The 140,650-nt window shown below is 43.4% G+C and overlaps 2 protein-coding genes across 5 annotated transcripts; one reads left to right on the top strand and one right to left on the bottom strand.

Annotated features, from left to right (window-relative positions):
• Window positions 1-22,356: 22,356 nt before the first annotated feature.
• On the bottom strand, window positions 22,357-23,834 carry LOC136569414 (octapeptide-repeat protein T2-like). Its single transcript, XM_066569806.1, has 2 exons — window positions 23,391-23,834; window positions 22,357-22,539 (listed from the first exon to the last, which is right to left on the bottom strand). Exons 1-2 carry the CDS (start codon window positions 23,832-23,834, stop codon window positions 22,357-22,359), a joined length of 627 nt encoding a protein of 208 aa, XP_066425903.1.
• On the top strand, window positions 22,606-111,712 carry ZNF462 (zinc finger protein 462). 4 transcript variants are annotated; one of them, XM_066569738.1, is made up of 13 exons: window positions 22,608-22,939; window positions 61,745-61,995; window positions 62,629-68,147; window positions 69,026-69,190; window positions 70,801-71,075; window positions 74,186-74,304; window positions 78,456-78,647; window positions 93,712-93,976; window positions 96,509-96,645; window positions 101,943-102,166; window positions 104,546-104,678; window positions 109,162-109,276; window positions 110,191-111,712. In XM_066569738.1, the coding sequence occupies exons 2-13, from the start codon at window positions 61,776-61,778 to the stop codon at window positions 110,390-110,392; spliced, it is 7,566 nt and encodes a 2,521-aa protein (XP_066425835.1). In that variant the 5' UTR covers window positions 22,608-22,939; window positions 61,745-61,775; the 3' UTR covers window positions 110,393-111,712. The 4 variants fall into 4 exon arrangements, with proteins under 4 accessions (XP_066425838.1, XP_066425835.1, XP_066425837.1 ...); XM_066569740.1 differs by having other exon boundaries at window positions 22,610-22,939; window positions 70,972-71,075; XM_066569739.1 differs by lacking the exon at window positions 22,608-22,939 and adding an exon at window positions 26,666-28,259.
• Window positions 111,713-140,650: the final 28,938 nt, after the last annotated feature.

Genomic DNA, 140,650 nt, shown 5'->3' with positions numbered 1-140,650 from the left:
AAACCCAAGGCTAGTCCAATCTCCCTGAGGTCTTCCTATCCCTCCAGGCAGTTGGATCACCCCAGAGGTGTCAGTTCTCTCTGCCTGTCTGGGAAACCCAGTGAGTGTGTGACAAGTGGGCATGGAGGTCTGATGAGAGAGGACTGCAGCACCGCAGTGGGCTAAGGCTTATCTCACCAGCCTCCTTTGAAACATTAGCTGAAAGCTGGGTGAAAGGAATCTGCCCAACAGGTGTGCCTGGAGCCTGGCACAGGGACTTGGGCTGCAGCCAGTGCTGCTGAGTGTCTGCTGTGCTGCTTGGCTGGCTGGCTAGAGTTACAGCAGGGTGGAGGGAATGCCTCTCCATCTGCAGCAGCTTCATGCTTGCTAGAAAATTCTCCCAACGTTCCTGTGTCATCTACTGCCCTGGAGGCACAGCCCTCTTTTCCTCTTGCTTTTCTTTTTTGTCCACCAGGATCCCGTGCAGCTGACCTTGCCCAGGGTTCCTCCTCTGCAGCCCCAGTTTGAACCAGAGAACGCAGGGCAGCAGGGAGCAGCTGCCCTGGGATTTGGCTAGCTCAGAGCAACCATCACAATCCTTCAGATATGAGTAGTAACAGTGAGCAGATCAGCATCTGGTTGTTGGTGAGATCACCTCAGACTAGGGATTTATGCAGCAGCCTGATCCCTCCTGCACAGTTACTCTCAGGGCTGCCAGAACTACCTTATCCCAGCGAGGAAATTACTCCAATTTCTGGACTGTCATTTCAGAGCTGCCAAGTCAACCTTCTCACCACACAAGTAACAGATAATGATTGGAAGGGATCTAAACACATTAGGCTTGATGGGTTGGGACAGTTTTAGATAGCAAACTGAGTAAGAGCTTTCAGAGCCAAGGCAGTATCCCCTGCATCCTCATGACTCCAGCCACGTCAGCCAGCCCTCACATGTGAATGTGCCTGACTGTTAGCCAGAAATCTTCCTGATAACCCCTTGACTCCCTGCACTGGCAGTTTTTGGGACCATGTGACAAAAGATCAGGAGAAGCTTTCTTTGATCAGTCTTCAAATATGCCATTAACATTATGGTTTGGTTTTTTTTTTTGTAAGTAAAATTTTGACTCTGTGTGCCTGAGATTAAGAGGAGTTTTGCTTCTCATCTTAATGGGATTTTTGGAAGGGCACATAGCAATTCCTGTGCCTCTGTTCACCAGCAACTTCAGCAAGAAAGTTTTTACCAAGTGCTGGCACTACATGGGACAAATAAGGAAAGAAGCTAGAAAACCTTGGGCTTGATATAAAGTAGCCCAGCTGCCTCCAGAAAGAAGTCCTGAAGTAGGAAACTTCAAGTACCCAAGACTGCACAAATCTAGCCAAGTGTGGTTGGCTGCAGTGTGACACATTCAGTCCCCTGAAAATGTTTGCAAGACCAGAGCAATTATCACTTCAGAATGATGAAGTGTAGCAGAGTCCATCCAAGAGCAGTTCAGATCAAAATTCAGGTCAAAAAGTGTTTTTCATCATCTGGAAACAAAAACTAACAGAGCCAAAACTGTGGATTATACAGGTGAGTGTTCCTAAATGAGCCTCATTCATTAATTCTTCCAAGCAGCAAGCATGCAATCAGGTCAGGGAGAATTGCTAACCTGAAACAATAATTATGATTTGCCTTTTGTGATTTAGCAATTAATTAGCATATGACTAGTGAACATTAGGCATTTACAAGATTGCAAATCTGTAGTCCCAACCCCAGCTGGAGGCTCTGTTAGACTACACTGCTAACATAAGTCTTAATAAGTGGATTGGTAATCTCTGTTATGGGTTTCTTTCCTGTTCAGAGCGTAGGAAACATCCCATTCCTCTATGTCTGAACCAGGATTAATTGATTGGTCTCATATGAACCTGAAAGCCATTAAGAGCATGAAGGATGAAAAGCAATTCAAACTGCTTTATTACCATTTTCTAGTAAAGTACCAGTTTAGACTCTGGACCTACTGTGAAGCAGCAGGTTTCCAGATATTGACTGTGCTGGCATGTGCTTCTGGAAAAGAGGAAACGGCTGATTCCTAAAAGCAGAAACATCTGCTCGAGTCATGAACACACTTTCTGTCTGAGGCCAAGCAGCAGGACTGATAAAGAAGTCCCTGTGCAGCCAGCCACATTGGCCAGAATCACAGCAAAACAGTGGTGAACTGTGAACCATGCTGATCCTCCTTCATCCTCAAGCTAAAATATTTGCTCCATGGGGCTCACCATATCCCTTACCGTGCTGGCTTTCACAAATAAGGCACAGAGAGTCTTTTTTTTCCCCCCCAGGCATGGGTGGAGGAACAGAGTTGTTTGCCCAGGAGAGTCATCCAGGAGTCCAGAGAGGCCAAACTTGCCAGTCTGGGCACTTCATCAGAATACACATTTCTAATTATGGTTGCTCTCATACACTGATTTCTTTGGCTTTTTGATGCATTTGTTGGCTCATTTAAATCAGTGCATCTACCAGGGTGCTCCTGACAAAGCAGTGAACAAGTATAAAAGAATTTGGCCCAGTGAGTACAATACTGATGTTAGGAGCCCATCTAAGATACTTCCTCATCTGCCCTGGGTTCAGTTTATTTGAGAGAACTGCAAAAGTAAAAAAGCGACCATTCCAATGCTTTTCTTGAAACAGCAGAGCTGCAAAATCCAGGCATAGATATCAAGACACTTTTGATAGTTTAGTACTGCTGGCAAGTGAATATGACTGAGGAACCTAACCCTTGGGGTACTGGTCTGATGCTCTTACAAGAAAAATCCTCTCCCCTTTTTATCATGAATTAGAAGGTGAACTTTTCCATGTGCATCAGGAGAACAACATTCTTAAAATCAAAAGAACGACAGCAAAGGGACCAGGCTGTAAAATTCAACCTTGTATCAACAAGCAGTGTGTGTGGACTCACATTCTGCAAAACAAGCAGAGCACGAGTTGAATTTCTCCCTCTGAAGCCATCAGACAGTGACCACAATCACTTCCTAAAGTCCTTGTGGAACACAGGGGCCGCAGGGATACAGCCCAGAGAGAAGGAGGGTGCACAGCTGACCTGTGGGACAGGTTTTCCAGCTCCTGCCACACCTTCCTTACAAATTGCTTACCCCTCTTGCCTGCTTCACAGCTCTGTGGGGGCATTTCCTGCTCCAGAACTGACACTGCAGCCTTTGATCCTGCCTGAGTCCCACAAATGAGAACCTACAGCAAGGGGCTCTCTCTTCTTCTTGCTCCCAGCCCTCACCAAACCATGTCCCCACCTGCACTTCAGCAATTCACTCCAGCACGTGCTTAACACTAAGGTCATGCAGGACTTTGTTGTGATTTAAATTAAGCATGCATTTAAATGCTGTGTGGAGCTGGGACCTCAGTGAGGATGGCTGCTGGATCAGCCTGCTATGACCTCTGCTGAGCTGATTATAACTCAGCCTTTTGTAGCATTCTATTTTTTTTCCCCAAAAGTCATAGTTTGCTCACTGTGTCTTACAACAGAAATTTAAATGGTCCTGGTTTTAGGTTTTTGTTCTTTTTTTTTTTTTTCTCTATAGCACTGTGCAAATTGCATAGATTTTTCTATTCCTGCAAATATTTGAGATGATAGGAAAGATGTCCCACACCCCCCAGCTTCCCCCCAACTCATTCTGTAATACCTTCTGTACACAAAGGAGGCATGTGAAACCTAAACATACCTTTTAAAGTTATAGGAAGGAAATAAAATCAGTTTCTGTAAAAATTTCAAGTTTCTGCAAACAAAGTTTAAGAGAAAACAGGTGGGTGCTGTCTTTGTGTGTGAATCAGAACAAAGAAGAATGGTTAATCACCCCACACCACAGAGATTCCTGATTTGTCCTCTTCTGACCACTGAAAAATGTAGTGGCATAAATAATCAGGCAGATTTCCTCCACTTTCTCTTCTCAAGAATCTTTGCTTCCTTGCTGGAAGCTCAGAGAGGAGCTCTGAATACGCCTGACTTCTGGTTGAGAAGCAGATCTTTAATTTTTGTTCTGCAGATTCATATCTGTGGATTATGCTAGTCTACTATCCCAAAAGGGAAAAAAAATAAAATAAAAATAAAAATTAAAAAAAGAAAAAAAAAGAGAGAAAACAAACAGGCCATGGGATCATCTGCATCACTGCTGTGAACAGATTAGCCCCATGTCATGTGAAAACTCCTTATCACACAGCTGGGATTTCACCTGTGAGGACTCACTCCTTTGCTGTGTGGCCTGGCATGTCCATTTCACCCTGAAGTTCCAAAGGCAAAACATTCCAACGTCACTTTTTCCAATTTACCTATCGCCCATATTATGAGCAGAGACAGCTGATCTTCCTTCTGATTTTTAATCCTTCCCCCTTTCTGTCCAGAAGGACTGCTTAACCTAAAACCTTAATCCTTAAGCTTGGAAAGTCTGCAGTCACTTGCCTTCATAACCGTGTTAGCTTTATCACTGCATCATCAGAAGTGCTATTTTTTTTTATTTTATTTTATTTCTTTTTTTTTTTTTTTAACAGAAAAGTCGATGTGCTAAGCCTCTCCTCCAGCACTGCAGTCTTCTGATATTTCACCCTCAGATACAGCTGGTGTCCTCATAGCTGGGGCACTTTGTAAATTTAGGTTTATTTTATCACCCTCAGCAAGCCAGGGAATCTTGGCTAATGGGGAACCAAAGGGTTAGTAAAAATTTCATATCTTACCCCGAGAGAGGAGAAAAAGACCTGTTTGAGCAGGCAAAAACAGGGGGTGAAAGCCCAGCACTGTGAAGTCAAGGGAAGCTTTGCCATCCACACCAGCAGGGCAGAATTTTACCTGGGATGTTCTATTTGGTTCCTGGGTGCTCTTAGCTGTGGCTCTGCTCTCCTTGGGAAGCAGCTTAAACCCTGTTTTTTTTTTTGGTTTTTTTTTTTTTCCAGTGAGAAACCACTCGTATAATTGAGCTTATGATGTTTCCTTTTTCTTTCCCTGAGAGTGGCTAATAACCTCACCCTTTATTAGAGATGGGAAAAGCACATAAGAAGGAGATGCTGAAAACCAAAATTCATTATTTCTGCCACTCATGGAGGACTTTTTCTTCATTAAGAGAGTTATCTTGAGGGCATAAGGGAGCTTTAAATCCTTTTTCTCTGGTTCAGGCTTCTGTTCCCGTGCACTTTTACCACTCCATCCAAGCATTTCTCCACTTACAGCCTTGGCACTTCATTTTTTTTTTTCTTTTTGGTTTTTCTACTACACCTCTCACCCAAACACAGGATTTGTTCCTTTAAAGACATACAGAACTTCTCCATGATACATGAGATGCCTCTGTTAACACGAGATATGCAAAATATATGCTTCACATTTTCATGCCCCGCTGTCAAATTGGGTAATATGAGATTAAATAAAGCATGTGGATAGTCTTGTTTAGCTCTCTGGTTTTCATGAATGAAAAGCTGAAACCTCTTTTTTTCCCCTGAATATTTACATTTCAAGTCTTAAATGTGTTTATAGTATTAATATTAATATTAAATGTGTTTATAGCACTTATATATTTTTATTTTAACTAATGAAAAAATATTGTTTTTTCAATATATTGAAAATATATTTTCAATATGAAAATATATTTCTTATAGACAATATATTCCACTTTTCTTTCAGAAAAGGGTAACTTTTAATGAAAAATAGAGAAAATTTGTAATATAGCAAACAGAGATTGACAAGTTTAGACTTCAGTGGTCACTTCATGTGAACAATTTAACGCTGCAGAATTTTCATTTTTTATTAAAAAGTCACTAATGAAAATGACAGTCTAGCAGCTAATATCTGATGCCATAAATTCTTCAAAAACTGAAGAAGGACCTAAAAAATGTCCATTACAAGACTTTTGTGTGAAAAGCAAAGCACTTAAGCCTTTACATGCGGAGTTCCACACCTGTTCTATAGGGAAGACATGCAAATGCAGCCTTCTCTGCATGGAATTTTCTGGAATTACAAATTATTGTGTATTTCTGGCATGAGTGCCTGCACACGTCTGGAATCCTGCAGGACAGAGTCAACCCAGCTCCACTGAAACCATTGTCACCTCACTGTTACCTTCTGGGCAAGGATTCTGGGGACAAAAAATGGAGATCTGTGCTCCCCACAGCACTGCCAGTGTGCCCACAACCAGCTCAGGTGGTTTGTGTTTCCTTCAGATTCCTCCTCTGAAAGGCTTGTTAGCTGAGCTGGCAAGATTAAAATAAAATAAAATAAAATAAAATAAAATAAAATAAAATAAAATAAAATAAAATAAAATAAAATAAAATAAAATAAAATAAAATAAAATAAGCACTCCTGATTAAATAAAAAGCAAGGCATTGGAGAGCCTGTGTAACTTCTGTTGAAAACTGAAGCTTACTCTGGCTTACCTTAACATAAACGTCATTTTTTGCATGTCTGTTGTGCTCCTAATGCAGAAAATTATGCTGTAGAGATGTTGTAGTGCCAAAACTCTTAAATTTAATCCATTCCCTTCTCCTTCACTGGTATTATTTATTTAACAGCATCAGACAAAATCAAGGCTCCATCCTACTCGACTATTCACCAGCATTGTCAAGCAGAAGAAAAAAGAAAATATGCAATTACCTGAGGTATGCAGAGTTTGTCATGTTAGGTCAGATTGATCCCATCTCTGACAATGGCCAAGAGCAGATGCTTGAGGAAGGAATACAAGGTCAGAACAGCCACAGAGAGATCTTTGCCTGGTAATAGCCCTCCACATTCTGAAGAAAAAAATAAAATACAAATAAGGTAATCCTCTACAAAACCGAATGTATTACTGCATGCTGTGAGAGTTTGGTTGTGTAATTGCCCCTGTGCTTTGTGTCATGCATGTCCAGAAGTGGCTTCCAATTCAATCTCATACTCTGAATGGCTCACATGGATCTGCATGGCTCACAGGGCCAGCAACTCCATCAGAAAACACCAAAGCACCCCAGAACAGAGCTTTAAAACTGCAAATTTTGAAAGTGGTGTCTTTCAAAGAGAAATTTTTTTTGAATTTTCAAAAGTTTCAAGTTTGTTTTTTTTTCAAATTTTGAAAGTGATGTTTTTCAAAGAGAGCAGCACCACCTTGTCAAGCCTTCCATTTTTACTTCAGCTCAGATTTTCATCTCTGGCCCGGTGTGGACACCACCACCTCCACAAACCCTCCTCCAAAACGGGTTTAATTGGGAATGAAATGGAGCACACACCTAAAATAACAGGAGGAAAATCCACCAGGCTGCTGCCTGAGCAGTGGAAGCTCTAAAAGCACAGAGGAATCTGAGGGAGTTAACACCATGGGGATGACAGTCACGGTGCTACTATGGGTCAACCCTGCAAACTATTTGGCCAAAATAGAACAGGCAATTCCTTCGTTTCTGTGGGACAATCCTCACTGTACTGAGCTTGGATTGAGGGGCCTGAAGCTTGCCAAAACTTTGGCTTTATCAAATGCTCTGCAGCAGCTCAGCCAAAATCAACTCGCTTTGCACTGGCTGAAGAAGCTTTCTGTTCTTTTCTGCTTGGGGTTGGTGCTGTGAGCATCACCTGGGTCTCCGAGCATTTCCAGAGGGGCTGAGCAAGCCAGCTGAGCTCTGTGGTGCTCCTGTGGCTCTCTTGCCCTTTTCCAGAAGGTTGTTTGGGCTCACAGGTGTCCTGCTCACATAGTTCTGTGTGTTTTATGCATTCAGCCTCCACATACACATATTGCTTGTGTGTTTGCACGAGCCAGGGCAATTTCAAAGGAGCCCATTTTCCTTTTCAAATAGTGGTGCAGTTTGCAATTGTCTGTACACAGCTATTTTTTAGCGTGGCCCCAAGCCCTGACAAGATGCTCTGTTCTGTTCACAAAGTGTGCAGGGTTGGAGGATCCACTGTGCTCTCCAGCCATGAAGGACACTTGTTACCTTGGGAAACAAAGGCAAAGCTGATTGGGGCCCCATGGGATATTGTTCCCCTCCTTAAAATCCTTTCTGAGCTGAAGGATTGACCGATCCTTCCATAAAAGAACAAAGTGCAAGTACACCTAGATGGAAAAACTATTTTTTTTTCTCTATTTGTTTAAATGTGTGGCAGGAAGGGGCTAATCTCTTGAAAAGGACCATCTGAAGATGGGAAAAAAAAAAAAAAAAGTCTGGCAAATGAGTGCAACAGGCTGCTTCTTGTGCCACAGCATGGCCTCGCTAGGTGAGACCAGAAGCAGAGTTTTGGAGGAGGAGCAAGGGGAAGCATCCTTCCCCTGCCTGTAAAGTGGAGGCCACACTGAAAACCAAGGATGCACGGGCGCTCCTCCTTCTCCACTCTGCTCCTCTGCTTGCAGAGAGAAAAAAGCCTGAGTGCCTGAGCTGAGGAAGAGGTGGCAGAAGGATGAGGATGCTGGGAATACATCCAGAGAGAAACTCCACTCGGAGCAAGGAAGACGAGATGCCCTCAAGCCCTGTTGTGGGTTGGTGGGGAGGTTTGCATTAATTTGAGTGGAGAACATTAATGAGTGGTGGCACACCTTGTTTGTATGGCAGCGAGCAGTGCAGCTCCCCAGCTGCAGGAGTGAATCAGAAAGGTGCAAAGCTCATCACGCATATGAAATCATTTTTAGATACCGATCACGCTACAGGAAGTCTTTGATCTTCAAGGAAAACCTCACTTTGCCTTCAGCAACGAGGAATACACACACAGTGAGGCAGAAATGTCCTCCTCGAGCAATATTTGCCGTTGTTTCACCTCCCCAGTGAAACGGGGGTGAGAAAGTGACAGGGCTGAAAAAACTCTGAGTAGGAAACAGGACCAGGCTGCAGCTCAGGACACTTGGCCATTTAGGAAACGTGGCTTCCAGGCTGATCAAACCTGACTAGCAGTCATTTTCCCACAAGTTGTTTCCTATTATTTGGCAATCCCATTTCCAGCACGCCGCCTGTGCCCAGCCCCGCCAGTTGCTGAAGGGCAGGAGCTGGGTGTGAGGCACTCGTGCAGAAATCAGTGCAGTGTGGTTTGTGCCCCTCTTTGCCACAGGAGGTGCCTGTGGATGCCAGGGTTAGAATAATTCCTGGTTATTCCTTTCCTTCTTCGCTCAGCCAAACCCCCCTGTGCCTTAAACTGAGCATGGGGACTGGTTTTTTCCCCTGTAAACTGGATATTTTCTGCAGGCAACGCTGGCATTGAAAGCCTTTGTGTGTTGCTCCACCTTTGTTACAGATCTACCATGGTCTTTCAAAATATGGTTTGTTCACCCTCTTCTCAATGTTTTGAATGCACTGGTAATATATTGGTGCTGTTTTGATAACACTTGCCCGAAAAACTTTAGTTCAGCATTAGTCTTTATTGTCTGCCATTCCTACCCAACATTTTTAAAGATGCTTGCTCCACTTTTATGCTGAACACTGTTTATAAGACTGGAATGCAAACATGAATTCTACAAAATTTGCCAAGATGAATGGATTACAACTTCCACTTAAATTTTTCTGCAAATCTCAATGACTGTGGTTATAATTTTCCTAAATTCCTAGACTATGGAATGGATCTGTTCAGTCTAGGATGCAAATAACTTCTAAAGTGTGGTGATAAAAGTGTTGTGAAAATATGAAATTCCTGTTTTAAAAGTCTTCAAATTACTTTCACTGTATTCACAAAAAAAAAAAATTATAAAATATTAATATATTTCAGTACAACTGCTCTTTCATTCAAGCCTCTGTAAGAGAAGACTATTTTTTTAAACCTTTCCAGCTATCAATAAGTTATTGGGAAACCATTTATATATTGCCAATTAATTATTTTAAAAATTGGCTCAATTGGAATTCATTTAGCACTTGCTGCTAGAAAAATGCATGGAAGCACAAAAGAATTTTTAAGATTTACTTTTGAGATACCAATTTTCTGTATACAGTTATACAGAAAGTTATACACAAAGTTATAACTTTACAACTGGAGTTATACAGTTTTGCCAAAATGCTACTGTTATGCCTTTGGTAATTTTTAATCAGAAAATGAGTCATTAAATTAAAATACAGTGAAATAGTCATGAGAGTTTTTTACTTCCTCTTCTGAATAGAACAAAAAGAAAATTCAAAATATCGAACCTCTCTTGAATTTAAAAGTTTGTTTTCTTGACAACTTTACTTCATGGCCATTAAAAATTACACACTGATTAACAAAAAGAAACCTGAAATAAGAAGTGCCTGGATTAATTGGTGGCCTTCTGTGGTGTGTTTTTTAATTTTTCAGAATAAGTTTAATTGTGTTCCGTTGCGTGGCTGAGGTGACCCAATACACCCATGCTTCTCAGGAAGATCAATTAAAAGCCATTGCATCTTCTTCTCTTATGTTCCAGAGAAAAGGAGAGAATAGGAAATGATTAATGCTCCCAAGACTTCAGGGAAAAGCATCACTAGTGGCAGGGAATGGGATTAATTTGATTTTTGTCCTCACTTGCAAGAGCATTTCTTAATGAACCGAAGAACAAGATCAACAGCATTCACATTTCAAAATCTGAGCTCTTTTTTCACCTTTCACAAACGCTTTTTTTTTTTTTTGAGACAGGAAAAAGTTAGATGGCCCTCCAGACACACATTCCCTCATCTGCACAGCATTTGGTTCCAACACTTTGTTCCAGGTCACATCTTTGGTCTCCAAGGCCCTTCCCAGCCCTGATTTCAACCTCGAGTGCCCAGTGCAAGAGAAATGTGCTGGTGGAGCAGGATGAAAGGAGTGGCTGGATGTAGGGAGACATCTCAGTGGAGATAAATGTGTCCCTCTGGTATTGCAGATATTTTTGGTTTTTGAATATATTTTATTTTAAATATTATAGATTTTTTTTTATGATGCAGAGGAATGATGAGGAGGATTTTATTTTATTTTATTAGAAGATAAATTATTATACTATATTATATTTAATATTTAATATACACAATATAAACAATATATATTATATTATATTATATTATATTATATTATATTATATTATATTATATTATATTATATTATATTATATTATATTATATTATATTATATTATATTATATTATATTTATTATATTATATTTATTATATTAGAATTTGTTAAGTATTTAAGAATTTGTTAAGTATTTAATTGTACTTTATTGTATAGTGACTGTCAGTTGACAGTCTTGATATACATATATGGATTTAATTGATTAGTGAATTAAAATATTTATATTAGAATTTAATTATTAATCTTAGGTAAATAATTTTATCATGTATTAAAAATCATATTATAGTTAATATATTATATACAACTATAGATAATAATATAATAATATAATATATAATAATATAATAATATATAATAATATAATAAAACAATACCTATAATATATAATTAATATATAATATATTAATATAATTAAATATTTGAAATTTTTATTTGTGAATAAATATAGGTGCAGTAAATTAGATAAGAATTGGGGGGTTTTTTGGGCTTTTTTTGAGGTTTAGAGAATACGAATTTTAGAAATTTCTCGGGAAGTTGTGCTTTGCTTTTCTCTGTGAAGAGAAACGTGGTGATTCTCTGGGGCCCTGGGGACAGCCAGCCCCGCTGGAGAGCAGATCCTTGGGAAGGACAGGGGAATGCTGCTCCTCAGCCTGGTCCCCAAGGGACAGGACAAATGAGGGAGGACAGACCTGGCTGACAGGCACTGGAGATATTTTAGATTTTAGAGGATTTTAGGTGAGCAGAAGGCCCTGACAAAACTTGGCAGAAGCGAGGTCGAAATTGTGAGGAAAACAGTCAGGACTGTGATCTTTATTTTTTTTTTTTCCCCTCCAGAAAAGGGATGAGCAGGAGTTACTGCACTTCCTACCTGAGAGCATTCAAGCAGTGGGATTCTTCTGTACTGTTGAATTTTACACAGCAAGAAGAAGAATTACTGCTATACAGTGAAACTTTTGTGTCTGCTGCAATCTTCTTTTTATGGTGCATTCCCCCAATGCTAAAAACTCCATATAAACTTGTTTTTGCTGGTCTGGCTTGGAATCTAATTTAAAAAAAAAAAAAAAAGAAAAAGAATATTAGGAATAGTGTGTGAGACTTATTAAAACTGAAAACTACAAAATGCAAATAAACCTATTCAGCCTGTGGTGTGTACTTACACTTAAGTGTCTTCATAGGATACATCTATCTGTATCACTGCAAATCTCTCAGGTGTTCTGGTGTTTTGGGGTTTTTTCATATAATTTAATAATATGTAAAATAACTTAAAGCAAGAATAATGGGATATAGAAAACCATGAAACAAAGACTGCAGAAAAAAAACCCGTCATCTTTGCCTGCTATTCCCACAGAGGTAAGCTGATGAAAAAAAAAACCAGTGTTTGATGGTTAAACTATGAAAAGGATTGAATAGGAAAAATGGAATTTCTTGATTTTGCAAGGCAACATTGGAGACAGTGGAGGATATTGATGCATTTAGACCACAGAACTCTCCAGGAGCAGTTGCCTCTGTATCCATTCGTGAAAATTAACAATGAGGAAAAATCATAGACCTCCAAACCTTTTTTCTGGCCTCAAAATCTCCACTGCTCAAGTCGTTAGTGTCTGAACAAGGTTAGATATCCATGGGCAGAAGAACTGAGGAGGATTTTGAGCTTGGCACAGTGGGAGCATCCTGGTGGCAGGATGTGTGTGGCTTGGCTGGAACTCCTTGGCTGGTGGGCAAAAGATCTGGAATCAGATGGGCTCCAATGCTGACATGGCAGGAAGCCTCGAACAAAATGAAAAGGTCTGGCAGGCTTCATAATCTAGGAGTGAAATGAGAACTCACAAAACGTGTTCCAAGGCTTCTGCAACTGGGGTTGTGTGTCAGGCAAGGAGATTAGTCCTAAGGGCTTGTCTACCCAGGAAATGGGCTGGTTACACTGAAATGATGATACCTCAAGAGCGTGGCTGGTCCATTTCCTGATGCAGATGAGACCTTAGCAAGGCAAAGAAACCCTTGGGAGAGAGGGAAAGAACAAAGCTGGCTGGGCTCACCCATCAGGCTAAAAACTGTGGCTATCCCAGACCTTGGTCTGAGGGTGGATTTCAGTCCTGCTTGCTGGGGAGGACGAAGGTAAAACAGCTCATGGCAGATGAAGAGGTCAGCTGGGAAACTGGGCTCTTTCTGGTGCTGAACACTGAGGCAGGAGCTGCACAATGCCCAGGAATGCCAAGTGTCCACCTCCCCTGATTCACACCTCCTCTGCTGTCCTTCCATCCCAAGGGGCAAAGAGCAATTGCTTTAAATAAACTCGTGGAGCACCAAACTGCTGTGATTTGATCAGCACATCAGGTTTGGTGGAACAAAACTGGTGAACACCAGCCCTCCAACCCCAGGAGTGCAAGATGAAGAGCGAAAAGACCTTTTGAGCTCCTCACCAGCAAACCACCCCTGAGCTGGTGTGCCAAGGGGTTCTTGTTGCTGTGAAATCACATGGCAGCTTGATTTTACACTGAGGACATTGAAACCCGTGAGTAACTGGCTATGAAGGCAATTAATCACTCAGTACATTAATCCCAGGGACAATTAAGTAGGTAGGGAAACCAATTAATTTGTTGGAGTCCCGATGTTTTTTTTTTTTCTAGTATGCCATGGGTTCTTGTACTGGAAATTCCCATTTGCAGCTTGAAAGTTGTCAAGAGGGAAAACAGATATCACTGTAGCTCTGGATTTTCTCACCTGGAAGGCACAAGAAACACTTTGAAATTAGGGAATAAAAAAAAACTTCAGAGGGCTTCTATGAAATGATCAAAAGGGAAACAGTTAAACATGTGAGCCCAGCTCTAAAGCTGATGTTTAAGTTAGAAGAATGTGAAGAATGACAACTTAAGAACATACTGAGATGAATGAGAAGGTCCAAACCTCTTGGAGCTATTGCTCCAGGCTCTCTGCAGACTCAGAAGTACCTGCATCAGCTGTGTTTGAGGCACATTTATCAGAATTTAATTTGCACTCACAATGACTGGAAACACGTTGTGCAACATGCACACTTGGACCTTGGAGAATGACCAGGCACCAGGGAGAAGCTTCCACAAGCAGCAGCACCTGCAGTAAAAAACAAACAAACAAACAAAAAAACCAAACAAACAAAAAAAAAACCCAAAAAACCCAAAACAATAAAAAATTACTGAGAACAGAGCAGGCAAGCAGCAACAGGTCTGATAATCCAGTCTAGAGACAGGGAGCAATTTTCAGTGCACATTCAATGGAGCTGGAGCTAACTGGCTGCAGAATAAACCTGACTATATCCCCAGCATATGTAATTGACCTAGTTTTCCTTCTGAAGAGCTGCAAACTTGATATTGTTCTCACCTTTTCTATCCAAAATGTGAACCCTAAGTGTTTCCATGAAGCTACTAATTTCTTTGTGGCTGTTCTGAAAAAACTTTGCCTTTGCTGGTGCATTTCCTAATACCCACTATGTCCCTTTCAATCTGTCCCAGATACCACCACTGAGCATCAGCAGATGATTCCAGCTACATCTCAGCCTTCCCCTGAATCCCTTTCTCTGGTTACTACTGCAATCAAGTCAAATTCGAACCTTTCTTTTTCTTTTCCCTTTTTTGACCCTTCCCTGTTCTTCCCTTCCCCATTCTTCCCTTCCCTGTTCTTCCTTGTTCTTCTTCCCTTCCCTTCCCTTCCCTTCCCTTCCCTTCCCTTCCCTTCCCTTCCCTGACCCAGAGCAGAAATCACTCTCACAATAACATAACTAATAACATATCTGCTAAATCTCTGCTCAATTATATCACTTCTCATTACATTCCATGTCAAGTTTTGATGCTCGGCATGTTTTACTATTAGAATAATAAGTACCAGCTTGAGTGCAGCTATATCTTTTGAAAGACTACACCAAAAGGAGTACCACCCACTTGCAGTTGTCAGATTTTCAGATAAATTAGTTCATTACTGAGGAAATGATGGCTTTTTTTTTTCTGCCATCTTCTTTTGAAATTAATTCAAATATTAATATATTGATTGGACAGGTGGCATTTACATAGAGACTGATATGTATAAATAATTGTTACCTTTCTGAAGACAGAATGGGATGCTGAAATATTTTTGCAGTTGTAGGTGAGGATTTTTTTTTTCCAACTGTGCTGCTACTATTTATGGACTTTCTTTTGTGTTCTTTTCTGCATCTTTCTTTTGTCCTACCTTCTCCCTGTTAATGGGATCCACCCAGTCACCTCAAAAGCCTGGGCTTCCATAAAAGATCTGGAAAATCCTCATATTTTTTGTGCTGGAAAAAAGGAAACAAAATGTTCCCAGCTGTTTCCACATGTTAGTGTAAAAAACATTACTATGTGCAGTCACAAGACAGGTAAGGATGTCCATAAATTATGAAATACACTTGAATTTTTGGGGCTTTTTAGTTGGTTGGTTTTTTTTGTTTTGTTTGTTGTTGTTGTTGTTGTTTTTATTTTTTTTTTTAATATGCATTATAGCACCAGTCTCCTTAAAGATGAGGTTACATTTCATGACAACAAGATTGGCTATCCCTGACTAGATCAGTCTGCAATGCAATCACTGGAAATATGAACTCACATCACAAATGGTGCATCTTCAGTTATTCTAGAGAACAGAACAGCTGTGAAGATAAAAACTGGGAAAAAATGCCTTCTACATAATTGTCACAACACAAGTATAGGTGATATGTTGCAGAAGAAGGGCTCCTTTGAAATACGGCATATTAAATTAAATTAATGCACAGAGAAACTCAGCAAAAAGTGTGGTTTAAAATAAAGGAGGTCAGGGTGGGCATTAGGAGACAATAACTCTGGAGAGATCAGAAAGGGGAGCAGAAAAGAAATGTAATTTTTAAAACAGACTAAGACTTTAAGAGGTATCACTGAATCATAGATAAAACACCAATGGAGAGAAGCACATAATTGCAATACATAACACCTACAAGAAAAAAAGAGAAATCTCTAAATTACTGAAAGGAATTGGTAAAGATTATTAACCCAATTAGATGCAAGAATGAGCCAAGCAGAAGGTTTAAATTAGCAGTTTATCCATTGGAGTCAATGAAGCCAGCCAAATTGCATCAGCTGAGGATTTGGCTGATCATTTGGAGATGTGGAATAGGGGAAAAAAAAATTAAAAGTGCCATAAATACATGGGATTAGAGAAAATTCAATGTTTTAACAGAGATGAATGGCCAGCAAATGGATGAGGAAGACCTTGGTTTTCTGCTGGCCATAGATTCAAAATCCTGAGCAAAATCTGCAGAGGGATTTTGTGAAAACCCCTCCAGAGCAGCAGCAGCAGCAGTGACAAGCTCAGAGAGAGGAAAGGTGTGCCCAAAACAAATGACATTATTAGAAGAATAGAGCTTTGGCGGGCACTTCAGCAATGTTCCACTTTCTGCAGTGTGCATCCCTCTGCTCCCAGGGAAAATGAACTGGAATTGACCCACGGGCACCACTGGGACTTCAGCAAAAGCTGACGAAGAAACAACTTCATTAGGAAATAAACTATAAACTGGAGTATTTCAAAAAGCAGAAGATAAAATACATTGTTTCCTTTTTATATCTTCAAAGGCATGCAAGATGGGAAATCAACTACGCCTGAAATCCTTCCACAGGCAACGAAAATACCTGCTGGAGTTGCTTCAAAAGAAGAAACTTGGGCTAACTTTGTAATGTATCAATAAAAATGTCATCAAACCGCATATACCAGACAGATTATTCTGTGGTAGCAGGTACTTCCCTACAAAGCCAGAGATGGCCTTGATCAATTTTATGGTGTGTCTAGAAAAATTAGGTATCAGAAAAACCAGCTAGGAAGGGGAGCTCAAGCCTTTTGGAGGCTGTATATTATACAGGTTGGTTAGGACACACAGAATAAAAATTATTGGCTGGTATTTGAGGGCTTAAGTTTTAAAAATACTGAGGTGTTAGCGAGACGTATCAAGAGATGTAAGGGTTCTATTTAGGTCTTGGGGAAAAAAAAAAAAATGAAATGCTTTTCTCAAGGTGTACAAGCACAAGCAAAAATAGATTTGTATTGAATTGCATACATCTAGTAAAATACACGAGGAGGGGGGAGCACACTCTGAAAAATGACCAGTAAATATAGCCAGAAACCATTTGTATCTAACCCATAAATTCAAAATCATTTCACAAATCACTCAGTACCTCTCTCCTCTGAAGACAAAATCAAAATGTTTCTCTCCTGAAGTCTTCTTAGCAGTGAGCATAATGCAATATTGGGATACCTTATCTCAACCAGCAAACTGTTGTCATTGTCCAGAGGTCAGATGATGTAAAATGACTGCAGTTTCAATCTCATTGACTTCATCTAAAGCCATGCTGAAGGTAAATGAAATCCAGCTGTGTCTTTTGAAGGACTGAATTTCATAAAACTTAATTTGCACCTACAGCAAAGAATATTTTGCTTCTAAAGATTTCAAAAGTGAAAAAAAAAAGTGAATTTGATTAAGCTTCGTGGTCACTGCTTTTTAGCAGTAAGTGAAGTCAGGATGTGCCTTTAGCTGCTTAGAAATCCTTGTTACGGTAATTGCAGATTTTTTTGCAAAGTCGGCTTGTTGCTTGTATTCTAGTGCTGGATAAAACTTCCTTTCGACTAGACAGCATTCTATTATTTTATTAAATCAAAACTTATCACTGAAGAGTGGATGCACGCCGACAAATTACTTAATGAAGATCTAGGGCCATTTGTGGTTCACGTTTTAGCGACCAACGGATGTGTTTAGTTTGGTTCCAACTCAGTTAATTTTAACACTGGAGGAATTCTTTTTCATTAACTCGACTGCAAGTTTCACTGGTCTCTCCAAATACAAGTTTTTTTTTGTTTTTTGTTTTTTTCCTGCTGCCTGCACTTCCAGGCATGTTCTGAGGCTGGGGAAGTGTGACCTGTGGTACCCACCAAACCCACCTTGCGGTCTACCACAGCCTGCCAGCACCACACACATCCATTATTCCTGTCTCACGCCTCAGTTAAAAGGTTTTGGAGAAGGACTGGTTGTCTGGTTCTCTTTGCAAAGTGATTTCTTGAGTCCTGGTCCTAGTGAAGAGTTTTTGAGGAACGCTGGGGGCAAGTATAAAAACCCAACTGTGAGTTTACTCAAGCATTTCGACTGTTAAAGATTCAGCTTCCTCAGGGGAGCAAAACCTCTATTTCTAATAATTGCCACTTGTGCATCTGTCGGAGAAGGAAGTTACTTCCAACATCCAGCATGGTCCTCACCAGTGCACTTCTCTTGAGCATTCTCAGCAACATAAAAATACATCTTTCTGTGGGTTTTTAACATTCTAGGGTGCGCCTGCAGACAAAAGTGATCTCACCGTGAAGAGCTTGCTCTTGGAGATCCCAGTCTGAGCTCTGCCAGGTTGAAAGAAAAGCATTTCAAATTTTGTTAGCAGGTTAAAAGTTTTGTGTTTTAATGGGAGAATTTTCTGAAGAGTTCTTAAGAGCCTAGATCTGCACTATTTACAGGTAAACCTTCTTGAATACACTGCTGTCTATAAGAGTACTTGCGTAAAGGAAATTTTCTTGATGAGATTATGTCCCTTGTCTTTCATAGATCAGCACTTCCAGACAACCAGCTTCTCCTCAAAGTCCTCTCCCAAAAAGGAAACTCGTAGAGGTTAAAAAAATATAAGACCTACCAGGGTAAAAGTCAGATCAACACATTACTAATCTTTTTTAGACAGGAAAGTGAAATTCTCTCAAAAGCTGGAGAACATAATATTCTACAGACAGACTGGTATTTAGTTGTTCAGGGAGCTGACACAATACTTACTTGCCCCTTGCATAAGGACTCTGAAGCCTAGCTCCAGTAGAACAAAACAGCTGTGAAGAAGAGGAGAATAAATACAAGTTCATACAAACTTGTTGTAGGAAAATGAAGAATTTCTTCCAAATCTGGGGGGGGGGGGGGGAAAAGAGAAGCCACTTCCAGTTCTGTGAGGGGACATTAACAACAGTGCTTCACTGCTGACTGTGTACACAGATTTTGCTTTCAGCATCTTTATTTTCCACGTTGCTTTCCTGATGTCTCGTGCTCACTATGGCTGTGTTCACTTTCCATGTTAAACGCACCAATTTGCCATCCTGAGAAGATAATTAGACGCTGTGGAGAAACAGGTTTGGCTGGGGGGGAATGGGCTAGGAGGAAAGGAAATTCAGGACAGCATCATCTTGATCTTTCCACACCATCTTCTGTCCCCTCTGCCTGTGGTCTTGCTACCCTGGGGCTCACAGGAACAGGACACAGGTGTCAGCCACGGCCACGCAAACCTGACTCACTGCACCACAGCCAAGCCCAAACTGAGGGATTTTGAGGGATTTTCCATTTGCAAATTGAGGGATGAAATGCTTGGGATCAGGCTCAGGCTGGTCACATTCTCCGGGTGAGGAAAGATACAGTCAGTCCCAGAGGCTGGAAAGATGCTTGTGTTTGGTTCTTCTTTTTCTACTGTTGGTTGAAAAACCAACAGTTGTTTGGTTGGTTTTGGGGGTTTTTTTGTGGTTTTTTTCGCCTCACCCATGTTTTTTTCTTCCCGTGGCTACATGGTGGAACATCAACCAGATAAACGAGCAAAGGCTTAATTTCTTAAATTTAAAACCAAAGATCTTCTACTGTGGCTTCCAACCACCACGGCGGTGGGACACCACCTTTGCTGGGAAGACAGGAAGGAGCTGAAATCCCCCTGAAATCCCCCTGAAATCCCCCTGAAATCCCGGAGCGGGGCTGCCGAGGGCTCCGGAGCCCCGGGACATCCCCCGGCACCCCGAGAGGAGCCAACCATCCCCATCTCCCTTAATGGGACACTTAACCCGCCGAGCTAATTAACACCAGGGGGCTGTCAGCGAGATTAACCCCTTTATTGCCGGGGCTCTCCAGGAGGGTCCCCCCGCTTTCCCACCAGCCTCGCAGGGTCCTGCACCCCCCGGGCTCGCCCCTCTCCTCTCGTTAGCCACAGATCCCCCTTCCTGAGCGAAACCAGCCCTCCGAGGGGCTCGGGGGGTCTCCGGGGTGGCTCCCGCTTTGCTTTTTCCCCGCTTCTTGAGAGCCCAGCGTGCCCACCTCGCTCGGAGCGCCCTGGGGACGGCAGCAAGCCCGCGGGAGGAAGTTATGGACCACCGGAGCCCTGGGGAGCATCTCCCCGCCCCGAGCCCCCCGCGCTGCCCCGCGGAGCCCCCGGTTCCTCCGGGGGTCCCCCCGGGGCTCGGGGGGCTCCTCCGGGACCGGCGAGCGAGGGATTCCCCCCTCCCCCGCCTCCCAAAGAGCGGGGGGATAGGGCGGGAAAACACTTCCAGAGTATCTCCATGAAGATCCAGTTTCTTTCTTTCTGGTCAGAAGCAACGTGTTTTGTGGTTGTGGGTTGGTCTTTGTCGCTCGCTTTTAATTTATTTTAATTTTTTTTTTTATTTGTTTAGGTTTGTTTTTGGTGGGGCGTTTTTTTTTCTCTTTTTTTTTCCCGTTTGTTTCTGTTTGTTTGTTTGTTTGCCTGGGTTTTAAATTTAAAACGCTGAGAGACAAAGAGGTGAATTATCTGTCTCGGCGTTGATGGTACGTCAAGGATTGCAAAGCCCAGGCGCTCTGTTCCTGCGATGAGGATGATTTATAGAAAATTGCAGGCAGAACACATGCACATTCTGGCAGCCGTAAAGACAGTCCCTCCCTTTTCCTTAATGTTCTTTTATCAGCTTCTTAGGAGGTGTCCGCTCCGTTTGTCTGCATGAAACCAGGAGTCTTAGTAGGAATCCTCAGTTTTGGTGGTTTTTTTCCCTTTTTCCTTAAGAAGAATTCTCTAAATCCAACAGTGCTCCTTCTGCCCAGATATTATCCTTCCTCCCATTCCTCACAGCACTTGTTTGGGGTGGAGGGGGGGGGAGCGGAAAGAGGGGAGAGGAGGAGAAGGAGGAGGGAGAAGATCTTTCTCCTGTTTAGTCATTAACTTGCACGGCTCAAAGAAAAGGAAGATTTAATGGGAGAGATCCTGCATGTGTGCTTTGTCCTCACGGCATTCTTGCGGATGGGAAGATCGGAGGATGCATGGGTTTAATATTTGACCACCACCTGGGCGACCGATTTTCGTTTATTTTTATTTTATTTCATTGCTGTGCTCAGTGCTCCTGCGTTTGGTCTTCAGCTGAGCTGAGAGAGACACAATGAAGTTCTAACACGCCTGACTTCTCAACAGAGTCAGTAAAACCCAAAAAATTTCCAGGAGATCACCTCAGGTTCACCACTCACGTTGTTAACTTTCCTCGGGAGCAGGGGAGCATCTCCCCCCTCCATCCGAACCGGAGCTCCGTGGTTCTAGTCCCTCTCCCAGCCATGCAAAGCTGCAGAGCTGGAGAAACCCCACTGATGTTCCAACACCCAGCCATGCCCTTGCGCTCAAATTGATTTTGCCTCACTCCCCGCGTATTGATTTACTGAGTCTGCACGTAAAACCCTAATTCCTCCCGCCCCTCCACCCCCATCCCCCTTTCCCTCGCTAGACATAACCCCAGAAAGAATCTGACCTGGTGCTGTGGGAGGGGAGGGGGGGGCTTGGTTTTGAGCTGAGGTGGGGGTGCCGAGCAAAAAAAGAAGTAGCTCAGGACAATGCTTAATAGAAACGAGACTAAATAAAAATGCAGGCTACAGCCGCTTTGTCTTTGTCTGCTTGCCTTCATCACCCAGATACCTTTCTTTGTGAGCCTTGATCGTTAGTTTCCACGGTTTTAAATAATCAGTCACAAAAGAGGCAGACAACTAGGTGTTGGGAGGCATAAAAGTTGTTTTAAGTGGAATTATTTATTTTATTTTGCGGGCGGAAAAAAAAAACAAACAAAAACAAGGTTTCACCAACGTAGAAGTGTTTTTGGTGATAGTAGTGCAAGCTCTCTTTTCTCCCAAACGCTTGTGAGAAATAAAAAACCTGGAGATGACTGTCTTTATTTCCAGGAGTAGACTTCAAAATACGTGCCAGAAATGGACAATTCGAGTGTCCTTTCTCCACATCAAATGCGAGCTGGAAGGGGGATTAAAAACCAACCACGTGGTAGATCTGGTTTTATACTTTGCAACCTCCAGCTCCATTTATGTTCTTTACCCTGCTCAGGGAAGATTAGCCTCTAGATGGATGTGTCTGAGGGATCACCTCGGGGGCAGATCTGCATGCAGAAACCGGTTTTTGTCATGGCTGGAAGAGAGCTATGACCCAGCAGAGCGCTCCATCCCAGCGGCTCCCCCAGCATCGCAGGAGCTGCTGAGCGCTCCTGCACAGCAAGCTTTGTGAAGGCAACAGCTTGGGAAGGGGAAGATCTTCAGATCTTTCCCCCTTCTTCTCCTCCTCCCTGGCCTGTGAGTGATTCAGTGTCCCAAACCTTAACTTTTTGTTACCACCTTCCTCCTCTTAATCTCCTTCATCTTCAACACCTCCTCCTCTATCACTACCATCTTCTCCTCCATCTGTCTGCCTGCTGGATCTCTCTCGCTTGCTTGCTTTCCCCCCTCCTCTTCCACCTCCCTCCTCTTTCTTCTTGCCTTTTCCTCCTCTCTTTTCTTCTCTCTTCTTTCTCTTTTTCCTCCTCTTCCCCTACACGTTGTTGTTGTTGTTAGAAAGGATTCTTGCACCCCCTGGTGCTCTTGCGTTTTGTGTGGTAGGAGAGGAGATTGTCTTCTTTCTCTCTCTCCCTCTGGTTGCTCATTATTCAGAGAGAGACACAGAGGGTGAGAGAGAGAGAGAGAGAGAGACGGATATCTCAGGTCATCTGCAGCTGCAGCAAACCAGTGAAGGAGAGAGAGAGAGAGGGAGAGGGAGAGGGAGAGAGGGGGGGAAAAGCAGGGAAAGATGGCGATCCTCCATTGCTGAGACCTGGCAAGGAGCACATGAGACTCACAAAACAACTTCCACAACAATAACAAGAAGAGCTAGGCAGAGAGGAAGAGGAGAGGAGAGGAGGCAGCAGCAAGAGCAGCAGTGCCGGGACGCTCCTGTAAGTTCTTGCAATTAAAACCCATCTCTGGTTTGGCATTGGAGAGATCATCTCTCGTTTGTGTTGTGTGCGTGTGTGTGTGGTGTGTGTGTGTGTGTGTGTGTGTCTCTCTCTGTTGTGTGTGCGTGTGTTATTTTGTTTGGTCTTTTACGTCTGTCTTTCTTTCCACCACCTTCCTCTGAAATCCATTCATTCGGTCAACGGAGGAAGGAGGAAGAAAGAAAGGAAGGGAAAAAAAAAAAAAGAGAGAAGAGAGGGGAGCGAGAGCGGGGTGTTTTGTTTGAGAGAGAAGTCTCTTGCATGGAGGAGGAGAAGAGGAGGAGGTGCTGGTGGTGGTGGTGGTGGTGGTGGGAGGAGGAGGAAGGCGGTTAATTAATTTTTTGTTGTTGCATTACGGGGGGGTGGTGGGGGGGGAGAGGTGGGGGGAAATATGGGGAGATAAGTGAGATACCAGCCGAGCTTTCGGGGTGGGGGGTGCCTGAGAGGATATGTGTGTGTGTGCGAGGTCTGGATGGTGCTGTGCGTGTGGACTTGGATCAGAGACGGGAGACACACGGAGGAGAGAAAAGCTCCGTGCTGGCACGACCCAGGCAATCGGGTGACCTCTTTCTTCCTTCCTTCCTTTCTTCCTTTCTTTCTCTCTCTCTTTCCTTCTTGCTTTCTTTCCTTCTTTCTTTCTTCCTTTCTCCCAGCCACTCTTCCCCCTCCTCCTCTTTCCTCCTGGTCCCCTCTTCTCGCTGCCCTCCTCACCCCGGCGGTGGTGCCCCCTCCGCGGCTCTCCTGGAGTTGGGATGCGGGGGTCCCCGGCGGCTGGAGCCGGGGCTGGGGGGCTGCTGGTGCCCGCAGGAGGTGGCTTGGAGGAGAGGACAGCGTTCAGCTGGAGAGCAGGAGCCATTACACACGCTTGTGCTCTCCTTTGAGAGAAAGGAGAGCGAGAAGGGAAGAAAGGAAGGGGAAGGAGCCCACTTCTACTCGCTCAGTTCCCCGATGTCCCTACCTTTAAACCAGGCAAGGGAGAAGGCGCTTTCTCCCCTTTGCCCCTTTCTCAACCCACCCGGAGCAGGTTTCTCCCTATCTCTCCCCCTCTTTCCCTTTCTTTATCTCCCTGTCCTCCATTTGCAAGCTGTCTGCTTTGGTTCCAGTCCAGGCTCCACAACACAAAGCTTCTCCTCGCTCTCGCACACATGCACACACACAGTCCACAGGCTCTTTATGTCTTCTGGAGAAACCTTCTCCTTCCTTCTCCCCCCTCTCCGTGCCCCCCGGCTCCCCTCAGCACTGTGGTTTCTATTCTCCTCACACAGAGAATCCTCCTGGAGCTTCATGTGGTTGTGATCTGATAGGATTCCTCCCCTCCCTTTCCCCTTCACCTCCCTCTCTTTTTTTTTTTTTTTTTTTTTGGGGGGGGGAGAAAAAGGCAAAAAGTTTCATTTGTTTCTCTGGTGTTTGGAATGGGAGAGACCTCCCAAGTTTTTTGAGTGCTTTCTTGCTCCTGCTTTGTGTGTGCGTCTGTGGGGGTCTGTTTGTCTCATGAAGGCTGCTTGCATGTCTAAGAGGAAGTGACTAGTTTGGCAGAGAGCTGTGATCTGAGTCAGGTAAGCCATGTCATGTTCTCTAGCTCCACCAGAAAATGGAGGAGAGAGAGAGAGAGAGAGAGAGTAGACAAAGCTGAGATGGGAAGTGCTCCTAACATTGTGGATGTCTCTCCATGTTTCGAGGCTTTGCTGGGCAGAGGAGCTGGCTTAATCATGATTTTTTCCCCCTAAGGTTTTCCCCTTCAGATTTTTTCAATGCACAACATTGTGATGGGTCTTCTCTCGCTGTCTTCATGCTATCAGGAAATGAGGATTGGAGGAAATTGCTCAGATTCTCCTTCACACAGAGAAACACATCCTCAGGCTTTTTTTCTCTGATGCTTTCATGCGGAGGTCACCTTTCTAGATATTTTTCCTTGGTTAAAGACCACAGGATTTTGGAGGTTGATCAGTTGGCCAAGTAAATAGTGTATATAAGCATATATTTTTAGATTTCTGAAAGCATTTGGAGGTAAGTGCGTGCAGCTTGAGGCTGCTCAGGTTCTTCCAGAGGGTATCATGAAATGTCTCTTTTTTCCCTAGGTGATGATGCCTAATTTTTGGGATTTTTAACATCTCATTTTCAAGAGCATTCCATCTTTTGGATACGTTTTAAATTAAGATGGAATATTTCTCCCCACTCAGTAGGTTGCATTAAAGTGATACTGGCAAGCTTTTAGTAGGTTCCTCAGAGCATCATAACATACATAATTTCTCTTGGAAAAAGCAAAACAGTTTTCACAGCTGTCCTTTTGGTGTCATAAAATACTGTTTTTTCCTGAAAACTTACAGCAACATTCTTACTGTGATTTTAATGTCATTATGGAAACCTGAGATCTTTAAAGTGAGATAGCAGTTGAGCAGGAATCCGTGTGCTTTGTTTTTAACCCACCTTTTAATCTGAAGCAATTTTGAGTAGACCCAAAGCAGGCCTCGGATCTTTTCCCACCCACTGAAATATGCACAGTAAATGCAATTCCTCAAAAAGTTCAAAATCCATCCTGAAATGCAGGAGAGGGACACTGGGGTGGGGTGCTGCTGAGCTTGAAGGCACAGCTCCATGGAAAGGTGTCGGTGATGTCCATACATTGATTATTCTAAGGTGTTTAAGGACAAATATGGGAAGATGTTAAGTGGTAGGATGGGCGACCAGTGAATTTGAATCAGAACACCCTCCCAGATGTGCAAAAAACCAGAAGGATTTGAGGATTGCAGTGACGGGGTGTTGGAACTCGAGATCCGTCTTAGAGGTTAAAAATCAATGCCCTTGTTTTATTTTTGCTGTGGAAGAAATGTTTTAATGTGCAATCTAATATACCTCGGAAGGATATTGCTTTATCAACTGTGCATTTCTTAAGTTCTGGTTGCTGATGTGTCACCCAAATTATTGAGGTTCTCTGGTTGTCTCCATCTTTCAGAAGAAGGCCATGGAACATACCATTTCAGAGGTATGTTTAATCTTATATTTTGACAAAAATAGAGGCTAACTGCTTTTGGTTTTGGGGTTTTGTTTGTTTGTTTGTTTGTTTGTTTTTGCTGCTGTTGTGGTGTTTTGGGTTTCTTTCCACCCCCCCCCCCCCCTCCCCGAGGTGATATTTTTTGATGGATTTTTTCAGACCTCTGCACAGGTCTAAGTCAGCCATTGAAGAAAAATTGAAAAGATTTCCCACTGAACTTTTGCTTATTTGGGTCGGATCCCAAATATCCATCCCCTACATGGACTGTATGCAGAGTGCTCATGGTTCAGAGCTGTGAATTCTCCTCTGACTTCTGGGGAGGTCAGCCCAGTGCTGGCAGTGCCCTGCAGACACACTGCCCTTGAGCGTGGCATGTGCAATCCAAGAACGGCTCTGAGATTTAAGATCAGGATCTTTTTGGGAGGGCCTCTTAACGCCCTAGAAAACCAAACAACGTTGCAGTAGTCGTAATGGGGTTTTTTTGGTTGGTTTTTTTTTTGGGGGGGGGGGGTTTTCCTGGGTTTCCTCACTATGAGATTGAAACCTCTTCAGAGAATTGTACTCTTGTTAATGGTGCTTCTTGCTGTGGTTCCAGGCAGACTGAAGTTCACCTTGCTGTTAAAATTCTAGCTGAAGAACTTTGATTAAAAAAAAAAATCCCAAAACAACACAAAACAGTTCTACCCAGTAAAAAAAAAAAAAAAAAATCCCAAACAAACAAAATCCCCAAAACCCATTGGTTTTTTAAAGAAGCTCCAGAAAGATGATCTTAATTCATGCCATGGTGGTGACATGAATGTTTCTCCTAATCGGGCGTAAATTTCTTCATTCAGACACTGGCTTTCAATTGCTTTTGGTTTGGAGCACACAGAATCTTTTATTGGTCCAATCTCTAATAGAAAGAGTAAGCATTGGTAGCTTATTCTCCAGTATTTAAATATGCTTTCCTTAATCACTTTTCTCACACCTACTAGACATAGCCTATGAACCACTGCTTTAAAAATATTTAAAGGATTATTTGATTTCCTTTTACATTTTCACTATCTTCACACCAGGTTATGTTGTTGAGAAACTTGATATGTCATGTTTAGAATTTCCTTTCATAATTAAAAATATTATTTTTTTGCAAGAAGAAAACTAAAAATACAATAATGTGTATGCTTGGAGTGTGAAGAATATGAGTACATAATGGGGTGCTGGAAAGGGAAAGCAGGGCAACTGCAAGTGGAAATGGAAAATAATGTGATCATCCAGTGACCTTTATAAGAAAATTCATTAGCATTGTGCACTTTGACTTAAAAGAGGAATTGACTTTTATGAAGACCGATAAAAGGATGATTAAAAAGAGAGTTGACAAGTAGATGACTATTGTTCAACATAGATGTCTGGACATCTGGCAGATGTTCCTCTGGGCCCCAAGGAATGGGCAAGTTTAATTTTAGCCTTAAAAAGGAAATGGGAAGAACTTAAGTCTTATAATAGTACAACTTGCAGTTTGAGGAAGATTACTTCAGAAGAGCTCAAAAGATGTCTCTTGAAATCTGGAACTCCCAGAAACCCAGTGTGAATTAGCATTTCCTATTGGGTTTTCCCATTATTCCAAACAACATGTGTGGAGTTACAATATAAATTGAGATTACTTCAGTTTACTGAAACACTTTCTCTGCGTGGTGTTGTGGATAATTTCCTTAAACGGGCAGAACAACACTGCTTTGAAGTAAGAAACTCCATAAAAAGGACTTGAAAGTGTAAAACTGGTGAATAGCTGTGTACTACTCATTAACTAATATTGTCCCATGATGAAGCTTCACCAGGCAAACTTAGGGACAAATGCAGAAGTCCCCAGTGAAACAGGGATTGGAAGAAGCTGCTGATGGAGGAATGGGGTCCTGTTTTCCACAGATCAGGAAAGGTCTACAAAGGCCAAGATGTCTGTATTATTTTGTTTCCTTACATTTTGCTACACTTCCAATCTATTGTGGAAGAAAAATAACGGAAATACTCCTTTAGCATTGTGTATTTCTCTTATTTTGACTCTTAACAGATACTTTTCTACCTTGAAGTAGAAGATTATATATTTTATGGACTTGTTCTGGATGAACATGGTCTGCTACCAGTGCCACAACTGTGTGATTGGCTTAACTTGCATGCTTGATCCAAGCTGTGTTCAAGTATGAACTTCCAATTGCTGGCTTCAGCAGAGATGTTGAACTTCATCAGCCCAAATGCCTGCTTGCTTTTCCATCAGTTGGGTATTAAACAATCAAGAAATCTCTGGGCCCACAGGAGGTGAGCAGGAGGTCTGCTGAGAATTAATTGAGGAGAGAATGAGAAATTCCATCTCCACTCTTCAGAGAGTGAGAATAATTTTTGAGGGGGGGGGGGGGGAAGAAAAGGAGCGTGATGAGAGTGAAGGTTGCTTAAACATCAGCTAAGTTCTCAGAGAGAGGAACTCAAAAATTGTTTAATCAAGAGGTGCTTGGAGGAGAAGGTGGTGTGATGCAAGTCCTCAGCTGCTGGCAGAGACACAGTTAACACTGTACACGGTTGAACTTCAGCATGGCACTTCTCCAAATGAGTTGACTGTTGAAAATAAAATGTTCCAGAAGAACTGGGAGAACAGGAAAGAAGTTAAAATAGCATGGTTTGTATGCCAGTGCTGAAAGAAGAAAAGGGGGGAGGAAGGGAGATAGATCGACTTATGATAATTATCTTGTTGGTTGTAGCAAAAATGAAAGGAAAAAAAAAAAAAGTCTTTAGTAGAAGTTTCCAAACTTAATGGACCAGGTTTAATAGATGTGGTCTTTATTTGCATCCTGAGTTTTGGAAGTGTTCTTCTGCTTTCAGCTTGTGTTTGGGAAGTTCAACACATAGGTAAATAGAAAGTTGTGTGAGTTCTCTTGGTTTTGGGTTCTGTTCCGTTTTGTTCTTTCAACGTTAAAAACAATACCAAAGATCTAAAAAGTCTGCCCCTCATCTCTTGAGCTTTATTAAGCTGTGCCAGAGGTTGCAGCACAAACATGTCTCTGAAGGGATTTGAGGAAGAGGAGAGAGTTTGAGGTAGGGAAAGGGGAGCCGTTGTGTTTGGTGTCTAACAGTTGAACACAATCTTAAATACAATGTAATTTTTTTTTTTTCCCTCTGGGCTCTTTTCACCTGTCTGGTAGTTGAAGGTCTTGGTGCAGTTGCTTTGGTCAGCTTGAGGCAACAAATATTACTGCAGTAACTCAAAATCTCCCTGCCTAATCACGACTTGAAGGAACATTTCCTTGAGCAGCGTTTGGCAAAGAGCTTTCCCACATCATTGGTTTTGACTGCTTTGTAGCCATTTTTGAGATACACTTGCTATCAGAAGATAACTCCCAGACCTAGCAGCAGTGCTATACATTGTACTTTAGCTTGATCAAAAGTCTCATCGTTTTCGGCTGGTTTTTGTGGTCTGTAATTATAATTATGGACCTCCACAGCTGCTGTCTAGGGGGAATACAGTGGGGTTTTGGCTTGGGCTAAAAGCACCTTCTTAGGTAGAAGATGTTAAGATCCATCAGGAGAGGCAATTAATTAAGTTGAGTTTAGCAGTAATTGAAAGAAGATGGAAATAGGAGACCTCAGGATGTTCAGGAGTTGTTCTTGAGTGGAGTCAAAGGCAGTCTCTTAAAGAATACTTGTTTAATAGTGTCAGCATAGAGAGCTGTAGGCGCAGCATCAATGTCATGAGTGATTAGAAAGGACTTATTTAGAGCTTATTAGGGTAGCAATCATTGCAAGGCCAGTGTGTGTTGAGGACAAATAATTCTGGGAAAGCACTTGTATCACTGTGTTACTTCTGTTAGTTTTGAACCAGTTAAATTAAGGATTCAGTTCTTGACGTGTGTCACTTGTTACTTCCTGGTGGAAAATAAGACCTTCTAATTGGGATTATGTGTGAAGAAGCTAAGTGCTTGCATTATGTGACAGTGTTTTTCCTTCTCCTTCCAGTTCCAGGAATATGCAATTAATAACTTGAAGTCATTTAGATAATGGGTGCTCAGCAGCCCAGGATGTTGTATTTGCAGCACTTGTTACAGATGCAGGCTTTGTGCTGACCTGAAGATTAGGAAGTGGGATGTTCATCAGAATGGCATTACAGTTGCTATTAAAATGGTCTGGAAAGGGGCCTGAGAACCCCAGCTGCTGTCATGGTGTGGAGGAAGTCAGGCCTTCAAAGGATACAAGGATTAGAGCGTCAGGAAAAGTAAATGGTAGCATCAGCACAAGTAGAAAATAGGCAGAGCTGTTCAGCAAACAGAAAAAAAGTAGGCTAAGGCATGCCATAATTATGTGCAGTGGAAACTTGCTGCTAATGGAGCAGTGGCATGGGGTAGAGAGGCAGGAGAACGATTTTTCAAGACAAAACAAAGCAGACATTGCAGAGAATGATATAGGAGGACTGAGGATTCAGTGTGCTCGTGATAATGTGAAAGAGAAGACTTTGTTTTGAAAGATGCTAAAAATGGAATCTTCTGATGCACATGTGGTCAGTGTTTCCGTGGCCTCGTAGGACAATGGGGGCTTCTTTTGCATTGCTGGGATGAGCAAACCCTTCCTTTCCGCCTGCAGCCCTTGGGTTCAAGCAGTGGCTTGAGATGGTATCTCGGTGGCTGTGGAAAGAAGGCATCACAGGATATTCCTTTTGGGAAGAAGATGGGTCATCCTGGGCTGGACTGTTGTCATGCAAATGCTTCAAAACACAATGGCCACTTCTCACAGGGGCCAGGCAGGCACATTCCTCCCACACGCTGTCCCCAGACCCCTCCAAAGAAAAGGGCAGAATGGGAGGGAATGTAACACTTGGAACCTGTGCTCCAGCAAGCACACAACATTTTCTTGAATTTCTCTTAATTTTTCTCTTTAATTTCTTAAATTTTCTCCCCCTGCTTGTCAAATAAACAGCAAAGATAAGGGAGAGACTACTTGTGCTGGAAGATTTTGGTCCATCATGATGGTGATGTGGAGGGTGGTGCATTTACCTTCTAATGACTGAGTTGCTGGAGAATTTGATTGAGTGTGTAGCTGGGAGAGGGATCATTAATAAAGGCCTTGCTGCGGTCCAAAAGTCAGAATTCAGCTGGCTGATGATGCTTTAAAATGGTTGGGGTTTTCTTTGTTGTTTTTGTTTGTTTGTTTGTTTTTGTGGGTTTTTTTTTGTGTGTGGGTTTTTTTTTTGGTGGTGGTGGGTTCTTTTTGTTTGTGTTTTTTTGTTTTGTTTTGGTTTTTTTGGTAGGTTTTTTTTCTTTCTTAGGGGTTTGTTTTTGGGTTTTTTTTTTATTTCTGCCTCCCTCTTATTGCTAGTAAATGGACAGCTAAAATAGATCCTAGGTCAGAAATTCAGACGGATTGGTGAAGGTGGTTTATGTCAGTGGTGATTGTTTAACAACTTCTTTGTCATTTCCTTTTTTTTCCTGTTCTAATTTTTGATTTTCACGGTTTTATTAAACAAAGTGAAAACTGCTGTCTGGGCTAAACTTGGAATAGCTTGAGGAGTGCTGGTCTTGAGGGGGATGCAGTGAGTCAAGGATGAGTACTCACCTCTAGTTGAGCAAACTGCTGCTGAAGAGAACTTAAGAGGCCCATGGATATTTATTTATTTTAACTCAGGCTTGGATTCTTCAGTCACAGTCAGACCCAGCTAGATTTGTGGGCATGTGTCTCTTTGTTAAGGGTATTTGGGTCTCTCTGACCAAAAAGAAAGGAGACCGAAGAATGCTGTCCAGTCCTTGAAATATTGCTCTTTTCTTTTTTCTTAATTCTTTCAACCGTCTATCCCTCTACCCAGTAAAATAGGCATAATTAGGATTTAACATGGATGTTGGAAATTACCGCCCTGGTGCTGGATTCTGCTGCTGTGTGTGTTAAAACAAACCAAGATAAGGAAAGAAAGAGCCTCCTTTTGTGAGTGGTTCTGGTGTGTGAGACTGGAGCAGAGCTGGCCTTCTCTGGGCGAGCACTTGAGAGATGAGATGTGGTTACCTGCCACCTTGCTTTTGTGTCCCTGCTGGCATTCTGACTGAGCCTGTCTTCCCAAGTGTGTTGTTGCTTGCGGTGAGTATGGATGAATATATTTATACATGCACAGAACCTACTTAGTTGGTGATGCAGCAGAGTTTGGAAGGCAGTGGCCAACGGAGTCGTCTTCTTGTTTTCCTCTGTCTTGTGAGACAAGTGGCGCCCTGAAGACAAATAAATAAATAAATAAAACGTCAATGTGAACGAATTTGGAATTATTTCTCTCTGTACTTGATTGGAAGCTCTGATTTTGCATTCCAGTTTTGTCTACAGCTGGGTGGCTCGGGCTGCAGGATGTGGGACCTCCGAAGCCTTGCTTCCATCGTGCTCAGATAAATAGCTTGACAAGTGTAAAAAAACGTAACAAATGGCTGATGGAAAATCGAGAGCAGCCAGACAGCTCTCAGCCTGGTTAATTAGCTCCTTGACTGCTGAATTGTTCCTGCCCCGTCATATGGCTGTGGCTTGCAGCCCTGCGAGAAAGGGTTTGGCTTCCTGGCCAGGAGCGTGCATCCCAAAAGTTGAATTAATGTAACCTGAAGTCAGTGTGGACAGGTTCCTTTTGGTCTAAATGACCTTTTATCTTTGCTGGGGGTGGGCAGTGGGGAGAAAGCATATCGGCTTTCAGCTGTGTCAGGTCATGCAGAGGCCAAGTTCTCTTGTCTGTGATCAAGCATATGGTGTGAAACAGCCCAGTGTGCAACAGCACCGGGGCAGAGGAGCATTCCAGCAGCCCTTCTGTAGGTAAATGTGACCCAGGCCCATGTCCTGCCATGCAGGATGGGCGTGTTTAACCCTTCAGTGGCTCCTGGTGTGTTTCCATCCTGGTAGGTCGGGAAGGCAGGTGTTGTCGCTCAAGCGCGCGCGGGTTTCTCCTGCCAGAGCACCCGTGCTTGTGTGAGACCTGAAATCTCTGGCTCCAAGGGCTTCACTGTATTACTCACTGGGGCTGCTGAGAGAGTGACTCAGTGTGTTTGGGTCTTTGTGTGAAAAAATGTGTAAACCTGAATTATTTTAAAAGTGATCAGATTGCAGAGGTGATAAGAAACATACAGTGAACTTTCCATTCCACCTCCTCTACCAGTGTTCTGCTCTCCTTCCACCGTGGGTCAGGGGGGAAGACAGAGATTTTCAGTGTGTTGTTCTCCCAAGGAGCCACATGAAAAAACCCTGCTGAGGCTGTAGTGTAGTCAGAAAATGTCTTTCAGACAGTCAGAAGTTGCTTGGCAAGATGTCAGGCAGGTTGACCAAAGGTTGCACGAGTTGTGCTCCTGCAAAATGAACATGGAATGCTCATTGCCCTCCATGGTTCTCCGGTGCTTCCACAGGTTCTCCAGTTGGTGTACAGGAATATAGTTTGCTTGCTGGTATTCTGGTCTTATCTCTGAAGATATTTATTTTAAGAATTCATGTCTACATAGGTTTGTTAATACTGTACTGTAATATCAGATGGGCTGCTGAGACCTCAAGGGGGTGAGGAATCTATTTTTAGTGTGTTTGAAGGGTAGATGATGTTTCAGGTTGTGGAATGACTTTCTAGGGGGCCTGTCACCATATACTGAAGTTTTGTATGTCATGGCAGTGGAGGCCAGTCATATGATGATGAGTTAGTAACTTAAATGGGACATTAAAAAAAAAATCCTGCTCTTTGGGGAAATTTTAAAGATAGATGGAGCTAAAATGTCACACCGCCTGTTCTCATGCTTTTTTCCTTGATGTGCTGAAGACACCTAATCCTCTTTACAGGTGAATTAAGCAGTCTGCTTATGAGCTGAAGGCAATACCTGCTGATCTGTTGACATCCAGATTGGAGGGTTATTCATGTCTCAGTAAGACTTTTAGTAATGGATGACCACAAGAACATTTTAGCTGCCCAGGTGGTGTGAAGAAGACGGTCTGTGATCTCCTTCCACATCAGAAGTCAGTCACATGTAGGAAGTTGGATAGTAGCAGTGCCATCCTCTTTGAGCGTGTTTGACACCCCAGCCTGCAGAGGTTTGGAGCTTTAGGTTGAAAAGATCCAGCCTCAGACAAATGCATGTGTGCAGCAATCTGAGCAGTGAACCCAGTTGCGCCTTTGAAGCACTGCACTGTGGTGGCAGCCACGGAGAACAGATTTTAATCATTTATCGTAGTTAGATTTTATGTGGCTTTGCTTCCTATTTCCTTTGGAAGACAGCAAAACTGCAACTTTTTACAGGATTCCTCTTACATTCCTGGGATTTTGTTTAGTGTGCAGGCATGTGCGCTTTATTTATTTATTTTGTAACTGCTCACTGCCACTGCTAGGAATGTTAAGAAAGGCTTTTTAGTAGGTCAGACCTCACCACTGTTGCATTTTCATAGTTTCCATAGTGCATTTGGTAGATAATAGATGGTGGGGAGGTAAAGCCCTTTATGCTCTGAGAGCTCATTCATGTGAACAGTCGCTGTGCCCTGATTCTGAATTTTCACTGCAGCTACTTGTGTGAGTAAACATTGAAGATCAGAACCTTAGCTGCATGGAGTAATTCTTGTGGAGCTTTTCAGGGAGGCGTTTTGAAAATTACATCCTGAATTGAGGATGCCCTTAACTTTCAACAGCTTCCACCTACATACATGAGATGCTCATTTGTGGTTGCATGTGAGGGCATGGCTGTAGCAGATTTGCAGGATTCAGCGGAAGCATATGCATTAGATAATTCTTTCACTTTCGTTCGTGTGCTCCTTCTTTCGTTCTCACTCTTTGTATTTTGACAGCAGGAGCATGTATGTTATAAATACTCAACTTTGACTTCAATTAGTGCTGGCATGTCCCTGAAGTACTGTTTCATGTGACTTTGCAGATGTTCTGGTGAGAACATCCCTGTTGCTGTGTTGTCTGTGGATGATGCTCACGTGTTCTGGAGCCCCATCACTAACTGTGGTGGTTTTGGAAGCTGTTTCTCCCCCTCAATTTTCCTCTTAATTAAGGGATTGGCTTGAATAGATACTAGGATGGTAATGGCTTGTTGAAGACAAATGTTTTGGATCAGGAAAAATGCAACCTGGGTCCTTTTACAATGGCAGAAGTGTGTACCTTTGTGTGTGTGTACATAATACAAGTTCCTATCCATGTGGTTCATGCTGCTGTGGTGCTTCATCTGGCAGATCATTTAAATATTTACTCCAAAAGAGCTTGTTCTCTGTTGGTGTGAAGCAGCATTTCCAGTTATTTTTAGGTCATTTTCATTTTAGCAACCCTGTTGGAGATAAACCAGATACGAGGGCTCCAGACCGTCCCTGCATTTTGGTAGAGATTAATAAAATAAAACTTAATGGTTTGATCCCAAGGGGAGAGAACAGGCCATCTGGTTAACAGAAGGTTAGGCAAAGCAGTGCAGCACTGAGAGTGCCATAAACCAACCCAGAATATCTGGTAGTGTGTCCAGTGGCTGTGTGAGTGAAGCTGAAATGGTGCTCTGGGATCTGCAGAGCCAGCAGTTCTGTTACCACTGCTGTGACGCAGGAGATAATTCTGTTGGGCAAGCATCAGCATGGGGGTGGATCTACAGCACAGGATGTGTAATGTCAACATGAAGCATGGGAGCTGGCAGTAAGAAGGAAAGCAGCCATTTCATGCCAGTGCAGGAAGCCCAGATAGATTTTTTTTTTCCTTCCCCCCCTCTGCATCTTGTCCTTTTGTGCTGCTTTCATACTTCGTATTAAACAATTACCTTCTCTGCTTTGTCACCTGGAAACTTCAGCCCAATAGGGTTTCATTTCTTCCTCTCATCCTGAACCTGTGGGATTTTTTTTCTTGTTTTTATTTTGTTTTGTTTTGGATGCATATTTCTTTCTAAAAAACCCACACGAAGCAAATAGCAATGAAGTGTGCTCCAAAAGCACGTCTGATGGATTATAAAAGGGGCTGGGGGGAAGCTGAAGGGCTGCGCAGATCTGGAGAAAGAGAAGAGCTCAGTCATGTGCAAGTCCTGAGCTTCAGATGAAGCTCCACTGTAGATCCTGTTGGCTTTGCTGCAGACACAGTTCGTTCAAAAGCTGTAACCATTTGAGAACATTGAACTGCAGCTGGGAAATGCAGAAGGTATGAAATGCTGGGATACTGTGTAGACCTTGAAACTCTGAAATTGCTAAGAAGCTGTAGAAAGCTACTCTTCCTGCTTTCTTTTTACCAGAAATGCACTTTTAGAACAACTTTGTCCTATGTGGCTAATGCGTGACACCCTTCTGGGTTGTTTTTTGTTGTTTTTTTTTTTTTTTTTCAAGAGCCAAATATTGTTACTACTCTCTCTAAATCTGGAGAACAAAGATTTCTAAATAAGTTTTCTAGGCATTCAGTGGACTTTAAAAATTTGGTGGTATGGCTTCTGTCAGCTCAGTCACACACTTGGCCAACTGGTTTTGGGTTTTTTCCCCACCCATAACATTTGGAGATATCTTCCTGCAGCTTCAGGGAAACTCTGGGATACCAAAGCTTGCTCCTTGATGAGCACAGCAGAGCTGAACTTCATAATCAGAGCTCTCATGGTTTCCATTGCCTGTTCAGCAGGACCTTCAGACAATGTATTACAGATCCCCTTGAATGAATCCTTGTCTTGGATGCCGTTCTGTGGCAGCCCTGCAAAAGCATGACTTTCTTCATGTGTTCCTAAGAGCTGGAGTGGGAGTAGTCAGCCCACAGGTATGTTTTCCCAGTTGCAGTTTGGTGATGGGAGGAGGGGATGCATATAAAACATGGCTTGTGTGTGAAGACTGTTTGTTCTGTTCTGCAGTAACTCCATCCTTAAAACTGCTCCACTGGCCCCGTTTGGGTTTTTTGATTGGAGCTGTGGGACTCTGGCACTTCTGCATAGGGCACGTGCAAATAAATGGCACCGAGGAGTTACATGGGACTGGAACATCATCTCTCAGGGCAGAGCTCCTTCTTGGTCCCATAGATATGCCATGGTGTGGCTGTTTCCATCATCAGAAGTATTAAGGATGCAGGCGAATCAAAATATTTTTTTTAAAAATAGAGTATGGGCACCTTGTTCTGTCCACCGATGTAATTTCCACTGCAGGTTGTATTTTGTAGTGGCTGGTAATTTTGTGCTTTTCCTGGTGGTGTTGGAACAGTTTTCAGAGCACGCTGGAGGAATGTTCATCAGAAGTGAACAAATGAACAATGCCACCAGAGATTGCCTGCACGTTTTCTCGTAGACCATCTCTGCACTGCGAAGAAAATGCATTGTCCTTGACTTTTTTCCTACTGAAAAAGGTGCTACTTGCTGAAGATAGTTTATTATAAATAACTACTAAGATGATAATCTCACCACAGCATGCTTGGCAGTCTTCCACTGAGTTAGCCTGTTTCAGCAAGGAGCTGTCGCTTAAGATACAAAGCAATCTGCAGGGACATATGATCACACACACTGACTGTTTTCTCAGTCATCATGGATGCCTTATCGTTTCCTGTGCCTGTAATTAGGAGCTGGAATTATTATCTGGTGAACCAGCAGGATCCACCTCCAGAAAGATGGACCTGAGTTCCCACCTCACAAACATTTTGGTTGCAGAGAAGCTCTCAGTTGTGGAGGCTCTAGCAGATGAATGTCTGTTAGACATGGGCTTTTTTTTGCCTTTTATTTTTGTCACAAGGATGGATGTGAACCACTGGGGAAACTCTTGATATATACATATATATATGTGTGTATATATGCTTACAGCAGTCATTCCTATTAGAAATTATGGAGAAATGCAAGCCTACCCTTGGCAGTGGTGTAGAGAGGTTTTTTTCCTTTTTATTGTTAGCTTTGTTTAGGTAAATAATGACTTCAGGATCTCTGAATGTTTTGTTTTGTCGGGATGCTGTCCAGAAGAAAGATTAGGATATAGAGATAAGAGACGATATCCACTTTTTATGAGAGTATCAGAAAACTAATATTAGTATCTGTATACACCTAGTGTCAAGATTTGGCTGTAGTCACATAGCTGGATGGTCGCTTTTTTTTGAATTTGAAAACTTTACACTGCTTTGTGGTACATGACTGTTGAGTTATCATGTTATTGCAACAGTTATGTGATGGATATCAGTGGCAAACTTCCTTTCAATTAGAGTGCTGGCAAGTGTTTGCCTTTTATTTGTTTGAAAACAACTTGATCAGGCCATCTTTACTGCTTTGTTGACGGTATAATATGAATCAGAACTTTTTCTAACTTCCATGTTACTCATGGATTTTGTTCTGTGGTGCTTGATGCTTCTCAGTCATAAAAACTTCTCTTTAAAGCTTGGGCATCTGTGGTTGCTTTGAAGAGTGGAGTGTGATATTTAGTGGAAGAAATTGGTGGGATTGAGGTGGAACAAATGAAGATACCAGCAATGATGATGGACTTTTTTTTCTACTGGATTTGGCAGATGATGTTAAATCCATGTATCTCAACAAGATCAATGAGAAAGCAGGAGACGTGAAGAATTTAGGCAGACACTGACTTGCAAGGCTTAACAACAGCCCTTTTTTTTTCTCCCCAAACATTGCAAAAGCATGTAATTGACTCATCCAGACAGAGAGATTCCAAATCTTTATCTAGTGATGGGATCCTTCCCTAGAAACTCTACAAAGGCTGTGGTCTTTTCCTGTGAGGTTGTGGGAGCAGATCAATGGTGGAATGGGCTCTGCTCACATCTAAGATGAGGAAATTCTTGGAGCAGGTTCCTGGTATTCAGCGTCTCACGTGTGACTGTGGATTGCTCTTCGTCTCAACAACTGACCCAGATGCTTTTGCACTCTGGGATGGCTCTTCAGAGTCTGTCACGTCCATAAATCACCTGCCTTGGACGTCCTTGTGTCTTTAAGGAAAATCCTGTGGAACTGTCAGCTCCAACCTTACTGAAGGACACACTCTGAAGAGCCAGCTCATTAAGCGAGCTTTGAAGGGTGTGCTCTGCAGAGCAGCTTCCTGTTATTTGGTTAATGGTTGACCTAGTTCTACTGCCATATGCCTCCTGGAACGCATTCTAATATAAAATACGTGCTAAAGCAAGACTGGGATAATAGATGGAACATCAGAGCCTCTGTGGAGCAGAAATCATATAATGCTCTTGCGTTCTGGAGGGTTTATCATAGTTACTAAAAATGGCAATATCTTCATGGAACTGTGCTGATTCTGATGGCAAGCTCAGGAATGTTAAGCACAGCCATCCATGTTGGGGTTTTTTTTTTTCAGGCTGGCCTTGTACAAAAGGTTTGTATCAGTAATTCCCCCGTGCTCGGTGTGTGAAGCTAAAGTTAGGTAGTGAAGCATTCAGAGTGATATTACAGCTGTGAGAAAAGATTAGATTAGATTTGGCTAAAGGCAGGAGGATTTTTTCCCTGTGGTAGGTGTTTTTTCCATTGCAACCATGGATTAGCAATTTTTTTTTTTTTCCTTTTTAAATGCTGGCTAGAAGCCAGAAATTGGTATTTGAGCTTTCTACCTGATAGCAGAGACAGCATATTTATGTACATACTTACACTTAGGCACAAATATGAGAAATTTGGAGGTGCTGGGTAAAGTTCAACGTCCAGCCTGGATGTGTGTGCTGAAGTTCTGAAGAACTTGACCGTCCATGGTTTCTGGTTGATTTGGTTTTGTGCCCTAGGAAGAGGAAGGATGTATGATAACAACTGTTTTCATAAGCAAGTGTATATTACGGCAGAACAAGGGGAAGGGAAAATTAAAGCCATGTTTTGTAACCTCTCAAGAGCTCGGGACTCTCTATCAGTAGAGGCTGGCGATTTATTTTTCTTCTGGCAGTGTGGGAAACTGATCTGCTCAGCAGACAGCACCACCGTTGTGTGTTCACACAACCTGGCAGTGGCCAGCCTTTGTCTCTTGGGCTGCAGATGGCTTGCAAGCAGCCCAGGTGTGAATTCTGGGCAGAGGTATGTCACCACAGCGGTGGGGGTGGCTGGGGCCAGCCCAATTTGTCTGTGTGGGAAGCAGAAAGCTGTCAGGACACGCAGAGGCAGCTGCTGCTGATGAGCATGAGGAGTGCCCAACCTTCAGAGAAGTGGTGGGAAGTCTTGGGAGTCACAGTAATCTTGTGTCTCTCTAACTCCTTCAAGCCTGTTCAGGTGCTTCTGGTGGCTCTGTGACCTTTCGTGTGAGGCTGGGAGTATTTTGGCACATTTGTGTGGGACACATGCAGCAACAGCCTTGTGCAGTTTCCACTTCTGCCTTAGCATTTAAGGCTGAACTGAGCTTTTTTGTAGGAGAGCTGCCTGGTGGAAAACAAAACTGCAACATTTTTAGCAGGACACGGTGCGTTGTGTGAGCCGTAAATCATATTGGTCATAAAAAAAAAAAAGAAAAAAGAAAAAAAAAGAAAGAAAAATCTCTGCGACTGACACAAGCACACAAGCACAGCTATTTGTGCAACCTGATCAGAACAAAGGATAATGCTTCTGCTGCAAGATCAGACAGATCTGACGTTTCAGCAGGCTGGGCAAATGAATGGCGGAAGTGGTCCGCCTCCTCTTATCCATTGTCTCAAAGATGCAGGCTCATAGAGAAGAAAGGGAGTTTGAATAGGCTTTCTGAAGGAATATGCTGCTTTGTGTTCTGTGGGAAGAGAGCAAGGAGGAGTTCTAGAAGTTCTCTGCATTGGCAGGCTGACAAGCTCGCAATGGGAAAATGTGGCAGTGGACTACTGGTGTTGGAGGAGCACTTTCCCTTCTGCAGCCTGCCTAGAAAATCTGATCTGTAATTAGGGAAGTGGTGAAATGTTCCAGGCCTGGAATATGGGACCAAGCCTATCCTGAAGGAAGGTCAGTGGGTCTTTAAATCCAGTGAACTCTGACCTCCTGCTTGAGACTTCTTCTATACTTCTTTTTTTTTTTTTTTTTTTCTTTTCTTTCTTCCTGTGTCCCCTGAATAGTATGTGTGTTCTGGGATACCTCTCAGTTGTGTTCCTGATGGGATTTTTGCATAGGAAGGGCTGGACTGATCAAATTACTGGGACAGCCAGGACCTTCTACTTGGGAGATTCTTGTGGTTTTTGGTGTTCCAGCTGTCAAATTAACCCAACTGGGATTTTAGTAGCAATCTCCCTTTTTAAAAGCATAATGAAGCCAAAGAAGTGTGAGAAGGGAGAGAGCAGGACAGGGATTTTTGATAAGCTGGATAGAATTGTCGGTTACTTCACATTTCAGAACTACAATATATGACTTCCAGCCTCAAGGGGTATTAAATCTGAGAAATGAATCCTTTGGAGGGTGGGGTGTAGAATTTATATCAGTGACCTGGCTGGTTAGATTTCTGTATATTCCCTTTTTGCATGGTCACTGGGACTAGAAGATGCTGGCAGTTATAGGTGCACCATGATCAGAAAGCTTTCATATGGAACCAGTTTTCTGTAAAATCGAGCATTCCTTGGCTCGGGGATCAACAGTTGTATTTTTTTAGCAAACACGCTATTTTTCTTTAAGTTAATGGAGAATAGATTTGTGTCTGTGATAACAGAACCAGTCTTGGTCGTCCATGAGATCCCTTCTGCCCTTTGTTTTCCCACGTACAGCCTAGACGATGCTGTCAATCCAAAAGGGACATAAATTAATTCCACAGGATGATGACAGTCCATCATCAGCATGCACTGGGAACAAAGCTTGCTGCTTTACAATCCCACTTTAAAAAAGCACATCCGAAAGTCATCAGACTCTCCTGATTGGAAGCTTCTGTTGAAAATTTTAAATGTGTGATGCTTGGGCTGCCATGATTGGCATGTTCAGTGTCCCAAAGCAATTGTGAAAATTCACAGAATCACAGCAAGGGTCAGCTTGGGAAGTGACCATTTGAGGTTTTTTTGGTCCAACCTCCTCTTGTCTCTTTTCAAGAGGCAGCCCCAGCTCCCCCAGCCTTTCCTGGTGAGGGAGATGCCCCAGGCCCTTCCTTACCCCCACAGCCTTGGCTGGCCCCTCTCCAGGAGCTCTGTGTCCCTCCTGTCCTGAGGATCCAGAGCTGGACACGGCCCTCCAGAGGTGCCTCCAGGGCTGGGCAGAGGGGCAGGATCCCTCCCTGACCTGCTGGCAATGCCCTCCAAGGGCACTCCAGGATGCCCTTGGCCTCCTTGTCCCCAGGACACTCTGCTGGCTCAGGGACAGCTCTTTGTCCCCCAGGACCTGCAGAGCTGGTTGTGCTGGTGCTGGGGGTTATTCCTGCCCAGCTGCAGGACCCTGCATTTTTGCATTTCAAAAGATTCTGCTGTGCCCATACCCTTGAGAAGGGCAGCAGAGCACTCCCAGTTTTGTATCATCAGTGAACTTGCTCAGGGGACATCCTCTCCCAAGCCACTAAACAATACTGGACCCAGTACCAAACCTTGGGGACACCACAAATTAGAGGACTCTGTGCCACTGGTGACATCCTCTGAGACCTGCCCTTCAGCCAGTTCTCAGTCCACCTCACTGTTCCCTCTGTTTATTCTCAGCAGGGGCTAAAAAGCCATCCCAGAGGATGTGCCATGCTGGATTTGACCCAAAAACCACCAGCATGTGTTTCCAGCTTCTTTGACCTAAGGGGAATAATATTGGGGATGGGAAATAATACCACTAGTGTTGCTCCTTTATTCAACCATGGCTGCAAACTGTGTCTAAACTAAGTCAGTGTTATTTGGATAGAGTGATCAAAAATGTTTATATTCCAAAAATGTCTAGTGGAAGGAGTTCACTGAGCTTTCAATCCATGCCTGAGTTTGAGGACAAGGAGAAAAATCTCATGGTTGAACATAAATCTCTCAAAAAAAAAAAAAAAAAAGAGAAAAAAGGAGTATGAGTGTTCTCTAAAGTTATAAAGTTTTGGGTCTAAAAGTGAAAGAATAGTATCAGCCTGGCACAGAGATTGAAAGGTCAACTGTGTATCAGTAAAGGGTGCAAAATGATTTCTTACAATCCTCTACTCACCTCTTCAGGAAATAGGAGGGACAGCAGAAGATCCTGGCTAGGTTCGGAGATCTTGAGAAAAGTATCCTTTGAAGCTGTTAAATTCCCAAATTTATATTAGGCAGATCTTATCTTTGTGGGATATTTTTATTATTTTCTTAGTAATATGACTCCTAGATATATAAGGCAGCTGGACCAATCCCTGCTTTCTGAAAATTCAGAGCACTGTGCCAGTCATAAAGCTGATCATTTTTCTTGCCAAAAAAAAAAAAAGAAAAAAAAAAGAGAAAAAAATGCTATATTGTGGCCTGAATCAAAGAGGAAGCATGAGAAGCATGGAGGATTGGCTTGCATGAAACTTTGAATGACAGCAGTGTGCTTGGCATCTATTAGGTCAAGCAAAGTGGATGTCTGAAGTTCCTGTGGACAAAACCTGAATTTTGGAATTTATCAATTACACTTAAAAGACTCCAACAGAATTTTGGGCTGCCATTGGATGTTCTCAGTGGAGCTGAGCTGAAGGAGACAAATGACCAAAACATGTATTTATACCATCTTTAGATCTACGTCTGACATATTTTGTGGTTTGGTTTTGGTTGGTTTTTGGTCTTTTTTCCCCTCCACCAAGTAAAAGGGATTGAGAATGGGTCAGTGCCTCAGGGATCATCCAGATGGAGGCACCTGTTTTTTGCAGCTCTAGGAGAAAGGGACCATGCAGAAAGTGCTGGAGAGTCATAGATCTCCTTGGCCATTGGCTTTTCTGGTGTATCAGAAGACTTTTGGATCTTTCCAAGACTGAAATAAGTAATGACCTTGCTTTGATGTATCAAACAAATAACAGCAGTGTTGTGCCTTTGAGAGCCCTGATCCCAAAGAGATAAGCAAGGGTTTTCCTTTGTATCTTGGACCCATTCCATTCAAAACAAAAGCATCCCACAGGTCAGGCAAGAAGGGTGTCTGACAGGATTTAAAGAGACTTTTCCTTTTTTTCTGTCTGTTTTCTATGCCAGTAATTTATATTTTTTTTTTAATGTGTCGGGTCTAAAAGCTCGTCATTCAGTCTCTATGTGTAAAAGACAGAAAATGTGGAACAGAAAATGGTCTATGACTCACTCAAGCCACTGTGTTGGCTTTGCAGCCTGTATGGACTTGAAGGAAGACTCCTGTCTTCCTTTTAATTAAAAAAAAAATATTAAAGAAAAAGTGATCAGGCAAAGTAGTAGATATTTGAAATTGTTAGAATAGCTAAGTGGACTAGGCTGGAAATGCTTGTGCTGGTAAAGGTTTGAAGCCTGGAAAGTTGTGCTTCACCATGAGAGCTCTCAGGTAGTCCATTCCTCCCTTTCAGAGGTTTTCAGGAGTGACATTAGGAGGACTAAAAGCAGCCAATTTGCCTGCCTGTGTACAGTACTACAGGAATCTGGAGTCTGTATGAAGCTCTAAAAAGATGCAGTGGCTGGAACTTGAGACTAGAAAGATGCCCATTATGTAAGCAATTCCTAATTTCCAACTGAATTGCAGAAAAAAAAATTAGGAGCTATTGGAATTTCTGATGGACTGTCAAAAGTTGTAAGGGGTCAAGTGTAGATTCTCTTCAGATGCTGTGGTGGGTAAAAGGCTTGATTGATTTGTTTGTGGACAAATTGTGCAGCTGTAAAAGCTGAACCTTCAGCAGGAGGACTCTCCCAGTGCTGCTATCTCAATTTAGCGATTAAAGCCCCTCTGATGAGAATCCTGCCATGTGGAGCTGCAGGGAGTCCAGGGAGGTGGTTGGGTTCTACCAGAATGTGCAAGATTCTTCCTCGCCTGGCAAAGGAATGGGAAGCAAATAAACCAAATTAGGTGAGGTGATGAGGCTGACTGTGGGTTTGTAGTTATCAGTTAAGGCTTGATTATCTGTGCTGGGCATTCCTCCATATCTCCATTTTAGGCTTAAAACTATGGACAAGTGATATGCATTAGGGTTCTCCAAGTGGGATCTGTGCAGGAGGTTGGTGGAAGCTGCTTTCCTCTTCACATTTTTCTGTTGTCTCTACCACAGAGGGGAAAAAAAGGAAATAGACTTTTTTTTTTTTTCCAGTCCTGACAGCGCTACTGTAGATTTTCACACAGTAATTTCTAAAGGATAAATAAATCCCCCAGAAGGAACATCTCTGATTTCCTCTGGAATTTAGCAGCACTTTAGTCACCCCGAACTTTAGTCCTGGTTTTACAGATGGGAACCAGAGGCTTTTGTCCTGTAGTTACCGTGGAGGAGGTTGTTGCACAAAAACCCAATCATAATTTGTCAACATGTCAGTTTCCTGGGGTGACCTAACGTTCTACTATAGATAGCCCAACCAAGCCATCTGAAATTATTATTAGCAGTAGAATTATCATTGTAAACGCTGTTCAGTAGATTTGAGGGTCTCGGCAATTTCAGTAGTAATTTGGTTTCATTTTTTTGTTAGTCATCTCTCAAAATCTCAGGCTTTGGTCTGTCAAGGGTGATAAATCTAGGAAACCTAGAGATTAGGCCATTTTGTCTTCTGTGCTTATAAAAGACTTCAACAGTTAGCACTGTCATTAGATCCTCTTTTTTGATAACTGATGCAAAAACAAGTCAGTTTCAGGGGAAAAATAGTTCATTAGCTTGGTTTTGAAGGTCAGCAGTAGAGGCCTCACTGTAAATGCATTTTTTTTCCCTCTCTAAACCAATTACTACAGCAGGATGAAGGAGAATTTTGATTCCCTAATTGACAGGTTTTTTCAATTCTTAATTTATAGTTTCAGTTTTGGAAGGGTTCTTTTAAAATTCAGAACTCTGTATGGCAGCAGTCTGACTGAGAGAGATAGAAGCCAATGGGAGAAGGAAGGAGATCAGGAATAAAGAAGGAGAAAGATGTTGAAGCTGTTCCCCTTGTTTTTGGGATGAGTGACTCTTTTAACCTGTAAATAACACTCTTAATTAGTGGTGTTCCATCATGAAATGAAAGTAAAGATAAGATATAAAAAGATTGCTTCCTCTTGACAAACCACTTTTTCTCCATTTCTCTCCCATGTTCTGTGTCAGATCTTTTCTCCCAGGCATGGGTTGCAAATCCTTTTGTCTTCAGCTTGAACATTTCCTTTCTTCTAGCAATCAAGCCTACAGATATAGGCCCTGTGTGCTCAGCTGAAAAGGAAACAATTTTATTTTCCTTTTTTGACAGTGAACCTTCACTGCTGAAATGATCCTGTAGTGCAGGTGGCTTAGAGGTACATGATATCAGTTATTTTGTCAGCTTTTGCAACACATCTGAAGGCTCTCCAGGAAGGGTGAACAATAGCACCAGTCCCTGATTAGCATGTCTGGGTTCTGCCTCCTTCAGCTTCTGAGACCTGGGAGATCCATTTGCAGGTTCTGCTTTCAGGTGAGCAGAAACTCACTCCTGTTTCAACCCTCCACTTCATCATAAAAGGCTGTGGTGAGCACTGATCCACACAAAGGTCTGGTCCTCAGCTGGGGAAAACTGGCAGAGCTCCAGCAAATTTCTAGAAATAAAAAACCTAGAGAAGTCTCTAAAACCACAGCAGTTGCTGGGGCTTGCACAATATTCTACAGCTTGCAGCAATACAGCAGCATGAAGCTGGGATGACAGTGATGGCTTAATATTTTTTTGTGATCTCCTGGGGTGTTTTTCTTTTTTTGTGAGAATGAAAATCCTAAGGCGAGAACTTTGCTCCTGTTCTCTTGGTGGCACTGGCTTGCGTGGCTTTGTTTTTCTTTGAAAACTGATAGCAGAAGACTATCCAACCTTCAGGAGTGGAGCCATTATATGTGGGGCTGTGCAACAGGAGCCAGAGTTTAAAAATAAAATACCAGGCTGCCTTCCTGAGGATCCAGACATAGCAAACACACACGCACACACATACGCAGGACCTCGGCTGGCCACGGTTGTATCAGTTACAGAGCCCAGGGCAGCAGACAATGAGAACCAAAAAGGGAGCCTTGTTCCTCAAAAAGAAAGAGGAAGAAATACAAGGCTTTTGTAGCCTCAGATGCCAGTTTCTGGTGTGCACAGGAGGCCCCTCAGCAGCAGAAGGTTGAGGGACGGACAAGTGCCAAGTCATTCCTGGTGATGTTTGCTGTAGGTCCTTCCCTGCCTTCTCTCTCCCACATTTTCTCTGCCCTGCTAAGTAAGGGGGTCTGAGCTGAGCAGTCCTGTTTCGAGAATGTGCTCCTTTCTTAAGAGAGAAAAGCAGTGCCTTTTATGTCATACTGTGGGCTGAGTGACCGGGATGGCAAACACCTTCAGAAGAAAGGAAGGACCAACTATTTTGGCTTCAGAGCCGTGCTGCTCACGTGTTTATCTATTGGATTGCAGAAATAGCAGATGCTCAGATCATCTTTCTAGAAGATCTGGAGGCATACAAGGGAGACAGTGGATAGACCACGAAGAATAATTTGTGGCAGGAAAGCAGAAAGGTATGGCTTAGTGCCAGAAATACAGCCTGGAAAGTGAGGCAAGTTATGTTAGAAAGGAATGGTCTTTTGAAAGAAAAGGTGACTCTACTCAGACAAACAAGTCTAGGAACCTAGGAAGATGCAATTCTTCATTAATTATGAATGTGGGGAGGGATGAAGAAGGTGAAAGATTTAACCCTTTTTTGGCTGCTTCGAAGTGCTGATGTGATCTCACACCAACTCCTTGCCAGGTTGGGAAGCCAGGGTTCCTCCGGGGTCTGGGTGTGGAGCAGCTGGGATTGTTCTTCTCTCTGGTGACCCTGACAGAAACTGTGTGCAGGAGGCAGCTGTGTACAGCCTTAGCTGTAGCCTGTGTGCCACCCCAGGTGTGCTGAAAAATTGGAGCCCATGCTTTTGACTGCGTGGTGTGCCCAGATGCACCTCGTAGTAATTGCAAGCTGAGTTTTCAGCCAGGTGTCTTCCAACCGCACCAAGAATGTTTGTGTATCTCAGCTGACAGCTATGGGCAGGAAAAGAAAAAGAAAACACCCAAAGGAGAGGTGTTTTTCCTCATCTCTGCCCAGGCAAAGTCGCAGTCACAGCTGCCCATGACACACTTGGCTTTCAGCAGAGCTCAGGCTGGTTCTGCTCTGCAGACATAGGATGAAGCATGCTCAGTGTGCTTCCTTTCAGCAGGAATGCCAGCAGTATCTTGGATTACTACAGAGGCTGCTCTGTGTCTGTAAGCTCCTTTCGCAGAGTTTGGGTTCACATGAAATGGGATCAGGAGTCCTTGGTAGGCTGTGCATGGCTCTGAGCACAGAGCCTTTTGGAAAGATGTGTTTTCTCAGACATCCAGACTCTCAGTAGGGAACACTTATTTTATTGAAAAACCTTATTTTCAGAAAAACCATACTAGCTTCACATACTGGTTGAACATAGGCTGAAGGTGATGTGTAGCCTAAAGGTTCTGTAGGACGTGATTCTCCTACAATCTAAACATTAAAAAAAAAAATCTATAAAATACCTTTGTCTTGCTTGTGGTGATATACAAACAATGAAGGATAGGTGCAACTGTCAGCATGTGAAAACTAATTGCTTGGTTTGCTGCTGTCATAAATTTTGTCAGCCAGAGTGGAGTGGAAGTGTGCACATGCTTTTGTGGCTCCAGCTAGCATGTGTGAAAAAGAGGTCTGATTAAATCAAACTTCCTCTTCTATGGCCTTGAATATCTCCTGCTTAAAAAAAAAAGACACTAAGGAAGACCCAGAGAGTTCCTCTTGCAGGTATCTTTATGAAGGTGCTCTAAAGGAGACTCTCTTTGATGACTGCTAGTGAGTGTTGATGGGGTTTGGTCCAGATTCTTTGATAAAATAGGATTATTATTATGTTTCTGATTATTTAGAAGAGTTTGGGAATAAAGACTCAGCAGTCTGGACAAGGTCCTCTTTAAGAGAAAAGCCTCTCAGATCATCCAAGAATTTCAGTTTTTCTAGCTGCCAGCCCTGCAAAACAAATATTCTTCCTCACCCTGATAAAAAGCTTCCCTAAAAAACCAGGTTTTTTTACCATGTGCATCCTCCACTGCCATGTCAAGTAATATGAGGGTTAGACCATGTTCACCAACCCCAAACCCCATCTCTCCACTGGTATTCTTCTCTGCAGCTCTGCAGACATTTTGCCGAGTTGACCTAAATTCTTCAGCAAAAGGCCTGGATTCTGTGCAGAAGGGTGGAAATGGCAACTCCAGCTAGAAAATAAATACAGAGATAAATAAAGAGCATCAGTTGCATCCTTGTGTGTGGTGTTTTGATTTACCCTTCCTTCTGGAATTACAACTTCTGCCGTGCTGGAGAGCATTTTTTAATTTCTTCTTCTGGTGGAAAGTTAGTGCTGGGATTCCAGGGGCACAGGAAGGTAGCGTGGCACCACAGGGAATGGCTGGGGTCTGGAAAGCCACTTTGTGCTGCTGGCTGTGCCACAGACCAGCTGTGTGACCTGGAGCCAGGCTGCTTCACTTCTTTGTGGTTCTCCACTGCCAGGGAAAGGAGGAAGGCTTTTTTTTTTTGTGGTGCAGACCCACCCGACTTGCTTTTCACACAGACAGAGCCCACCAACAAGTGTGGCCTGAACTTAGTGAGCCAAATGAACAGGTTGTGATTGGATGGAGTAGACTGTCAGTATTGCTGCCGTCTGATTTGTTTGTTTCTTATCTGCAACTTGAAATCGCGAGCCTTCAGATTTCATTTTGAATTTGCAGCCATTTGAAAACCAGGGAGATACTTCAGCCTCTGCTGTCTCTGAGAGCACAAGTCACTTCCGCTGGCCTTAATGACTTGTCTGTGATAAATGAATGGAAACCTGAAACATATGATCCTGTCTTTTGTCATGCTCCAGTGTTCCATAAACAGCAGAAGGGAAAATGAAATTGGCGCAGAACTGATTGTACACTTCTCCCATAGACACTTTGTCAATGAGGTCATAAATTAATGTGGAACTTTGACTCTGCCTGCATTCCTGCAAACAAGAACCCACGCCTGAATGAATGCTTGTTGCTTGAAGTGAATAAAAAAAAAGCGCAAATGCCTCTTATTCAAATGACTTTTAAAAGGGAAAAAAGTCTAGAGTGGACTGCAAACCGCATTATGTTCTTCTATTTTTTTTTTTTTCCCTTCCATACCGTTTAAGGACGTTGCCTAAAAACAAATCAAATGTCTCAGAACACTCTTTGTATGAATTCTGGTGTCATGTATGCCTCTTTTGGGATGAAAGAAACAGGGAGGACATCCACCTGGCTGGCAAGTGGTGTTGCTGAATGCTGTGTCTGAAGAGCTGTTCACTTAGCTGGACTCTCCATGCAAGGAGAATATGTTGTTTATATATGTGATTGTTCTTGTCTCCTCTCCATTTGTAAATGAAAAGATGCACCCTGTCCTTTTCAACCACCATAAATCTATTTTTTTTTTTAACAGTTGAGTCTAACATAGGTCTTCGCACTTTAGGTTTTGCTTTCTGATTTTCTTTGCTTGTTTGTTTCCTTTTTTTCCTTTTGCTTGTTTCCATCTTTATTCCTTTAGTAGGAACGAGACAGAATTCTTTACGTGGTTCTGCTTTGAACTTAATCCTGCTTTATTTTAAAATTTGCTTGAGCTGGAGGATTCAAAGACACTTGATCTACTGAAAGTACTTAGATGTACATCTTGGAAAAGCAGCAGGTTGGGAAGGTTTTAAGTGCCTTCCCTTTCAGTCAAACTTGGTTTGTTTTTTGGGTTTTTTTAATGGTTATACAATAATCAGTAAAGATAATAGGAATTATGTACCCATTTGCTTTGGAACTGTGGAATGCAGCACAAGTGCCTTTGTCATTATCATAGGTGAATTGACTTTGTTGAAATCACTGAGAGCCAGAAAACCCTTCCTTTGCTTTCAGAACATTACTTCTGAACTTCCCCAGATTAAAAGGCAAGCTAAATTCCATAATTCTGTTTGTATCTCATCAGGCTGAAGGTTCTGTTTGGTTTATAGATGGATTTTAAACCACCATGGGGCTTCACTCTTCTGGGTTTCTTTTGCATCTTTTGAATTTTTTTTTTTCCCATCTTTCTTAGCTTAAAAACATCTAACCCACTCCTGTGCACTTTTGCATGCAGAGTAAATGTCAAGGTTTGCCTAGCCATGGAGTTATTTAGACAGAGGCACTGCAGTTCCAAACAGCCTTTTTGGGTCCCAAAGCACGTAGCCAAAAGCAGAATAACTGTCCTGAAGAGCCACTGTCTCACCAATTTTCAATAATGAAACAAAATAAGGGTTTTTTTTCTAAGGCCAGGTCTTATTAGAAGACCATTTATTGGCCATTTATTTAACAGTTCTCCTGAGGCGTGTCTTTATTGCTTCTTATTATACACAAAACCAAAATCCTGACAAACCCTGAGTTGCCACTGGGCTGCCTTTCCTTGAATTTGTCTAAGAATCTTGCTGGGGTTTTAAGTGCATTTTGTTTTCTCCTAACTGGAGATGGTTCAAATTTTTAATAGGTACACATGTAAGTGTTTTTTTTTTTAAATTAATTTCCCCAAGAATTCTCTTCTTTTAGACCAGGAAAACTGAAAATCTCTTGCAATCTCCTCTGTTACAAAAATAAAGATTTGGGTGCAGATTTGGGTGCAGATTCCAGGTTACTCAGTTGTTGGATAATTTAGTTTTGTTTTTTTTTTTTTTTTTTACCTCGAGAGATATTTATCTTAACAGCCTAGTCTTGAACAGAACTTTCCTTGTGGCAATAGACACTGGGGGTTAAATATGCAGTTTGGCAATTGTTTACATATTATGGAGTGAAGCTTTTGCTTCACTTTTTCTTTTATCAGGTTTCATCCTGTATCTTTTAGGCCACGTGACAACGGTTCTTAAGAAATTAGGGTCATATTATGACAATGGAGACTGATTATTTTGTTCTAAAATTAGATTTTGTCACCTTCCTAGATAAATTTAAATGCCTGAAGATTGCTGAGTTTTAAATCATTAAGAGCGTCTGCAACAGCTGAAAAAAAAATAATAAAGTGTTGTGTAATGGACTTGCAGAAGAGAAAAAAACTCTTAAGAGTTCTGCAATGTCCACATATTTGCAAGGATTGTAGCTTTTGAAGGATGCAGTTGCTTATAATCTAAGCCCTTATTACAAAGAAAATCAGGGGGTTGTTTTTATTCTTTATGATCCATTTCCTGTTTGAGTATTTCTTAGGAGAAAGAAAAAGAAATTGGATGTCAGTGGCTGACCCTCAGACAGCTTATTTAAAGCAAAAAGAATTAAACTAGGACAGAAGAACTCCATTAGGAGCTTCAATTTCTTACCACTTGAGCTTCAATTTCTTACCATTTTTGATACAACTGAGCTATAGTACTAGATTTCTCCTTAATTTGAATGCATTCATAGTAGTGAGGGACACAAGATGTTTATTACTGGAAAGACATGAAATGAGGTTAACAAAAGGTTGGTTGTAGTTTCTTTTTTTTTTTTCTTTTTTTTTGTGGGAGATTGTTCTTAATTATTACCTGCATAATTAAGTATAATTTTTTTTTACAGACAGGGACAAACAGCTTTTTCCCTGTTTTAATGCAATAGTTTCTAATTCCTCTTTGATTAAACCACTTTCTGGCTGGAGAACTTTCATTAACCCTGGTCGATTTGCACATGTTGTGATCCATAATTGCAGGATCACTCGGAATTCCCTTTCCTCCAACCCTGAAGTGCACTGTAGATGTTCCACCTGGTTTCTTCTAGAGCCTGTCTGCCATCTATGTATCACATTAATGATTATGATTATGAGCCAGAGTGCTATTTTAAGACTTGAGCTTTGTATTATTACACCAACTGCAAAAATCTGATTCCTGGAAGGAGTAAGTGAGTGAAAATGGGGAGGAAAAGGAGCAAGGTTCTCATTGGGACCCAGGATACTGCACTCCATAGTGCACCTCAACATGCAATCCGAAGGATTAAATCTGTATCTGAAGTTGTTTGGGACAAATAAGTTGTTATTTTGGGCAATGTGTTATCAGCAACTTGCTCCTCCTTTTCTGCAGCATCCATTCTCAGCTGGCAGGACCAGCATCTTGGTGCCACCACCACAAAACAGACAGGGGACCTTCACTTGCCCAGGTGGAAAAGAACTCTTGGGAGGGGTTGTCAAGGAGAAAAGGTGTCAGCCTAATGGTAATCACCGGTCTGAGATCTGTCAAGTGCTGGAAAAGTATATGTTCTTTCACCTGGGGCAGAGATGCTGGCTGCCATGCTGCGTGTGAGTCAGTGGGCAAATAAAACTGTGTATTCTGTCTGGTATTATAAATGGGTCAGTGATGGATTTGTATTACCTGAGGAAATGAACTGGCGGACACAGAAGCTTCTGCTTGCTGCCCTGCAAATGTCAAATATAGCAGAAAGCTTGGGGGAAGGGGAGGGATAGCTGGAGACAAAGGCAGTGTTAAAATAGCCAGGGTGTCAGTGGAGCTCCTCAAACAAACATGTGCTTCTGAGGGGTGGGCTGGGAGAGCTGAACAATCTTTAGGCTTCGTTAATCAGCATTTTTTCACCCTCCAGCAGGGTTTCAGCAGTGGATCTTGCTTTATAATTGGAGTCATGCATGAGGTGGGCTTGCATGAGGTGGTGTGCTGCTGCACTCAGCTTTGCTGGCTGGCACAGAACATGAATTCTGGTCCTTTGGTTTTGTAGGGTTAAAAACATTCCTCTGAAAGTCCTTTTCCATCCTCTTCACAAGCTCTCTTGTACTTTTAAAGTACTTCTGGAGCACATAAGATCTCTGGATGGACTGAGGGAGAGGGCTTCTTACTCCCCAGGGTCCTTAGGAAGCTGAGCTCTTATGGGTGTGACAGACAGGCAGAGGGCTATGGCTCACTTGGATCTGATCCAGGCAATGTTCCTTTGGTTCCCAGCTGCCCTGTGAACTTCTCTTAGCGAGTCCTGAGTGACCAAACAGGGTAACGTGGTGCCAAATTAGGGAAGTGATCTCTGGCTGGAAGATTACTCCTCTCACCAGCCAAGTTCAATCTTTGTCACCACAGCTACAAGAGGTCCAGTTCAGTTTCTGCACCTAAAGGAGGAACATGAGTCCAGAAAAACAACTTTTGACATACATCTTTCAAGCTAGTGATATTCTGGCTTTATTTGGCATCACATTTTTTTAGCTGGAGGCCCAAAGCAGAGCCTTGCTCTTTTGCATTTGTGGTTTCTAAGCGCTAGTGACTTGGTTTTCACCTCTGTGACTATACTCAGACTGCCTGCATGTGTTTTAAACCAGCTGTGTTGGCTGGTCTAATCTCAGATCTCTTAAGATTAAAATTCTGTGGCCCCTAAAATAATCCAACAGTTTCTGTGTTCCCATGGTTTAGCCCTGTCACCAGTTCATAAAGCTGTATTTAGCCTCTGTAAAAATACTGTGCTTCTTGCAAACTGAGATTTGGTCCTCTTTAAAGCTCGCAGCACTGCCAGTGATCATGGAACGGAGCATGGGAGTTCAGGGTGAATGGCAAGATTACCTCTGAAGGCACTGGAGGGTGTTTTAAGGGCAGATGGCTATCAGGAGATAATCTCTTCTCTCTTCAGACTTTCTGACTGTTCTTTCAGTCCACGGTCCTGCATGGAGTTTGTCATACCTGCTTTGCCACTGGCAGGACCCCCTTTTAAACAGCTTTTCCTGGCAAGGACGAGGTCTTTGCTGGGGTTGTGCCAAGCTGAGGAGCCTGCTCCTCCCCTGCTCCTTCCAGGGTGAGGCTGGTAATGCATCCTTTGTGCGAAAGCTCCTGGAAGGTATTTGCAAATGCATGAGAAGGAATTAGGTTGTTTTCTGGAGTACCCAGGCACCGGTGCTGCCGTGTTCTTCAGCACCACCTACTGACATCTTCTTCCTCTCCCTCTCAAACTCAGCACACACCGGGGTTTGCACCTCTTTCTTACTCGAGGTAATTACCAATACACTCTTGGCTGGAAATTAGAAACCCCAGACCCCAGTGCTTTCAGTTCCATTGTGCCATATGGGGAGCACTAATGAGCAGGGTAAAAAAGCCAAGCTGCTGGCTCTGGTGTCTGTTTTCCTCGCCTGGGCCAGCCCTCTTGCCCCTTGTGTCTGTGGAGAAGAGCACTGAGGGGCTGTGGGTTGTGCGGGGGAGGTGAGTGACTTGGCTCATGTCCTGTTAGCACGGGAACCCAGTGGCAAAAACCACATTTCTGCCCTGAATTTTTGCCCCATCCTGCTTCACCGCCCTCTTAAACTAGTTCTGTGCATCAAATTAAGTGTCATACTTAATAAAGTCCTACTCTGACCATCCGGTTGTTCAGATTCTCATATATATATTTAGTGTCTTTCTGAATTCTGTAGGGATTAATAACTTGCCATGAAAGTAATTCAGAAGATCAGAAGAACCCATCCTAGCCTTGCTTGGAGCAAGAGCATTTAATGTTTGAGAGCCTTTCTCATCAGGGAAGTTCTTTATCCTCAGACTCTGTTGCCTGTGCTCTGTATCGTGTACTGCCTCACAGCTAACCCAAAGGAAAGGGACAAAAAAGGCCAGAATTGTAATTTGTATAACAGTCTATGTTTGTCATTTGATAAGACTGTGGCATTTTATTTGCAATCTGCTCTTATTTCAAAAGTTTGAAGTTTGAAAGTACCCTTCAGGCATTTGGATGGCCTCTTAATGTATTTTTTTTTTTTAACCGATCAGGTATATATGTAGATCCCAGGTCAGAAAGAAAGAAAAGAAACATTATTTGTGAGAAAAGAAGGAGTCATCAGCACTTAGGTAGCTTGAATCAGTAAATCTCTAGCAGAAGCAGACAGATAAGTGCCACTATCTGTGATTCTCCTTTCACACCTTCTTCTAAAATCCATGGTGTGCCTTTATTCTGCCATGGTCTTACAGTGAGATGACTAATAGGTATTAATACTCAATAACTATGTTTTTCTGGGGTTTTGGATATTTTGTTTACTTGTTTTGCCTTTTTTCCACCCCCATTTTGAGAAGTCATAGTCGTGGGGAGCTGGTGTAGTTGATACCAGTGTATCAATCATTTGGACCCATTTAAACTCATTCATGTGAGAGGTTCTGTGAATCCTTGTTTTCTTAAAGTGAAAAATAAATAAAACCCAACCGTTCTTCAGGCAGCAGTGAGAATCATCTCTTCCATGAGCTTTAAGAATAATGTGGTTTAGGTACTTTTTAACGTAGAAGATTTTGCAAGCTGTGCCAGATTTAGTGTGGTCTTGGTGTCTGTATTCGGGAACATAAATAAATATCAACTGTATGGGAGTTAGCCCTCCTATTTTCCAAGACAGGGAGATTTCTGAAAAGTTTGGAAGATAATCTACAAAGCATGTAGAAGAAGAAAAAGAAGACTTCGTTTTGTGAAATCAGATCTGAAACCCACTTCAGGTTCAAACAGTCTTTCAGGTAGCCGGATAAGGACATTTTGGGAAGAAAATGAGTTTGTGTCTTCTCAGTTTAGATTGTTTTTATTATTGATTTGTACCGAATCTTCAATAGTAAAGTTAAGCCTGAAAATACCTTACATTTTGATATATGTTTCCATGTAAGTCAAGAGAAATTTTTACTTGAAGAATGGAATCACAAGCATCAGCTCTCTTATGTCCTTAGCTGTTCAGTTTCAGAACGGAACAAACAACCCAAAACTGGATGTATGGAGATATTGATAATTAAAGCTGTAACCAGTGATATAGTTTTATCATTAATTCCTTCACAAGAAAAGATGAACCACAAAGTATGTATAGTATGGACTTGCAACCCAACCCATGGAGTTCTCTCAAAATCTGGTTGTATCAAATAAAAAAGAAAAAAATAGTGAAGAAAGACATGGCATTTCAGTTTAGTTTATGTTGTTACCAGCTCAGAGACGTAACTCCAAAGACAGTCCTCAGAAGACCAAGAATTCCAATACCTTGACTTTTCCAATGACTTTTTCAGTCATTGAAAAAGACCCATGAGTTTAGTATGTTTACCTGACTGTAGTTGAGAGTTGAATTTATTCCCTGAATTCTTAATTAATTATGGGGTTTCCTTTCATAAATGAAAGGAGAGGTTGGCATCCTCCAGTTGGAATAGCCTTCAGGTTTCCAGTTTCTCAAATGTGTCAGTTTTTGCATTACTCCTATGATTTTCTTTGTTTAGTCCTGATTTTTGCTGTCGTGATCTTACGTTATAAAAAGTGTTTAAGAAGAAAAAAATCAGGGGCAAAAAAAGCCCAAAACCAAAGATGAGAGCTGGACCTGGGGCTGGACCTGGCCAGGAGCCCAGGCAGCAGGGCTGGAAGGTCCTCAGCACAGCTGTAGGCGCTGGTATAAAACCCAGGCTTCTCTAGCAGGAGAAAAATGCCTGAGGTGTTACTCATGGGAATTTTGAAAACTTGTCTTATCTGTAATTATATGCCAGCAAATTTTGTTTCTGTGGTGTTTGGTAGTTAAATTCTGGATGGGTGGGGAAGACTGGAAAAACCTCGAGGACCATGGAGTCCTCGTGTTCACCCACTAAATGGTGCCCCCAAGGTACATATGCACACATCTTTTAAATACCTCCAAGGAGGGTGACTCAACCACTTCCCTGCTCCAAGCTCGGGGGAAGAGATTTTCTCTTCAGCTCCACCTTTTTGCTGAGTAAAATGAGCGCTCTGAGTGCAACCTGCAGTTGTAGGGATGAAGAGGGCTCTGATCATCTGACCAGAGGAAGGGCTGGAGATGCCTTTGTTTCACATGCAGTGTTACTAATGCTAAGCTGGAAGCTGGTGGAGTGTTGTGTGGTCTGACCTTTTTAGTTGCGGTTGTGCATGTGCATATTCCTAACTTGGAGAAGCTCTGCTGACTCCATCTCAAAATATAACGGATGGGTAGTCAAACCACAGAAGCTCAGTTTTGAGGTCAGTGCCTTGGGCTTCACAATTAATTTTGTATTTTGAAGCTTTAAAACCAAACTTAAACATAATGATTTGTACTACTTTGGCTGCTGCCAAATTCTGTAATTACTGTTGTTCAACAAGCACAATTATCTTTTGTTTTGGATTTTTAAAAACCTCAAAATCTAATGCAACTGTTCTCAGATGTTCTCAGGCATTTATGAGTGTAGAGAGGATGCTGTAGACGATTTGAGACCACCTTGTGTCTTTAAAACGGTGGCTTTGAGAATCTCTGCTGCCCAATGTTTTGAAAGCTTTTTGCTCGTAAGAAAAATGAGAATACCTCCATATTTAAGAAGACGTTGTAAATGCAAATTAGCCAGACAATGGCATTTTAATAATGTTTTGTGAGGTTAGCATTGCATTAGTAAGGGTATTTTAGAAGTCACATATTATTTATACACAATGTGGTCTCAAGAGATTGCCTGTGAATATGTTCAAGGGCTTCTGGGATTTATGGATTCATTTAATGGTGATTTTGTTTGGTTGCTTCAGGTTTTTCTTCCCACACTTCTGCTGCTGACTTACTAGATTTGGTAACTCCTGTCTCACTCCACCTCCATTTTCCCTCTAAATTTTTTTACTGAAAATGTAAAGGGTTATGGAATGAGTTAGCTTAGCTGACCATGATGGAGACATGTGAACTTTGCTTTGTCTACGTGGCTTGGGATGTGGCTTGACAGTGTTTTAACATCTGCTCTTGAAAATGCTCTTTGCTCTTTTCACCGGGTGAGTCTCTCCTGGTGTCATCTCCCGTGTGGACAAAAAAGAAGAAAGATGCACATTGTGTTCCAGTTTCTTCTGATATATGAGCTCAAACTGGCAGTGTGAGTTTTTAGCTCTCAGCAGGTGATGGGTGGTGGAAACATCACACTGAAGTCCACTCAGCTCTAGAGCTTGTTCCTCACGGGAAGAGCAGTAAGATTAACCTTTCTTGGGCTTGGTGCTGCCTTTGTGGTGCAGACCTTGCTGAGATTGGAGCTGGAACCCATTGGAGAGTCTCCATCAGTTCTGTAATCAGCAGCTATTAATGATATCTCTCAACATGGTTGGTTCAAGCTTGTGTAGAGGGCAACCAGCATCCTCAAGGATGCATTCTCCAAGCATCCACTGCGTGCTGGAGATGAATGAAGATGGTGGTGGCTTTCACCTCTTGGAGCTGCCAGGATTGTCCTTTTTTTTTTCCATATCCTCAGCGTTGGTCTCCCTTCGGGTTTTCTATTTCATAAGCTGGCCTGAAGTTTTCCAAGAGAGAAAGAGCTTAGTTTTCCAAGAGAGAAAGAGCAAAACTTAGAGTTTTGCAGTGATGTTCTCAAGGGTCTGAAGTTTTCGGGGGGCTGAGGAGGGCGAGGTCTGAGGGGAGGGGGGGGGGAAGAGTGAGATTTTTGTGTGTGTGCGCGCCGTTGTTTTTCATCTCTTCCACACAATGGAGCTTTCAGAGAACCTCTCTTAAAAGGCATAGCTACAGCCTTTGTGTGAAGGGTGTGTCTGCTGGCAGGGTTTGCTGATGCAGACAGGCTGGGTGGTGATTAACAAAGGTCATTAGACTTTGGAATCTGGCAGGGCAGTGGGGTGGTGTGTCTTCTGCGCCAAGCAGGAGAGCTCCCCAGGGACAGGCCCGGCTGGAGCCTTCCCGCCTGCTGTCCCCCCTCACTCCCCCGCGCCTCCTCCTCCTCCTCCTCCTCCTGCTCCTGCTGCTCCTAGGAGGCTCAGCTGCGTGTCGCCTCTGCCTGTAGGACAGCTTGGACCAGTGTCTTGACGCTGTGAATGCAGCGTTTTGTGGAGCCACGTTTTGTCATCCATGGGACAGGGGAACCCAACCCTGAGAAGATGTTTTGGGGAAACCTTCTGCTGAAGGAGAGAAGGTGCAGCTCTGAGAGAAAGGCACAGGGAGAGGAGAGCAGGGACACGACTTTGGAGGGCAAGCCATGCAGGAGAAATGTGAAGGAGATGTGATTTCTGAGGTGTGGTGATTTTTAAAGCATCACCTTGAGGAGGAGGAGTTCAAAAAGGGAGGGGGGAAAAAAGAGGAAAAAACATAGAAAGAAAATAAAAAGCTGGTGTGCTTGAGCTGAAGCTGAGATAAGTGAGGCCATGTTGTGCACAGGCAAGGAGCTCCGAGGCTCTGAGTGCAGGAGTTGTCTGAGCTAAAATGGCTGCTCCCAAAGCTCAGAGGACTAGGGCAGCTTAGTGAGTCTTAAAGCTTCAGTGACGCAGGGGCTCATATCTCTTGAAAGTGTGATAAACACATTCAGTGGAGCTGTGGCTTGTTTGGCTGAGATGAAAGGACTAAGCTTGGGGGATGGGTAGTGAAAACTGGATGATCTGCTTTTCTGTGAAGTGCTCTAAATGCAGGAGTCGTCTGCTCCATGGAAAAATTTGTTTTCAGGTCTAATGGACTGTGCTAAAGGAGACGTGGGGTGGGGCTTCACTCACTGCTGTAATTTGATCCAGAGCAGATAGCAACCTCTTCCACACAATTTGGTCTGGTGCTTGCACATAAAAGCTTGAGTATCTCGATTATTGTAACTTTGTTAGCTGAAAAGAAGCTGGTGCAGCGTTCATTTTCTTTATTGGTGGTGAGAGGCAGTGGGGGGAGAGAAAGGACACCGTGCAGCCTGCAAAGTAGAGAAGGTAAATGTGAGGAGAGCCTCTGTGCTCAGGCTGTCCGGAATTTGACCAGCTAGAAGTTTATTTTAGCAGGCTCTCAGGAGAAGCATTCTTTCATCTAAAATCCTGGTGCAGTACCCTCTCTTGTTTCTGTGCCTTAATGTTTTGGAGCTTTCTCCTCACTTTGTTAGGTTGCTTCCTTCATACTCCACATACAACAAACACATGGGATTTAAGTTGCTGTGGGCTCCTGTTGTATCTTGGACCTCTGAAATGCTCCATTTATCATCCTTTTCCAGCAGATGCATGGAAGTTTAAAGAGGCAATTGCTGTATTAGCATAGGAAGGTGGCTCTTGTGCATGAGCACTGCACAGGGTAGGAGGGTCTAAGTCTTTTGTTTGGCTTTTGCTTTGTGTCTCCTGTCCTTCATGGCAGTGCAGCCTCTGTCGCAGGATTAATTGTCACAACTGAACCACTGTTCTTCACTGTGTCTTGTGTTGCTTTCCACTTGAAGGCATGCAGGGTTTTTGGATAAATCAGGGAAGTCCTAATGACTCTTGAGTCTTTGTAACTCATGTTTCCATTGTATTTTTTCAGTGTGGTTATCCCCGTTGCTGTCCTTTTCTTCCTCCGGCTGTCTCCATCCCCCAGACTGCTAAAGGCACAAAGGTCTTGTCCCTAGAATAGACAGAAATGAAACTAAACATTTTAACAAAGACTGGAGGTGCCCTTAAAAGCTTGGTGGAAGTAGGGCGGAGCAAAGTATTCTGCCTTGGGTTTGTGTAAGTGTATCTAACCTTGCTGTTAGGTCTAGGTTTTCAGTATCAGGACAGATAGTAGTATGCTGTGAAGAAAGACAGATTTCTCCCTGTGGAAGCTTTTGATGCATGGTACTGAGTGAGGCAGGAATTGGCAGCTTCCAGGAAGCTTAGAGTGTGGCTCCTGAAGGCAGAAGCTGCTGTATTCTGATAGTAAATTCCAGTGTATGACTGGGAGTAATGTGCCATTGCTCTGCACATGGGCTGTGGTCTTTGAACAAGACCAAATTCTGAAAAAACAGCCCGATGGAAAAGCCAAGAGGACAAGGTCCACTGGATCAGTAGTCACTTTTCAGAGAGTTGAGTCAGCAGCTTGTGAGCTACCTAGATAGGACTTCTTGTGAATCTGAGCAGACGCTTCTTAATAGGGTTAGGAAAGGTTGAGTTCCACGCCGCTGTGTTTGTGGAATCTCTGCAAGTGACTGAGTCATCAAAAGCTTGGCGTTACCTTGCTGTTCCCAGGATTTGTTCCAAAAGCTGCTGTAAACTCATACCGTTCTTCTTCTTCTCCTGTTTTCTCTTGCAGATTTTTCTAATGTAAAAGATCATCCTGAACCATGGAGGTCCTGCAGTGTGATGGCTGCGATTTTCGAGCTCCATCCTACGAAGACCTAAAAGCTCACATACAGGATGTTCACACTGCTTTCCTGCAGCCAACTGATGTCTCTGAGGAGAGCCCTACCCAGCCAAGGTCTGGTTCCATCAATGCCAGCAACCAGACTGAGGTTGAATTTTCTTCTGTAAAGGATGAATTCGCAATTGCAGATGACATAGCAGGTAAATCTCAACTCCAAGACTGATCTCAGCTCTTAAGATCTCAGCTCTTACCCCCCTATTTTACATGTGTCTTATTTCAGTGTGTTTTGGTTTCTGCCTTAATTGTGGCTTAAAAATCTGCATTATCTTTATGGCTGGCTCAGCAAAGCAGATATCTAGCATCAGCCATACTGGCTCTGACCATGGCTTTTATTTTTTTCCCTGCAAATGCAAGCATGGAGGATGGTTTTATTTCCCAGCTTCTTTTCATAGGGTTCTTCACACAGATTTTTCATTTTCAGCTTTTTCAAGGTTGTTCTTCACTACCATGAACCACCTCAAAATTACAACTTTTGTTAGTTTTCAAACTGAAACTAGTTTTATTTTTTCCCCCCAAGAAGGTCATTTTGGAAACTATCCACCCAAAACTGTACACCACAGTCATTTATATGTAGAAATTATGCATAATGGTCACTTTTCTGACCATTGCCAGGTCTGTAGATATTACCATAAGCAAGTGAGGGAATCCTGTAATGGTTGTTGTCAGTTCAGGGTGTGGTTACATTCTTAAGCATACAGGGTGGGTGAAGGAAAAGCCTTTTTTAATTTTATTTTATTTACAAATTTACATATACGCCTTAATTCTCATTTTAGGGCAAAATGCAACAAGTCAGATGGGGACTGGAAGTTACTATAGCCAGAGCCAGACTTTCTATGGCCAGCATATGGCTCCAAACCCTAAACCAACCAGCAAGTTTTTCCAGTGCAAGTTCTGTGTGCGTTACTTCCGTTCCAAAAACCTCCTCATAGAGCACACACGGAAGGTTCATGGAGCACAGGCTGGGGGGAGCTCAGTGGGGCCACCGGCTTCTAGTTCCCTAAATTACAACATCATGATGCATGAAGGGTTTGGTAAAGTTTTCAGTTGCCAGTTCTGCACCTACAAGTCACCCAGGCGTGCGAGGATTATTAAGCACCAGAAAATGTATCACAAAAACAACCTGAAAGAGAGTTCAGCTCCTGCTGCTGCTGCTGCTGCTGCTGCTGCTGTGTCTGAATCAACGTCTGCTTCTGTGCCAGTGCAGGAACCCTGCAAGGAGCTGCCGGCAGAGGTGGTGGAGCGGAGCATTTTGGAGTCGATGGTCAAGCCCCTGACCAAGTCTAGGGGCAACTTTTGCTGTGAGTGGTGCAGCTACCAGACACCTCGGAGGGAGCGCTGGTGTGACCACATGATGAAGAAGCACCGCAGCATGGTGAAAATCCTGTCGAGCCTGAGGCAGCAGCAGGATGGAACCAGCGCACCCGAGGTGCAGAGTAAGAGTGCCCAGAGTGCCTCTCCAAACTCGAATTACATGTCCATGAACACTACAGGACGTGAGATGTCGAGTGCTAACGTCTCAAACTTCAGGGGATCTATGGGCAATTCACTCATCAGGCCCAACTCTTCTACATCTTCGAAGTTTTCTTCTGTGTCTTACCCTCAAATGAAGCCTAAGTCACCTCACAACTCGGGCATGGTTAATTTGTCTGACAGATCCCGCTATGGAATTGCTGATATGACGAATTCTTCTGCTGACCTGGAAACAAGCAGTATGCTAAATGACTCCAGCTCAGATGAAGAGCTAAATGAAATGGACAGCGAGAATGGCTTAAACTCTATGGATCACCAGACCTCAGGAATGTCTGCAGAGCAGCTGATGGGATCTGATGGCAACAAACTATTGGAAACAAAGGGGATTCCTTTCAGGAGATACATGAACAGGTTCCAGTGTCCTTTCTGCCCTTTCCTGACGATGCACCGCCGAAGTATTTCCCGTCACATTGAGAACATCCACCTGTCTGGGAAGACGGCTGTCTACAAGTGTGACGAGTGCCCCTTCACCTGCAAGAGTTCCCTGAAGCTCGGTGCCCACAAGCAGTGCCACACGGGAGCAACATCCGACTGGGACACCATGAACTCCCAGGCTGAGAGCATTGCCTCGTCCCTGAACGACAGCACGGTGTCCTATGAAAGCGGGAATATCAACGGCAGGAAATCAGCCGGGATGATGGAACCCGTGCAGCCGCAGCCGCCGCAGCCACAACCGCAGCAGCAGCAGCAGCAGCAGCAGCAGCAGTCGCCCCAGCCCCATTCACAGCATCCATACAAGTGCACATTGTGCAACTATTCCACCACCACTTTGAAGGGCCTCCGAGTTCATCAGCAGCACAAGCATTCCTTCTGTGACAACTTGCCAAAATACGATGGGCCGCCGTCAAACGCACCGCAGGAGAGCGAGGCAGATGCTCACCCCTCTGCCAGCACGGTGAAGAAGAGCCAGACCTCCATCCTTGGGCTCTCATCTAAAAATAACTTTGTTGCAAAAGCCCCCAGGAAGGTCTCAAACGACTTCCCTTTGGATCTGTCTCCCGTGAAAAAGAGAACTAGGATTGACGAAATAGCGAGCAACCTGCAGAGCAAGATCAGCCAAAACAAACAGCAGGAGGATGCTGTGATTAATGTAGAGGATGATGAGGAAGAGGAGGAGGACAATGAGGTGGAGATAGAGGTGGAGTTGGACAGAGAGGAAGAGCAAACAGAACCAATGATAGAGGTTTCCAGTTCTTACGCACCCCAGCAAATGTGGGGCAGGGAGGCTAATGATTCCCAGAAGGAGGCGAGCTTCAGGAGCATGCAGCACGACTACAATTCCACCAACGGGGCGGAGATTGAGCTCACTTTGTCTGAGGATGAGGAGGACTACTACTCTGCTGTCAGCATGAAGGACCATCAGAGCCCTAATGCCTCTGTTCTGGGCAGCCAGTCCAACATGTACGGTACCGACCAGAACAACGAGAATTCGGAGTTCAGCGACTCTGGCAGGCTTTACTATTGCAAACACTGTGATTTCAGCAACAAATCTGCCAGGAGTGTTAGCACCCACTACCAGCGCATGCATCCCTACATCAAATTCAGCTTTAGGTACATCCTGGATCCCAATGATCACAGCGCAGTGTACCGGTGTCTCGAGTGCTACATTGACTACACGAATTTTGAAGACCTGCAGCAGCATTATGGGGAGCATCATCCTGAAGCTATGAATGTACTGAACTTTGATCATTCTGATCTGATTTACCGCTGCCGCTTCTGCTCTTACACAAGCCCAAATGTTAGAAGCCTGATGCCACATTACCAAAGAATGCATCCCACAGTGAAAATTAACAATGCAATGATATTTTCGAGCTATGTTGTCGAGCAGCAAGAAGGGCTGAACACAGAGTCTCAGACGCTGAGAGAGATCTTGAATTCTGCTCCAAAAACTATGGCAACCTCCACCCCCGTGGCTCGCGGGACTGGTGTGCCAGCTGGTTTTAACAAAAGTGCCACCAAGAGTTTCAGTCCTGAATGTGAAAATCAGAAGGAACCTTCAGTCAACACTGTGGTTGTTTATGACTGTGACGTGTGCTCATTTGCAAGCCCTAACATGCATTCAGTTCTGGTGCACTACCAGAAAAAACACCCCGAAGAAAAGGCCTCATATTTCAGGATCCAGAAGACCATGCGTGTAGTCTCTGTCGACAGGGGCTCTGCCCTCGCCCAAATGTCCTTTGAGCTGGGGGCTCCCATCTCCCCGAAACTCTCCAGCTTGGGTTCTCAGCCTCCACCACCCCCTCCACCACCCCCAGACCTCTCTACGGAGCTCTACTACTGCAAACACTGCTCCTACAGCAACCGCTCTGTCGTGGGGGTGCTCGTCCACTACCAGAAGAGGCACCCGGAGATCAAGGTCACGGCCAAGTACATCAGGCAGGCCCCGCCGACCGCAGCCATGATGAGGGCAGGGGAGCTGCCCCCCGGCATCCAGAGGCCGCCAGTGTCCATGCAGCAGCTGGGCCGCGAGGGCTCCGTGAACCCTCCGGAGAACGAGATGTTCTTCTGCCAGCACTGCGACTACGGGAACAGGACAGTGAAGGGTGTGCTCATCCACTACCAGAAGAAGCACCGCGACTTCAAAGCCAACGCGGACGTGATCAGGCAGCACACGGCCACCATCAGGAGCCTCTGTGACCGTGGGCAGAAGAAATCGGCTGGCAGCCTGCCCGCCCACGCCTCTGGCGCCGAGCGGGACAAGTCCAAGCTGAGAGCCCTCAAGTGCAGGCAGTGCAGCTACACCTCCCCTTACTTCTATGCATTGAGGAAGCATATCAAGAAGGACCACCCGAATCTGAAGGCCACGGTGACATCCATACTGAGGTGGGCGTTTCTGGATGGCTTGATAGAAGCTGGTTATCACTGTGAATGGTGCATTTATTCACACACAGAGCCGAGTGGCTTGCTTGTGCATTACCAAAGGAGGCATCCCGAGCATTATGTTGATTATACCTACATGGCCACCAAACTCTGGGCGGGTCCTGATCCTTCCCCTCCCGCCCTAGTGATGCCAACAGAGATGAAGACCTACAAATGCAGAGACTGCATTTTTGAAGCATCTTCTATTTGGGATATTACGAATCACTACCAAGCATTTCACCCTTGGGCCATGAATGGAGATGAATCTGTGTTGTTAGATATCATTAAGGAGAAAGATACTGCTGAGAAAACCATGCCACAGCCTGATGAAGGTGGGGTCAGGATGGAATCTGAAGACCAGATAGCAACACCACAGATGGATCAGGATGCAGAGTGTGCAGAGGATCCCAGCCTTTCCCATGAGAAAACTGTCCAGCTGGCTTCTGCAAATCCTGCCATCTCCTCCACTCCATACCAGTGTACAGTGTGCCAGTCTGAGTACAACAACCTGCACGGCCTCCTGACACATTACGGCAAAAAGCATCCTGGCATGAAAGTGAAGGCAGCAGACTTTGCTCAGGATATCGACATTAACCCAGGGGCTGTGTACAAGTGCAGACACTGCCCCTACATTAACACACGCATTCATGGCGTCCTCACACACTACCAGAAGCGTCACCCATCAGTAAAAGTCACTGCTGAGGACTTTGTGCACGACGTGGAGCAGTCGACTGACATAGCTCAGAACGACGTGGAAGAGACAAGCAGGATTTTCAAGCAAGGCTACGGTGCTTACCGCTGCAAACTCTGCCCCTACACCCACGGAACCCTCGAGAAGCTGAAAATCCACTATGAGAAGTACCACAACCAGCCCGAGTTCGACGTTTTTGCCCAGTCACCGCCAAAGGTGTCTGCCTCAGTGGAGCCAGACATGGTGACCGAAATCAAGGCCTCCCCAGAAATTGCTGCTGAGGACGTTGGGGAGGTCTCCATGCCGGCGCCTCATTTCTCCAGTTCTCACCTAGTGTCTCACACAGTTTTCCGGTGTCAGCTATGTAAATATTTCTGCTCCACCCGGAAGGGGATAGCAAGACACTACCGCATCAAACACAACAACGTCCGGGCACAGCCGGAGGGCAAGAACAACCTCTTCAAGTGTGCCCTGTGCTCCTACACCAACCCCATCCGCAAAGGGCTCGCGGCACACTACCAGAAAAGACATGACATTGATGCTTACTACACTCACTGCCTGGCAGCCTCCAGGACAGTAAGCGACAAGCCCAATAAAGTGATCATTCCATCTCCTCCCAAGGACGACACTCCTCAGCTCAGCGAGGAGCTGAGGAGGGCTGTGGAGAAGAAGAAGTGCTCGCTCTGTTCCTTTCAGTCCTTCAGCAAGAAGGGCATCGTGTCCCACTACATGAAGCGTCACCCTGGTGTTTTCCCCAAGAAGCAGCACGCCAGCAAGCTGGGGGGATATTTCACTGCTGTGTACGCTGATGAGCATGAAAAACCAGCCCCAGCCGAGGAGAGGAACGACTTTGAAAAGCCTGAGGTGGAGGCTGAGGCTCAGGAAATGGAGTGGCTTCCCTTCAGGTGCATTAAATGTTTCAAGCTGTCCTTCAGCACAGCAGAGCTGCTGTGCATGCATTACACTGACCACCACAGCAAGGATTTGAAGAGGGACTTTTCCATACTTGGAAGCGGCACCCGCTCTCAGAGCCCTGTCTACCAGTGCAAGCACTGTGATACAAAATTGCATAGCACGGCAGAGCTGACTGCACACTTGAATGGTCACAATGAGGAATTCCAGAAGCGTGCCAAACGTCAGGAGAGGAGGAAGCAGCTTTTGAGCAAGCAGAAATATGCAGATGGTGCTTTTGCAGATTTCAAACAAGAGAGGGTAAGGATTTGTGTGTCTGGTCTCTTTCTCTGCCCCCTGCTCCCCACCAGGGAGCCCACCAATGCCCACTTGCATGTTCTCTTTGACAGCCAAATGACCACAGGCTAATGAATGACTCAGAGTGCCAGTGAGCCCCATAAGTCAATTACACATCCTGCTTTAATTTCCTCATCCATCCTCCCTAGGTTCTGTAGGAAACCTTGTTCCTTCCTACCGCTTCCTTCAGTATTTTCTTTATCTTCTTTCCTCCCTCCCACGCTTCTGGAGGGCCATCTGTGTCTGACACTTGCTTGTTCTTTTGTGGCAAGGCTGCCATGTACTTTCAGATTCTCTACAAAATGTCCCATCCCCTTCTTCCATGTCCCTCTGAATAACACATCAGTTTTCTTCTCAACCTTCTCTCTCTCAGTCCTTTGTCTCATTGAGCACTCGGGGTTAGCATGACACGGATCTGTCTGGTGATAGGAGCTTTGGGCAGGTGCCTCATAAGGAGAGGACCAAATTGTTTTTCCATTTCTTGCCCACTTACCCCCTTCCTTCTGCTTCAGTTTGAAAAAATGCACTTGCGCAGGAAAAGCTTTGCACAGAAGTTGGGGAAGTTCTGGGGTCGTGGAGGAGGAGGAGGAGGAGGCACAGTTTCAGGCCAAACCAAAATGGTCTTCTAGAGGACCACTGTTAGCCATAAAATGAATGTTTCTTCTGCACAGATGTCTTGTCCATGTACTTTGTAGGAATTCATGATCTCTGCAGAAATTGACCTTGCAGTTCTGCAAGACTGGACATCAAGTGTAACATCAGGTCTAAAGTCTGCTCTGTGCTCCTAAAAAACGAGGTGGCAAAACCTGCCTTCAGTGGTTTGTGCTTGTGTGCTCAAACAGGCTTTTGGACACTTGGAGGATGTTTCAAAACTCAAGGAGAGGAAGGTGGTTGGCTACAAGTGCAAGTTTTGCGTGGAAGTGCATCCAACACTCAGAGCCATCTGTAATCACCTCCGCAAGCATGTCCAGTACGGGAACGTCTCTTCCGTGTCGGCCACTGTAAAGGTGAGAATTCCTGAAAGGTGACCGAAAGGGACTGAAACTACTTGCATTGTTTAAAATAAAGGCCTCGTTGATAACCTGTGGAGGGCTCTCGTGAAGCTCTGGATGTGTTTTGAACTGGGCATTCCGGTTCAGCATGATGTTTTAATCTAACACTGAGTTTCTGAAGTGCATTTGGTTCGTTTCAAGATGGTTTTTAACTTCTTTTCACTCTCGATCCAGGGGCACGAAGACTCTTTAATCCTCATTTCTTCCCAGCCACAAAGGAGTTGGTGTCGTTGATGACCAAAAGATGGTTTATGAGCGGGAAACTTTATCTCAGCTGCTTTATGGGCTACATTTCTACTTAGTTAAGCTCAAAAAGAGTAGTTTGTTTCCTTTTTTTTTTTCCTGTATGTATATGATTTTTATTTTAGGAAGAGGAAGTGTGCACATACGAATGTGTGAAGCTGCTTGTGGTGCACCTTTCCACATGGAATTTGCACACTGGCTCCAGACAAAGCATTCAGTGGTCACCTGAGCCAGTGATCCCCTCCAGGTGATGAGGTGCAAACGTTCTTCCTTTCTCCCTGTGGAAAAGGGGGTGCCTCCTATGACATCTCCAAGGACAAGTGGTGTTCCAAAGTCCGATTTCCAGGATGTTTATTGGCGGGGGAAGTGAAAGTGAAGCAAGGCTGTGGGAATTAGCTCTTGTCAGAGGCTCCGGCTGCATGAGTGACAGGCCTTTTGTGGTGACATAATCTGCTTTTTGTGATGAAGCCCTGTCCTCCACAGCCTAACTCTCCCCACCTAAGAGAGCTTTCATTGCCCTACCACTGACCTTTCCTTGCCTTCTCACCTGGTACTCCTGACAGATTCAGATGCTTCTCTCCTAAGAGTCCTTTCCCTCTTCTCAATTCTCAAGTGATGCTTGTGTAGGGTCAGTGCTTTCTTTTGAGTAAATAAAATCTTGCATCAGGGAACAAAAGCTGAAAGCCACGGCCTAAAGAATGTGCTGGAAATGCCTCTTACAGGGTATTTAAGCAGCTGCACAAATGCATGCTCTAGTTAGAAATGGGAAAGGAAGGTTATGAAAGAAAGTTAAAAAAAGGACTTTTTCTGTTTGCTCTATATTTTTAGAGGATTCTAGGGTCTTAGTCTACCAGTTTGTTTCTTGAGAGTTTGATGCTGATGAACAAAGTCTGCTGAAGAGTAGACAGCTGTATTAGTCTTCAGGGTAGCTACAGTCAGCTAGAGCAAAGTAAACTAAAATTAACTTCTCTGTAATTTACTAATTATTATCTGATCAAATTTAGAAGATTCACACCAAGACCATGGAAAGATAGGTTTCTTGGCTTTTTGCATGATCTGACACAAACTTGCTCAAGGAGTGAGACCTTTTTTTTGTTTTGACATATGCATGCATGTACATAATAGATGTAATTATGTTTTTCTCTCCCAAGAATAGGTAATTTTTTTTTTTCAGAAAGCCATTGATGTGGAGCTTGTGTAGGGATATGTTTAGAGGAATAAAGCAGTGGGAAGCCTGGACGTTCTGGTGAACACAGGGGAAAGACTGAGGGGCAGAAGGGAGAGAGAGAATTGATGGCTTTGGGGGGATATGTCTTTTTTAGCAGGAAGCTGAAGATCCTTCAAACACAACTTTGATGGAGGGTTTTGAGGGAGCCAAAGACCCTGGCATTGTGGAATTTACAGAAGCTGAATATGGAGCATCCCTGGAAGATGAAGCCAGGCCTGGGGGCTACCACTGCAGCCAGTGTGACCGGGTTTTGATGTCTATGCAGGGTCTGCGGTCCCACGAGAGGAGTCACTTGGCTCTGGCCATGTTTGCCCGGGAAGACAAGTACAGCTGCCAGTATTGCTCCTTTGTCTCTGCTTTCAGGCACAAGTAAGTTGTGGCTTTTGCTTTTTTTTTTTTTTTTTTTTTTTCCTTTTTTTTTTTTTGCTTTAAAAAAAAAAAAAAATTAAATTATTTTGGGTTTCCTAAAGAATTGCCAGCTAGCGGTGCTGGTTTGTGGGCTGACACTGAAGGAGAGCTCGCCTGAATTGATGTTGAGCCACACTTTTCTCATGGTGTTTACATTGTTTTCCACTCTGCAAAGTCTTTGGCCATTATGATTGGCTGTTTGTAAAAGATTGCACCTCTATGTGTTCCTGAATTCGTGTCAGCCTTCTTTGCATGCAAGCCAAAGAATAAGGATTATTTCAGTATGCAAACAGTGCAGCCCCACCACTTATGCACCTTTGTCAAATTAACAAAGAGAGTTAACAAGCCAAAAAGAGAAGAGTTAATCTTGCATATTTAAGAAACTTCTGCTGCATATAGTTACCTTGTTTGTAATGAGTACTTTTTTTGTGGGCTGATTTTTCATTTCTGATGTTAAAACAGTGTCATAAATTTACCTTAAATCAGACTTTTTTTCTTAATTATGGCATGCAATTTCAGTCAAATATTTCAAATTCATAACAGTATATTGAATGAGTGACTCCCTCACCCTGCTTCCTTGTCTGATACATGGTCATAATAGTCACATTTCTTATCATTTGTTTCCCTGAGATTTGACTTAGCTTAAAGTCTGATAGTTTTAAAAATTATTGTAATAATAAAAATGTATATGTCCCCCCAAAAGATGGGGTTTATGGTATATTTTCCAGTGGCGCCCTGGACCTGATTCACAGGTCTGTGTTTCCTCTTAATTTCTGGGGAGAGAGCTGCTTGTTCACTGTTTTAACAAAAGGAGACAGATCCAGGTGCTCATTTGATGCAGGCACTCTTAAATTTGGTGATGATGTCGCCGTTTTGCAGTCAAATGCAGGTGGAAGAGAAGACATTTTTTGGTTCCTCGTGTTAAAAAGCAAAGTTTCTGCTGGTGTCACAGCATTGCAAATTGATGTCACAGTTGGAAAGGTCCCCGGAGTTGAGCGGCCAAGGGTAGGAGAGGGACTTAGGGGAAGGATGTGCACTGCTGGGTGTATCCCACCCTGCTTTGGCAAGGCTGGCAAATGAGGGGAGCCCCTGCAGGGCTTGCTGTTTGCCTGGTAAACCTGCTTCAACAAAAAGACTTCTGTTGAGTTTGGTGCCTCTGTTTCCTACTGAGGATAAGTCATGTCCCAGAAGTTGCAGCATGGTTGAATCAAAAAGTGATGGATGGCAGGGAAGAACTCACCACCTAACTTGATGATAGGTGTGGTTTCTGTTGTTGAAGTTGTTTGCTTCTTTTTATTTTTGTTTCTGATGCAATTATTCCCCTGGGAGATTAGGTCGGTGAAGGAACCCAAGCCAAATGTTTAAACAGCCCACTATTCTCCCAAATCTGACCAAAACTATAAAACCTCCTTCTGCAAGAGTGCAGCTGGCAAACTGTGTGGTTGTGAATACAGTTTTAATTACTGCCATGTTGAGTACCTTAAGGTATGTATATTTATAATAGCTTAATATGTATTACATACCTCTTTGGCAGTCTGCTTTAATTGTTAAGTAATCTCATGCCCTGGAGGCTGTTTAAAACAAGTTTTGTTTTATGAAGTATTCACTGCGAGTCTTCAAAGCCTTACTCATTTAGGAGATGTTTTCCCCCATTTCTCTGGAAAAGCTGTGCGTTTTGTCTTGTCCCAAACTCCATCCTGGATTTCTGCTAAGTTGTATTTGTATGAAGTGACCCTAAGAGGAGATACAAGTTCATTTTCTATTTTTTTGCTGTTATCAGATGTTTGAATACACAGGCTTCAGTGTTAGCTCTCGTAAACAGGGATTTTCTGGCTCAGGCTCTTGTCAGTGTGGGACTGAAGATCACGTGAAATCTTGTGTAGTGTGACAGGGCTGGAACAACTGCTATTTGAGCTACATGTTGATACTCTGTAAAAGAGCAGGACAATTTGGGACGAATGAAAAGAGCTACGCCTGAAATACTTCTAGAACTGAGGTGGGGGTGGAGGGCAGTTTTGGCAAATTGCAACTCCTGCAGTGTCTGCCCCGTTGTTGTTCGATCGCTGTGCATGAGATGACTCAAGCTAAGACCAGATCACAAAGCATAAATGTGTCCTAAGTGGAGGGCTGTACTGGAAATATTTACAGCTTGGGCTCAGACTACCTGCCTGCCACCCAGAGACAGTGAATTCATGTCTGTCAGCCACAGCACAGGAACTGCAGAGCTCTGCAGGATTCACTCAGTTAGAATGAATTTGATCTTCTGTTAGAAAATGTGGGAAGCATCCTTTTTTCTCCTCCAAACTTTACTGAGCTGCTAGGACAAATTGTGTTGAGAGCAGGTTTTGATCACTTCAGAGTATTCAGGCTGTTGGTACTTCCATTTTCCCTGAAGAAAGTAGAGGCTGGTCTTTGCCACTCCTTCTTCTCCTGCTGAGCTTCATGTAGAATCTCCTACACTGCTGCTTCTGAAACTCTGCTGCCTTTTAATCCTGGAACTCATCAACTGTAGCCTGCTGGCACCCTCCCCAGAGCAGGATCTCTAATCTGCTTTTCCTGCTGTAACCAAAAGAAGGCTTCCTCAGTAAAGCTGGTCAACAAAAAAATTTTTTTTTTTTTTTTTTTTTTTTTTTTTTTTTTTTTTTTTTTTTTTACTCTTGATCACCAGGAAAAGAGGGGACATACATATTTTCACAAAAAATGTTTGGCAGGAGAAAAATTGTGTAACGACAATTTTATAAGAAAATAATTTCTTGCCTGTTTCATGTTTCTTCAGCTGGTCCTCTCAGTCTGGATCATGCATAACTTAATTTATACTAATCTTGCCCTATAAGTTTATTTAGGTGGCTTGCTCTCTGCATATACAGAATTGGTGCCAGCTCTGCTCCTTTCTTTGACACTCGATTTGACTTCATTGTGTGAGCAGACCTGTTGAATTTATTGAAGAGAGAGTGTGAGAAAGGACCTTTACTTGCTCTGCTGCTGCTGTAAAGTGCTTTGCTCTGCCTCTGAAGGCACAGCTGAAACAAAATTGACCCTTTTCTGTCTCCCTTTTTCTGTCTCCCCTCAAGCCTGGACCGCCACATGCAGACCCACCACGGGCACCACAAGCCATTCCGCTGCAAGCTCTGCCCCTTCAAGTCCTCCTACAACAGCCGCCTGAAAACCCATATCCTCAAGGCTCACGCTGGTAAGTTCTGCCCTCTCAGTCTTGCAGCTGAAACGGCCCACTGTGTTCTTGTGGCTGGTCACAGATGCTGGGGTGAACCGCGTGTTTTGTCACCAGAGCTGGGTAAGGTTTTTCCGAGGGCCGCATTTGTGGCTGGACAGCCGACGGAATCTGTTGGGCTAAGTGGGAGTTTGGGTAGTGGGAAGGGCGAGGATTTAAACTGATGGGTACTTCAAGAAGTTTTTTTCTTCTCTTTTCTCTTACACGAATGATATTTTTTCCCTTATTTCTGCTTTTCTCCAAGTGGATTTCATCGCTTGTACCGTAGATGCCATAACGAAACTGGCAGTGAGCATTGCTCTGCTCTTTGCATTTTTGTTTGTGCTTTAGGTGACTCTGGGAAAAAGACTGTGAACAGCACCTTGGTTTTTGGTAGGGTCTTATGCTGGCTTTCCTGTTAAAACCTACCCCTGCAAGCACTGGGAGTCAGGTCTGTGTGCAACAGGCTCAGAATGTCAAAATTGCATTACCAAGCATGGAAATTTGTCTTGCAAATTTCAGTATGGAATCCATACCAGCAAGCGAGCAAGACACGCTTCTGAGGAACAGGAATTGGGAAGGTGATGTGTCACACAGAGTAGGTCACCTGAAGTTGTTGCACCTTTGATTATTAAAAAGTGAGACTCAGTATTTCCTCGTCTTTATTCCTTGGCCATAGACTCTTGGCACCGTCACACATCCTTCCTTGAAAGGTTATCTTTTGGTTTGCAATCCAAACATGCACTCTGGTGCAGATAGTAGGATAGTGACCAGTCTGAAAATCTGAGAACTAGCCCAGCTGTTTAAAAGTTGTGAGTAGAAACTCTTTGAACAGGAGTTTCTGATAAAAAGGGCCCACAAGTATGTTCCTTCTTTTATTATTTGGTTACTCAAAGTCATATACTCTGGGGTGGAGGAGGAAGGTGGAAAAATGGGGGAGAAAAGGCATAAGAAATTTGTAGCTGTCTGCTGATACAAAAAAAAAAAATCATTGTTGCCATTGATCCAAAGGCATTTTTCATCTACACAAATACAGGAGGAATTGATGGTCTTGTGTACTTTGTTTCCTGTCTTTTTTTTTTTTTTTTTGGATTTCACAGAGCTTGTGCCAGTTTCTGTACTTGGATGGATAAAATAGATTAGCTTCACTTTTGCCACCTTTCTTTTGTATGGGAGGAGCGTGGCATTCTGTCCCTTCTAGGAAATCCAACTGTATGCAGCAGTTCCAGTTCACAGAATCCCACGTCCTGTGTGGAGGAGCCATGGTTCTTTATTTTCACCAACCATTAAGTAATGTTTTCTTTATGCTGTTAGACAGCTGGGCTTCTTGCTTGAACCTGCCAGATTTTCAGACCCAAAGTTACCATGCAACTAATATTTACTTCACACTTCTCTTCATGTAATTCATTGATTTATTTATTAGGAATTCATGCTTCTGAGCTTTGTTTAGTGGACAGACACCCCATGAAGGGCCATGTTTTGCATTCTACAAGAAACACAATTTCATGGTTGCCTAGATAGTGCTTGCATAGTGACTTGGGTAATAGAGTTTCCAAAGGCTTATGGATGTTTCTGCCTCAGTCCCATTTCTACCAAGTGGATGGTCATGTCACAGAAAAGTTGCTTGTATGTTTTTCAGTCAGAACTTTGCTTTGGTGTGTTTTGACTCAGTCATTCAGAAATATGTATTACTGAACAAGCATGTCTGGCTTCCTCAGACTCCCCAGTTTTTCAATGGCATGGTGGTTCTCTGAACCTCTCTTATGTTACCTTTTGTTGTTTTTTTTTTTTTCAATTGTCAATCATCTCATTATGCATTTCTTCAGAATTTAAAACTTCAGTCCTCCTGAATTTTCCCTGAACTCTCCTGGAGATCTTTAAAAGTCCATAAAATCCTGAATCCTGAAGTGTTTTACTCAGTCTGCCTCTCTGCCTCATTTTCTGGGTACGGATCAAAATTCAGTGAACTACAAAATCCGTTCTTGTGTGACAGCTGGTACCAGTGTTTCTGGCATTTGTTTTTCATCCAGTGTGTGTGCCATCTCCTTTGGCATGGAGCAAAACAGTTTACAGTTACTCTAAACGGGCTCTCTGTTGTTTTCATCTGAACTTTTTCACCTGTTCTTTATCTTTTTTTCCTTTTTTTTTTTTTTTTGCTTGTGTTTTTGAGGAATCCTTGTTACCAATTTCTTAATCAGCAATTACTCTGGAAATGCAGAAATGGGTGATTGTAAGATAAGAGCATTGGTCCTGTTCAGTTTCTATGTATTCTGGAACACAGTGCTTTGAGTACATATCAAGTGTTGAGACCCACTACATAAATGCTTGCATTTATTTATTTGCATGTGTATTAATATGATCACTTGGTGAGACGCAAAACTAGCAGTCAAAAAAAGTGCAGAAGACTTCTGTTGGGCCAAACTCTAGCTTTTCTTTTGCAATCAGGCACATCCTTTCATGCTTTGATGTCCATTGGAAACGAATTGTGGGCATATTTATTAGTGTGTCCAGGCTGCTTGGTATGTAATCATCTTTTATTTGCTTTAATGTCTTGTGGTGCTTTTAAGTTCATGCTTGGTGCACATTGTCATCTAGGAATCTCTTTACACTGACAGAACCATGAAGGTCTATATCTGTATCCCACTGGTGGTATTATTTTGTAACCTTGGAATATCTTTTGTCCTTAAATTATTGTGTTTCATTGAGCAACTCGTTGTGTGTGCCACTCAAGAAATGTTGTATTTCTGTTTGCAAAAAGGAAATATGTAACTCGTACAATGCACAGGTGAGGAATGTCACTTGAAAAAAACACAAAGGGGAGTTTTTTGTTTCACCACTTCAGACTCTTTGAGTGATCTCTTCTTTTTCAGATGCACCAAAAAAGGGCATTCTAAGAGTTTGTATTTTGTCCTGATGATTAGCATGGTTTTGCTGGAGGACAGGGGTGGGAGTTTTGTGGAGGATGGTTGCTAATCATTTCAGGTGTGCTTACTCTGAATGGCTGCTGTGTTTTTATATTCTCTTTTGGTTCACTTATTTCTGGTGTGGGAAACAGTGCTGCTTTGAGAACCTTCTTTGCTGGATTTGTCGAGAGGTGGAAAACATTTTCTGCTTCATCCATTACCAAAACTCTCGTTCTTCTGTTGCTGTTCATGAATATTTTGCTTCTGTATTAGTTTTGGCACCTTTTGTACAACTCATATGTGGCCAGTGTTAATCTTGTACCTGGAAGTGGAAAACACTAATTTGGCACCTGTATATAATATCACATTATTTATGTTGGGACAGTTTCACTTTGTGTTCCAGTTGCCTTCATGCCTCCGTGCAAAACAAATCTTGTATCAGGATTTGTTTCCCCTTGTTTGCTGTCTCTATGGCTTGGAATGTATTCAAAATTAAATCCACTACTGTGCATTGCTTCTGTTCTTTCACTTCTTTTAGTGGTTTCTCATAACACACTTCCACACAGCCTGGTAGATCTACCCTTTTGTACTTGGCATTGCCGTGTTCACCAGCCTTGACTTGGTTGCCACTTCTTTGAAGATTGATGCTGCCTTATGGCAGGTTTTTCTTAAGGAAAACTCTAACCTTTCCCAAGTGTAATTACACCACACACTTTTTTTTTTTTTAATTTTTTTTTTTCTTTCTTTCTTTTTTGTTTGTGGAGGGCCTTTTGTTAGAGTTTTGTAGTGTCCTTCTTGCTTCATTAATAATGACGCTGGATGTGCTGCATGCAGAAACAAACGACTTCACCATCTCTAGTTGCTGTGCTCCCAAACAAATTTGGAAGTGCTGTGGTTAAGTTGCTCCATTTTCATCCCAGAGTCTGTTTTCTTCCCATACCATGCAACACAGGCATGCTGAAAGTCTGGTCTCTGTTTTTCTTGACATCAGCCGCTGTACAAGGATCTGCAGTTGACAGAAAGTGATACTTTGGTCCAAGGCAGGTGTCTACACCCACAGACTCCAGACTGCTCCAACAAGGAGGCATGCATAGCTTGTTTCCTTTGGGATCAGTCTTTTTCTCTGAAGAGTCCATGGGAATTTTACTGCCAAGTTCAGTAAGAGAAGTGTGAGGGCCCCATTTTGTTTCTTTTGTGAGCTGATGACTTGCCTGTATTTCGCTCACCCAGGTGAACATGCCTACAAATGTTCCTCCTGCTCATTTTCCACCATGACAATCAGCCAGCTGAAAGAGCACTCCTTGAAAGTGCATGGGAAAGCACTGACACTACCAAGACCCCGCATTGTCAACCTTGCAGCCTCACACGCCCACCACACCTCCAAGAACCACACTCCTGCTGAAGAAGTGGAGGACTCTAATGGTAAGAGGTGCCTCAGAGCAAGAATTTAATTGTCTAAGGTGCCGCTTAATATTTGTATTGCAAACCAAATGGCAGCAGGCAACTTTGCACCAAAAGCATCTTCGTTTGGTCATTAAGAGGAAACCAGAAGTTCCATCAGAACCCGAGAGTTAAACGTGGTGTTGTAGGAGGTGATCTGCTTTAGGTCCTCACCAGCTCATACTACAATTATTTGTCCCCTCACTGCACCAGATGACTTTGGAACATGTCGCTGCTGGCTTTGCTAGCAGAGATTTACATTGTAGAAAATATTTCAGACTCATAATTTCCATTCGTAGCCAGTGGGAAAGGGGTCTTCAAATTCCATCCATGCTCCTGATTTTCTTTTATAGTCATAGGATCATAGAGTGGTTTGGGTTGGAAGGGGCACCTTGATGATCATCTCCTTTCACCCCTCTGCCATGGCCAGGGACACCTTCCACAATCCCAGGTTGCTCCAAGCCCCATCCAACCTCGCCTTGGACTCTTCCAGGGATGGGGCAGCCACAGCTTCTCTGGGAAACCTCTGCCAGGGCCTCACCATGCTCACAGGGAACAATTTTTTCCTAATGCCTGATCTCATGAACAGAGCACTTTGATGGAACCACATGATTAAGCTTAAAATGTGAACCTGTAATAGTAGGAAGAGTAATTGCTGCTGTTGTCTGCTGTACAGAGGGTACCAAAAGTGCCTTCAGATACTCAGCTGCAGGAAGGAGAACCTGAGCAGTGTTTCCTTTTCCTTTTGAAAGCTGTTGATCCCCTTGTGCTGGAGGGATGTGTAGAAGATGCTTGGAAAGCAGCAGAGGGAGGGCCAATGTTTAAACAGAGAAAATAGAAGAGGTGGTGTGGGGTATCACAGCAAGCTTTAAGGCTTTTTGAGTAGTAGCTTATGAGGCGTCTTCTGGTGTCACTTCCTACCAGTTAAGAGGAGAGCTCTTTGGAAAAAACAAACCTTAATTCCTGGATGAGTTTCATTCACATGGAAGGAGAATATTTGCAGATGTTCAAAGAACTGGAATGTATGGAAGGTGTGTCAGAAGAGGGGAATATAATTTTTTATTTTCCAGAAGCTTGAGTGGTTCTAGCTACTAAACAGCAGGAGTTTTGTTGTTTGCTGTTTTGCTTGGGATACTGGTGAACTAAGGATGGGAGGTAGATATTATCTGTAATTGTTTTGTAGCATTTTTGGTCTCCTATTTTCCTCTGTTTCTCACCAAACAAAAACAACAAAAAAACTGAAAGTAAAATCAGAAAGAGTGGAAGTTCAGAAAATGGCTAAAAAGAATTAAAATAAGTAAATCAGCATAAAAATACCTCATTGAAGGAAAAAAAAAAAAACAAGGCAAGATATTTTTGTGATTTAGCAAGTCACTTTTTGGGTCAGAGTCAGAATCTTAACAAGAGATTTTGACCAGCTGCTCCCAGACACCCTGTTTGTCAATGGGTTGTCTGGAACAGTGCAACTACTGAGATTTTTGGTAATGCTAGCTTAAGCTAATCCAGCAAGCTGAGTACATCTTGAGATGTGTTCTACTGCTTTATTTTTTTTTTTCTGCTTTTAAAATAAAATGTTCCACTACTGACTTAAGAAGTGGAGAATAATTTTCAGTAGCTGTCCAAGCCTTTCCTGTGTGTTAGCAGTCATTTGTTATTGGTGTGTGGACAATACTCAGTTTTGGGAAGGATGGTTCAGTTACCTTTTTTTTTTTATTTTCCTTATCCCAGGAGCTCAAACTCTCAGTTAGTGGAGTTAAAATTCAGGATACCTGCTGTAACCTGTAGAGGATGATTTTGCAGCCTTTAAGAACTCTTCCTAGAAATAGTTAAAACGATGTCTCTGTTAACAACAGCATTTCACTGGGTTGACTTTGTTACCAAGACCTGTATTACAGCCTGAGACCAAGGCCAAATTTGTCCCAATTAGCTAGATCATCTTTAAATGGGGTTAATGGTTAAGTCACTTTGACAATAATAGAAGCCACCCACTGGGGAGCTCATCAGACAAGTACAGGTGTTACAATAATAGTGTTAGCATTTTCAGCATTGCTTGAGGAAGGAATAACCTGCTTTAAGTAGTTTTTTCACATTCTACAGTTGGCTGCAGATGAGGTTAATGGTGGCTGCTGTTGTGGCATCACATGGTTTTTTTTGGGTTTTTAGAAGGCAATAAATCATTGCCTCCGTGGCCCAGGCCTGTGAGTCACAGGTGGTGTGCAAGACCAGATGAAATAACTGGTCAATACTAATAGGAATAATAGGAAGTAATAGGAAATGCAGGCACTGTTATGTCCAGCTGGAGTATTAGGAAGGGCTCACGTGGTGTGGAGAAGCTGGATTTTTGTTTGTTGGTGTGTGTGAATAACCTGCAGTGTGAGCCATGATCAAAGCCAATTCACCAGGGAGGCAGCACTGAACCTGGGCTGGGGTGAGAGGCAGACAAAAAGCTGCATCCCATTGTTAGGGAGCTTGTTTTGTAGGTTGATGGGTGTGCAGCAGGCTTGTGTAATTGAAGTGGTTGCAGAAAGGAGCTGCTCCTGCCTGTGAATGGATGCTGTGGTTGGAGTAGGAAATATATCAGGGTGGTTTGGGGAGCTGGCAGGACTCATCTTGTGGATTGTTAAGCTCTGTAAAAATGTGGAAGAGGGAGAAGGGTGCTGGATTGCAACAGCAAAGTGCATGAACAGAGCTGCTCTGCAACAGCAACCCAGTGGAACTTCTGTGATGCTTCTTTTCCCTGCAAAAATTGTTCCCTGACGGGCCTTCCTTAGATCATTCCTTTTGTTCTTTTGGATCCATCCATCCATTGAAAGAGGTGAATGTATTCATATGTCTCTGGCTCATCTCTTTCAGCTCTGTGTTGGTAGCAGCAGACCTAATCTGGAGTACTCAGCTGCACATCCCAGAGGTGTTTTTGGGGTGCCTGGTTGTCATGGAACTGAAGCTGAAGTGGAGTAGGTGCTGAATGTTTTGGGTAGACCATCCCTTGCCAACTGTAATTCTGGTGTCATTAGAAAGCATAGCAACCTCCTCAGTCCAGTTAATAACAATCACTCAGAGCATGTGTGCTTCTCTCAGGGCAGTAGTGTAAGAAGGTGCTGGTGTCACTCTGGATTGGTCAGCAGAGAAGGCTTTTTTTACAGATGCATCATTCAAAGATCCTGCCTTTTTTATCCTACCCCTCTTTGCCTGCTGGGCAGTATTTTAATACATAAAGAAACTGTTTTCACTGTGTCCTTTTCTAACCAAAAGTAAAGCACTCTGTGGGTTTTCTGGAGGGCGTGTGGCGTGATGATATTTTGGTTTGTGGGTGTTCTTCTTACAGATAAGACACAAAAAATTCCCAGAAAATACTGGTCATGAGTGCTATTTTTCTGGTTTTCATGGTATAGGGGCACTCTGTGGTTTGTAGTGCCCAGCTCTTGTTGACACAATGAGGTTGCCATTGTGGTAAAATGTTCTTTGGCTCTCCTGATAGTTCACAGGTATTTTTTTTGTCTTGCAAGAAGGAAATGGTGAGGGTTTGCTATATATTTGCATGAGTGTTTGGGTTGTTTGTTTGAATTTACTTATTTTCAATTTACACTAAAATGTTCGTTAATAGTTCTGAGCGCATGAGCAGCAAAAGTTAATTGTAAATGGAAATACTGCAAACTGCTGGGAGGACTGGATGAATCTCCTCACAGGATCTGCTTCCAAGTTCCTTCAGCCTTTGTGAGAACAAGAGCTTGCATTCATGTTAATCTCCGGCCAGAAAGGGTTTTCTGGGGTTTTTTTTGATGGTGGTGTCATCCTGTGGGGCTATGTGTGTCACAGGTAAGTGTTCCCAGCTTTGCTTCTATTGAGGGCAAGGCAATGTAATCCAAAAAAAAAAAAAAAAAAAAAAAATAAATAAAAAAAAAAATCTGCATTTCCAAGGCACTGGGATGGAATGCTCCCATCTCTTTCCATAAGAAAGAGCTGCAGAGACACAGAGCAGACACACAGAAATTGTGTGGCTGAGCATGAGAAAACACGGCGCAGCAGCAGGAGCTGTGTGTGCAGAGGGATCATCAGCTGAGGGCAGAGCACGTGGCCACAGACACTGCCTGTGTGAGTGGGGTTATGAATTTAAAATCACCGTGTTTGTGGTCAGGGGCTGGTGATCTGCCCTCCTCTCACAAACTGCAGACACATGAGCTCAACCCCTTGCCATAAAGTAAAGCAGAGTGACTTAACAGGCTGATGAACAGTTTCATCTTGTGCCTTCAAACACAGCAAATGCTTCTTGAGAGCACGTGAAATACCTGTCCTAAATTGCTCTGGCTGCTGTTACTGATTTTTGGAGTAGCCCTTTATTTTTTGAAAATAACCCCTTGGGCCTAGGCATGTTGTAGAGCAAAGCACTGCTCTTTGTTCATAAGGCTGGCAGATTTGGAGCCTCATAAATTTCCTTGTGCCAAGGCTGTGTGCAGTAATTCAAAATTACAGCTTTTAAAAATTTTAGTGTTTAAGAATATTGAGTTGTCGAAATTAAACAGCAAAGTGCCAGGCTAAACAGACCTGGATGTGGTTTCTAATGTCTCCTCAGTCATGCTGCTGTGGTATAAGTCCATTTCTTTTTACTGGCCTCCAGTTCTTGATGTATAGAAAGTAGCACACTATTTGTGTGCCCTTGAAGTTCAATAATTGTACAGGATTTATCATTAATACCAGCACACATCACAAAACACATGCAAGTAAGGTCAGAACTAGAAGATTTCTTGAGTCTCCCAGTACATGGTATGTCAACATCTTAATTAAATTTAATTAATTGCAGCAGCAAATGCATTGAAAACTGCTAAGTGAAACATCCAGTGCCCTGTTCCAGGTTTTTTTTCCTGAACTTTAGCCTTTGCCAGTGGAAAATAACTTTGCCTCATGTAGAGGCTGAAATATAAATACATCTGCTTGCTTTGCCAGGGCTAGGCTGGGCACAAAACTGCTTGACTAAGTCTTGTTTCTTGGACTGTCGTTCCAGAACTGTAAATCCCTTCCCATTTCTGCACACTTCTCCAAAGCAGATAGTGCATAATCAGACTGGATGTCTTCTTCTGTGCTGCCTCACAGATGAACTCCTGAAGGATGCAGAGGGCCTTGGGCAGGTTTTGCTGAAGCAATTTCATGCAATACCAGAACGAGGGGAGAACTATGGGCAGCAAGGCACCATTTCAAGAAAAATCCACAAATCTGGTGCCAGTGAGTCATGATTCTGCCTTCCACCTTTCAGATGAGAGTGGCAGGCTTCCCGTGTGGCCAGACATAACTACTACCCTGATTTTTGGGTTCTCCTGTTTTTCATTGTTGTTGTTGTTGAGTCTTTTAAATCCATATCATGGATTGTGGCTGACTTGTTTATTTTTATTCACGTGCACTGTTACTCTTGATAAGGGATATTTTTCTAACCTTGCAATCAGGGCAGAAAGTTCCTAAGGTGGTCCCTTCCCCTTTGGTGCTGTTTCTCTGGTATTGTTGCTTATGTGTCTTTGTGTTTTATGGCTGCTGCTGTCTGGGGAAAATCACAATGGGTCAGTCGTCACAGCCAGAAAACTTGGTGTTAGAGCAGAATGTGGTTTAGTTCTGGGTTTGGGGTGGTTTTTTTTGGGAGGAGGGCTTGGACAAAGACTCTTTTGAAGTTTCAGGCCCTTTTGTTTCACTGCAGTTTGGCTGGAAGGGCAGAGAGCCAGTAGTGACTGCAGGGCAAATCCAGGCAGAGCTACAACAGCTAATTGCCTTAATTGCCAGGTGAGATGGAAGGATTGCATCCCCGTTAAGGATGCAAGGTGGTGATCTGCATACTGCAGAATAGAAGATGGTTTTGCTTTTGTAGTTACACTTGGGCTGCAAGGAGCTGTCTGCTTGTTCTGCTTGTTTCCCTGCTTTTGTGCCCCACAGGAGTGATGCCTCATGCTCACTCTGAACTATCAGATTAACCTGTGTTACCTGCAGGCTGCTTTTTTTTTTCATTTTCCCCAGCTGTGTTCTTTCTTTCTCTAACCTAGAGCAAGTTCCTGCTTTCCCCTCAGCCTTTGCTCTTCTTCCCACAGTGGCCACGCTGCCTCACAGTACTTTTAAAACTCTGTGGTAATTGTTGGTTTGTCTTACTCCTTGTGGTCAGTGTTAAGCTAAACATCAGATGCTGGGTCAGATAGGACTTTTCTCCTCCATAAGATTGGCAGGGACTGGTGGAACAAGCACAGGGCTTGTTCACCTCCACTTTTACTGAACAAACTCCTCGCTGTTCCAAGGTCCTGAGGCACTAGGGGGATGACCTTGTTCTCTGAAGCTCTCTTCCACTGGGGTATAGTTGTTTGGCTTCTGGCCTTTTCCTGCAGCATGTTGAGAACTGTTTTGTGGCTGGTGGAACAGAGGGAGATGTCATTGGCTGTGCTGAGGGGAGTGTCAGCTCGCTGTTCATTGTGCTTTTTTTTTTTCTTTTTTTTTTCTTCTGGTGCTGTTTTTTGTGCTTGAGCTGAATGGGCAAAGGCAAAGCTGAGATTGAGCAGGACACAGGCTGGAGAGGTGGGTGTCAGCCTGGTGTGGAGTTGGCCACACTGCTGTGGTGGGATTGCTGTGGCCCTGGAAGGCTTGCCTGGGCTTGGGAGAAGACAAAATGTTTCGGCAGGTCAAGAAATTAATGAAGGAAGAAACATCTGATGCAGAAAGAAGTTACCTGATAGCACCCACAGAGAAAGAAAGAAGCATATCCTGCCTCCTGTTGTGGGTCAGGATTTTGTTGGTGGTGGGTTATTCTTTTGTTTTGGTTTGGTTTTTCTTTTTTCCTGAGGTTTTTGGTTTCTTTTGGCTCTGGTTTTCGTGTTCAGGATAAAGGACAAAGTGGTAGATGCTGATCTCTTGCGTGCCTGGGGCATTTGTGATCACTCAACACAGAGTGAAAAGGATGCTTGAAAGGGGTACAGGGTGTGCAAGAGGGCACTTCTGCAGAGCATCATACCCACATATCACAGCCTTCTCTGTCAGCCTCACTGATATCCTCCCTGTCACCTGAGACTCCAGTTTATCCCATTGATTTAAAACGCGCTGGAGGGATCTGGTGCTTGGCAGAGAGGTAAAACTTCTTTGCTCATTTTAGCTCTGTTGAAATGGATGTGTGTTATCATCATAGTTGACAGCCCAAGATTTGACATTGAAGTTGCTGGTTTTATTTCTTCTTTAAGGAACATTGTTACTACAAGTGCTTGAAAACACTGCCCGGAGTGTTCTGGGCTCAGAGCTGGTGATAGAGATGAGGACTTTCTGTTGGCAATAAAAATAATGTCAAGGTGTGTGCTGGAGGTCTCCAGAACAAATTAACACAAGTTCAGGTTCCTGAGCTCTGTGGTTAGAATGAATCCTTGGTGCCCACATAGTGCCACTGTAATTTTTAGGGCCAGTTTTAAAGCAGAATGCCAATAAGAATTGCTTGATAAATTGATTTCCCACCCACCTGCTCCTCTTCATTTCAAGCCTTAGAGGAGAGTGAGCATTTAGGTGACAGAAACGTGTGTTTGTGGCACTGTGTTTGTATTAATACAAATATGTAGAGGATCACATAGGGAAGGAAATGTGAAAATTACCTTATGAATTGTCCTTAAAAATGAGAAGGAACTCATGGAACACAACAGCATGAGGATCAAATGGCTACTGATGAAAAAGAAAAGTTGATTGGTAGATTATTGTCTTGAGTGAAGAATCAGTTGAAGTAGAACTTTGTAAATTCCAAAAAGAGCCTGTTACCAGTAAGTCCTTTTAATAGGTTGGTTAAATCAGTGTCTTGCTAAAGCTATTTCCATTTCTGTTTGTGTCCCCCTCTTCTGTAAATGCACTTCCATTTATGAAGGTTGAATTTGGTTCAACGAATAGCTAGGCAAACTTTTCATTTTATGCATTTTATGGAAATAGGTAACATCATGGAGGTCCCAGTGTTTGATATGTAGCAGAAATCCTGGTTTTAAGTGCAATCCTGTATTTAGGCAATGGAATTTGATTCTGTTGACAGTGAGAGGGTTGTGTGCAGCCTAAATGTGACCAGTAAGCAGCCAAGTCACCTAAAGAACAGGAAAGTTAGATTGATTAGAGGGCAGGAAAGAAATATTGTTGTGGGGAGAAGAGATGAAAACGAGGGATAACTGGAAGTTATGGTGAAGCATTTCCTGAGCACTAAACTGATCCTTCCAAATCACAGCGTCAGCAGAGCCAGGGTGGTGCCTGCCTTGAAAGCTCATGAAAATGGGAAATTCTGGTGGTGTTGAATACTCTAAAACAGAGGAGCATGGGGATCTCCTGGACTGATCTTTTTCTTCTTACAGAAGGACTGTGGTATAACTTTTTTCATCAATTATATTGCTCCTCCTGAGATCTTAATTAGCTCCTGCCGCTTTCAAATGCATCATCTTTTGCAGACTATTGTAGGCACTCTTGATCTCAACTGTGAAACTCCAAAACTCTTGTACAGGCAGCAGGGTGAGAGTCCCTCTGTGGAAGTGATTCAGATGGTAAAAAATACTTATTATTTTTGTCTTAAGAGGTGAAATTTATGTCCCTTAGAAGTTTCTTGGATATTAGCACAAGAAGCTGCATAGCTTCTGTGCTGTCTCTGTCCCAGTCAGGGCTATGGTATGCACACAAATTCAGAGGAAATTCAAAGTTATAGAGAAGTGTGGGTATAGCTTCTCTCACTTCTTCTGAATAAACAAGATTGCATAGTTTATGTGCCTTTCTCATTGCTCTCTTCTGAAATACATGTAATATCTTTCTCACAAAAGCTGGTCTGTCATGATCCAAGAAGTGGTCTTTAGAGATAAAGCTGAAATAAATGCCACCAACAAGGCTTGGTTTTGTTTTGTTTGGGGGCTTTTTTGTTTTTATTGTTTTGTTTTGGGGTTGATGTTGTTTTTTGTGGAGTTTTTTTGGGGGGTAGTAGTGGTGTACAAATTGTCTAAATGGTGATTTTATTCCAGGGCTTTATTTTCTTTACTTTGTGGTTAGTCTTTGCTTTTTTCTTTGGGAGCGTGCAAGTGAGGGCACAAATTTTGTGTCTGTTACCTCTCACTCATAGCATTCTGGCAATGTAAAGGTTCTTAAGCAGAAATCAGAATTTAGGTAGAGGACTAGGCTCACACTCTGTTTTTAGGCACTCAGTGAACAAGACTTGCACTGTCTGTTTCCCTGAGCTTCTTCACGAGCGTTTAGTTGCATCTCTCTGAGTCTGTGTCTCTTCTGTCTTCCCCTCCCCTCAGCTTAATTTATTGCCAGAACATTTCACCCTCCCACATACTCTCCCTTCCAGGTCAGTGCTGTGTGGCATAAAGTGAACAAATGTGTGCAGTCTTCACAATCTTTGTATGGCACCCTGCTTCGCCACCTTCCCACTTTTCAAGCTGTTGCCATTCATGGCTATGTGCAATCCTGCCACTCAGTCAGCTGGTGGTTTTGAGCCCCGTTGAATTTTGGAAGGGATTGTGTTCCTAAATCTCCTAAATTCCACCCTTACTCTTATTCCTTAAGCATTTTAAAATAGCAATTTGCCTTATGTTGTCTGTTGGTGTTCTTTGGTGCAGCATTGCATCTTTACTCGGTTCTACAAATTTTTCATCCAGAGGAGACTGCTGCTTTTCTGAAACCCTTGGATTTTTTTTTTTTTTTTTTGTTGCTCTTCACAGAAATTTTCTTTTTATGAATGAATTCAGATAAAATTAAATAGCACTCCAAATATTTTCTTCTTAGTCTCTCTAGAACATTTCCTCGCAGATCCAGAATGTCCTAGGCCTATATTAATATTTAATTTCCATTTTTTCCCTCCCAAAGTCTTACTAAGCACTTTCTTTTATTTATACATTCCCTTTGGGTTTTTTCCTTATCTCATGAGCCAAACATCTCTGTCCCTAATTTCTGTTCTTACAAACACTGGTCTCTTTTGACTGGTTGATGTTTCTGTGTGAATATACCAGGAGGGCATGGTGTCTTCACTTTTATCTCCCAGTGACTCCTCCTGGTCATTGAGCTATTAAATTATTAAAATTCTGTAAAATCAACAGCGTCGCTTTCCAGTGCACTCCAACAGCTGCTTTTCCTGAGCAGGGTTCCTCCCTCCACCCCTATCCATCACTCTGCAGGCATCAAAGTGTTTATGTTACATATGTCTGGTTCTGTCCACCCTGAAAGGATAGAGCAGTGCTTTAATTTCCTCCCTCTGAAAAGTCCTTTTCCCACTTGTTTCTCAGCTGTTGCTCAGTGTCTCTTTACTTTGACGTGTCTGGGTGAATTTCTGGCCTCTTGTTGTTGGGTTTAGGAGTCTTGTGGAAGTGTTTTGCTGTTGCATATGGTGTTCATTGATACCTCTGAAAATACCTGCCAACAGCTGAAACACCGCCGAATTTCTGTGTAAATTTATGTTTTCAGTTCGGGATCTGAAACTGCATTTTTTTTCCTCCTGGAAGGGATCCCAAAGTTTTGTTTTCGTTTAGGTATCTCAAACATGTTATATGCTACACAGGATCCAATGAAACTTTGGATTTTCATTTTGCTTCTGTGGTGGGTTTTCATTGTGTATTTTCTTTGTACATTTTTTCCCCAGCGTGTGACCCCGGAGTATGCAGGGAATCAAGCTGAATTTTCATTACTTGCTCTTTTGGCTGAGGTAGTAACTTCCAGATTTGTTGGCAGGCTCAGATTTGTCCCAGTCCTTGGGACTGTACTCTGGATGAAGTTTTTGGAGTGACAGCATTCCTGAGCAGGGATTTTAGTGTTCTGAGCATTCTGGAAATGCCCCTGGAGGGACACAGTGAGACTTGCTTGTGTGTTCTTACCAGAATCCAGCAGTAATTCAGATACAGCTGTGTTGATAAATCACCCCATGGACAATTATTTCTCCTGCTTTCCTTTCAACTTCTGGAATATGGGGTATAAAAATGCTCTTGTGTACTAAGGAGAGATAATGCCTTTTAGATGCAGAGGTGCTGGCAGGGATTACATTATTTGTTGGCCTTGTTATTTGTCCTGTGCAGGTAATTTGTAGGTAGATGCCATATGTAAAATCTCAAAATTGGGATTCGCAGCATTGCCACTGTTTTTTCCATTTCTAACTGCAGCAATCACTGTTAATTTTTGCCTCTTGACATGACTGTAGGTGTCCTTCATTTTATCTCAGATCATCCTATGCTGTTATCTTGCTTTTGGAGTTGCACAGTGAAGTCCTTCCATTCGTTTTGAATAAAATTGGTCTTTAAAAAGGAGTCTCAGTGTTTTGGGTGTGGGCTTTTTTTGTTTGTTTGGTTGTTTCAAATGAGTCAGGGCTAAGTGTTCCATTTTCTTCCCTTTCATTGCATATATGAATGTGCTTTATTTTCTTCTGCTGCCTTAAGGCTGTCTAGTGAAAAAAAAAAAAAAGTGCCTTTTTTCCTTAAAATGTAAATGGTACTTCCTGGTGTTTGATTTTTCTTAATTTCCCTTCCATTCGTGTTTATTTGCTGCTGCTGTGTTTTACATGTACTTAATACAAATTTTCTTAAATCTTCCTTTTGCTTATTTTAAATGTTTTCTGCTTTCTGATTTTGTAGGCTTTTAGGGCTTTTATTTTTTACTTTTTTCAGACCTGGATGGCTAAACCCCCTTCCTGCTCTAGGCCAAGGCTGTTAGCACTTTATCAGAGTGCACCCAGCCCTTTTTGCTTGGGGGTGCAGGAATAAAAAGAGGTGGAACTTGCATTGTGTATGTCCATGACTCAGTTTTTGGGTCAGTTCTGGAGGAAAAGCTCCGCTCCTTTGTTGGGGCAGCACCTCCAAAAGGTGTCTGGAACATCAACTCACTCTTGCAGCAGGAGTAGAGCAAGGAAAAATGCAGTTTTTAAAGCAGTGCTCTGTGACTGTGGATATGCATCCCTTGGCCCTTCTCTAAGACACTGCTTTTGAAAAAATAAATTAAAAAAAAAAATATCCCAAAGCTCACCCCCATCCACTGTTCCTCATTTGCTGGCAGTTTGCATTCTGTGTGCCAGAATGCATCTTTGGAGGCAGGCTCTGGTCAGCTGCTGCTGGTTTTGGAGCGGCGTAATGAAGGCGGGGCTCACTGAAACCCAGTGGAAAACTTCCTCCTGTGCCTTCAGTCAGCTTTGGCCTCTGTCCAGGGTGTTCCTGGTGGAGCTGGGCTGCCCCTTCATGCCAGGGGAGCTGTCTGGTAAGCTGGTTCTCAGACACCATCAGAAGCCCTGTGCACATGTGTTAATCCTGAGTGTTTTCCTTCAGGAAGTGCTAAATCTTGTGCTGCAGCAAGTGTAATGAAGGAATTTGGCAAGGGAAAAAGGCAAGGAGTACACTAGGTCCTGCGTGCTGCCATTGTTCAAGGGTGCAACTCACTGGAAAAACTCTTCAGATGGCTTTTTCAAATTTCTTTAAATGTCATGACTCTTTCAAGTGTAATGAAGCAACATACTAAAAACCGTGGGGTGGCCTGTGTGAAAGGTAGAATTTTCTTCTGGCTGTTGATGATGACAGGGAGAAAAAGCTACTTGATGTGCCTTTTTTTTAATTTCATTTTATTTTATTTTTTTGGTTTTGTGTGTGGGAATTGACATGGAACTGTCTGCTTCTGCAGTTTTCACATACCAGATTCCACAGGGCTGTGTAAATAACCGATGGAAAGTCCGAAATCTGGAATAATAGACACCAGATGATAGGGGGAGTGAAAACATCTGAAGCACAGTAGATCTTGTGGACAACAGCAGAACTTCCTTCTCCTGGAAAGAATGGTTTTTTAGACCTGTAGCTTTCTTAGCCATGGATATCTCTGGGACTGTGACCAGGAACATTGGTGATGTGGTGGAAATTTTTGATCTTTTCTTCCTCAGGAGGGGAACAAGTGAGCCACAAAGTAGACTTCAATACCCTAAGAGTAGTTTGACTAGAACACATTAAAAAAAAAAAAAAAGAAAAAAAAAGAGAAAAAAGAAACAACAACAACAAAAAAAAACCCTGTTTCAAATGCTATGAACTTTCTTTTCAGGCTGCCTTCCCCTTGCCAAGAGATCTGTCTAACAGTTGTTTTGAGCTTTTAGAATCACTGAACTTGGTAGCCCAGAGAAGTGAGTCAGCAAATCCCATCTGAGCCCTCAAGGTCCTGTTCCAAAGGAGGGGTGAGCCCACAGTTGCTGCCTTTGAGAGAAGAGAGGCTTCTACAGAGGGTTTACAGCTCCTCAGGGCTGTCCTGTGCCAAAGTAAAGGATGTGGGGAGCCTGCTTCAAACACAGGGGAAGGAAAGCCTTGACATTTAAACAGGTGGAGCTCACTGTGAGCCCTCCTGGTGAACAAACGTGCTGTGGAAGTGGTGGAAGCAAGGGATGATAAATGCTGCCTTGTAATCCAGCCTCACTCAGCTGATGGGGCTTGGATAAGAAAAACAAACCCATTTTGCCAGAATCTTTCATGTCTCTGCCTTCCTCTCTGCTATGTACACCTGGTGGTGAAGCCAGGGGAGCCTGGAGACATTTACCTGCTGTGCCTGTTTTGTTTCATGGTCTGGTTTGGTTTTTTTCCTTGTCATTATTTGTTACTCATTTCTTGGGCATGTGTAACCCCCTGCCTGTGGCAGTGGGAAAAGAAAGCAAGCATTTTGCTCTTTTGAAGACAGGTGGAGAAGTCCCCACATTCAGTGTTGTATAGGCCTGTTTGCCTTTTGTTTCCCCATACTAATTGGTTGGATTGGATGGTGTTAAGTTCCCACAAATGTGTGTCTGTGAGGGAATTCTTATATATCTAGCCTTGGGGAATTCAGCTTTGGAAAATGAAGAACACATCAAAGCAGGAGGTGGCTGGTACAGTTTGTGTCCTGACTTCCCTCCCACCTCCCCCCTCCCCTAGCTTTTCTTCCCCCTTCTAGAAAGCTTAGGAAAAGAGCCTTTTGTCTTCTATTCAGGAAAATTGCACTGAAGTTCATCTGTGCTTTATTCCTCTGCTTTGATTTGTGCCATTCATGGGCAGCTGTGGGTTATGTAGAACAAAGCAGATGAATTCCTAACCTCCACATTCAAGCAGTGTGTTGGGAAAGGTTCAACACCACCCTCCTTCCCCCCACACTCCTTTTTGGGGGTATCTAACCAGCATATTACAGCTTTCAGTTTCAGTACTGAGACATCTTTGGACTTTGTTTCCTCCACATGCCATTAAAATGGTGTGGCAGAGTTCTGCTGGCTTGTAGAAGGGATGTGTCTTTGGAGATCTCTTTTCTCAGTATGGCAAAGCAGCAGTTTGAAAGTTTGCTTTACTGAAATTTATGATTAAGCATCTTTATTTTCCAATGATGATTTTATTTCTAATATCATCAGCATGAGTAGGGAAGAGTATCCATTTTTTTTCTTCTTTTTTTCTTCTTTTTTTTTTTCCATATAGATAATTTACATGTACCCTGTTCCAGACCCTCGCCTTGTGTGAACTGGCATAAGAAAGAAAATAGATTACATTTTTTCTTCATTTTTTTTCCCATATAGACAGATTATTTACATGTACCCTGTTCCAGACCTTCACCTTGTGTGAACTGGCATAAGAAAGAAAATAGATTACATTTTTTCTTCATTTTTTTTCCATATAGACAGATTATTTACATGTACCCTGTTCCAGATCTTCACCTTGTGTGAACTGGCATAAGATATTTGAGAGGATCTGCTCTGATTTTATGTGCCAAACACATAAAACATTTGGCAGTATGATTAAAGGGCTTTACCTTCAAAAATTAAGTGTCTTAAAATCAGGCTTCTTTTTTAGACTACTTTAATTTAAATGTGTCACTCATTTTCTCCCTAAATCAGATCTAAAAAAGCGTCATTTATATTTCTCACCTTATAAATTGTAGAATACACATTAAATTAGATTAAGAAGTGCTGCACCTCTTAATCCCTTCAGAAAGCAGGATTAGTTTCATAACCCACAGCCTGGTCAACCCCCTCCAAAAGCCAGTAGGTTCTGGAGCAGGCATCATCAAACTTTTTTTAGATTTGTTGATCCACCTGGAATAACAGCTCCGCTCTGTTTCCCTGCAGACTCTTCATACTCAGAGCCTCCTGATGTTCAGCAGCAGTTGAACCACTACCAGTCCGCAGCTTTGGCCAGGAACAACAACAACATCAGCCCAATCCCACTTTCTGGGAGTGCTGCAGGAGTGGAAAAAGCAGAAGCCATCCTTAACTGTGAATTTTGCGAGTTCTCTTCGGGTTACATTCAGAGCATCCGGCGCCACTACCGCGACAAGCACGGAGGGAAGAAGCTCTTCAAGTGCAAAGATTGTTCCTTTTACACAGGCTTTAAGTAAGTACTCTGCTGAACAGATGAACTGAACTGGTGAGGGAGTTTTTTTTTTTTCAGCGCTTGAAAAGACTTCTGAGGTCTTTGATGGGAACATGGGCACTGCTGACCAGGGAGAGGAGCGTAGGAAATGCCATGCCAGATCACAGCAGCATCCATGTAATCCATTTTCTCCTCTCCTGCAACAGCCGGGACCATCTGCTGCAGACAGCAGCACAGTTGCAGAGGGTTTCAGAATCATGGAATTGTTTAGGATGGGAAAGACCCTTCAGATCATCGAGTTAACCATTAACCCAGCACTGCCAAGCCCAGTGTTAAATCTTAGTGACACGTCTGCACATCTTCTAAATCCCTCCAGGGGTGGTGACTCAGCCACTGCTCTGGGCAGCTTGTTCCCATGCCTGACAACCCTTCCTGGGAAGAAATTTTTCCTTACATCCAATCCAAATCTCCTCTGGTGCAACTTGAGGCCAACAGGTTCACAACATCCCCGTTGTCCGCTTGGCACAATCCTTCTTGCAAAAGTCATAAAATCTCAATTTTTCCCTGAGTTCCAGACACATCCCTCTGTCCAGCCGTGCCAGTCTCATCTTTTGGCACATGGAGTCAGTGTGCTCTTGCACCTTAAGGATTTTCTACTTGGAGAACATCCAGTGATCCTGGATTCCTTTGTCCTCCAGGATGCCCTCCCAGGGGACTGTCTCAGCCAGTCCCTTAACCATGCCAAAGTCTGCCCTCTGGAAGTCTAGTGTGGCAGTCTGCTGCACCTCTCATTACTTCTCTGAGATTGTCTGAGAATCAGGAGCTATCATTTCATAATCCCTTTGTCCTTAAGTGTGAAAATTTTCTCTGCAGAAATAATGCAATTTCCACATGCAACCAGCATGAAACGTGGGACAATCAAGTGTCCAGCAGTGGCAGGGGAATTTATTTCACCTTACTGAAGAAACCCTTCTCCTGTTATTTTATTTTCCCCCCTAGTCTTTCTAGCTTAAATTATAGAAAGATGCTATTCTCTAGCATATCTGATAGCATACAGAGACATTTCAGAAAATCCAATTATTTAAATGTAAAGGCTCGGGTGCCTTGTGCGTTTGTTTGTGTGTGTGTTTTTAGCTGCTCTTCTGTAAGAAAAGAGAAAAAGGCACATGTGCAGTTCATCATTTGAACTGATGAACTGCACATCATCAGTTGTGTGGTGGGCCCTTAAGCATAACACCCTGAGCTGACATTTGAGGTCTTAAACTTGTTAAGAGTGACAGTAAACAGTAGGACTGGATCAAGGGAAGGAGTTCTGTTGAAGAAAATGTTGAGCACAAACCTGAGAGAATCCACTGGATCTTCTCTTTGTTGCTTCATCTTTGCTCTCCCCATGTTAAAATTTCCTGCTTATGTTTAGTATCCTGATTGCTCTCTTAAATACTACCAGAAATTTACAGATCCAATCTGTCTGTGTCTTTCAAGTGCAATTTTCTTTCACCTTGATATTATGAAATAAATCAGGCAGCATTTAAACACGTTCATAGCAGCGTATTTTCTGCCTTAAAAAAGGGAAGAGGAAAAAAAAAAAAAACCAAAAGCATGCCAATCCCCTCTTCAAGCCATCCTAAAAACTTAAAAGCATGAGAGCAGTTACCAAAGTTGACAGAAATATACCTGCGGAATCGGAATTCAGTGATTGCTGGATTGGGTCCAAAGCCACTTTTTACTCTAGTTCAATGTGTCAAGCCCCTTAGCTTTTGCAAGGTTTATCACTGCTTTAGGAAAAAATGACCAAGTGCCCCAAGTCTAGAGACAGCTCTTGATTTCAGTAGCTGGGCTTGTTGTTAAATGGATGTACAGTTAATTTCTTCTGTTAAGTGTATCTCTTGCAACTTCTAAGTATGCAGCCAGTGTAATGCCAGCATGAAATTTTTGGTTCAGAAGTACTGTGAAGTATCCATTCATTCTTCCACACTAATAAGTACAGTATTCTAAGTCTTGGGTTTTCAGATCATTACAGCTGATGCTTTGAAAGTTAAACAACTCAGTGCCAAACTCGCTGTGAACACAAATCCCTTTGGTACCCACAATCTAAACCGTGTAGCTGGTTAGATCAAGATGGTTAAGGATGTGTTCTGCCTGAACTAAGTTTGTCCTCCCCTCTGCAAGTCCAGAACAGCTGACCGATTTTGTCCAACTTGCTAAAAATTCAACCTTCGCCGGAGAAGGCGCACGGAACGTTTCAGCCTGAAGACAGATAGTGAGCATGAAAGGATGGGAATTCTTTTGCTATCTTGACTATAGCAGTGTGACTGTACGGAGCAGCCCATGCAGCAGAATATCTTGTCACCAGGAGTGTTTGCTGCTTTGAGGGCAGGAGCCTGCAGATTCCTCCTCTCATGTGTCGCTCATGTGAGCAGCCCCTCTGCGGGGCCGCGCGGACAGCGCTGAGTGGCATCTGCACCTTTTTACACCACACATCCCTTATAGAGAGCCGTGGCACCTCGCTGCTGCCCTCCTGACTGCTGCCATTGTCTCCCTCCTCTCTCACAGATCTGCTTTTACTATGCACGTGGAGGCCGGGCATTCGGCAGTCCCCGAGGAAGGACCCAAAGACCTTCGCTGCCCTCTCTGTCTCTACCACACCAAATACAAACGCAACATGATCGACCACATAGTTCTGCACAGAGGTAAAAACATCCATGTCCATGTCTGTGTCCAGTGAGGGGAATGCTGGACAGGACCCTGGTTCTGGTTTCATTCAATATTTCAGTCTGGTTTCCTTAAATTTTTCCTCTCTCTGTACATGAGGACAAACAGGTCAAAGGAGTCACTAGCCCTTGATTGTCTTTTTGTTTCATTTCTGTAAGATGTGTCTGATTTATTTCCTGTGAAATTCAAAGTTTGACAGTGCTGAAACAGGGCAGGTTTGGGATAGTTTTTAAGGTTTTTTCCTCAGGGGAGGTGAAAAACCATCAAACACCTGTTTAGAAAGAGTTGCCCTAATTTACAACTTTGATCTAGGACAGAGTTGTGCCCTGACCGTGTCCTTGTTGTCTTAAAGGCCTTGCTATCATAAAGTCACCCAAAAGGTTTATCAGCAAACCATAGAGGCCTCAAAATATCCCTTGATAAATTCCTTGACTATTTTCTCCTCCGTGTTCCTAGGGACAAAATAATTATCTCATTTTTCGCTTGACTGTAAGGCTCCTTTTCTGTCTACACCTCTCCATTTTTAAATATTTTTTTTTTTCAGCCTGCTAAAAGTGGGAGTAGGGATTTCTATATTTTATTAACTGTGGGCTTGGTATCTCAGAAGAGACAGCAGTTTGGGCTCTCTGGGCTGGGATTCCTGCCCACAGCTATCACACTTGATGCTTGTGGATGGTCTGTTGGCTGCCGAAACCCAAACCCATGTGTTGGGATGGCACTCTGCCTGCGTGCAGGTTGGGCAGAGATTCACAGTGGGGTACTGGTGGTGAGCAAACACAGGTTTTGCATGCCATCTTTTTCCTGGAGGAGATTCTGGTGTGACAAGTGCTGTCGTAATTCCATGTAGTATACCACTTCTCAGTGCCGGTAGCTTGAAGTCCTTCTTGTACCAGCTCAGTGAGCTTGGCAGAATTCAGATTTCTTTCTAGCAGGGCTAGAAAGAAATCTGGCAGGTGTAGCAGGGCTTCTGTGAGGGAACATCTGGAGGAATGACCTGAAAGCACATTACAAAGCTGACATATTTGGTTGCAAGGGTTTGGCCGATGCTTTGGCTTTTACTTCCTCCCCTTGGAGGTGTTGCTGTGTCAGATTTTGCCTGGTTTTCTCCATTTTGTGGCCATGCCAGGTCTCCAGCAGACAATGCCAGGCCTTTAAAACAGAGGGAACTGGGTGGGTTTAGGGTATTTTCCATCTTGACATAGGTTTGGTGTTGGGAATGTCCAGTTGCAGAAGTGGAAGAGCTCAACCAGCTCTACTGCTTGTGCAGAGCTGTTTCTGACCAGCTCTGTCACCTCCTGGATGAGTGAAACTGTGGATCTTTTCTTCTGTAGGACTTCCTTCAGTTGCACAAACCAACCTCAAAGAGTTTTTGCTGCTGGAGCAAGCCTTATGGCAAAAGGACATAATGATGATCTACACACCACAGTGCTGGGGGGAGGAAAAAACAGAGTAAAAGAAGTTTCAATGCAAATGGGATTATAGCTGATGAAGAGTCTCAGAGGCCACAATAGGGTTTTCTTTGACATCATGTATCCAGGGTTCATACTTAGAGTGATTTCTTGTGCACACATCCAGCTAAAAAACAGCCCTCTACTGTTGTGCTTAATTGTGTGGCAGCTGAAGCAGATGGTTTTGACAAGATTTAATGTGCGCTGGAAAAGAGACTGAGGGGTAGTCAATGTAGTCTGAGATAGCCTTCCTGTTTTATGGCCATTGCATTGGCAAAGCAAGGGCATAACCCTGAGCTGCAGCCCAAGAAAATTAGTTTTGAGGTAGATGGAGTGGTGCAGTATGTAAAATCAGGAGTGAAGGATTCGATCCACTCACAGTTAATGTCCCTTTTGTGCAAAAGGCATGTTTACAGATGCATGACTCTTACATTACTTCCAAGTTGCTGCACCCCTAATCCTTGGTGAACCAGCATGTGCTTGAAATGGAGAATATATTTGCCTTCTAATGAGTGGCTACAGAGGCTGAATTTCACAGGGTGAAAGCAGTATCAGCTAGAAGATTGAATGCCTAGTGAGAAAAAAATATATATATTAGGCAAGGAATTTGCTTCCCATGAAGAATAAGAGGTTTCAAGAGCTTCTCTCATGTTCCACCTGCCCCTGAGCAGTGCCAGGGCAGTTCAGCCTCCCGCCTGTGGGTACAGAGGGTGCTGCAGGCCAGTGGGGAGAAGTTTGGCTCTCTAGTTCTTCCTGGTCTTTATGACAGGCAAGGAGAGGCAGGGAATTCCTGATCTAGCAGCATGTTAGCCTTTAATTTATGCTGCACAACACAATTAGTGTGTCACAGAATCAGCAAGGTTGGAAAAGAGCTCTGAGACCACCGAGTCCAACCTGTGGCCAATCCCCGCCTTGCCCTCAGCCCAGAGCTCTGAGTGCCACCTCCAGGTGCCCCTGGGACACCTCCGGGGATGGGGACTCCAAACCTCCCTGGGCAGCCCCTGCCAATGCCTGGCCACCTTTTCTCCTGTTGTTACCCTTTCCAGTAGCATTCCCCTTGTTGATTTTGAATACTGGTGTTTTTCCAGGGCTGAATCCAACTTACCAAGTTCACTGTTGGCTAGACTTTTAAATCCTTGGGAATTTTTATGCTTTATCCTTCCTGTAAAGAACCTAGTGATTTTCTTCTTCCATATAAGGGAATAACACCTATATGTTTTGAATAGTAACCTTTAAGGTAAATTTTCAAATTTACCCACCTCCCCAAAGGCTTCCTTGCTACAGATCCTAGTTCCTTGTACATGCTTTTTTTATGGCATTTTCCATTGTACATACAGCTTCACTGATATATGCAAAACCCTTGTGCAGTGCTTGCTTTTGACTACTGGAATCCAAATACTCCTTGTTCTGTGGGTGCAGCTTGGATTTCCAGGCAAAAATGTGTATTTTCAAAACCCAGGATGACCAAGTAATTGGTCTGTGTCTGGATAGTAGGACTGCTTTTTTAATGGTTTTTTTTTTTTTACCTTTGAGGGAAGGAATTGAGTTATATTTGCTTTGATGTGCTGCTGAACAAAGATCTCTCCTTACAACTAAGGACTAATAGAATCCTGAGCCTTGAGCCAAAAAATGTATGTCTGCTTTGAGTTACAGTACTGAGAATAGTTAGTCATTAATGTCCTTTCAGTTCACTCCCTGATACAATTAGCCTGAATATTCCAGCCTAGTGGAAGGATTGGACTTCTTGAACCAAGATGATGACTTTGTTAGGTGTTTATTTTGTTGTTCATTTTTTAATTACCACTCTTGCAAAATTGTTCCACGTTGCTGGGACGTCTTTTTGTGAAGTTTCTGCAGTAGTCTTTGATTAGACACAGATGGAACTTAGAAGTCTCATGGGGGTAAGGAAGCTCCCTGTTCAATTTTTGTGTGGGGATATATGGTTTGCTGTAATTTGTTGGTTGTCCAGACATGATAAGTGCATTCTAAATGAGTAATTAAATAAACAGAGCTTTGCAGGGGCAAGCTGGAGGTGAGACCATCATCTTAAGAAATGTAACATTCCAGGTCCAGCTAGCCCTACAAGTTCCAAAATCATAGCTTGGAGGACGCTCACTGACATGAGCACATCATGTAAAAGTTAAAAATCATTCCCTGAAATTGAAATCTTTCAATCTAGAGTTCATATTTGTGTCTATTTTGCCCTGCTCTTACTGTGCTGCCTTTGATTTGGGGGCTCTGTGTGTGTGGTTGTGAAGTAATAGATTCTGTTCATGTGAATAAGAAAATGCTGCTTTACGTCAGGCTGGTAGCTTTAAAGTTTTGTACCACGGCATGTTTTAGCCTTTTTAATCCGTGCCAGTTGTTAGAGGAAAGGTGAAGGTTAAAATATTTTAATCAGTATTTCTGTTTTTGAAAACTTCCCTTGGCTTTTTCACCTCTGAAACCAGCTGTGTCACTTATTTCTGAGAGCCCAAAAGCACGCAGCTGCAACAACCTTGTAAAAAGTTTCTCCAGTGATCTCAGCAGCACAGCTTTGAATTCTGCTGTGTCTTAAGCCCTATTCTCCCCTCCCCTGTTTCCACCCTGAATGGCCACTGTTTGGTTTCTTTATACTTAGAGAAGCTGCTGTTGGTGTAGAAAATAATTGTAAGTCTTTGGGTGTTTGTTTTTTTGGTTTTTTTGGGGGGTTAAGGCATAGCCTTGGGGAAAACTTCAAAAAGAGGAAGTTAGGAGATAGATAAGTTTTGTGCTCAGGGAGAAGCTAGGCAGGATGGAATATTTTGTTGAGCTGTAGAAAAAAAAAGGTCCTGCTGTAAAGCGAGTGTGTGTTTCTGTAGTTGTCTTTGGATGTAATTTTACCCTCCTCACTAGAAGAAAGGGCCCTTTGGCTCAGATCCATGTGTGCACTGCCACGTCTCACATTCCTTCAGCCTTCATGTCTACCATAAGAGATTCAGGCCTCTTTTTTTTTTTTTTTTTTTTTTTTTCCTCCTGTCCTTGGGGATGAGCCTGGATGAGGAGAATCAAAAAAACCCCTCCTTTAGTGTGCAGTGCATACGGAGGAGCAGCGCTAAGTTTCAAGCGTTCTAGCTCAAAACGCTCAGTTTGGGTAACAAAAGCCTTAATGAGGATCTGCTGGTGACCCTCAGCTGAAGGGTGAGATTTGGGGTTTCTCTGGTGTGCACAGCATGGAGGGAACCACAGTAGATGAGTGTTGAGGCACATCAGATTCTGGCTGTGTCAAATGACCGAAATTAATTGCTGCTCTGTTAAACATCACTGCTTTGTTAGAGGGAGTGCAGAGTTTAAAAACTCAGCAAGGGCATTTTCAGTACATCATGCGTGCAGAGTCTGGGCTTTGGGTAAATCAGGAAGTTCTGCTGCTGGCTGAACTTGCACAGCCTTTTTCCAGGGAGAAGTGCTGCCTTGCTCACCTTCTCAATCCCCAGAGGGCAGGTTTGGGTGTGGTGATGAGGACACCAGCTCCAATTTGTGCAGAGCCAGCAGTGTATATGATGCTTTGGGAAGCACACCCTGCAGCTCCCCTGTTTATTTCTTTTATAGAAGCAGTTCCCAGCTGCTGTCAAGTACTGAACAAAAACAAACTTTTGGTCTGGGCTGATTTATGGCTGAGTTTTGTGTTCCTAGGCTCTGCTCCTCTGACTCATAGATGGGAGTCTCGCTTGGCCCAAAACCTTTTCATTCCCATCCTCTTCACCCCACCACCAGTCACAGAGGACGCCTGCATTTGTGGCTCTTGGAGATTAAGAGGGGCAGGATGGTTTTCCTGGTGTTGTTGAGTGAGTGTTGTGCTGTCCCCACAGAGGAGAGGGTGGTTCCCATCGAGGTCTGCCGTTCCAAGCTGTCCAAGTACCTGCAGGGAGTCGTTTTCCGCTGTGACAAGTGTACCTTCACCTGCTCCAGTGACGAGAGCTTGCAGCAGCACATAGAGAAGCACAATGAACTGAAACCTTACAAATGCCAACTCTGCTACTATGAGACCAAACACACAGAGGAGCTGGATGCTCACCTTCGAGATGAGCACAAGGTAGGACCCAGTAGCTTTAATTTGTGGCGATCTAGTCTTTGCAAATGCTGAATTGGTTTATTTGCATGTCTGGCTAGCCAGTTTGACACCGGGGTTATTTTTTTTTATCCCTCCCCAAATCTGAAAGCTAATCCCACGTGGTGCTCCCCTTTCTCATTTTTCTCTTTATTTATCTTTTTGTTGTTGTCGTTTCTTCAGAAACTGAAAAATAATCCTTTCTGAAGCTGTTCAGATTGATCAGAATTAGCAAACTGCTGCTGCCTGCAGAGTGTGATTGTCTGGAGAAGGCTCTTGTGTATGCTGGGTTTATCTAAAGGGGGGGTGGGGAAAGAGTTGTGGAACAATACCAAGGCAGTGTGATTCAGCCCCTGTGAAAGGCAGGAGATTCCAAACACAGGATTGCTCTGGTAACTTCAACAGCATGACATGCCACGCATATTTTAATAACAAAGAGGTCTATACATCCCCTTTTACCTTTAACAAGGGAAAGACAAACAGCAAGTCTAACCAGGTCCTCAGCTAAGACTGCTTTGGAGTTTTTGTGGATTACCTGAGAGCATATCAGGTCCAGCCTTTGAGAAGTCATTAAAGGTTCTCCACAGACTGCTAGCTTTGAATTTCTGTAGCTGAGAAATGTGTAAGTTCTAGAACTGAGATGTGTTTTGGAATATTTCCTAGAGTGCTTCCTTGGCAGGTTTCCAGGGGAGGCAGCTATATGCCTTCCCCTCTTGGAGCTTAGCTGCCCACTAAAGGTCCTCACTAAAAGCTTCATTGACTGAATGACTTTTCCTTAAAGCCAAATATATATGGAAGGTATTAGCAGCAGAATCACAGGAAAAAAAAAAAAAAACAACAGTTTTCATGCTCAAAAAATATTTGGCCATCTTATAAAACCAAACCTTGTTAATTTATGTTGGCATGCTAGACTCTCTGCCATCTTTATTACTTCTGGAGAATCTTCTGTGATTCAAATGGTACAGAAGGAGTTCTACACCTCCTGGTGCCTGCTGTGTCCAAGAGGAACTATTGCTTGGGGTTTTTTGACAAAGTTCATCATTCTGGGATAATTATTCCCTTAACTTAGCTCTCCCTTCTGATCTGGACCTGCAGTGGTGGTGCTGGTAGTTTAAGGTATCATTTCCCCGGTTTTGGGGGTTAAATTATACCTCTGCAATTTGTGTCTTAAGTTCTGGGCCCAGATACTACCCAGGTTGTACAGTGCACCTTAAAAAGAGTTTCCTTCACATGAGCTGAGTTGAATCAAGTGTCTTGCACTGTTTGTTTGTTTAAACCTCTGTGGGTGATGTGTTAAGTTCGAGAACCTGATCACAACTGTCTGTAGCCCAGTACTAGGAATCCTCACACCTCCATATTCAGGATCCTTTGCTGTTTGGGTGTACCCTGCAGCCTGCTCCACATCCTCCTTGGGCTCATTCAGGTTTCCTTTCCCACAGAGGGGTAAGGAGCAGCCAGTGGGTGTTGCTGTTTCATTCAGCCCCTTGTGGGATGCGCTCGCTGCTCCCTCTCCATCCCCTCTGCCCGCCTGGCTCAGTGCCTGTGCTGCTGCTGGAGGGCTGTCTCTCTGCATGAAGGATGAATCCAAAACCCTTCCCAGCAGTGATCAATGAGCTCGGGGGGCGCTTGTCATGCAGCAAGTATTAGCCTCGGTGTCCTGGTCACGCTCCACGCTCTCCGCCTCCGCTGTAAATCTGGGCTGCTGCTCCTCTTGGATGTGGAGCAGTTCCTGACTCCTGTGCCCTGAGCTGCTCCTTTCATACATACTGCTGTGAGCTGTTAAGTAGCTGGGTGCATTTCACCCCAGGGTTAGCTGAATTTGACTGCTGGGTGAAGTGTTCCCATTATAGGCTGCTGTATCAGTTTGCAAAGCACTTCGCAGCCCCGGCGTAATGAAAATTAATCTGTTATTAATGAGTGAGAGTGTATGTGCCACACAGCAGCCATGTGCTCAGTGAAAAAAAAAAAAACATCCTTTCATGAATAAAGCTGAATGAACCCGTCACAGAGAGTTCCCCTTCAGCGTGGATGTGTGGTAGCAGTGTTTGATCACAGCAGCTGAATAATGCCATAAAAATGAGGATACGACTTGATGTTTTACATTTCTTGGATGAAGAAATGAGCGGGGTTTACCCAATCTCATTAATTACCAAAAAGAAACCAGAAATGAGAAATGCAGAATAAACAGCAATGGAAGGATCACTGCCCCTGGAAATAAAAGAGTGTTAATTTGATTATGGGGACTGCATGTTACCTCGAGCTGAGCAGGCTTTGGGGTGTACCTGGTTTTGTTCTGCATTTGTGGCCACTTTTCTGGCTGGTTGGTGACTGTGCTGAGTGCTAACAGAAGTGTTTCTTTCAAAGGTGAGTCGTAATTTTGAGCTGGTTGGACGGGTTAACTTGGACCAGCTGGAGCAAATGAAAGGGAAAACAGAGAGCTCTAGCAGTGATGAAGAAGAAAAAGAAGAAGAGTTAAGCCCCAAGGCTCAAGAGAGAGGTCAGTGCAGCTCTTTGATGTGCTGGGGGGGTGGGTTTTGTTGGATTTTTTTGGGCACTGCAACCTGCCTCACCACTCCAACCATGCCAGGTCGGCTGTTGAGTGGACAGCACATATTCTGCAGAAATAGTAACAGAATCCTACTGAATTTCCTGAAGACACAGCTCCTGTGGGAATCTTGTGTTTCTAATCCTCCTTAAAAGTTTTTTGTCTGTTCAGAAAGAATACATGCTATGAGATAGCATCTGTGACTAATCTGCCTGTTCAGATACCATCTATAAGGGCTTGGAAAACTATGTAAGTGTATTTTAGGGGCCTGTCAGATTTTCTGTTTTGGTAACCAGTTTCCAGCTTTCACTTGGCATTGCCCAAGTGGGGGATGAAGGGCTGCTTTATGGGCTGTTATCTGTCTCTCTGCCCAGCATTCTTTGTCAGACAGTCAGCCCTGTTTGCATTTGCTGCAGTTGGCAGCTCCAGAGCCAGGGTACATCCATGCCCACCTGTCTGTACCATTTTATATTTAAATACGTGCCTAGGTTTGTATTGAGGAGTAATCCCACTGATTTCAACAAAGCTAGGCCATATAATTTTGGTTTGGTTGAATTTAGATCAGCAGAGAAAAAAGAATTCTCTGATAATTAAATGAAGGGTTTCCTTTCCAACAACCTTCTCCCATGAAAGGCAAGTTATTCCAATATCTGGTGTAACTGTGTTTTGTTCTGGTGCAACAATGCATCCTATAATGCAACAACCGTTTAATATCTTTAGTCCCCTCATGGTTTGAAGGACAGGCCACCCAATTCTTGATGCTGACAGCTCCACTTAGCCAAGTTCTGTGTACTTCAGCTAAAGGTACACCACCATGTTCGGTGAACATTTTCCTCCTGATTTTTAGCTTTCAAACTCACTCAAGAGCTTTTCACAAAAAAAAAACAAAAACAAAAAAAAAAAACAAAACAAAACAAAAAAAAACCAAACCAAAAAAAAAAAAACCCCAAAAAAGGAAAAAAAAGGCATCTCTGTACATGTTTTCAGGCATTGAAAAATTCCCATTTTTGGATTCACAGGTATTTTATAGAACTAGGGGGGTTCAGATCACGCTTCTTACCTTATAACAGCAAGACCCCAGCATCCTGGATTTTATTTGGTGTCCCTGCAGCATGAATTCAGTTTGTGCTTATCAGCAGCGCTTCAGGAGCACTTAGTGATGGCTTTTAACTTAAATGAGAATGCAAGCCAATTGGATAGGAAACCATTTATGTTTTAGAGAAAAATACCCTGCACAAGGTCTTAGAAGGCAGAAAAATCATAGGAGGGATGCCAGTTCCACGTGTGCATCTCAGAGTTCAGCATTCCTCAGGGACAGCTCCGGCCCTCTTGGCTTCCTCTGGAGCAGCGATTGTGCCATGATTTGACTAAAGCACCAGCTCACCTCAGCTGCAGATGCAGCAGGCTGATTAATGTCCTGTGTGGACCCACAGCTAGCAGGGGGTGAGGAGTCAAGCTGTCCTTGTGAGGATTGCCTGAGCATTACACACAGGCACAGGTGCTGAGGTCACCTTGGAGGCTGTGGTGCCCGCACCAAGGAGGAGAAAGTGCTCTCTGCCAAGCCCCACAAATCCCTGTGCGTGTGCCACATGTGCAGCAGGGGCAGCCCAAGGTGAAGTTCATTGTTTAAATTGGCTTTAGGTTACACCCTGGAAGTATAAAAACCATCACCTTCCATGCTGGAGTATTACATGGCCAAGGGTTAATAGATGTGCTGTCCTCATGTTTCAGAGTTAAGCAAGGCAGCATTTTGATGATGCTGTAGTCTTTTTTTTCACCTCTGTCTATGTTTTCTTTAATCTGTGGCTGGCTAAAATGATTTCTGCGTGCTTGTTTGGATGACCAGCCTAAGAAATTCAGGTGTGTTTTCAGGTTCGCTTTGCAGCATTTCTTTTTACTCTGGCCTGTAGGGTTGATGTTTCACCATTGTTTTTTTCAAGTTTCTTTTTTGTCCTTTTCAACCTCTTAAACGTTTGTAATAGATATAGTAAAATAGGTAGACAATGCAGAAAACGCTGCAAGAAGGATATTAGAAAAGATCCATTTGTATTGATTGTATTTTTCTAGGTAAGTTGTGTGAATTTCCACTCTTAATGTGCAAGATTTTTGAAAAATGTCCCAGTGAGACAGGAACTGAAGGATGCATGCTGGCATCTCCCTAGGCATTTTCAGGAGATCCTTCTGACCCAGAAATGGTTTGCCCTGGTAGCAGAAAGCCAGACCTTTGGTTTCAAACAGAGCCTGTCACAGTGGCTGATGCTGTCACAGCTTCCAAACCACATCAAGCTGTGCAATCCTGGGTGCTGCTGGGGTGCATTTGGCAATTCCAGCCTTTGTGGTGTTAGCAGGAAGTGGGATTTGCTGAGAGTGCTCCAGGTATCTGTCTGAGGTCTGTGACCTTGGGAGAATCAGGATTTCTTCCCTGGATTCACCACTTTGACTCAAGCTGCTCTGTGCAGTACTGAAGGTGCAGATGAGAACTTGTGGCTTCTCCAGATGGGCTGCTGGACCAAGCAAAGGCCATTGTCCATGTGGACAGGCAGAGGTGGGCAGCACTCTTGGATGGGAAAGGAAGGGGTGGTAAGGGATATAGAATAAAAGGAGAATAAAAGACCATGTCAAGAGCAGCTTTTCCAAGTAGAACTGTGCCTCAGAGACCTTGTTACTGATCTTTATGTCTTGGTCTCAGCAGATCAAGAAGTGTTTTTCCATAATGGGCAAAACTTAAGTGTCAGTGAGTGTTTGTATGTGTGACAGAGCAAAACCACAGAGAGGTCAGGCGTGTGTGCAATGTGTTGCTTCCCCTCTGCAGGACCAAAGAGCAGCTTCTGATAATTCTCCAGGGAAGCAGCCCAAATTCACATCCCTAGAGGCAAAAGTTACTGGGGAGTAGGATGAGCAAGATGGTGTTGTCTGAAGGGATGGTGGATTTACTAGAGTAACACTTGCTAAACTTAATGGGATTTGCAGGTATAAATTATAAGCCAGGGCTGGCTTGGGTTGGAAGAGCCCTTTAAAGAGCATCCAGTCCCACCCCTGCCATGGCCAGGGTCACCTTCCACCATCCCAGGTTGCTCCAAGCTCCATCCGTAGCTATACTCTTAAACAGAACATCAGCAGCATTTGCTTCCAAAACTATTAACCACCAAAAATATTTTTCCCTGTGTCATGACTAGTCTGTGTGTTGCAGTGTGTTTAAACATTTGTGCCATGCTTAAGGTGTTAAAAATCCAGATGTAAAAAAACTGGGCTGATGGCATTTGCTGCTTGCATTCTGGTGTTCCCCAACACAGCAGCTTTATGGTATTTAACCACATAATAAATGAGCCCCCCAACAATAAGAAATACAAAATGGATTTTTTTTTCCTTTCATGGGAAGAGGTCAAAAAATCGTGTCAACAACCATTCCATATAAAACTGAAGTAAAGGTTAACTAGTGAGAAGTGTGTCACAAAAATGCATTTGCAGGACTTAGGTGTGGGTAATAGGATATGTGTGAGCAATTTTGAGTTCACAGGCTGGTCCTGAACAGAGTAAGTCTGAGAGTGAAGAAATCAAGTGAGCAGAGATCAGAACCAAAATTAAGCAAAATCCCTTTTCTTTTATTATGTAGTTCAGGAGGAGTCAGAAAGACATTCTGTTGATTTCTTGCTTAAGATAATCCCTGCTAAGGAATTAATGCTCTGAGCAGATGGTGCTGTCTCATTTCCAGCAAAAGAATCAAGTGAGATAGTTCATGCAATTATTTTCAATGGCTTGTGCGGTGATCTTCTTAATTTGTGAGAAAATGTTTCATCTTTTGTCAGAGCAGGCTGTGTTCACATGGAGCTTGGCTTTCTGGAATGTCATTCCCTGAGCTGCCAGTGACTTCACTCATATTACAAGGTGCTTGACGCTTCTGCAAATGAGGCCCCAAGCACTTTGTGTGAAACATTAGGATGAGCATGAAACACCTATGCAGTTAAGATGCAGCAGCATCTTAAAGTCTCACTTAATCCATGAGACTTTAAGATCTATTACAGGAATCACATGTTAAATGTACCAAATCCGTGTGTTTCCTGAAATTTGTACTACTGGTTCCAGAATTATAGGTGGACTTGAGTGGGGATTTTTGATATTGCTTTCCTAAGTTGCAGTTTTTGGTTCAGAATTTAAATTCCACAGTCTCCTCATTTGTTGAAATAGAGGAGCAGGGTCTAGTAACTTGTTAACCTTACTTGCAGAGATGCTTTAAGACCTAGGGTGGGATTTGTCACTTGCACTGTCACTTTTCTTTTCGGCAGCTGCACTTTCCCAGTTATTTGACAAGAAAGTCCTTTTGCTTCTCTGGAGTGAGAGGTGCAGCAGAGAGGACCCGGAGCAGGATCGCTGTGGTGGCAATTCCCTTCTTGCCCTGGCATTTCTGAGCTCATGGGCTGTGCTGTCTTTTTCCCAGATCCCATGATGTTTCCTGACAGCAGTGCTCCAGAGAAACGCTTCCCGTGCGAGTTCTGCGGCCGATCCTTCACCGAGGGCTCCGAGTGGGAGCGGCACGTGCTGAGGCATGGCATGTGAGTTGCTTTCTGTTCCCTTGCCAAGCAGCCAAAGGTGGCAGTACATCTCTGTATGTTCCCCCCACCCCATCCCTGCCCTCCCAGAAACCTGCAGTAAATGCCAACACATTTCTGTGAAGACCAAATTTGTTGTTGGATAGTCATCGAATGTCTCTGCGTCCTTTTTAACTCTGCTGCCCAGGGTTTAACTGTGGCTCTAAAACTTAAGATTGTCCCTAGGTTAATGCCTCTTGGCCAGGATTAACTTCCCCTAAGTGTGCTGTTGATTTTTTTAAAAAAAATTTTCCTCTCTAGGGCAGTTTGCACACTGTGGGATGATACACATCACAGATAGGAATCTCTGGAGCAATCTGTTTCCTTCTTTTGATGTAGATCTCACTGGTAGCAGAGACCTCTTTTCTAGCCAGAGTTTGTTCAAAGAGTAGATTTCATTCAAGGCTGCTGACATGTGGGAAGCATCTGAATACAATGTTGTGGGTTAACTGCGATGGAATGAGAAACAATAACTTCTCTTAGCCTTAAGAGAATGTAAGTCTGAGCATAAGTACTGGAAATGCTGTAACCTATGAAAAGTGTTATTTGATTTCATTAACTCTTTGGGAAAAGCACTTCTTTCCTGTACTTTTGGTGCCTGCTAAGTCTTGTTTACAAGGGACCTGGAAGATGGGAATAAACTTCAGGTGTCACAGTTGGAGCTCTTCCTTCTGACCCCAAACCTGTCCCAGCACAGAACAAAGATTCCGTTTCAGGGCTAGAATGTCCCACCAGCAAGTTCATCCCTCCTCCTCCTCCTTTCCTTTGGAACCAGTGGCGTGGCTGCCTTTTTGGAGGGTGATCTGCTGCTGTCCCTCCTGTGACGGGCACGGGCTGGCTTTGCTGTGTGCCCTGACTGTTTCCTCTGTTTCCTGCAGGGCGCTGAACGAGAGCAAGCACAGGAGCGGCGAGGACAGCCAGCCCAAGGAGGACGTGGAGGACACGGCCAGCACGCTGCCAGAAGAGAAGGAAAGCATCGAGGCCATGGTGCTGGACTACTCCCACACTGGGGAAACAGCTGTCAGCATGGTGGCTGCTGACCAACCTCTCCTAGACACCCCGGAGGCCAAAAACGAATAAGGAAAAAAGCGAGTTTGGTGTGGTTCTAATCGACAGTACTTGAACAGTGATGAGCGGGGCGGGGCAGGGCGGGCAGAAGGAAGAAATAAAGCTGCTTTTAGGACTGAATGATCTATTTTCAAAGCACTGGTACCTGTGTGAGTGTGTGTATATTAAAGTTATTTAAGTGATGGAATAAGTGGCTCCATTACATCACTGCATCTTTGTTTTCCTCCCGGATCTGACGATGGGAAGTTTACGCTCATCTTTGGACTAATGAAGCAAAACTCCCCGTGTTTTTCCTACATTTCACATCGTGCTTTGCAGTGGAGACTTCGATTGTTTTATGAGTGGAAGCGTCGTGAGCGTGGAAGAAGTGGTAGGGGGACAACTTTTAGACGCACAAGTTTGTGTGCGTTTTTCTAGTTTTAATACATAACGCTTTTCCAGACTGAAAGCAATTGCTTTAGAAAAGAAAATTAAAAAAAAAAAAAAAAAGAAAAAAAAAAGGAAAATTAAAAAAAACCACCACAGGGAAAACAAAAAAAAAAAAAAAAAAGGAAAACAGAAAAAAATAAAAAAAACAAAACAGAAACTGCTTTGCTTAAAACAGTCACCTGTTTCCTAGTACCTCAGAATTAACCAAGGGAGATCTCTGCATTTGTCAGTACTACCTGTTGTTGTTGTGGTTAAATGTAGAGAGACTGCTGGGCAAGGTGGTGAATGGAGGAAGAAAAAAAAAAAGTTTTAAAGAAAGGAAAAACAAATTGTGCTTAAAATCCCAGTGTGGGTTTTATTTCTTAAAATACTGTGATTTTTTTAATTATTTTAGTAAAAAAAAAAAACAAAAAAAAGAGAGAGATACTTTAATTCCTAGATAACTGTTTGTGAATTGTCATCCTTTATTCCAGGTAAGCTGTTTGTTAGTATTCAGTTATAATTTTAGTATTTGGTAGATTTCATGTGACTGATTGTGCGGTTTTGTTTGCCACACGTTTTGTTTTCTATCAGCCTGAGGTGTTACAAATACAGCACAATTAAGTTTCTCATGTAAAAATGAGTATTTCTTTTTGAGTGGGGGACAGGGAAAGGAGACTAGATCTTGTGAATAGAACCTTTTTTTGTTGTCGCTGTCGTCGTCGTCGTCGTTGTCCTCGTTAATTTTAAACATAATGGAGATAACAAAGAAGTTTTAACTTTAAAAATAAAAAAAACTAAAGAACCAAACTTACAGCACAGCTATGCAGCTCATGGGCCAAACACATGGGTCCTCATAACCGTTCTGTTGCTTGTCATATTAACATCTATCAGTCTCACAACTGTAAATTTTCGTTGAGATTGGCTGCCTTTTTTTTTTTTCTCTTTTTTTTTTTTTTTTTTTTAATTCCGTCTGTGGTTTGTGCGTGGGTTTTTGGTTGTTTCTCTTTTTTTTTTTTTTTTTTGTTCGTATTTCTGTTTTGTTTTTCTTTTCGTTTTGTTTTGGTGTGGTGGGAGGGAGGGGTGTCTGTTGTTAACACATCTTTTTGCAAGCGGAGGTGAGTTGGTTACACACGACATTGAGCCTGGAGAACTACTTTTAACTCGATTCAGTGGATGGAGTTGCTGAGTTTTTTTTCCCCTCCTCCTTAGCTTTTTAGCATGAGGGGAGCAGTGTAGAATGGATAGGAACCTTCATACCTTAAGTGGCTGATCCTGCAACTACCCCCTGGGTAGAAAGCCTATTTAAACTCAAATTTGGGGATTTTGCCTGAGCGGCCAACACAGGATCTGGTGCCCACGGTATGTTCCGATTGTGAACAAAAAAAAAAAAAAAAAAAGAGGAGAAAAAAAAGAAAAAAAAAAAAAAGAATTAATTTCAGAAAAAAAAATTTAAAAAAAGAGAAAAACGAGAAAAGAAAAAAAAAACTGAAAAAAAAGTTTCTTTCCAAAAAGTAGAAAGTACTTGACTGAAACCTAGTTTTAGAAATGCATGTGTCTTCGTTTGTTTTTTTTGTTTTTTGGGGGGGATCTGGGGGAGGGGGAGGGGGGAAAATAAGAAGCTCTCCAGGAAATTGTGTCCTGGAGAGCTTTACTTAAAAGCGATGGCAAAAATGTTGCATTTGTGGAATAAGTGCTACTTGAGAAGCATGGTGTTTTGCTTTTGGGGATTCATCAATTGTGTGTTAGGGGGATTCTTTCAATTTTTCTGTTGTTTTGTTTTTGGTTTTTTCTTTTTTTTTTTTTTTTTGTTTTGGTTTCTTTTTTTTTTTTTTAATAGGGAGGGAACATCATAGAAAAAGACACATTGGAGGGACAAGTATAAGTACACATTTTGTGTCTGTATTTGTTTTTTTAATTGGCCTCATTTCAAATATATTTAAACAGTTCCATACCTGGATTGGGTGTTTGTAATGGTTACCAAAAAGGAAAAAGAAAAAAAAAAAAAAAAAAAGAAACAATGATTGTGACATGCTTTTATCACTACTTAATTTTTCAAATAACATGTAAATATTGTAATCCATTGGATTTTGTTTTGCTAACCTGTAATAAAAAATATGGGACCATTATCCTTTTAACAAGCTTAGAATGTCATATTTTTTTCCTTTTTTTCTTTTCCCAAAAATGTATACCTGATATATTGTGGACACACATTTTAGGTGCATTATTATGATTCTGTTGACTGTAATGACATAGAATTGAAAATAACATTTTTTTCATTGTTTAATTTATACAGAGGACTTTTTCAGAGTTTGACAGAAGGAAATAATAGCAAAATGCTAACCCATTGGCTTCAGCACTCGGTATTTCCTGATTTTAAAATTACTGCTTACTGATGGGGGATAGGAAGGGGATACTGAACTGTTGCACTGACGGGTTTGTTTTTTTTAAAAAAAAAAAAAACAATGAAAATTAATAAAAACTTTTTAAGAGTGCCTGCTCGTCTTGTGTGGTTTTTATATTTATGTTACTCTGGAGGTGGGTCCCTAGAAGTTACTGGTTCTGCAGCTCTTGGGGGGAGTAAAATCCTCTTTTTTTCCCTCCTGCAGCCTTTCCTCCAGTGCCTCACTGGGAATTCGTGATCTGCAGGTTATGGAGAGTGGCTTGCCCTAGCTCACACAGGTCTAGGGTCTACAGCATCCCCCAAAAATGCCTTGAATGTGCCCCAGCCCAACATCCTTTAGAGGTCAGGGGCTCCCTGCCAAGCTCTGCTGGCTCCTCCTGAACCCAAACAGAGAAATGAGGAAACTTTGCAGGGAACTTTGTATGGGAAGATCAAAATAGATGGAGACAGGCTGGTGTTTGGATTACCAACTCAGCCCTGTCATGAGCTGCTGCAATATTGCATTCCCCAGTATCTGATGACCTGCTGGATCCAGCACTGAGGCTGTTCTTGGTCTAGAGCTGGATATTCACCCAAAAAATCTGGAGCTGGGTGTATTTCCTCATTCTCCTCCAAAAACCCAAAGTGATGCTCATGGTGTTGTCACAGAATCTTCCTTTGCTAAATACAGGTTTTTAAGTGCATGGTGGTAAGATTTCAGAAGGTTGTTGGCCTCTATCCGGTTGTGTTTTAATCAGATCCTGTCCCCAGTTTAAGCAGCTTTTTGGTTGTTCTGGAGTTGGATCTCAAAGGAATGTGTATGCTGTGAAACAGCATGAAACCTTTGATCTTGCTTTACTTGCTCATGCCTTTTTCCCTAGGAGTCAAAAAATAGAGAAATACTTTATTTCCCTGTTAAGATGCTTATTTCTTTACAGGAAAAGGGTAGGGATGATAGACACTACATTTTTCAAGGATCTCTAGAAACATTTATTCAGAAAGGCCTACAAGTAATTTGCACATTATATGTTCTAGCCCAGAGCCTACCTGCACTTTCACTAAATTGAAAGAGGAGAGGGCTGCCCAGTGATATATCACTAATAATAATTACACCACTGATGTGACAATGGAAGACCTCGGGGTGAGTTCTAGATCCCTGCAGCTGCATTTTCCCACCCAGCTTAGTGTCAGGATTGTGTGAGTTTGAAACAAAAGCATTTGATATCCCCATCTTTAGGTATCAGGCTGTGAATGGATGACAAAATCACAGAATGGTTTTGGTGGGAAGGAACCCTAAAAGATGATCTTGTTCCAACCCCCTGCCATGGTCAGGGACACTTTCCACTATCCCAGGTTGCTCCAAGCCCTCTCCAACCTGGCCTTGAGGGATGGGGCAGCCACAGCTTTCTCTGGGAATCCTGTGCCTCACCACCCTCACAGCCAAGAACTTTTTCCTAAAATCTCATTTCCTAAAATCTCTTCTAAACCCATTCTTCTTTGATTTTAACCCTCTCCCCCTTGTCCTGTCACTGCAGGGACAGTCTCACCCTGTCTTTCCTTGAGTTCCCTTCATGATCACCTATGTTGGCTGAGCTGAAATCACAGCAGTGGGAGGGAAGAAGCAAAGGGAATGGTTACCAAAAATGATCCTTTACCCACATTATTACCCCTCTGCCTCCACGGGCAAGTCCCTTTCTTTGGGCTGAGAGCCCAGGGGACGCTTGTGCTGTGGGACAAGTGGGATTTTGCACACACTCTGCTCCCAGGCTCATTGTCCTCCCTTTGCTTATGGAGCCTGGGTAAATGTTTGCCTCATTATTGCTATCTTGACTGCTGGATTTCCCTCCAGCCTGGAAGAACAGTGGCTGAATGCTCCCCATGCAGAGCTCTTGCCTTTGTATTCCACCCCAGAGCAAAGGCTCTGCAGGAGTTGCTATGGGAATAGGAATATCAGGCTGATATCTCCCTCCCTTCCAAACATCCAGCCTCCCTGGAGAAGAGTTCAGCCTTTGAGGCTGCCCTGTGACTCAGGGACAGCACTGAAGCTTGGCAGAGTCACTCACAAGGCTGGATCTGTGGGGTTTCCAGAGGAAAATCCACTCTTTGGGAAGTGGGTGTGATATTTTGGTGCTCCTGGCCCGTTTATCTTCACGTGAACCTGCACAGCAAAAGTCCCCAGGCCAGGAGGAAACTTCTCAGCACAACTGCTGGTGGTCAGTTCAGTGCAAGCTGGCCCGAGTTTCTGCTCTCTTCCTCACCCTGGAGTCTTCCTTCAGTGTTTTTCTGAGAACACACAGGACTTTTGCTCCATGAGAGTCAGCTGTCTGGCCCCAAAGCAAAGAGATCACAAACACCACCGGCCTGGTCTGGTGTCAGCAATAATCCTTCTTTTGGCAGGAGGCTGAAACTCTTGATCTCCAGATCTCCCTCCTGAGCCTGTTTCCCAATTCCTGTTTATTTGGTGTTCTCTAAACCCTTGACTTCTCTAAACCCTTGGCTTCTCCAGCTTTGTCTCTTTTTGCAAGCCCATGTCTGCTTTGAGGATGTGCTCACTGACTCTTCTCTGAACAGCATTTCTGCCTGTCCTGTGTCACATCATTCCTGACCAAAAGGCAAATCTAAAGGTAGGAGCAAAAAAATGGGCATCTAAATGTGTGCTCAGTGGCACAGCATGTAACTGAGACAGTGATTTCTTACCAGAATCAAAGTGGATTTTATCAGATTTTCTCTTTAGGTTTGTAGGCATCACTGCCAAGGGACAGCACACAAGAGCCTTTAACACATAGAAAATTATCATCATAGAGGAGAAGATATCAAATTCTATTTCAGATTTAATTCATTCCAGCTTGGGTTCTCCAATCCTTTCTCCTCACCACCCACACAATATGCTGCAAATCAAGCAGAACACCCAAGATAATGCCTGTATGGGGAGATTTTGGGTTTGCTTTGCTCTTGTGGTTGAGCTGATGTTCTCCCTCTTTATAGCTGGAGCAAAGTTCTGTCAGCTCACAAAAAAAAGGGGAAAAAGGCTCAAAAAATAAGCAAAATAAAATAAATTTTCATGTAATCCACTGTATTGTCCACAACAGACAGAGTGTGCAGCTAAGACTCAGGTAGCACAATTGACTTTCCTTTTGCTGCATTTGAGATCTGTTCTCTTCCAGCTGAATGTGGGAATTGATCAGATCAGGTGTGTTTCCTCTCTGGCTCAATGTCTTGACTCCTGAAGGAGAAAAAAAGAAAATCCCATGGTGAGCAGGAAGGGAATAATCTGTCCCTAATGAAAGTCTCACCTTCATCTATTCTGACAAAAGTTTTACCCATGGAAGTAGAAGTCCTGCCTCTTTCACATTCATTTTGTGTTCTGATAATATAAGTTACAGTACTTTTGCTACCAATTCAATTTTAGATTTGACTGAACACCTAGTTTTTCTGATGAGAACTGAGAGGTAAAATACTTTTGTGTTAAAAATTTTTGCTATTTCAATATCCCAGAAAAGAAATGTTTCCTAAAAGTTTGTTGTGCGAGCTGCATTACTCTGACATTATTCATAAAATGCATTTTTCATAAAATAATCAGTCAGGAATTGCAACTGATTAATTTTAGCGAGGATGCTTTGGGAAGAGATGAAGTCAGGTGCTGGAATGAGAAGAGACACGCTTTCCTTCTCAAGTAATTTCTCTCTTTGAATATTTGGTGCAGCAGCAGCAAACACGCCTCAGCTCGATTCTTGAATTCTCTGTGGAGTTTACACTCCTGTTAATGAAGAGCTTAGCTCAGTCTAGCCAACTGCACATGCATGACTTCCAAATCTAAGTGAAATCTGTCTCCCTGCAGCTGTTCTGTTGTGCTCTCAGCAGCATTTAGGGAGAGGCGGGTATTCACCAGCAATGCCTCAAATTAATTTAGCTCGTGCTGAAAATGCTGGAATGAAATTTAAAGTTTTCTCTGCCACTGAAGAAAACTGTATTTAGCTGCTGTGCCAAGTATTGCTTCAAGTATTCCTTGTGGAATCATTTAGACCAAAGCCACTGCAGGCTTCTAGCAGAGATGCTGCAGTTAGAGGAATTTTAAACTGTTGCAGGTAGTTTTTGTCTGTAAGAACCAACAGAAAATTAGCAGGCAAGCTCTGTAGAGCACTAGGCTTTTGATGTGTTTTTTCCAGGAAAAAAACCCCATATTTTCCTCTTCTTAGACTCCTTAGGACTTCAGGCACATGATTGTTGAAGCCACGTGATCTGAGTAAAAATAGTAATTCAGAAGTGGAAAGGGTTTGGTTTCTCATAGGTAAATAAATATCCAGCACCCAAAACATGCTGCCTGCAGAAAGGCATCAGTCCTTTGAGATGCTCTGCTGCAGCTGCAGAGTATTTCTTGCTAATACTACAGGAATACCCTCCTGGAAAACAGGTTAGGAAATTCTGTTTGTTCCCCCTGTTCCTCAGCTGCTCCTTTAAGCTCCTCTTCCTCCTTCCCTCATGGGATTACTCTGGAAGCCAAGTGGGAAACGCTGGCCAGGATGGGGCTGGTAGGAGTTGGTTTGTTCAAGGAGACATTATTATGGTTGTTGGTTGGGGTGCTGCCAACAGGATTTGTGTTTCTTCATCCCAGTGGCAGAAAAAAAGATTTTTGGGGGTCAACAGCTTTGAATACGACTGATCCCTCCTTGAGGAGCTGGTTGTGCTTCTGTCCTCTTAACCAAACGAAGGACAGGTGGTCAGGTGTTGGTATCATATCCCATGTAAATGAGTCAATGAACAGCAGAAAAAAAGAGTATATATTATATTCTTAACACCAGATTAAATGTGTGTGGTTGTTTAATCCATTTAAAAGTTCATGTTTAGCAATTAGGACCTCATTCTGCAGAGTCTCATGCTGTAACCTAGATTTCTTTCCATGTAATTTAATTGGGAAGCTGACAAGGAGATGTTGTATTTCCCTCCCATTAATTTATATCAAAAGGAGTGCTGAGTCAGTGGGCTGTTCCTGGGGGCATTCTGCATTCTGGGAGAGCATTAAAAGGAGAGAATTCACCTGGTTTTTGCCTGTAGAAAAAAAAAAACAAAACAGGTAGACTTTCTCCTCAGTGTCATCCTTGAGAGCAAACTTTGTGATGATACACTGTGAATTCAAATAGAGGCATGATCAGCCAGCAGTGGAAAAGTGCTGTGCCAACAGGTGGTTAAAGTGCTCAGGGAAGAGGTGATCACTTCATTTTCTGTGCAAAACTGGAACCTTGAGCAAGACAGGTTTCCAAGATTTCTCAGTTAAAAATGTCCAGAGGAAGTTTCAGAGAGCTCCCATCCTGGAATGCACAGCAGCAAATGCTGTAAATGAAATATCGAGGGTGCAACGCAGCTGGGCTGTTCTCCAGCACCCAGGTGAGTTTCTGCTTTGTGACAGCTTACTGATTCTGTGTTCATTCACATTTTCTGCACATACCAGGAACTCCATCCCGTGGCTGGTTCTTCTGCACACAAATGTGGTTTGCCTTTTTATCAAGCTAAAGTATCTCAAACCTTGCCATTATACTTCTTTTTTTTTTTTTCCTTTTTTGCTCCTTTTTGGTTTTTTTAGATAACTAATCTGAAAGCTAAAGATGGAAAAGGAAAAATAAAAGCAGAGAGTGATGATACAAGCCTCCTTCCTGGTTTGTTTCTCCCTTTGGGGTTATCTGTAGGTCCTGCCCATGCTGACACAGTGGTTTTCCACACAAACCTCAAAGCAAAGGATGAGTCTGAGATTTGGGAGCTTGAGCTGGGCGTGAGTTGAACCCTCTCAAGTCCAAATTTTGCAGGGAGTTTGGAGACATCAGGATGTGAGCACTGCCCCAGTCCCATGGTAGGTCACCTGTAGCCTGTCTGAATCCTGATCACAATTTTGTGGCTCAGATCCACGTCTAGAAAATTAGAAAATCTAAACTGATTTCCCTGCAACCTGCCTGCACAGCTGTTTCATTGCTGGACTGCTTTGCTCTGCTCCAAGTTTTCCAGATTGCCTTCAGCTGACTCTGAGCAGTGGGAAATCTTGTTTTCCTCCTCAACAGCAGGTTTCCAGCACAGCTCTGGTTAGTCCAGGTTGTCTCCAGTTTCAGGCTGGGATATTTTTCTTTTAAAGGTAGTGATAGTCCCCTCTTGACTAACTTTACTGTGTCAGGAATAGCACTCACCAAACCTATAATATTAAACTTTGAGCCTCTCAAAGCAGGAAGAGTTGTACAAACTTTTGCATTCAAAATCCCCAAACTTTAATTCCTGTTTACAGTCCAGTAAGAGACAAGGGCTTATAACTATGTATAAATATCTCCTGTCACCATTTCAAGGTCCCTTTCAAGGAGGATCAGTTGCACTAGAGAGGCTTTTGTTGTCCATGAAGTATTTCAGTTATTTTAAATCTAATGTTTCTTTTCACCAGCAGTAGATAGAGTTTGAGCAGAAGTCTGTTGGTATTTCATCCTCTGCCACTAATGCTCTTTCAAAGACAGCAATTAGAGGATGGAATGAGAAAAATGGAATAAGACAATAATCTATTTTGCATGACAATGGCATAAAGAAATAATGCCACACAAATATTTCTGTAGTGTTTCCTGTAGTAGGAAGAGAGCAGAAACCTTTCACCAAAAAATCTTACTATGTAAAGGACAAACAAGTTGTGTCTTGCTGTTGGGGCAGTAAAGGGGTTTAACATCCCTTTTTGCCAGATGGGGAACTGGTAGAAGAGGGAATGTGGTTTTGAGGAATTCTATCATAACCCAAAAATTAATTCTGGTGAGTTGGGTCCTTGTCCATGACCTAAGCCTGAAGATGTTTAGAAAATGAAAGGAAATATTTTAAATTAAAATATGTAATAATAATTAATATTTTCTATTAAACTAAATATTTAAATTAATTTAAAAGTTTTTATTTAGATATTTAATTAAATATTTTCTCCAAGTTATACCTCTGTGCATGAAAGACACACAGTTTTCTTATTACTATTTTTATTTTTTAATACTTCTTTTTTCTTTTTTTTTTCCTTTTTTTTCTTTTAATCTTTCGGGGTACCATATATTAGGATTTAGATGAGTAATGACTAAAATGTTGTCAAATATTAACAAATCAAATACCGTCAAATAAACAAATTTAGTGAGAGCATACCCTTTTTCCGAGGGGCAGCAAATTTCCACACCTCCTTGGGGCCCGTTAAAAAACACTTTTGAGGAAAGAAAGGCTTTTCTACCCATTTTAGGGAGAAGCAACAAACCATCTGTGTGTCTGGAGCACAGGAGAAGACCCTCTCCTGTTGGACCAAGCACTTCCAGATCTACCCCATGGAATCAGGGGCCTGTTTTGGGTGTCCCATCCTTGCAAACCTCTTTGTGGAAGCAGAGAAACCCCACAAGTCTCACTTGGCTTGGAAAATGGGAGTTTCGTGCTCCCAAACCTGGTTGTGATGGGGAGGATGGGTAACATTAGCTTGGCCAGCAGCAGATGGCTTTTTCAGGAAGATGTTCTGGGAACATGCGCAGGTTTTGCCTTTCATGTGGTGCGTGTGTGTGTGCAGGCTGGCAGCTGACTTAGACTAAACAAAGGGTAATTCTGCCTTGTGGTTTCCTTCTGTCAACACACTGCGTGGTTGGGTGGCGTTCCCAGTGGCAATACACATCAGGTATTATTTTCCTCCCTCTGGGATCCCTAGCAAGAATCCATCCTGGCTGCAGGTCCAGGTTGCAGCCCTGTCCCCTGCTCTGCCAACCCTCATCTTGTTTTTCCTGCTTTTCCCTATTTCCCAGGGTAATATCCAGTCCCATCACTTCCCTCCTGGTGATGCTGGGGGCCTCCAGCCCTCCAGTTTTGGCTCCCCTCTCCCCTGGCCTCTGCCAAAAACCCTCCTGTTGGCATCATCCACCACTGAACTCCTCTTCCACCACGAGGACCTTGTGCAGGACCCTTTTCTCTGTCCTGGTGGAGGCCAGCACAGTGTAAATTGCTGTTCACACCTCATTTTCAGGCCAGATTTTTAAAGCACAGCCTCATGGAGGTGAGGGCTGCAGGCCTTGATGTCCTGGTTCAGAGCAAATTTGGGAGAGAATCCCCAAAGGGGCTCTTCTAGGAAAGCAGATTCAATCGGCTCCTCCCCGCAGCCGGTGCGGGAGAAACTACCTCCTTGGAGCAAAGTGGAAAAAACCTGTTTATTAAACAATAAAACCCAAACAATATTAAACAAAAAACCCCTTGCTGCTCCAAAAGAGAGACAAACTGAGAAATCCCCCTCCCCGGGTTGCAGCGGAGCTCACTCAGTCTCTGATCAGTCCCTGTGGTGCTGGAAATGTCGCAGGCCAGGCCCGGCCTGGTGGGCCTCAGGTGTGAGCTGCCAGAGCTCTTCTGGTGTTCAGTCCAGAGCAGGTTTCAAGAGGTCCAAAGAAAAGGGGAAAAAAACACAGTCCAGGGAACTTCTTTGCCTCAGTGAGCTAAACTAACTAAAAGCAAAGGAGAGCTCTGTCCTGCTGTCTGTCCATCTGCAGACATCACAGTCCAGGAGCAAGAATGTGGAGGAGTGAGTGCAGTTTCTGAAAAGAAACTCCGTGCTTCTTCTCTCCCTCCTTCACTCTTGGAACAAGTCTTAAAGGTGCAAAACTTATTATTCAGCAGAAACAGAACAAGACAGTTGGGGAAAAAAGCATCATATAGTCAACCCAGGACACTTGCTCAGGACCATCTCTTCCCTCTGCCCCTCCCCTGCCCTCTGGCTCCCTCAGGAATATCCAGAAATATTCTGGAGCCAGGGGAAATGGGCAGTGCATCATTGTCCCCGGTCTAAAATCACTGAGAAGTAACAGAAATCACCCAATTCCCAGGACAATTCCAGCCCTGCATGCTTTCACATGGCTAATGAAGACCTCAACAATATTATAGTGATAAATTGGTGCTTAACTTTTAGCCCGTTATGTACGTGTTAATTAAATGTTTTAACATGCTGTACATGTTTTATGTATTAATAAGCAATAAGTGTACAAGTTACACTTTTTTTTAAATGTGATTTAGAACTAATTGCAGGGTGGTGAGATTTCCTCCTTTATGTACCTATTAAACCCACATAACTGCTGTTTTTACAGTTGATGTGTGTTCAGTTAACATATAGTAATTGCTCTTTAAGGGCTTCAGTAAGTGCATGTTTGAGACAATTTACAATGCTGGCAATTTCCTGGTGCAATTCCTCAGAGGTGCAGGGAAGTTAATCACACCCAGCTCTGGATTTCACTGGGACTCCCTCTCTGTGCACCTTGCTGTGCACGCAGCCACAAGGGATTCCACTTTCAAGGATGATAAACACACAGAGGAACATTCTATTCGCTATCACACAGCTGTTTGGGCTGAAAAAAAAACCAACCTTGATATCATCAAACCGAACCACTAACCCAGCTCTGCCAAGCCTGAGGTGCCACACCTACATGTCCTGTAAATCCCTCCAAGGATGGTGACTCCACCACCTCCCTGGATAGCCTGTTCCAGTGGTTAATAGCCCTTTAAATGAAGAAATCCTTCCTAATATCCAAACTAACCCTCCCCTGGATTAGTGAGGAGCTTTCTGAGGCTTTTCTTCTCCTCAGAATGTGGAATTTCTGTGATGGTGTGGTGGGAATGCTAAAGGCTGGTTTAGACTGAGAAACAAGGTGTATAATGTTAGTATATTCTCCAAATTGCATCTTTCAGTGCACACAGCAGCTGGGAGAAATCTCTGCCTGGCTAACTTCTTTATATTTAATTGCAATTCCTGGGCTATCAAGGACTCTGTGACTAAAAGTCACTAGGTTCAGGACTTACGTGAATTCATGAGAAATTTCAGGGAATCATAGAATCATTTAAGTTGGAAAAGACCTTTGAGATCAGTGAGTCCAACCATTAAGTGCAGTGGTGCAGTAGTGAGAGCACTGGGCATAGAAAGGAGATGTCACCATAGTAAATGATCTCCGGGCAGTGCCACGTGTGACACAGAAACACAAGAAGTCTCAACTGTGGTTCCAGGGGAAGCCTATGGTACAAGAAAAACTCCTCTCTCCTTGATCAACTGAAAACTGATTATCTAAAGAGTAGTGATGGACTGAGAGTTAGTGATCTGAGAGCTAGATGTATTAGAAATTTAGTAGGGGAGGAGGAATGTTTTTAGAAAGTTTTCATTCTGAGTTCTCTGTGTGTTTCTTTCTATATATAGTTGTAAGTTAATGAAGTTTTTCTTCTTCATTCCTAAGTTAGAGCCTGCTTTGCTCTATTCCTAGTCACATCTCACAGCAGACACCGGACAAAATATATTTTCATAGATGCACTGACATTGTGCCAGCATCAAACCGTGACACCCAGCACTAAACCATGTCCCCAGCAGGAGCCACATCTACACATCTTTTAAATCCCTCCAGGGATGCTGACTCCACCACCTCCCTGGACAGCCTGTTCCAATGCTTTTCACCATTCCTGTGGAAAAAATTCTTCCTAATATCCAAATTAACCCCCCAGCCCAGCCCAGCCTGAGGCCGTTCCCTCTGCTCCTGTCCCTGTTCCCTGGGGCACAGCCCGACCCCCCCCCCGTTGTGCTGTTGTGAGGATCCCCAGGATGAGGTGAGAGATGAGAATTGACTCCAAGCTCTCAGTAGGTTAATTTGTTATATAATGATATTATATTATGTTAAAAGAAAATTATATACTAAAACTATACTAAAGAAAGAGAAAGGAGACATCAGAAAGCTGAGAAATAATAAATAATAAAAACCCATGACAGATTCAGAGTCTGACACAGTTGGCTGTGATTGGCCATTAATTAACAAAATTCACATGCTGGGTAAACAATTCTCCAAATCACATTCCAGAGCAGCAAAACATGGAGAAGCTGAAGCTTCCCAGCTTCTCAGGAGAAAAAATCCTGGTGAGGGGATTTTTCAGAAAATATCACAGTGACACCCCCCGGCTGTGCCCTCCTGGCAGGAGCCGTGCAGAGCCACAAGGGCCCCCTGAGCCTCCTTTGCTCCAGGCTGAGCCCCTGCCCAGCTCCCTCAGCTGCTCCTGATGAGCTCTGAGCTCCAGCTCTCCATTGCTCAGCATCCCAAGAGCAGCTGGGATGCAGGGACGTGTTGTTGGAAAAACAAATCAGGAGGGGCATCACTCCGTGTTTCCTGGTTTATCCTGCAAAGCCACAGAGGAAAACAACCATCTGTCCCCTTTTCTCTCGGTGGATCAGGCAGTCCCTTCTCTGTCTGCTTCCAGAATGAAGCCAGGGATGCCGTGAGCCCTGGTCCCTGCTCCTGAGCTCGGTCTCACCTCGGGCAGATCCCTCTCTGCCCCTCCTGCCCCTCTGGGGGTGTGTGACAACTCTGCCTGCCTTCAGTCCCGGGGAATATTGTTCATTCCAGGCTGCAGGCTCCAGCAGTAAGCTGTTCAAATGCTTATTTAAGGCAGATTTAAAACCAGACAAACAGCACCACCCTTCTGCCCCATTAATTTAGACATTTTGTGGGCAGGAGGAAACTGCTTCCTGAGGCAGCAAGGTGCTCTTGCTGCTTAATTGACACAGTCATCTGAAATCCAATCTACTAGACAAAGCAAAGGAGGAATGAAATAATTTGAAGACTGTATGCCAGTGAGACAGAGCATGTGGAAAAGAAAGCAATTTTTTTTTTTGTTCCACTTCATTCCTTTTGCATAATGTTGTATCCTTTTGACAAGGCAGCATAATAAAGCTTAACTCCCTCTCTGCTGTCCACCCTCCAAATGCTGACTTAAAAGAAAACAGCAAAGCTCTATCTTTAGTGTCAAATGAACAATGGGCTCTCTTCCAACAAGAAGAAATGAGCTGATTTTAAAAGAGTTCTGGAGAAAAGTGCAAAATGTTCTTACTCCTCATGAAATAAATATTTGAATGATAGTCACTTGGCTCATCCTGTAACGTGTCAGCTCAGACTCTGCACTCCAGGTTTATATAAAATATTGGTTGGGATGGAGAGAAGGGCCAGAAAGCCCATATTGCAGATAAGAAGAGACAGAGGCACCATAACATCTAATCCACTTCAGAAACAGTAACTAATTAATATTTCCACCACAAGATAGTATATTTCATCCTATCTCACTGACAGAGCTTGGCCAAAGCTTTCCAAGCAGGCTGCAGGATGCTGAAGCTCAGTGCCTCAGGCAGCGCTGTGCATTTCACCAGAGGCTACAGGGAGCTGCAGGGACTCACTCAGCACAAAAAGCAGGAAAAGTGCTTTATCCTACAGAGTGATGGAGACCCAACAGAGCACCAGGGGCTGAGATCAGCCAAGAGCCTGCCTGGCAAAGCTCAAGGCTTGAGACAGAGGTTTTGCCAAAGCTACAAGGCAACTCAGGGCTGTCCCCACAGAGACAGGGACAGCCTTGATATCCCACAGCTTTTCTGATTTTGTCTCTTTTTTTTCCTCGCTTTTCTTCTTTATTAAGCTGTTCAGCTTGGAAGAGACACTTTGCTGACAGTGTTTAGGCTGCTGTTATTTTTGTTGAGAGCTTTCGGAAAAGTTTGGAAAAGCTGATTTAAAATATGTTCTGGCAGGCTAAGGAGTTGTAGATTTAGCATTTTTGAAGGAATGCCTTCATTTAACCTACTTCAGGGTATTTGGGAGGGACACCACCAGTCTTGTCCCCCATTCCAGAAAACAGCCACTGGGTGAAATGGACCTTTCGATACTCCCTTCACAACGTGGCAATAATGAAAAACCCCTCATGTGTTTGTGCTTGCCCAGAGCAAAACACAAATCAAAATGATAATTTACCTGGATGTGCATAATGCCAGGCCTCAGCAGCTGTCAGAGATCTGGCAGCTCTGCATTGTCTCAGTTGCTCACATGTCTCCCAGTTATTTTCCTCCTCCAGTGCAGTGTTCCCCTCTGATGATGATATATCGAGACTTGGCACTCGCAGCTGGGAGAGGGAAAACAATCTTAAAGGTCAGGCTTGGGGGTAAGGTTGGGATGAATCCTCCTCAGTTTTCTCCTCCATGGAGTGACTCCTGCCTCAGTCAGCTGTGACAGTGCTGTCCTACTCCTACAGGCAGCAGGAATGTGGGGAAAGTGAATCCCACAGGAGGTTCAAGGTGGGCAAAGAGGGTGTGAAATGTTCCCTGTGAACCTGGTTCACAACGTGGACTGGTGTCTTAGATCATTTTTACTTTTACCTGCCTTCTGATGCAACAGTGGCTGTGGAAAGACACCTGAAAGAGCAAAGAGCAACAAAATAGGTGTTCAAAGCAAGTTGCTTGGAGGCATGTGATATTCTGGCTTTTTCACAAGGCTTAGAATTTAGGATTCTTGCCTGTTGAAGCAGAGTGATAGTTAAATGTAGCCACATATCCTGTTTGCTCTTGGTGCTTCTGAAATTGCTGCCTGTGAGTAGCTAGCATCACCTAGAAGCTCCTGTGGTGGTGAGAGTGATAATGTTAATTTGGCAGAGAGCAGCAATGTAAACACTTCTAACAATGCTCATTGCCCTGGGAAGAACTGGAAGTGGCAAAAGGATTTTTTTTTTTTTTTAATTAAGGGTGTGGTGAAAAAAAAAAAATAAAGCTTGCTCTGGAAACCCTGTAGGCTTCTATCTGCATCTGAGGTATGATTCAGTGTTGATGTGGCAGTGTGATTTGCCCTAAGCGCTGTTTCCAAAGCAATGATGGCTGGAAACTTTCCACAGGCGAGGCTGAGGTTTTCTGCTGGGAGGTGCTGATTCCATGAACGCAAAACCTGCCGTGCAGGAGCTTTGCTGTGCCTTGAATTTCCTGGAAAATCAAAGCCAGTGGGTGCCACTTGCTCGAAGTCCTAGCAATTGCCTTTGTTTAGGGACAATGTGCTGCTAGGAGAGGGAAGGGTTCAGTTTTGATTGGAACCTGCAGCATCCCTGTTCCACCAAGACCCACAAACCCACCCCAGAGGACTTCAACACCTGGGCATTTTATTAAACAGACACTCTGAAGCAAGAATCCATGCTCTCCAATTCCTCTTAAACCTAGTGCTGAAGGCTGGGCTGTCAAATGAGGGCACAGGGACCAAAGAGGGATTAAAGTTGAGTTATCTCATCCCTGTGGAGCAGAGATGCAGAGGGAAGGTCTCCGGTTGCTGTTGTTAGTTGCTGCCCCGAGATGTGCAGGGTGTCTCTGCTTCGGCCCACGCCACTCAAGAACGACTCTGGACTCTTCACTTTTCAGTCTTGAGGTTGTTTATCAATTCTTACCTATAAAATTTTCTCTCTGCCCAGCCAAGATCTGCTCAGCAGGGCAGCCGCAGGCACTCTGACCGCCCCCGAGGCAGTGTTGTCCTTTTATACTACAAACTACGTGTAACATATTTACACTCAATTCCCAATACCTATCACCCGTGTTAGACAGTGCACTTCTACTCTAAACCAATCCCAAAGTGCCAACAGCACTGCAGAAAATGGAGAACAAGAAGAAGAAGAAGAAAGGCTGGACATGCCCAAGTTCCTCCATCTTGTCCCCATAACCCCCATACCAAAAATCCTAAAATCTACATTTTCACCCTGTGATCATTTTATTATTACACCATTCAAACCTCTGTGACTTTCAGGTCCTCATACAAAGTTGGCAACCTGCTCCAGGGGTCACAATCAAATCCCCAGGTGCTCTGGGCTGCGTGCCAGGGTCTCTGAGCCCCCCAGCGGGGTCCTCAGCAGCTCTGGACACCCGGAGGGATGCACTGAGTTCCGACAGGAAGGGGGCTCTGCAGAGTGGTGGCATCTCAGCCAGGCAGCAGAAGTGCCAGGGAGTCAATGCTTTTAGTGACAGCTTCTATGGAGCTTGGTAAAGAGGCAGGCAACTGAGAGGAGAAGCTCCAGTTACCGTCCCTGAATCCAGGCTGGACTCCGGAGAAAAGGATGAGGTCAGGATTACAGAAACAGCACAGGCTGAGGAAAGGCAGAGCATGTCAGCCAGCGTTGCCCTGGTGTTTTTCCATGACCTCACCAGGCTTGGTTTCTCACCTCCTGAAGCCCAGGGAGTCTCACTGAGGATCCTAAAGAAGGGCATGCACTTCTCACACTCCTGGTGAAAAATTCCCCTGTGCCAGGGAGCTGGATCATGCCTTTAGACTTGCAAGCATCCCACAGTAGCTGTTTTGTTTCCCTGTTTTATCCTACCACCAGCTGCTGCCTGAAAACTGGAGTATTTTCCCCTCTCAATTTTTCTTTTTCCCCTTCTCAATTTTTATCTCTCCAGAGATATTTCCACAGAAAAAAAAAAAAAAAAAAAAAAAAGAGTTTTCAACTGTCAGTGGACTTGCACTGGTTCAATATTCTTTCTTGTTGCACAAAGTCTTGTTACAGGTTTTCCTGAACCTCAGTTTAGAAAAGGTTGAGTCTCACATGATGCCCAGAGCTGTAATGCTCTCTTTCTTACAAAAACACCTATTTTGCACAACTGCACATCTGTGGCTTGTTGCTCTCTGTCAAGGGGACTGCAAAAAAAAAAAAACCACAGAAGCTTTGTCAGCTTCTCCTTCCTCACCCACACTGGTCAGCCCTTGTTTCCTCCAGCACTTCATGCTGCTGCAGAAAAAGAAGATTATTCATAACATTCATAATTTGACAGAGTTCACTCTGTCAAATTACCCCCAGAAAGATTTAATAAATACAATAAGACTCTGCATACTATTAAAAATATTTTTCATAAAGAGAAAAACATAACACAATGGAAGGTGACCTCCTGAGTATTTCCCAAACCATGGCAGTGACAGCAAAGGTGTTGATCCCTTGTGGGGGCAGCTGTGGTTCTAAATTTTGTTTTCATTGCCAGGGCAAGTGCTGCCTGAGAGTTGTGGCAGGAAGGTGGTGCAGGACACAAAGTTGTTGGGATGCACTGGGCAAGAAGTGGGAAAGGTGGTGGCCCTGCAAGGACAGGCTTGGTGGGGACCATGAACATGGAAAGATGGGAACACCATGGAACTAGAAGGTGTGTGAAGATCTGGTGTTTGGGTAGCTGCCACAGAGTTCCATAAAGAGTTTGGATGAAGCTGTTCCCACCCAGTTGCAGAGAGAAAAAAAAAAAAAAAAATGAAGAGGGAAATCTTGCTGGCTTCACACATGCACACACATGCATCTCTGCAAGAGCAACTTCCTGCTGAACTGGAACTGAAGTGTTTGTGAGGTTTCCCTCAAGGCAGCAGCTCTTCCACTGGCACACATCATCACCCCTCCCCTGGTTAATGGATTTACCTCCTTTTGTACCCCTCAAAAATCTGACCAGAGGCTCTGGCCACAGTTCCTTGCTGCCCTGTCAAGTACTCAGAGGTGCAGATTTACACGACTAGGTCCTTTGAAATCCCATCTTTTGGTTCCAGTGACAAAACAAGCCAGCCTGGAGCACTTCCAGTGACTTGGAAGGTCCCTCTATAAATAGCCAGCTGGATCCAGCTCCTCAATGTTTCTAACCATGGTTGCAGTGACGTTGAGCTGTGCCTCATAAATTTGTGAGAATTTATGGGAGTTATTCCTGCTACTGCCTGAAGAGCAAAAAAAACCCTGAAGAACCTCCAGGATCTCAGTGCATACATGATTTCAGAAGCCTGGCTGACCACTGGAGCTCAGCTGAGTGGCCTCACCTGGCAGGGATGAGAGGAGCAGGATGAGCACCGTGGGATCCTCTGTGCCCCAGCTCTGCCTCCTGCTTGGCCCAAGGGATTCAGCACAAAGCAGGACAATGCAAGTGTCTTGGTTTGGAGAGACAGGAGTCTGCTAAGGAAGGCAGGAGCCTGCCTTGAAATGGAGAATGTAAACCCTCCCCACCCTTCCAAATTGCTATGACATTTAAATTAAAGGGCTCTCAGGCAAAAATATCGGAGCAGTGAATAACAGTTCTTTAATAGGGAAGAAAAAAAGGATAAAATAAACAATGCAGTACACTAGAAGAACACTGACAGAGTCAGAACTTAACCTGACACCCTGTGGGTCAGGGTGTTGGTAGCAGTCCCATTGGAAATGTGGCTGCAGTCCTCTGGAGTGTCAGGGGTGGCTCTGTTGGAGCAGGGATCCTGTAAAGAAGGATGTATTCATTCTTCCTCTGAAGATCCAGTGGAAGAAGAGGCAGCTGCTGTTCCTCTGGGGAATCCAGTGGAGAACCATGCTGGCGTTTCAGAACCTCTGGATTATATCCAGGTAGGAATGCTTGGCTCCTCCCTCTGGGCTCACATCTCCCAATGGGATGTTCTAGTTCTTATCAGCCATGCAGTGGCATTCAATAGTCTGTTATCAGCAGATGTCCCCTCCTGAGGGAGGAGTGATTGTGGTCACTCAAAGAGAGAGATAAGGCAAACTGCCCACTCGACAAAAGACAACTGCCATACAGATGGTAATAGAAAACATCTTGCCTTGCAACCTGGAACAGCAAGGTGTCCTCTTTCAGGAAAAAAAACCATGTATTTCTCGACAAAGAGCTGCCCCTGAGCGAGGCTGAAGTGCCTGGAGAGGTGCAGGCTCAGTTTGCTGGTGACATCCCCACCCTCCGTGCCTCAGTGTACCATCCTCTACTGTTGGGGAAGATGAAGCAGGAAAGCCCTATAAATAGGATTGTCTGGCAAAAGATTTTGAGAATATGGAAACTATAAGCGAGATTGAAATGAAAGCAAGCTTTGAGATCCCTCAGTTACTGAACAACTGGAAAACAATGGTGTGGCTGGACTGAAGATAATCCTCTTTTGATGGAACAACACCCTCTGCTTGCAGACAGGTCCAAGGGGCAGAGCAGACCCTACTAGCTTGGCAGAAGGGGTTCAAAGAGGAGTTTTTAGGGTTTAAAATGTAACACAGTATGGTAATGTAATGATTCTTATATGCTGTATGTAAATACTATAGCATTTGTATATTGTACTAGATTGGTTAGGGAGAATCAGAATATTCAACACAGAAGATGATTTATTGTATTGTAACGGGAACTGCACCCTCTTAGTTCATACCCCTTCTACTCTCTTATGCTTTTACTCCCTTAGCTCTTACTCTTAGCTCTTACCCCTCTTGTCTCTTACCTCTTGTCTTTTACTCTCTTATCCCTTTTACTCTGTAGTATATGGTAGAGATAATTCATGCTGTTAATGTATAAAAGATTGTACGATCCAAACTATGTCTTTTGACCACCCTGGCCGGGAGCAGCATCTTATTAATATACATCTAGTTCCCGGACTACGTTTAGATAACATCGGGGTTTTTAAGGTGAGAATAGAAGCTTCCAGGGTGATTATCACCGGCTTCCCGGGGTAGCTGGGACCACTCAAGAGTGATTATCGCCTCCATGATTACATCTATCACGATGATTACCCTGTTACATGTGAATGCTGACTTCCCCGAAGTTCTCTGACAACATCTCGATACCTGGACTGAGTCTTTGTCTACCTCTGCGCATGTAAAGCCTCGGTTATGCATGGTGGGGAGACACGAAGAACATTCGGTCATCTCTGCCTTGCGCAGAATAAACTGTAAAAGAACTCGCTGCGCGAAGCAGCATTTGTGAACAGGGGGAGACTCCGACACTCGGAGGTCAGATCCGTGTGTTCACCCAGGGCCGATCCCGGGCTCGACGCTGCCCTTGGCTGCGGTGGCTTTTGACGACCGAAATTTGGTCTCGCGGACAAATTAATAAATCTTTGCTATATTTTCTTATAAGTTTGGCTCTCAATTTGATCATTTATAACACTCTCTTACCCCTTTTACTCTCTTATGCTTTTACGCTCTTACCCTCTCATCCTCTCTACCCCTCTCTGCTCTCGGGCCTGCTGCAGCTGGCAGCTCCCGGCAGGGCCCCGCACCCCGGCCCTTTGCAATAAACCCCAAGTTCCACGCCCTGGCTGCAGAGATCTCTCGTCTCCGTCCATCCTGACCGTGCTGCCCCCACCACTCCTACACTCTACCCCTTCTTTCCCACCTGCCAGGCTCCTGAGCTCTGCCTCAAGTGCTGAGAGCCCATGGGGAGTGCTCACCCTCCTCTGAGAGCAGCAGGAGTGGAAGGGCCTGAGAGGAAAGCTCTGCTTTTCATTCTGCTCACATTAATCCTTGCAGGGTGGTGACAGGAGCTCAGGAAACAATTTAGTGATGATCCACGGACCAAACCCGTCTCCTGCTGCCTCGGGGATGTCATCTCCAGGGTGTCTAGGGAAGGGAGAGGCTGTGGAGTGCTCCTGTAATTACTGGGGTCACCAAAGCAGTTGTGCGCTCGCAGAGGATCCCCTGCTCTGCAGCATCTGCCTGGCAGATGGAGATTAAATGCAAACATCAGAACTGGTGAAATAATAACAACAGCCTCAATAATTACAGTAACAACCGTAATAATGGGGTTGTGGAGGTGGAGGGAAGCTGCTCATAGGAATTTCTGATTTGGGTTTCTCAGCAGATTTGTCTGTTGAGGCCACGCTTCAGCTTTGCCTATTCAGTGCATGCATAACACCTCAAAAATCAGCTTTTTCTACCAAGCCATGCACATAAAACCCGTGCAGGTTGCTGCTGCTGTCCCAGGATCACTGGCTGGCCTGTGTTGGCCAATGTCTCTGTTGTTTCTGTACGCTCTCCTGTCTACAATGCCTCTGCTCTGTTGCACTGATATTGATCCTTGCTGCAGGACAGGCTATCTGCAACCCTGCCACAAAACCCTGGATCCTGGTTGGATCCAGGACCCTGAAGCAGGTGCCCAACACTAAACATGGTACCATTTCCAGTGTTTAAGGATTTTACCAAAATTTTCAGGATCATTGAGTCTGTCTTCTAGAAACGAAAGCTGTGTTACAGACTGAGGGAGTGAAAAATCCAAAGCCAGTTTTTTTATTCCTGAGTATTTTGCTTTCTGCAGTTTCAAGCCTCTATCATTATAACCTGGTGAGAAATGGAGGTTGGACAGATTTATTAAAAAAAAAAAAATTGTGTTTCCTTTAATTAACATCTTGTAAAATACATCTCTGCTTTAAATATGGTCCTAAATGGCTCCTGACACCATTGCTGATACATCCCACCCGGATCTTCCTGTTGGTGGGCAGCTGGGGTGGCTTTTGAGAGTTTCACTCTCATTTTCTCAGCATGGAAGAATACTCCTGAAGACACACCAAAAAAAAAAAAAAATATATATATATATATATATAAAAATTGAGGAACACCATACATTCCACTTCTAGGGACTGCTGAGTTTGAAATCATTGTTCTCTGGATTGCATTGGCTTTTACCTGGATGCTATTTAATCTCATCATCCAACTGACAGCATTGTGTCAGGATGTATGGGATGGCTCTCAGGAGATTACCAGGCAGGCTGGGAAGGATCTTTTGGTCTGAACCTGCTGTATTATATTACTCTGGAAAATAAGAAAAGCCCAAGATTTGCCCTGATTTCACAGAGGTGTTGAATGATTGCAGGTGCTTTTGATTTTTTGGAATTGTGTGCTCTTAGGGAAAAAAATGAGGTCGACCTGAAGTTTCTGTGAACTAGATTTCTTCCTTTTTTTTTTTTCTCTTTTCTTTCTTTTTTTTTTTTTTCCCATGAAAAAAAGAAAACTTCCTTCCTTCCCAAAATTAATTTCCATGCAGACCTTATGACCCTCAGCACCTTGCTATCTTGTTAACTTGCTCGTTGCAGCACTTTTTGCTGCACAGGTTGGTGAGCACACAAAGTCTCCCCATGGGAACTTCTGCAGTGCTTTCATCACCCTGGAACTGGGTGGGAGAGAAAACACCAAGCTCTCCTCCTAGAAACTGCCAGTGTGTGGTTCCAGAGTTATTCCTCTGGCACTATAAGGGATTTTACCTGCACTGGGGGGTAAGCAAGGTGAGAATTTGGCTGCATGTCTCACAAAGTCTGATGGATTGAACATAACCCGGGGACTCCCAAGATGCTGTCAGTCAAGTCCTTTATCTATAAATTTTTCAGCTCCCTTGATTGTTACAGCTTGTTATGACACAGGTGAGGTTAGGCTTTCTTTTCCCCCCCACTTCTTTTTAAAATCAGAAATACTTCCCACTCCTTTCAGGAATGAGTGGTGTTAAACTAAAGGTTGCTGAGGGCTCTACAGCTTTACATTGTCACCCTGCATAGCCTTGTTTCCAAAACCCAAATGTCTCCTCTACTGTGCCTCTGAAGGGCAGGAGTAGCTCCTTGAGGCTTAGATAATTTATTTTCCTTCATGTTTGCTGATATTGATGGTTACATTGCACAGAAGGAGCTGCCTTTTCTGAAGGAATGTAATGTTTGGCCAGGATTCGATTTTAAGACTGAGCAGCCAGGAGAGCATCAAAAACTCAGGGCAATGATGAAGCCAATAGCCTTGGAAAAATGTCCTCAGAATTTGGAAGGAAGTGGCAGGAGTCAGGAAAGCTTCTTTCCCTGAGAATGGGACTGAAGGAATGCAGAAATGTTCCTTGTGATGGAGCTAAATTTAGGGCAGACAGTTACTTACAGTGCAACAGAAAAGCTCAGGAGGGAAATGAAGGTTTCTAATCATGCTGGTGAGGAAAACACTGAGGAAATTTGTCTGAATTTAAGACCCAAGCATTGTGTGCATCTTTCCTAACCCACCCTGCACGAGGAGCTGAATCTCAGCCCAAAATTTGTGCCTGGGCATCTCTGCTGGCACTGGTGGGCTCCTTCTGCATCCTCCTGTGTGTAGGTGAGAACTGGACCTCCTGGTACTGCTCAGAAACACTCACTGGCATGTGATAGCTGCAGGCTCCTGGCAGGATGCTCCCTCTCCAAGGCACATTCCTGAAGGTTCACTCAGTGCTGCTAGGGCAGCCTTGTGTGTGTGTGTGTAGCAACTGCTTGGTATTAAGTACCTAAACCCTTGGTGAGCTGCTTTGGGGTGGCATAAACAATGTCATCTGGAGATGACTGTTCCTCTCCTCCTTTCAGCCCAGAACAATTGGGGTAATAGATGAGGTTTCCTGGACAGATGAGAGTGACTCACCCAGCTTGATGGACAGAAGGGAGGGGAAATGAAGTAAGGGGCCCAAAATAGTCTTAGAGACATTGGCTTGGAAGGGAGGACAAAACAGGGCACAGGCTAGAAAATAAAAGGCCCACAGTGATGTGACATTAAGACCATCTGGACAATGTTTGGCAGCAGTTGAAAAGCAAACAAAGCCCTGAGAAGGGTTTCTAAAAGTGAGGGGAATATAAACGACAAGCTGATGGGCAAGTGCTCAGAAAGAGCTGAGCTCTCCTCATCTCTCTGCCTTGGTGCCTCCACTTTTGAAAAGGGGTAAAAACAAAACAAAACAAAACAAAACCAACCCAACACTCTCTCAGGGAATGTGACAGTTTGGAGAGAGAGATTCCACCAAGTATTGGCTTGCTTGCACTTGGAGGAGCTCTCTGAGAGATCTGGCTGAGACAAGGGTGCTGGAAAGGCAGGTAGCACAGTAACCCTTCACCAGCAATGCAAATAAATCCCAGCAATAACAGGAGAGCTCAGGGGCTGACATGCAGGAGGGAGCAAATGGACCTGTGTGTTTGCACAACATCTGCCAAAATGATTGAGGTTGCTGGGTGCTGCTGCCAGAGCAGTGAAGTAACAGTGATGGCGTCAAAAGTGGTGCAAGGAAAACCTCAAAGACTTGAAATCCTTAGGGGGACAACAATAAAAAAAAAATAACACTTTTGGGGTCGTCCTTGGTAGCTGCTTTGGCCATGAGAAACGCTGTGGTGGAAGGGGAAGCAGGAGCTGCTGCCTGCTTTGCTGAATTCAGTAAGGTGGCTTCCTGAAAACCTTTTATTTGTTTTTTTCTTTTTTCCTGAAGAAAACGCCAAAGCAGAAGGTTTGCTGTGCTTGCCAGGCTGTGGGGTTTTTTCGGTTTTTTGGGGGTTTTTTTGTGTGGGTTTTTTGTTTGTTTGTTTGGTTGGTTGGTTGTTTTTTTTTTTTTTTTTTTTTTTGTGTGTGTGTGTGTGTGTTTTGTTTTTTGGGGGTTTTTTTTGTGGGTTTTTTTTGGGATTTTTTTGGTTTTGTTTTTGTTGTTTTGGGTTTTTTTGGGGTTTTTTTGTTTGTTTTTTTTTTTTTTGTTTTTTTTTTTTCCCACTGCCTATCTTTTTATTAAAAAATCCCAAACCATACCAAACCCCAAAGATATTCTAACTACAACTTTTTCAGGCTGTGAGTCAGAGAGATAAGGAAAAGAAGAAACGCCAGGGGAAAAAAAAAATCCCTGTTTAATTCCTTGTTCCACTCCCCCTGATAACATTGATTTTGATCCAAGTGCCACAGCAACATTGTTGGGAATGTTTCTCCTATCTCCAGTCCAAAATTAGAGTGAAGGAACTTTGCTGGCAGGCATCTAAGCTTTGTTTTGGGGAAGCATATCTGTGTGGGCAATCATGGCTTTGGGCAGCAGCTGAGGATGTGGGCCCTTATCCACCCAGACTGATGGGTGGAACAGAAGTTTTCCTACCCAACAATTCCAATAAATTCCTTAAAAACACCACTGCTGCTGAAGTGGACAGGTGTCATTCTGCTAACAGCAGACAGAGGGATGGTTTGCCATCCTTCCCTGTGATGTGTCTGTGCCTCCTCCTGCTGCTCAAAGATCAGGAAAAGTGATTATCAGCTTTGGGGTAAGACACAGGGTTTTCGTGCTGCTTTGTTCTGTGTGTGTAAAAGAGGAAATTCCCCCCTTTCCCCTCCTTCTTCTGGCTCTGCTCTTGCCTCCCCAGCCCTGGTTTCTGGATCCTTTTATCACAACTGCTGCAAAGTTCCTTCTTATCTAAATTGGCTTTTGTGGTCTTGCATCTAAGGAAACAATCCACTGCAGGAGCACAAACCACAGGGCTCCAAACTCCTGATTTCACACTGATTTCCCTGCAGCTGGCCAGCAAACCCCTGATTTCCAACTTGGCCACTCCCAGTTACTAAATTCACAAGAACTGGGAGTAAGAGTTGAATGATGTGAGGGTATTTAGTGAGGGAAGTAAGATTTCATTAATTAGAAATTAATATAAGTGTAATTAAGCGTTCTGCTTCCATGTAGACCTTCAACACCAAGGGGTTGGGAGGAGTGTGATCTTTCCAAAAAAAAATGTATTTTCCCCAAGGTTTTCAGGCTCTTTATCAGTGAGCAGAGCTGGGGAGGATGGCTGGAGGAGACACCAGGCTCCTGTGGTAACTCAGGGACAGACAAGGGAGGTGCTCACAGTGGTCAGACAGCGAGGAAAACCCTGCCCTGGGGCTCTCTGCCATGCCAGATCCACAAAGGAGCCCGAGGAAAACTGAGGCAGTGAATTGGAGCATCAGCAACCCATTCAAGCAAAATAACCCTCTGGTGGAGGTGCTTTATTTAAAAAGTCAAACAGGAAACCAGAGAACAGGTCTGGAAGGGATGCCAGCTCCATGGCCATGCCCCAAGGCTGGTTTGAGCTATGGATGTTTGTGTAATCTCTTCCTCAACCCCTCCAGAGGTGGAGGCTGACACCATGCCCTGGGGCTGGATGTTTTTTTTCCTGAAGCTGGAGATAATGACATTTTCCATATTTTTGTGTCCCATCTGCAATGGAAATGGGAGGCAGGTTGTTCCATTCTCCCTCAGAGCAGCTGAGGACACCTCCCACACCTCCCTTTGCTGTCCTCTGAGCTGGACAACCACCAAAGGTTTTTTCTGTCCTTGCAGGTCAGGATTTCCAGGCTCTCCATCTCACTGTTGCCCTCCTTTGCATTTGCTGCAATGGGCCCTCATCTTCCTTGGAATCTGATGCCCACAAAATGACCAAATAGGTACATTACGTGCAAAACCTTTGTGTGAAGAAGCAGAGGGATGACTTCAGATGTGTTAGACTTGTCTGCATCACTCTTGGCTTACATGTAATTTGTGACCACCCAAAAACCCCAGATATTTTTATACTGCATTTGCACAATTGATTATTCCTTCCAGCTTTTTTGGGTTTTTTTTTTTTTGGGGGGGTTTTTTTTTTTTTTTTGAGTCTGTTAATTTACTTTCTTCATCCTTTTCCCAGGTTAATTTCCTACTCTGTCAGGGTCAGATTGAATTCCTCAGCCTGTTTTTCAAAGCCCACAGGCCCTCTCACTCACAACCTGCAGACTAATGAACAGACTTTCAAGTCCCTCAAATCAATAAAAATATAGAATAAAAAAAATGTTGAACGCAGCCTTTATCTGAATATTGTTGCAAATTGACTTTTTATTATGCCCAGGTAATCTCTGCTTCACTGAGCAGTGTCTCCCTGAAAGGAGGCACACAGAGGAAGCCTCATGCAGGAAAATGCAATTTGAGACATCAGAGATATGTGTGGGGAAAGGAGGCAGAGTTTGGAGGCAGACCTGGTTTATGGCCGAGGTTTCGCGCTGGCTTTGGGTCTCACCAAACTTGGGAATGACATCAGGAATCTGTTCCTCACCAAGCAATATAACCAGGAATGTGACTTTCAGAGGCTGCCAGACTGCACTGACTCACTCCTGGGCATTGAAAAGGGACAAAACTCCTAAGAGTATCATTCCTTCACTTGCTTTTACTGCCTGACAGCGGTCCAAAACTTCCTATAACACTCACCAGCAATTACACAGACTGCCCAAAGCTGTTTCTCTGTTTCCACGGGTATTTCATATGCAAAATGCAGGGCTCTGTGCTCCCAGCAGCTCCTGTGAATTCCTCTGATTCCTGAATCCATTCTCGTTGTAACAGCCAGGGGTGGAAGGGCTCATATAAAAAGAGAAAAGGTGATAATGGATGTGTCTGCGTGTTCTACCAGCCAAAGATATGGGCTAAGACACCTATTTATTACTGATTCTTCCAGCTGCTGCTTTGTTAGATAAGAAAACTCCAACTTTTTCGGGACTTGAAATGAGTTTGCTCAGGTTCAGAACTACTTCAGCCGTGGTACCAATGTTTTAGATCACCTTTTTAACAGAATGCACCAAGCTGTAAACACAGCTTGCCCTGCCAATCTGAAATTGTGTGGCTGATTCAGCTCCAAAGTATATATTGCATTTTAGAATTTTCTTCCTCATACAACAGAATTTAAGCCCCTGGAGCAATTAAGTGATTTCCAAAGGGATACTGACTCAATTAATTGAATTTTGCATGCATTCAGGTGTGTTTCAAGATTTGGTGTATTTTGGAATTTGTCTCCTCTGGGCTTGTAAATCACTCCCCCTTTGGAAAGGCAGGATTTCTGTCCTTTATAGCAATCCAGGCTGGAAAAACTGCAGCTGTGTTGTTTCCTGGGAACCTGTGTGATGCCAGCACCACTAAATCTGCACAATTTCCTCATGCCACACCCAGTGCAGCTGGAAGAAGTGGCTAGAGAGCACAGGAAGGAACAAAATAGACCCTATCTAAAGTTTTGTTTGCAGTAACCCAAAGCTTTCTCGAGGACTGAGACGGGATGTGCTGCTCCTCAGGGGGAAAGCTGCCTGGGATTCAGTGAGGGGAAGCTGCCCAGCAGGAAAATCCAGCCCTGTCCACACCTCTGGCTGCTCTCCTGCTACCGAGGCAGGTGCCAGGAGACACCAGGCAGCCAAAATCAGCAGGTTCTGAGTGAAGTTTTGCCTCTTTCCAGTGGTTTCTGACACAGCCTGCCGCCGTCCCACCACACCAGTGTGGATCCAGGTCATTTTCCTGCTAGGGAGAGGATGTCAAAGAGGGAGGGATTTCTTTGGAAATAAATTTTTTTTGCTCAAGCAACAGGAAGCCTACTAGGGGTATACTACTGCCTAAATATCACATTTCTAATTTCAATCTGACGTCTCTTACCAAAACTCCTCCTTCTTATGTGTGTACTTTTAAAACTCAAGGCTCATCTGGAGGTAAATGTTTCTGTTCAAACCTAAAGATTTGCTTCACTCTAAAGGAGCTACTTTTCCCCCACTACTTTTTTTTTTTTTTGTATTATAAGGGAAAAATAAAAAAATAAAATAAAATTTTTTAAAAGCTGTAAAAAAAAAAGCTGTAACAAATTGTCACATGGCCAGTAGAACTAAGATAAGTGTAAAGACCTATTTTTTGCAAAGTTCCAGGATTATTAATCCGTAATATAAGCAATTTTTCTGCCCATCGTGGCCACAATGATTTCTCCAGGTGTGGTCAGCTCATCCTGTACTTCTCAGAGCGTGCTGGTTTCACTGTCCAGCCCAGTGCTTGCTGTGGGATTTGGGGTTTTGTTCTGTTGTTGGTTCTCTTGCAAGGGTCTTGATGGTGTTGCCCTATTTTGGATAACCCCCGGGCCCCAAAACAATCCCGCTCTTAACTCCAAGAGGTCCAAACACAGCTGGGAGGTTTTTAAGACCAGTATTTGTCACTCTACAGCCTTGCTTTAGCACTGCCTCTGCACCATCTCCCAGCTACAGGAGGTTTTCATTGGACCTCCTTCCCATTCCTCCAGGATATACTCAGTCCTCAAACAAATTATTCTCGGCCTCTTGGAGACCTTATTTACCATATTCTTACTGCATTTTTACAATGGAGTTTGTGCACATTATGAGCTTTCTTTCCATTTTTCTTTACTTTTTAAAATTTT

The sequence above is a fragment of the Molothrus aeneus genome, chromosome Z (genome assembly GCF_037042795.1).
Source record: "Molothrus aeneus isolate 106 chromosome Z, BPBGC_Maene_1.0, whole genome shotgun sequence".
NCBI classification, from domain to species: Eukaryota; Metazoa; Chordata; class Aves; order Passeriformes; family Icteridae; genus Molothrus; species Molothrus aeneus.
The sequence above is the reverse complement of the archived record's forward strand: the minus strand, read 5'-3'. Positions and strand labels throughout refer to the sequence as shown.

Coding starts and splice junctions, on each gene's coding strand:
- LOC136569414 (XM_066569806.1), bottom strand. CDS start 23,834: ATGGCTCCTGCTCTCCAGCTGAACGCTGTCCTCTCCTCCAAGCCACCT. Junction 22,540..23,390: donor CCACCCCGAAAGCTCGGCTG/GTATCTCACTTA, acceptor AACAACGTGTAG/GGGAAGAGGAGGAAAAAGAG.
- ZNF462 (XM_066569738.1), top strand. CDS start 61,776: ATGGAGGTCCTGCAGTGTGATGGCTGCGATTTTCGAGCTCCATCCTAC. Junction 68,148..69,025: donor CAGATTTCAAACAAGAGAGG/GTAAGGATTTGT, acceptor GTGCTCAAACAG/GCTTTTGGACACTTGGAGGA. Junction 69,191..70,800: donor CCGTGTCGGCCACTGTAAAG/GTGAGAATTCCT, acceptor TGTCTTTTTTAG/CAGGAAGCTGAAGATCCTTC.